This window comes from Mercenaria mercenaria, chromosome 18, assembly GCF_021730395.1.
Source record: "Mercenaria mercenaria strain notata chromosome 18, MADL_Memer_1, whole genome shotgun sequence".
NCBI classification, from domain to species: Eukaryota; Metazoa; Mollusca; class Bivalvia; order Venerida; family Veneridae; genus Mercenaria; species Mercenaria mercenaria.
In genome coordinates, this window is record NC_069378.1 from 34,153,835 (window position 1) to 34,298,013 (window position 144,179).

General features: G+C 35.7%; 3 protein-coding genes across 3 annotated transcripts; 2 read left to right on the forward strand and 1 right to left on the reverse strand.

The window, feature by feature from the left end:
- Positions 1-39,517: 39,517 nt before the first annotated feature.
- Positions 39,518-83,644, reverse strand: LOC123539245 (acyl-CoA dehydrogenase family member 10-like). The gene is made up of 17 exons (XM_053529775.1): positions 83,573-83,644; positions 80,106-80,281; positions 79,641-79,789; positions 79,243-79,279; positions 78,903-79,060; positions 77,684-77,842; positions 73,671-73,830; positions 72,828-72,922; positions 71,743-71,858; positions 71,013-71,194; positions 69,104-69,254; positions 65,928-66,079; positions 61,688-61,861; positions 52,833-53,009; positions 42,613-42,779; positions 41,954-42,088; positions 39,518-39,664 (listed from the first exon to the last, which is right to left on the reverse strand). Exons 2-17 carry the CDS (start codon positions 80,278-80,280, stop codon positions 39,518-39,520), a joined length of 2,334 nt encoding a protein of 777 aa, XP_053385750.1. The 5' UTR covers position 80,281; positions 83,573-83,644.
- On the forward strand, positions 83,612-119,198 carry LOC123538375 (integrator complex subunit 9-like). Its single transcript, XM_053530704.1, has 20 exons — positions 83,612-83,735; positions 87,784-87,911; positions 89,051-89,120; positions 92,127-92,195; positions 92,721-92,860; positions 93,847-93,933; positions 94,384-94,504; positions 97,604-97,693; positions 98,385-98,429; positions 98,749-98,860; positions 100,304-100,484; positions 104,412-104,472; positions 108,838-108,880; positions 110,011-110,136; positions 111,614-111,669; positions 112,393-112,542; positions 113,275-113,460; positions 115,647-115,757; positions 118,441-118,497; positions 118,798-119,198. The coding sequence occupies exons 1-20, from the start codon at positions 83,727-83,729 to the stop codon at positions 118,915-118,917; spliced, it is 1,962 nt and encodes a 653-aa protein (XP_053386679.1). The 5' UTR covers positions 83,612-83,726; the 3' UTR covers positions 118,918-119,198.
- A 2,289-nt stretch (positions 119,199-121,487) lies between these two features.
- LOC123538096 (uncharacterized) lies at positions 121,488-123,580 on the forward strand. The gene has a single exon (XM_045322062.2). It carries the CDS (start codon positions 121,518-121,520, stop codon positions 123,459-123,461), a length of 1,944 nt encoding a protein of 647 aa, XP_045177997.2. The 5' UTR covers positions 121,488-121,517; the 3' UTR covers positions 123,462-123,580.
- The last annotated feature ends 20,599 nt before the right edge of the window (positions 123,581-144,179 follow it).

Below are 144,179 nucleotides of genomic sequence, written 5' to 3' on the forward strand. Positions count from 1 at the left end.
ATCTAATTTAAATTCATGTAAAACGTATTATACAAAACATAATTTATATGTTTTTCAAGACAATTAATGACTTCAAGCTAAAGCATACGATCATCCTAATGCTTTCTTTACAACAAAAGAAAATGGAATGTGAACTAAATGTATTGTTGTATTTATTATTAATTTATACTATATTCAATACTAATTTATTTGAATTAGATAAAGATTTCAAGTTTTAGAATCAGTCTAAATTCCGCTTTCTTGAAAATAGCACTGGTATTGTATGATAGATTAACCTTTGTACGGTTTGAACCAATGACCTTCCTATTGATCTGACAACACCTTTACCACTAGACGGTCTCTCTCACTGAACCCCTCCACAGAGCTTATAACTATAAACATTTCTAAAGTGCAGTGATTTACTGCAGACACCCCAAGAACGCAAATAGTTACATATAAAAATAGTTTAAGATGAAAATATGATACAGAAATAAAGAGGGTCATACCAAATAGAGTTAGATGTAAATTTTTTAAGGTAAAGATTAATCGATTAGTTTATAAACAATGTCTCCTTAAAATATACTAGCCGTCCTAGTTATAATCATAGCTGATATGTGCTCTTTGTCCAGTACAGTGTTAGGAATACCTCTCAGTAGCGCAGTTATAAGTCCTAGAATAACTGCTTGTTTAGGGTAATGTCCCAAGCATTTTTTGTGAATTTACAAAAGTTGAAATCAGGTTACCCTAAACAAACAACTTTTAATTTTAGGCGTAATATTAACTAATTTTAAAAACTGTAATAGGTTTGCCAGTATTTCACTCTCTAGCACATATGTCTTCAAAATGTCTAAGTACACAGGACTGGCTTGATACATTTATATCTGCCTTTGTATGTATTCTTGTAGTTGCATTGATGAGTTTCCTTCAACTTATAGCAGCTAATTATGAAGTGTATTACATAATTAAAGCAAAGTACCAGCTCTCTTGACCATTTCTAGTTGACATGATTAGCAATGTCAATGTATGCTATTAATGCCTGTCTACAACCTGCTTGATACAATGATATTTGCTACATACGTGAACATCTCTCAGGGGTTGCTTTCAATACGTCTAATTGCTTAAGAAAATATATTCTCTGGCTTCATTTTGATATTTCTGCAAACGTATTGAGACAGTATCACAACCAGATAATGCATTATAAAGAATGTTAGCTTTAAGTCTAGGTTCTTTCATGTGTCTTTTCCTGTTGGATTTTTGTCCTTGTTTTTATGCCAAAAAGACGGCTTACTATGGAATTAGTCAGCATGTACCAGAACTGTTTGAAACGACCAAATGAAGCTACAGCTAACAACTAGCAAACTGTTTTACTATAGAAAGTAACAGTGTGTATCAGTGTTGGTTGCTCGTAACATTATGCCTTTGTGGTTTTGTTTTTATGCATTTACGGCAAACAAATGTGTACCATTTCGCATACCCTATTAGTGCACCACATGCTGTGACTTCAAACTTTTGGAACAATACATGGTCGTGTTATGAACAAAGGTATCAAGCTGTAAGTCAGTAATGGTGCCAGATAAAATTCTAGTTCCTAAAGGTAATAGACAGCATGAAAACATCTAAATTACCTGATGTTCACATTTCTAATATTTATATATGAAGCCATGTTTGTGGAGAGACATTAAGGTATGGGCATACTAAATAGCTGGCCTTCTTTATTCTAGATGAAGTTGACAAATTTCAAATGGCTACAGCACAGAGCAGGACCCGTTTTAAATGTCTGTAGCTTACATTTTTACATTTTCTTAGAGAATATTGTCAGTGCTGAAAAAACATCAAATGGGAGTCATGTACTTCAGTCAAACAAACCAACTACAATATCTACTAAAAATTATACCCCAAATTGTATGACCTACATTTCCATAATAAATCTGTCATGCTATCATATTATTGCAAAAATGCTTCCTACATGTCAAGAATAGATCTGTTATGTGATTTCAGCAAACAAAATGTAAAAAAGGAAGGAAAAAAGCTCTACAGAGCAAAGAAGGAGGACTCTTTGAATGCGCCATTTTGCAACTACCATGATTTTTTCCGTGCCAGTTTTCTGTTTAGTGTCTGTATACCTTAATTGTGACCCTTGCATTGCTTAATTCTGTTGAATCTGGATTGACCAGTTAAATGACACTTGACTTTCATTACTATGTACACTTCATAGAACCAATTAAATGCCAGTGCAATAACACATTCATGTATAAGAAATATAAATTTGTCAAACAAATGTATTAGAGAAGTACTGGGAAACCTGTTACAATTCTTAGATATCTATTGAATGGGTGTAAATATCAGTTTCTTTTATTTTATGGGTCTTTGGATGAGTCATTTGATTTGAAAACATGATTATGTCATATTACTGTTATGTAACATACAAAAATGATCCACTGAAGGGCCTCTCTTTTTATATAAATATATTGCCCAAATAAAAATACAGATATATAGGTTAACTCATGGACCTAAACATGTGAATATTGTTTACTTTTTTTTGATATGTTATACATTTGATCCATGAATTCTGTTTTTTACTTATGTTAAGTTCAGAAATATGATATTTTAACGATTGAAATAAATTAATTTGCCCTTAAAATGTGATTTTTAACAATTTCCCCTTTAAGGACCTCATATTATTTTTCCTGAGTCATGTATATTGAGTGTGTATAAAATGTAATTGAATAAATTTTGTGTCAAGGGTTATAATTGGTTAAGGTAATGAATTAACATTTTTGAAATTGTTGTAGATATATTTAATTGAAATAAATAAAAGGTAGTTCCCCTTTGGGGCCTCATGTTTTGGTCTATTCAAGCCAACAAATCGTATATGTAGTCCATTTCTGATCCAGTATACTTTATAACACTTTATAATACAACTTTCATTCTTTCTTCATAAGAAACATCTTTTCACACGCAGTTTTGAAATTAAACATACAGTAAAATCTGATTGCCTACCTTTTTAGTATGTATCTTGAGAAATAAAAGTTTTTTGTAGTAAACTTTGTATATTGTCAATACCAAATGGTTGTTTGGCTATGCTAGTGATATGTTATCCATTGTTTAGATCATATGAAATATTACTTTATAGATAAATTTCAATTTAAAGGAAAAAAAATATTTTCAAGACATTTTTAACTCCCTTTTTTAAACTGATTTAAAAGGAGGTTCCAGGGCAGATATAGCGTGTCTCCTCCTCTTGTAGGATTTGGGATACCTTAACGTAATATCATGCAAACTTTGGTGCTTTCTTCACAAAGGGGAACATCTTTGCCATTTTTTGTTCCATATCTTACTCGCTATAAAGGCTTTTACTATTGTTATAATGCATTATATACAACAAAATATATTGATTCTGACATACTCTTGTTCATCATCATCTTGACAATCAAAGACTATAAACGGACTTTGAAAGAATTCACCGAAAAACTGGGAAAATATCGTTTCCGGTAATACTAATTTAGAAATGAAATAGAAATTAGGTTTACAATTCAAATCTGTCATTTCATAAAAAAAAATAAACATAACAAAATTGTATTTTATGTGATATTAAAATCAAATTAATTACAATGAAGTGGGAAAATAATGAAAAACTCGTAGTTGAATGAGTTAATTTATACAATGGTTACCACAAACAGGCACTGTTACAGTCAGTTAGAACGTGAATTATTTTCACAGGTCTGGAATTCTAGATGCAGTAAATAGCTCTGCCATTACAAGTGTCAGTATTCCTGCCGAATGCGATTGTTTCATTGACAGACGTTTTAAAGTGATCATGTTATAAATGTGTCTATAAACATGGGTTTCCATAATGACCTTGTAAAACATCCCCGATCAGCGCTCGACTATACATGTATTGGATCAACTATAGGACCATTATAAAAACGTCTATTAACATTGTAACTTTGAAACCACCCTCTTGCTACACCCACGCATATACTTATGACATAATTCATTAAAAGGCCCTGCGCAAAATACAAATCCATTTACAAATTCATGTTAACACCAGTCTGGTGAAGAAATAAGGTAATTTTGATAGTGTTCCAGACTCTTAAAATCAGAAATACAAAATGCAACTTAAACACGGTAGAAACATTCTTTTTTATGTGGCGATATTTATCCTTGTCCGCGGCAACCATTGTGCGCCGCTGACTGACGGAAACGGGACAGAATCCGATGATTTAAACGGAAAAAAATTAGTGGAATTTGGAATAAAACTGGAGAAACCGGAACTGCAATTAATAGGGCAAACGATTGAAAATATCGAAGACAAAATATGTGATTTTCATTCCTGTCTGGCGTGGAGTGAATGGGGAGAGTGTACCGCACAACCTGGTCAGTTTGGATCCAGATTTCGAACACGTCAATGCGGTGTAAACATAACGTCATGTGACACTGATGTTAAAAGCAGAATGGAGACAGAGTTTGGCGTCTGTGTCAAGTATTGTCCCAAGCACTATAATCTAACAAAGCACGGGTTTTGCGTGAAGTTGTATGCTGACAAACAACGAACCCAAGATGCTGCGGAGCGGCGGTGCCAGGAGGACGGCGGGCATCTGATAAACATAGACTCTCAGGAAAAGTACGAGGATGTGAGAAGGCTGGTGAAAGGGACTGGATCTATATACGAGTGGATAGATGGACGTAGAAAAGATGTCACTTCTCCTTGGGAATACAAGTATGGTTCACAGAAAGGATTCTTCAAGTGGCGCATAAGCAAGCCGGGTAATAAACTCTGTTTGAAAGTTTACTTGCGCTATAACAGCTTGTATTGGTACGACAATTCCTGTACAAGTTTCTACAATTCTATTTGTGAAATATACATGTAAATGAGACGATCCAGTATGGACATTCGGTACACTTTTCTATAAACGAAACGAAACGAAATAAAAGTGAATCGTGACTTTAATAGCGGATACTTCGATCAGACTCGCCATTTGCAAGTGAAAGCACACGTATATGGTGCAAAGAATATGTTACTGTGCACATTTTTACATGTATATCATACCGTCTATCTACCCTGGTTAAACTCGGGCCTATGACGACCCTGTTAGAGATGAGAGTGCTTATCAAGACATATGGTTACTGTTATATATAAATCATCTAAAACCATTATTTTTGATCGACTGATATTAACATTTGAACCTCGGATTTTTAAAATGGAATACAATTAAAAAATTGTAATTTTGATTAGAGTGCTACACGGTTTGATCAAGCTGTTCCGTAACAGGGTTGTTCGCAAATTGCAGTCTAAATTTTGCAAGATCCAGATATTTACTATACATTATTCTACGGTATTCTACCGGTCTCTAAAGTGGTAGTAGCATCTTTTTAAATTATCAATAGAATTTCAATCTTGTGGATAAAATGTATTTTTCGCATTCACGGTAAAAAAACCGGATAAAATCACAAGTTTGTAAAACATCTTAAACATCTTTTGAACAGTTTTACAATGTTTTCATGGAAATGTTACTTTTATGCTTAATTAGATATCCTAAAAGTTTAATAACAATCCGTCAAACAATTAAACCAAACTTTAAAGAAAATGACATCTGAAATAGCCGAAATTTACAATGTCTTTTTGATGATAAATTTAAAATTCATTTTTTAAACTTTAAAGGAATTCTATAACCGCGCTCGCAGTCCTTTGGAATGATGCGTAATACCAATGGTAATGTCTTGAAGAGAATTTAAGGAAAAACCTGGTTACGGAGGTGGATCAAATAGTATTTTTGATATTGTCTAATGTAGTCAAATAAAACGTATAGGTTTGAGCCCAGATAGTTTAATCCCGTAGTAAAAGACTTCGAACGGATTGTATATAGCTATTTGTCTTATATAACTAACTTATATAACTATGTAAAATATGTAACGAAGGCCGATACGCCATGCTAATTGTCAAATGCTTAATGGCAAATATAATGTAGCCTTATGCTAAATGCCAGTTACTTAACGCCAAATGCTACGTAGAAAGATATCATGTCATAAACTTAAAGCTAAATGCCAAAATGCTTACCTTCAAACAGGCAATGCTTGTTGCCAGATGTTTAATATAATAATAAGTCGTCGAATTCTTTTCCTTAACGAGTTAATAAACTAAGAATGTAACTTTTAATTATTTCAAAACATACATGTAACATGTTTTATCGGTGATGGTAACATCGGACCGAAACTCTTTACTTAGAAATGTTCAACAGAGACAAAGTTATGCAACGAAGGTCAATGACTTTTAAAAGATGCGTTCATCCACCGTTGTATTGAGTTCTTTTTCGCATTATGTTGCTTTGCATTTCTCTATTTACAATTAGCATTAAACTTTATCATTTGACAATTTTCGTTAGACAGTATTTATTTTTAATTATTAATAAGCATTTGGCAATTGCATTTTGCACTTCAAGTACTTTTTGACATTTAGCATTTGGTACTTAGCATGGCGCATCGGCCTTCCATCAATAATAAGAGGTTAATATACGACTGGGTTGTGCCTTCTTGCCATTATGAAACTAGGTGTGCCATTATGGCTAGAAGGCCATCAATATTTGACAATCAATCTGAAAATGATTCAGCGCCCTTTCAACCGCCATAATAACGTTGCTACATGACGTCAACAGCAGAACGCGCTGACGTTCCGGTTACCCGGGACCATTATGATTATGGCGCGTGAGGCGCACTACGCCATTATGGGTTTGTCAACAGAGGCCGTAATGACCGTTTTAAAGGCTTTTTTTGTTACTATTTATAGTAACGTATATAATAATTTTGTATAAAAATGATGCAGCGTTGTTAGTTTTGACAAACTACATTGGGACTTCCTGCAGTAGTTTTTGCCAGCAGTCTCAATATAGTTTATATCCGCATAAATGCATCGAAACATCAAATTCTTTAATTTTTCCTTACTTCACCAAGTTATTAAATTAAAATTAAACCCTACATCTAAATACGAATTAAACTCACCATTCCAAGAAAATAAAATTGCTACCGTTTATGTACATATTTTTTTATTTTTTCACACAACGTAGAATTACTTGTTTATCTTAGAAAAAAAAAACCCTAAGAACTTAGTTTGAGATATGTTGTCTTTCTCTAAAATATTTTTTATCAATTTGACAAAGATAAGCATTAAAACGAAATCAAGTTTCATTGAAAAAAAACAAAAACAAGTTGCAACATTTTGTTTTAATAAACTTATTGCACAGGGTGTAACTGCACTGTATATGTAGTCAAAGATGTAGCCGAGTTTAAATAATGATGTTTGCTTTGCATATCACAAACGTAAATTACTTGGTGGATGTTAATAAGTATTTCGTTATAATGAGAACGGGAAATGCACTGTAGTTATTCAAGACATTGTGCCTGGAAAAGGAATGAAAATACCTGAATACTGTCCTATTTCAATGTGCATTATTTTTCATAAAAACTATCCCTGGTTCAGTATAGGCCTACAGCTATCCTCGGTACATTAGGGAGGTACATCTTGTTTAGTTTAAAAGTTGCAAGGCCAATGCACGAGAATCGTACGATTCAGAATTTTGATTTATTCAAAATCTTTTTAATTAATTACGGTAGGTGATCATCTCGAATTTCAAGTAAAGTATTTCAGCGTATTGCAAACAGTACATCATAGGCCAAATTATCATTCAGTTATTAATAAAAAACTAGTTTCATATTTGAATGTGTTAAATAAGAGTTGTTACAGCAAGATCTTACCCCTGGGGCTGAAAAAATGACGACTGATCTGTTTGTTTACTTATCACTGTTTGGGCTATATCTGGTGTACGTTTCCTCACTTATCACTGTTGGGGCTATATTTTGTGTACGTTCCCCCACTTATTACTGTTGGGGCTATATCTGGTGTACGTTTCCCCTCTTATGACTGTTGGGGCTATATTTGGTGTACGTTTTCCCACTTTCCACTGTTGGGGCTATATCTGGTGTACGTTTCCCCACTTATCACTGTTGGGGCTATATTTTGTGTACGTTCCCCCACTTATGACTTGGGGCTAATCTGGTGTACGTTTTCCCACTTACCACTGTTGGGGCTATATCTGGTGTACGTTTCCCCATTATCACTGTTGGGGCTATATCTGGTGTACGTTTCCCCTCTTATGACTGTTGGGGCTAATCTGGTGTACGTTTTCCCACTTACCACTGTTGGGGCTATATCTGGTGTACGTTTCCCCACTTATCACTGTTGGGGCTATATCTGGTGTATGTTTCCCCACTTATCACTGTTGGGGCTATATCTGGTGTATGTTTCCCCACTTACCACTGTTGGAGCCATATCTGGTGTGCGTTTTCCCACTTATTACTGTTGGGGCTATATCTGGTGTACGTTTCCCCGCCGTGATGAGAGGTTAGGGTATTTCGATGATACAAAAACAACGCGATATATTTTAGCAATATCGGTACGTTTATATTTAGATAATACATGTATAATGACACTTTAATGAACATACAAATATGTGTATTTTTACATAGCTCTTTATATAAATGGCTGGTCCAGTTTGTGCTGTATGACAAGTCTGTGTTTAACACAAAATGTCACGACTAATACGCCAAAAAAAAAATTGAATATAAAACTATGAAAATTAACTCTGATGTCTAGTACCTCGGGCAATAGTTTTGACTATTGACTGGCAATCAATTCAGTAACTGTATATCTTAGTGAATTAAATGGAAAGTTTCAGCAAAAAGAATCATTGACGGAACTATGGAAAATAAAATAATATTACTTCTTAATCAAAACTTTGCGAAGATTTAATTAAATGATGTATCTATAAAGTAGATGTACATATATCTATACGATAACTGAATGTTATAAAAAAGAAGTTAACATTCAGAAAATGGCGACTGCTTATAATCGTTTATTCCATAGTTTGATTTTCTAAGGTGCAAACTGAAATGTTTATTTCATAAAATATCACTACGCATAGTAGGCCAGTGCCTTTCTCCTGAACAAAATATTTCCCTTTCAGTTTAACCAAGGCGAATAAAATCCACCTTTTGATTTTGTAAAATACATTATCATTACAAAAAAAACAAGAGCCGTCCGTAAGACAGCGCGCTCGACTTTTCTCAGTGCTTGACTCTGAATTTGAGCTTTGCCAATAAAAAAAATCCAAGTTAAAAAGGGGCATTACTCTGTTAAAATTCAAACTATAGTTATGAGAATTGTGTCTCCTGGTGTAGACTTTGGTAGTAAATAATTATTTTGAGTTTCAAGTCAAAAGCTTTAATAGTAACAGAGATATTTGAATCAAAAATTTTAACAAAAAAAATCTAAGTTAAAAGGGGCATAATTCTGTCAAAATTCAAATCAGAGTTATGGGGATTGTTTCTCCTGGTGAAGACTTTGATGGTAAATAAGTATTTTAAGTTTCAAGTCAAAAGCTTTCATAGTAACAGAGATATTTGACTTTATCAAAAACTTTAACCAACGCCGACGCCGACGCCGGGGCGAGTGCAATAGCTCTACATTTTCTTCGAAAAGTCGAGCTAAAAACCACTTTTAATGAAATTTATTGATTAAATATGCCATAGAAGTAAGTGAAGTTGAAAATAATCCCCTTTAAACTTAGTCATCCAAACAGTATACTTAAAGCGAGTACTTGGTCCGCCTTTTCCAAAATCGGACGGGGAAATTTATCCCCGGGGGGTTTGTCCGATCAATTTTCTGCGTAAAAGTCTGAGGGTAGTTTAATACGCCTTTCATTCTTTATGTCAAATCAAAATACATTTTCAAAACGAAAAACAGTTTGTTTTGTTCATTAAATCTGCAACAGCTGTGTGTTATTAATGGAGCCCCTGGAAAGAAGATAGCCGGTTATCAGAATTACAGCAAAAAACGCTGACCATGCTTTTAATGTCTGTTTTATTACCATATAATTATTATCTTTCCTAGAAAAAGTATAAACCAATGTTTTGTTTCAAAAACAAGTTTTTTTTTCTGATGATCTAGACATATTCTTATCTGGGAAAGGCAGGATCTTAAGAGTCTGGTTGGCAAGTTGCCAACATGGTCGTAAAATTATAGTTTGCTGATGGCTAAAACAGGATCTTACCTAAGAAAAGATGGGGACCAAAGTATGGTTGGAAACATATCCTTCAATTACAGGATTTTCTGACGACCCATAAATTGGGCAGGAATCGTAGTTAGTTGGCAACCTTACTTAGAAAATGTAGGAACTAAAATTTTAACGGTTGCCTTTGTAATATTACTACTGTCTTCCCAAGAAAATACACGAACAGACGTTTGATTGGAAACATGTTTCTTCAGATACAATGTATTTGTTTCTGGTTGCATACCTTCCTAACAGTATCCTACAACAGGTAGGAACCGAGCTTCGATTGGCAACAAGGGCCTTAAAATATTTTTTCTGGTTACTATAAAACCATCTTACCTAGACAAGACGACCAAGATAGCCCTAGATCGCTGCACAGCTGGCTTCATTAATTTGGTAGGTAACTTGACTGTGCAAAATCATTTTAAAATAGGACTAGCGGTTTCAGAGAACGACAAACAGTGGACATTCAACCATCTTAAAGGCTTACCGCTTAAAGGAAAGAATCGGAAGTCTGATTCACAACAACATCTTTCAAACTAGAAGATGCTTTTTGTAGAAAAGCGCATGTCACCACCAATGCATAGTCGTACAGGCAAGAAGTCAATAGGGGACAGGAGCGAAAGCCAGAGGGACACTGATGGTTGACTGCAATCGGAATCATCTACTTGTCATGTCCAATCATCCCACTAAGTTTCAACATTCTGGGCCTAGTGGTTTTCAAGTTATGGATTGGAAACGGTTTCCATTTTCAGGCCCCTGTGACCTTGACCTTTGATCTAGTGACCCCAAAATCAGTAGGGGTTATCTACTCTACATGTCAAATGATCCTATTAAGTTTCAACATTCTAGGTCAAGTGGTTCTCAAGTTATTGATCCGAAAGAGTTTTCTATGTTCAGCCCCTTGTGATCTTGACCTTTGATAGAGTGACCCCAAAAACAATAGGGGTCATCTACTCTGCATGTTAAATCATCCTATATAGTTCCAACATTCTGGGTCAAGTGGTTCTCAAGTTACTAACCGGAAATGGTTTTCCATGTTCAGGCTACTGTGACCTTGACCTTTAATAGAGTGACCCCAAAATCAATAGGGTCATCTACTCTGATTGTCCAATCATCCATGAAGTTTCAACATTCTGGGTCAAGTGGTTCTCAAGTTATTGACCGGAAATAGTTTTTCATGTCCAGGCCCCTGTGACCTTGATCTTTGATGGAGTGACCCCAAAAAACAAGGGGTTGTCTACTCCATAAGCCCTGCCACCATATGAAGTTTGAAGATTCTAGTTCAAAATTTAATTGTTCTCCAGTTATTGATCGGAAATGAAGTGTGACTGACAGACAGACTGATGGAAGAGGCAAAAATATGTCTGCCCAAGTGTGTGTGTGTGGAGGGGTGGGGGGCGGAGACATAATAAAGCCTTGCTGGATAGAAGACGAGAAAATTTGAACTCAATTGTCCTATCACTTAAAATGTAAACATAACTTGACAGAGAACACCTTTACAATAATCTGAATTTCATGAGTAAGCGAGCGTGCAAGTGTGTCAGCCAGTGAGTGAGCGATCATGTGAATGTGTGTGAGCAAGCAAGTTTAAGAGTTGGGTGGGAGTGAGTGAGTCAGTAATATGGCTTTTTATGAAATGTCAGCAAAATACAGTCGATAGTTGTCAAATTTTAATTAAAAGTTAAAATGAAACAGTAGACAAAGTATTTATAAATGGAATACTTCAATATTTCCTATCTCCATTTCATATAGATTTGTAGTAATAAATTCCTTATGTGAAAAAAAAATCATCATGAATAGGATACAATACATTTTTACTCAAAACAGAAAGTCTCGGTGATATAGCTGTAAAAGTCATATTCCATAAGAATTGAATGCTTGTCCCCAGATAAAAGTAATAGTCTTGAAATCATTACTGAAGATAGCTTGGCACAGAAATAATAATACTAAAAAGAACAACCCAAGACAGTTGTATGAATACATTACTTTTACTATTAATAATTTTACTATAGCAAGCAATTAGTATCTAATTTCGTTTAAATTAATGGTTTGGGAGAAATTGGTCACAGCTTCACATAAATGTCAATATACAAATACAATGATATAAAGTATATGTTTAAAATGCAGATGTGGAGGCCCTGTGAACAGAGGCCTAATACAGTATACTTGAAACAAACAAACTTCTTATTACACAACGTTAAGATATACTGGTGGAGGCTGACCTAACCGCCGAACCTGGGATCAGAATTCAACGGAGATCAGGTATACAAAAAAAACAGACATACAGAATCAGTGACTACGTTAAACGTTTATATATGACATATACACAGTTCACAGTTCTGGAAAACAGACACTGTCATGTCCATACATCAACATGTGAAAACTGCCAATATTCCATGTGAAGCGTAACGACTGAAGGGAAGGAAGGGGTAGGCTGAACTTGAACACATAAGATGTACCTGAAATTATAAAGAAAAAGGAGAACACAAGCAAAATAAGGGAGTGGAGGGTGGGATATTAAACATCAGCAAGTATGAACAATCGAGGATTCCTTCGATAAGAAGCAAAATCAACCCTCGCATCTATTTGCAAACGACCTTCTTCTTCCATGTGCAAAACTAAAAGGACCCAAAAGGAGATTAAATCGCAACAAGTATATTAATATACCAACAAGACATAAGCTAAAGCGGGCCCTTACAACAGGATAAGAGCTCCTTCAGTAACAGGTTTTGAATGGTAATCATTAAAAACACATTACTGAAGATAGCTTGGCACAGAAATAATAATACTAAAAAGAACAACCCAAGACAGTTGTATGAATACATTACTTTTACTATTAATAATTTTACTATAGCAAGCAATTAGTATCTAATTTCGTTTAAATTAATGGTTGGCAGAAATTGGTCACAGCTTCACATAAATGTCAATATACAAATACATATGATATAAAGTATATGTTTAAAATGCAGATGTGGAGGCCCTGTGAACAGAGGCCTAATACAGTATACTTGAAACAAACAAACTTCTTATTACACAACGTTAAGATATACTGGTGGAGGCTGACCTAACCGCCACATGTCGAGAATTTGGAACACATTATTTCTTGAAAGCAGATGTCTGAACTAGTCGATAACTGGAGAGGCCATCAAAATCCTTGCATTATCACTATATTGGAATAATCTCTTGTTACAGTTTTGAATATTTCTTGTACTCTCTCCTGGCGATAGTCCGTCGGTGAACTTCGTCAGGTCCGTCAGCAATCCTAATAACCCTTGCTTTTGCTTGGAAATAAGCGAGTGGACAGTCATGGCTCAAACCCATTCCACCACGACTCTGCAAGAATATACACAATGGCTGCAGAAAACGAATATATTCTTTTTACAAACGTAAGTAGTATATACAGATAGTCATTTATATTTTAAGAGTTTATTTTATATACCCTGTAACTTTTTCCCCCAGCTCATTAAAATATCTGTATTACAAAAGACATGAGCCCGTTACGACTAGGGTGTCCAAGTATAGTAACATCTCAAGTAAATGGCACCAATTTACTGTTATATGATCAGTGGCCTACAAGCTGATCATAATTAGCGAACAATATGCCATTGCATCAACTGCATGTCTACAGCAAACACCAAAGTTCTTGTAAAATAGGAACATGACACTATTTCCTTTGAACACAACTTCTTATCATGTCTGGTGTATGTGAGTTTGCTAAATATCCAAATAAATGTGTTAAGGATGGCCAAAGGTCTTTGTACATGTGGAAGGAAAGAGAAATAAGCCGCACCATGAGGAAACCAATAAAGTGCATTTGTGACCAGCATGGATCCAGCCCAGCCTGCCCATCCACGCAGTCTGGTGGACGCAATAGGCTTTGAAAGCAAACAGCATAGATCCTGACCAGATCCCCGCACAGGCTGGCTGGTCGCAAATGCACTATGTTGGTTTTCTCATAGTGCAGCTCAAATACTCAAATGGACAAGCAGGAAGGTATGTAGGGAAAGCAGTAAAAACACTGAAGTACTGAGTTTTTTCTCCCCTATGTTTGTGTAAGAATATAAACCTCTCAAAAATAAATATACAAAATAGGCCATCGCATTGTAGAAATCAAAAATTTATAAAACGTTCAAACAACTATTTTTCCACATCAGTTGACAATATACATGATAAATGATTACTTTGTATGAATAAGAACACTGGTAAAGCTACCTATTCTGATTCTTTCTTTCCTCTGAATGCTAAAACTTCATCTGCTCTTTTCATATTACAGAACAACATATTAGCAAGTTGAACTTGCTGCAATAAATCACAAAAGCACATTTGGCAACACAGTTGTCACTTAAATGGCCTAATCCATACATTTTTGGGTGAAAAATAATTTCTCTCAAAAATCCATAAAAAGTTAGTTGGCAGTACAAACTTACTGACATAAGATTTTTGCAAGATATACTTATAAGTAAACAAAATATTGTGCAAAAGGTAGTAAACCGTTGCAACACTTTTGAAATAATGCAGAAAAATCACATTCTTCTTGCTGTTTTACCAATACCTAACTATGATTTTCATCAACTTTATCATTTTTCAGTGTTATAGTTATATACATTCGATCTATGCCAAACTTGGTGGAAATGAACATATTGAACAATTTCACCCAAACTGTGGACGAGTAGCTTTAAGAAATTACACATAACGTTTTATGACCATCTATTGCAAAATCATATGTAAAATTAGATTTCATTTTTCGAAAAATATAAATAAAACCTGTGGAAATTTGGATTTGATCAACAAACCTACATACACTAACAAATCAATGAAGCATGCACAAAAATGTTACTGTCCCACTAAATCTTCCACCATCACATACTATATCTTTAACAGATCACAAATGATTTAGTCAGGCATGCTTAAATAATAATTTAAAAAAATTAAAATTATACAATAAACAAGGGATACTCAATGTTCTCATATAATGTTGTTTTTGTGTAAAGTACAAAGCATGGTCCCTTTCCTTCTGAGCACAATGCCATAGCAATCTGATGATATTTCAGTAACTTTTACATTATCAGTCTTTACAAGGAGGCATATTCTAAATAAATCTCTTCTGCAGTACATCTCATACAGATTCAGTAACTGCATATAGGCAGAATTAACTTGACAAAAAGTCGCCTTCTCTCAAGCATGGTTTTTTACCACAGTCTTTTTTTTTTCGTAAGAAAAGACCTAAATATATCTTTCAAAGTAAAAATGTTTAACCAACCAGTGGCAACAGTAACAGAAGCATTAAACACATTTTAATTGCTATGGAACATTTTAAACAATTATGCTGAAAAAAGACATTACATCAACATCCATAATTTAGCTGCCGTTTTATATTCGTGTCTTGCCACTGCACGTAAATGAACCTCATCTGGACCATCTGCTAGACGTAAAACTCGTGCCCACGCGTAAAATGAAGCAAGAGGTAAATCGTCATGCAATCCTGCACCACCATGAGCCTGTCAAGGGTAAATATAGGGTAAATATAACACAATATTGTGAACATAGCTTAAATCTACTGTAAGCTGTGTAATATTCATGATGTTTCTCTCATAATTGCAAACAGAGCGTCCCGCAAAATTGGAATAGTAAGGAATTAAAAGTATCATCCCCAAAAGTATATCCTATTTTGAAGCAGCATCCTTAATTTTGCCAAGTATCATGCCATTTGCCTATCAAATAATGGAAAAAAACAGTAAATCATTAAAGAACATCATTTAAAACATACAAATTACCCTCCTGATTACTTCAACAATATAAGTTTCATTTACTTTATTTGGAAAAACAAATTACAACAAAGTGTAAAACAAGAGCTCGTGGAACACGAAATGCTCCCCTTGATGCATTCAGTAATTGCACAACGAACAGAAATTATTTGGTCACTGTACACAAAAGTTCAATTGCTCTGTGTCAATGTACCTTAACTTTTGACCTATTGACCTCAAAATCAATAGGGTCATCTGCTGATCATGACCATCCCCCCTATCATCTTTCATGATCCTAGGCCCAAGCATTCTTGAGTGATTATCTGAAAATCGTTTAAATGTTCCGAGTCAATGTGACCTTGACCTTTATCCAACTGACTTCAAAATGAAAAGAGGTCATCTGCTGGTCATGGCCATCCTCCCTATCAACTTTCATGAACCTAGGCCTAAGCGTTCTTGAGTTATCATCTGGAAATCATTTAACTGTTCTGGGCCACTGTGACATTTACCTTTGACCAACTGACTTCAAAATCAGTAGGGTCATCTGCTGGTCATGATCAACCCCCTATCAACTTTCATGATCCTAGGCACAAGCATTCTAAAATTATCATCCAGAAACCGTTTAACTGTTCTGGGTCACTGTGACCTTGACCTTCGACCTACTGATCTCAAAATCAAAAGAGGTCATTTGCTGGTCATGACCAACCTCCCTATCAACTTTCATGATCCTTGGTCCAGGCGTTCTTGAGTTATCATCCGGAAACTGTTTAAGTGTTCAGGGTCACTTGACCTTGACCTTTCACATACTGATCTCAAAATTACTAGGGGTCATCTGCTGGTTATGACCAATATCTCTGTCAACTTTTATGATCCTAGGCTCAAGTGTTCTTGAGTTATCATCTGGAAGCGGATTTGTCTACATACCTCAAAAACAAGCACATACCTATACATTTTATTTCACCATATTATAGGCCATATGTTTATTTATAACTGAAAGAATTTTCATCAAAATCTTCATTGTAGAAAAACTTCTATTCGCGAAAATATTATGAAAATTGTGATTTTCCCATAGACTCCCATTATGAAAACTTGCGTGAGGTCCAAGTGTTTCAAGTCAGTCTTGCGAAAAACAAATCAAGCACACGACCCTATCTTTTTTATTTGCTGAAGTATATTCTGAAGTTTTGAAAAATCAGGATTCAAATTCTACATTGTAGAAAAATATTTGATCCAAACGTGCAGAATTACCTTAAATATACAAACAGGTAATACTTAAGAAATACAAGAAAGGTTTTAATAATATCTTTAACTGAAGGTTCTGTTCTGTCCTAAAATAGCTCCCTATATAATGTATCATGGAAGGTTTCAGAACTTTCATGGAAGGTTTCAGAACTTTCATGCAACACTAAGAATAAAAAGAAAACCAAGAACAATACAGACTTTTAAAAATTATTGTTACACCCTGTTTATTAGTATTGTGGTAGAACATTCTGAAACACCATAGAATATATTCACAAGATGTCTCAAAACTAGGTCAATAAACAATGACTGATCAATAAAGGTTAACCTAAAGGGGGAATGATATATACATTACACTATCCAGGTTCCTGTCCATGCCTGAACCAATGCCCGGAGGAGCACCACCTTAAGCCTTCATCCACTAGTAAAAACTGGAAAGTCGCCATATGAGTCAAGTTGCGTTTGTGTGCCAAACTCGGTCATCTGTATCCAATTTTATGTAGCTGAACAAAAAAAAAATACAGAGCTGGAATAAATAAATGCCAAGCTACAATGCAGAGCTCGGCTAACGGCATTTGATATCTAAACCACGGGGTCATGTCTCGGAGACATTTATTTCGCATTTACAGGGAAGGTAAAAGCTTCCACATATAAAAAGCTAGAATTCTGTCGATAGGATACGGATGTCCCCACTTTGACGCTTTTTCACAAAACAGTGCATTGATATTATTTACCTTTGAGACTACATGAAATGTGTTAAATCTGGTAACTGTATAGTATTTAAATATTTGGACTAAATCAAGGGCCACAACTGCCAGACCAGACACAAAAATTAAAAATGAGCTGCCTAACTTCACTTGACAGTTATCATTTTTGTAAAGTTTGGTGGCTGTCAATCAAATGGTACCAATTTTCGGGACGTACGTACTTACGTACACTCACTCTCTTACTCATTCGTTTGCACGGACGGAGAAAAGCAAATCTATATGCCTCACCTGCATCCCAAAGATCCAAAAAACACTTCATATACTCGTGTTTTGTACTGCTCTTATATTATCCATGTATAGAGAGTCATATTCAGATTTGCACAGCTCCTCAATAGCAAAGAGATATACACGAAACCGTGTTACGAATATTGAAACAGTATTGTAAAATATATTAAAATCCCTTGACGGAAGGCAGCATTATGGACCGGACACGAAAGTGAAGACGAACTGACTGACGAACCCGTAGCCCCGAAACCGAACTTAATACTGGCAGGAGACTAAAAAGTTGATAATAACACATGAAATTGCTAATTAAGTCAATCAGTGTAGAAAAAACTTAAATAATCATTCAGTTAGCATTCAAAACCCTTGGAAATGACGACAAGACTGTTTGTGAAAGAACTGCTACAAGGAAGTGCTTTAAACTGTACCAGATTGAAAGGGATAGGCAAAAATGGAAATCCTCTCGAACTTAGCCCCTGACATAGGTTAATTTGCGCCGTATCCCTGGAAGGAAAGAGTTTGTGGTAATATCAATATGATATTCGTACATGGGTTTTAGAACGTTCGGTGCTGTCAGCCAACTGTTCACTTTATGTCGGATTCTGTGTTATGAAGATTTTTAAATTTTTCCCACGAACTATTTTAATATGCAACCGAGATAAAAATCGCTGCTGAAAGATCCTAAAAATTCTTTCTGAAAACCTGTGAGAAAATATATAGATGCTGTTGAAATGAATAAATTGAAAACATGTTTTATACTTCTATGGTGACTGATTTCTGCCATTTAGTCTGGCATATTGGCGTGTTTGAAGGGCGCGAACAAGTCGATACACCAGAATGACAAATACGATAAAAATCGTATTTGTTGTATCGGCGCTCTAATTTGACGTTTTGGCACTAACACGGCAGAACGACAAATTAGCACACCGATACGGCAAACACAGCTTTTGGCCCCTTCAAATGTGCCACCGACCCAAAATGACGAATTAGCTCGTCGATATGACAAATACGGTTTTTGTCTTATTGGTGCGCTAGTTTGACATGTTGGCACTCTTCAAACGCGTCAACACTACAGAATGAAATGGCAGAAATTAGCCACCATATACTCATTAATGTTTCTTAATATTTCAAAAGAAAGTATACTATTCACTTAAATATGGTGATTTTTCTTTAAATCTAACATGGTGAAATTTTTGCAAATTGTAGGAATTACTCCAATATCACTCCAAAATCCTTCGCAAGCCTCCACTCCATATTTTGCCGTATGTCTTTACAGCATAAAATGCATTTACAGTTTAATTACAAAAAAACAACAACAAAAAAATTCTATGCCATTAAATCTTTCAAAGTCTGAGATAAATAGTGAAAAGTTATATGTCTTATCTTTGAAGCTGCCTTTCAAACGTTTTATTATTTAAATTACATTTGTTTCATACTGGCAGTTTTGAAATGTGTTAGCTCCGATAAGAAGTCTGTGTACCGTATGTGTCATGTACTCCCTACTGGTTGCTGATAATTCCGTCAATCTGACTATGAAGTAAAGTCGTGTCTGCTTTGTTATTTACAACATACTTGCAGGAACAGTTGAGTGAAAATGCAACCACGCCAACAGATTTGCAAATATATAACAGAGTTATTATAATAGTCGCTCGATCTGAGATGCTGTATTCGGCTCGAGTGGATCTCATGCGTCGCGCAAGCGCCAAGTGTGATCTGTCCTTGCACAATCTATGAGAGCCGAATACAAAATCCGAGATCTAGCTACTGTCATAATGACCCTTTTACGATATACCTCCACCTTTTTGTTTGTTGTTTTATTTTCGAACGAAATTTTCAATGCTTGTCAATGTTAAAATCGAACAGAGTGAAGTTTTCATGTGCGCATGTAGAAATGTCAGGTCATGCATATCAAATGGAAGTAGTCCGACAACATACAATACAAAAGGTACAATACGGACTTTTTTACGTGTTCATATTTACTTCTGAAATTTGTTTTGTTTTTTGTTTTGTTTTTTTTTGGATTTAACGTCGCACCGACACATGATAGGTCATATGACGACTTTCCAGCTTTGATGGTGGAGGAAGACACCAGGTGCCCCTCCGTGCACTATTTCATCACGAGCGGGCACCTTGGTAGAACCACCGACCTTCCGTAAGCCAGCTGGATGGCTTCCTCACATGAAGAATTCAACTACAAGCCGTATTTTTGACAGATATTTATAGGTTATTAGCTTTGTATCGGGAAATATGCACGAGTTCTTCAGCGGAAATATTGCGCGACTTTAGGAGCGCAATATTCTTCCGCTGAAGAACGAGTGCATATTTCCCGATGCAAAGATAATAACCTTTTTATTACATACGCATCTACACGTATAAATATAACGTAAATATCATGAATTTGTTTAATAGCTTGCATAGGATTGACAATACTGAACTAAATAGAAAAAATAGTGCAACAACAAACACTGAATTACGTCACGCACCCGATATGAAATTCAGGCGTCAGTGTATGGAAAAATATTGACGTTTCCGGTACCAGTGTAACTTAACGGGGAATAGAAACGAGTATGTAATAATTTATAGTATATATTAATAAATCTTGATATCTGATAAAAATGAAACAGTATATTTGTTCTGATGGATTATTCATATGGCAGACTAACAGGACAGACGGACAGTTCAAATACTAGAAGCCTCCCAGATCTTGGACATTGCAATTCTGCCTCAGATTTTCACGTTTTCGCTTCGTATTATCGCAATATTGCCCCCGAACCTTAGGTCGCAACTACGATAGGAAAGTGCGATATTAACATCACCCATTGGTACTTTCGTTATATCGCCCTTAGAACGAAGTGACGATATTGCAATAATACGATGAAAAAAAACGCGAACGGAAGCGAACGTGCAATATCAACATCTCACTATCGCAGTTTTGTCCTTAAGTCGAAGAGTGCGATAATACAAAGTTATCGTTCTTTCCCAACGTATTATTGCGCCATCGTATCGTATCTGCGCGTCTTTGCATCGTTTTATCGGAAGAAGGGACGCAACAACTATGGCGCTTATGGAGTACCGTAGTCTTCCGAATACAGAGCTCTCTGTTCTTTAACGAATAAAACATATGGAAAAAATGAATAAGCTGGATTTAAAAGTGATACGACGCAAAAAGTTCTATATTGCCGAGAAGTTAAAATGAATAACAGCACTATAATAACACATTTATGACGAAGGTATTATAATGTTAAAATATCAATTGTAACATTAGTAAATTAGGACAACTAAATTCTTCTAATTGAATAAATTTGCCTTGCTATAGCACCCACAATTTTAACAATACTAAAACATCCATATTGTCTTTTGTCAAAACAAAAAAAAACAACTGAAAGGGTCTGCTCATTCTTAAACTTGCTCGCCATCTTCAAACCAGGTTAAGCTTTTGATGACTGAAAGACGGACAAATAGACAAACATACAGACAGACGGACGGACGAACAGGCTGGCAAGTGGATACATAACATGAAATAAGGTACATATTCTATATTTATACAAACTTTTATGACTTTAAAAGCTATCTCTGGATCCATTATTTGCGACTGACTGACGGACGGACGGACGGAACAACGAAGAACATTTAAAAAATGGATAAAAAATGACTTTTTGTACATAATCTCCACACTTATCGATACATACAAATAAGGTTCCATGAAAGTACATGTACATTTTCTCTATGCGATATAACTTTTTTTGTTTTATAACAGAAGATGTATTTTTTCATGCCTACTCAAGTTTTAGGTAATATGGCGACTTTTCCCTCTATTTTCTGTACATATGGCATTATTTCTCGAAGTCCCTATAGTCCAACATTTATGTTGAATAAACCACTGGAACAGAGGTGTCTAAAAAATATAATTTTCTAGATCCCTTAAATAGATAATTATTTAACTAGGCAATCATTTACGCTCTCAGTTGACCTTCGGCCGATCAGATCAGACGGGAGGTAGACTTAAAGTGTTAAGCTGCTGTAGAAGGACCGCCTTATTTTAACAAAAATATCAGTACTAACGACAATTTTAGCCATGACATTGGTTCTTTGTGACAGTCTCAAATGTGACTGCATACATGACCTAATTTGTTTTATTATATTTAAAAGTTAAATCAGTTGCAGACTGTTATGATAGCGACAGGGGGTTTGGGAATTGCCAATAAATAGAATTCAACATCCATCCAAATATGACATTCATAATATAGAATTAAGACTCAAAACAGAAATAAGATACTGCTGACTGATTAAAGAAATATTAAAGAAATAATAAATGAATTATTTACCTCCATTTCTTACCAACTAAAATAATCTTGGATTAATGAAAACAAATATGCAAGAATTTTTGCGAAAATGATATTTAAAGGACAAATTTCGTAAAGGATCCAAAAATGTATGTACATAGGAGTATTTCTAAAACATAAAGAATTACGTATGAACAGTGATTAAATAAATAAATAGAGCAAGAAAAATACTGCAATGCGTTCTAAGCTTGACTAGCAGATTCTTTCCAGGAATAGCTAAAAATAAATGAATATCCGGCTTGATCCAGTCGGATTGGTGCAGAACAGATTAAATCAAGTAAACACTTAAGTGGAAATCCTGCAAATCTAAGCTCATAGATAACATCTGTATATATATAAAAAAGCAATATTTATAATGCAAGGCAAAGTTCTGTATAACGTGATTGCTGTTAAAAACTGTATCCGGTTTGCTTATACCACATGCTGACTTGCAATGAATACAAGAGCGTAAAGAGACGAATGTTAATATGGAGGACGTTAAGGTTCTAAATTATAGTTTTGTGTTCCCATATAACAATGTGACAGTTATATATTTAGTTTAGTTTAATTGCTGACTGTTTCATTTCTAGACCTCTTTTATTGTGCATTTCTAGGTTTAAGTACAAATGTAGTGAATATCCACATACGCGAAAATGCTCGGGAGAATTTTTTTATGGCAACATTTTGAAAGGGTTTTGTTTTTCAGAACAGATTAGTTTTCTTATGTGTAACATAACATCTCAATACTTTTTTGTATATTTGGTAAGAAGACATGTTATAATAGCTGACTTTGTATGGTTTTGTTCTCTAAAATACCGAGATTTAATTATTTATTTTGAATTTAAAAGACGGAATCGAGTTAAGCACATTTAACAATGTCTGTACCATCAGCACTCTTTTATCTTATTTATCTGACAACACAGACAGACAGAGAGAGAGACAGAGATACATACATTTAAACAGAGAGAGAGTGAGAGAGAGAGAGAGAGAGGGAGAGAGGGAGAGAGAGAGAGAGAGAGGGCGTGGCGTATGACTCCGTTCCGATTTGGAATTATATTAGGATCAATAAGTCATTACCATTAATTTTTTTATGTACATGTACAAAGAAATTGTTTCCTCAAATCTGATCATTCAAAGATTCTCAAAGTTTCATTTTCTTGACTTAATTATGGTTAAGCTCAATAAAAGGTAATAGGGGATGAAAATCCCCGAGACGGTAACGTCCGTATATAGTTATTCGTCTTTGTTGTCTGCATATACTGAGACAATTTTTTCGATGTTTTCCGGTTCCGGTTTATATACACACCGCAGACTGGTTGTCTGCATGAACATCCGAGCACCCCGAATCAGTCACAGAAACTCGTAAACCGCGCTAACATGATTATTTTACTTCTTTTTCGTAATGAAAACTGTACATGCAACTGAAAAACACTTTTAAAACAGTAAGGAAGTGTAAAGGCCGTCAAGTTTCTGCGTGGAGTGCAAACAAACAAAACAAATCCTAAAAGCTAGTGCGAGAACGCTGAATGACGTCACCGTCACGGCTTCCGTAAATTTTGCAAAGTATGATATTCGCTGTAAGAGGTATGATGACACTAAATGTAAACTACAGTTTAGAGCAAAGTTTCACTTTCTTGAGCGTTGAATATTTTTTTGTAAGCGGATATAAAAAGATAAATCCCCAATGCTAGGTGGTGCCTTAATTCATATTAGAGGATGAAAATCCACGAGACGGTAACGTCCGTATATAGTTATTCGTCTTTGTTGTCTGCATATACTGAGACAATTTTTTCGATGTTTTCCGATTCCGGTTTATATACACATTGCAGACTGGTTGTCTGCATGAACATCCGAGGACCCCGAATCAGTCATAGAAACTCGTAAACCGTGCTAACATGATTATTTTACTTCTTTTTCGTAATGAAAACTGTACATGCAACTGAAAAACACTTTTAAAACAGTAAGGAAGTGTAAAGGCCGTCAAGTTTCTGCGTGGAGTGCAAACAAACTAAAAAAATCCTAAAGCTAGTGCGAGAACGCTGAATGACGTCACCGTCACGGCTTCCGTAAATTTTGCAAAGTAAGATATTCGCTGTAAGAGGTATGATGACACTAAATGTAAACTACAGTTTAGAGCAAAGTTTCACTTTCTTGAGCGTTGAATATTTCTTTCTAAGCGGATATAAAAAGATAAATCCCCAATGCTAGGTGGTGCCTTAATTCATATTATATGGACCTTTAATGAAATCAAACACACTTTATGCCAACCGGTACATTTTCATTGATAGGAACAATGGAAATTATATATCAATGCATACACTATAACAAATGTATTATAGTTGACAACTTAAAGTTATGATGATGTAAAACATACATATGCATGAATGTAAAATGTTACAAGATGCTTTTTTATTATTAAAGGATATTTCTAGAAGTTCTTTATACATTTCTTCCAACGCGATAGTTTGTCTCTAGCTACGCCCGTTCCCGGTTACTGAGAAAAAAAAGGTATAAATTCATTGACACGTTGATGCTCGGTTCAGTCTTCTAACACAGGGAACAGGTTTGAACTATTTCATAGAACTGTAAAACAGAAAATATAAGATGAACGGGGTAACTTTGGCATTTTATATTGTGATATGTGTCACTGTGCATTATATCCAAGGTGCGCCGACAACCACTGACGTGAATGGAACTGAGCCAGGAGATATGAATGGAAAGAAATTAATGAAAATTGGAAAAAAATTGAAATTACCGAAATTACGGCTTATCGGGAAAACTATTGAAAATCTAGAATTGAAGGTAGATAAAACTCTTGAAAATTTTGAAAAGAAGACTGGAAGAAAAATTTGCGACCTTAATCCCTGCATGGCATGGACAGACTGGAGTGAATGTAGTTGTAATCCGCATCGTTTCGGTTCAAAAGTTCGGACACGTCAGTGCAGCATAAACAAGGATACTTGTAAAGTTGACACCGCGAACAGTAGAACAGAGACAGAGTTTGGTATTTGTGGTGGATTTTGTCCCAAAGATTATAACGTAACAAAGAACGGGTTTTGCGTGAAGCTTTATTCTGACAAAGGACGGATTCAAGTCTCAGCGGAACAGCAGTGTCAGGATGACGGGGGACATCTGATGAATATAGACTCCGAGGAGAAGTACGAGGATGTGAGCAGTCTCTTGAAAGGGTTTGGTACTGGTGTCTGGATTGATGGGCATAGGAAGGATGTCAGTTCTCCATGGGAGTACAAGTACGGTTCACAGAAAGGATTCTTCAAGTGGCACCCTAGTGAACCAGACAATGGTTCAAATGACCTGTGTCTGTTCATTTATCTTTACCGTGGAACAGTAGTTTGGTATGACAATTCGTGTGGATATGGCTACTACGTTATTTGTGAAATAATATGATGCTACGTTTCATGTACCATTATGAAGACAGCGAATTCATAGATAAGTGTCTTAAATAGGAAATATACAACAGTAATTGTTCAAGTGTGTACGTATGACTCGAACGTTTTCAGTTGGTAAACAGCCTAATCAAAAGACATTAATACAACTTAACGTAATAATTTTAACTCAACGTATGTTGGACACGTAAAGAATTTATTATATGCCACTCTACATGTAGTTTTTTTACGGTTCCAAAATCCTTCGAGTTATTTTAAAAGTAAGCAGAATACGAGATTAAACATGAATAATAATTAGTAGCAAAGCCTTTTTATGTCGCAGAACATCAAAGATTTATGTTCTTTGTACACATTGCCGCTATGAAAATTGAATTACTGTCACTGCTGCAGTTCAAAAGTACATACATGCATAAATTAAAATTTAAAGACAGTAAATTGTGGACAAGAAATTGTTTAAATTTCTTATTTATGTGAAAACACACGGCTGAAATACGCTGTGCGTACTCTCTAACAAAATACTTTATTTTTGTCTTGTACATTAAAAGATATATACAAACAGAAACTGTTTTACATGCTTTTTTGCTCAATTAAAAAAGCTCATAATGCCTTTGTTTAAAAATGTGGCTCCGCATATTTTGTTAGCAGCATAAAATATGTTTATGATAATCGTTTTCTCATGTATTTGCCAAAGGTTTGAATACTGACTAACAAAGTAGAAAATATTATTGAATCAATTGTTTACGATTACCTCCCTTTATTGCACTAACTGGGTAACTTCATATGTAATATTGAAAGTAGTGATTTTCTGACCATGGAATTATGCATAATATCTTTTTGGATAGCTGCTTGATCTGTTTTTAACTTACCAAACAATACTATAAAGCGAAATATTTTGCATTTTTAAATCTTATAAATAAGATAATGCATCTATTTTATCATTAAAATCATTTAAAATATTATACTTCGGAATAAGATATATGTAGTATATATTTCAACTCGATTTGTATTCTTGCGTATTTTCGTTTCTGCAAACGGCCTTATAATCTATACTCATTTAACTATTGATTAATATTAACTACAGTTTTCTGGCTGATCTGAGCGTTTTGAAGGTGGCTACATTCTCGTATAATTTCGTCAGTGCTTACGGAACGATAAAGACTGGCGACTAAACATCGGATTTAGAAATTACTAGGAACTCTATAATCTAATTATGTTTATACTTAGTACCGGTTTTAAAATGTTTAAAGATTGAATTCAGTTTTCTTTAGAAAAAAAAGAAGAAAAAAAAAGGAACAGAATTTCGAGTTGACATTGAACTTGGAGCAATCTCGAAGCTAGCAACTAAACTTTTCAAGCTGTTAAAAGTCGAAATTGTGATTTTCAAAAATAAATGAATTTTCGAGGCGGCATACACTTTTGGACAAGTTAGAAGAACTGAAATATCAGAGAAAATGCTAGAAGATCGGACTTCAAATATTTCGAGCTAGCATGATGTCAGCTCAATGACCGGCATTTTGAAAATTTGAACTGGCTCAAAATTCAATGACAGCTTGAAATTCATTTATTTTTGAAAAATTGAAAATCTATAAAACAAATAGACTATATTAGAGCTTGCCTTAAAATCAAACGCAGGTTGAAAATCAGTTGCTTTTTTTTTCAAGTTTGAATTGACTTGAAACTCAATGAGAGCTCGACATTCAATTTCATGAAAATTTGAAGGTCGAAGTTTAATGCCACATCAAAATTAAGGTTTTCCAAAATCTAACTTTCGATTTTCGCGCAGGTCCGTTAATGATGCTAGGTCGCAACTCAACTTTTCAAAATTTCATTTTTTGCACTTGGTTACTGTGAGTTCAGAGACAGATCGAAATTCGATTTCTTTTTAGAAATTTATAAAAAGTACTCCAGTATATAATTTACATTTCTTGTACACATAAATTTATACCCATCATCTATCAAGTATTTGACACATTGTATAACTTACATTCCAACTCCAAGAAAACCATAAGATGCTAAACTCTAAACTTTTTTATTTTTGTGTGTGTGTGTAGGGGTGGGGGGGGGGGGGGGGGTCAACCAAGAATATTAAAAAAATAGATTTTCCGGAAAAAGCGTGGCCATCAGATTTCTTTTAACCTCTGGTTCGATTTTGTATGGTAGTATGTTTAGGACATGCATTATTTTTTTAAGATTGAATTATCTCGTGCGCACGACATCTTACCTCGTGCGCACGACACCATATCTCGTGCGCTCGACATCTTATCTCGTGAGCACGACATGTAATCTGAAGTGCACGGCATATTATCTCGAGCGCACGACATCTTACCTCGTGCGCACGACATCATATCTCGTGATCACGACATCTTAACTCGTGCGCACGGAATGTTATCTCGAGCGCACGACATCTTATCTCGTGCGCACGACATATTCTCTCGTGCGCACGACATCTTAACTCGTGCGCTGGACATTTTATCTCGAGCACACGACATCTTATCTCGAGCGTACGATATCTTATCTCGAGCGCACGACATCTATCACGAACGCACAACATCTTATCTCGTGCGCACGACATCTTAGCATTGGGAAATTAGCATGGCACACCGGCCTTACAAAACTACAGTGTTATTTTTTCTACTAACAGAAACACGCTCCCAAAAAGATAAAAATAAAATTAATTGTTAAAAAAATGTATTTAGCTTATGGCTATGGTTGCTGATTTGTGCCATTTCGTTATTGCGTTCTGTTGCAACGACACAATGAAAATAAACACGTCTTTATGCCGCCCCGCCGAACGTCGCCCCAACGAACGTCGCCTAACCGAATTTCGCCCCGCCAAATGTAGCTAATTTTTAAATGCTAAGATGTCGTGCGCACGAAATAAGATGTCGTGCGCTCGAGATAAGATCTCGTGCGCACGAGGTAATTTAATCTTTAAAAAAATATAAATGAATGTCCACGTAATTTTTAAATAATTTCACAGAAATGTTTCTTAGAGACACTACACCAAGAGTATTCATTTTTCTGATTCTTCAAAAAATAAAGCTGCCAGAGCTTAAAATAGATATATCTTCAATCGACTTGTTGAATTTGAAACTATTTCACAATTATGTTTCTTGTGGGACCTTCTTTTAAGATTGTTCGAGTCGAAAAACTGACTACCGGAACAAAGAAAGAAACTCTTCATGTGTCATTGTTTCGAAAACTACTGGTCTGATTTTAAGATAATTTTACAAAAATATTCCTTCGTTTAGTTTTTTCGAACTATTCTGGTTTGTCAAAATCATGGCCACAACAGGGCGTTACGTAGTCACTTTTCCTTATATTGTTAATGTATAGCAGTTCTTTATATGTATAAAGTGAAAAGAATTTTCTTGTCAGAAGCAGATGGCCCATTCACAGGTAATTTTTCTTGCGTGATCCTCTACCAAAATTGTGTAAGTCACTTATGAAATTCGAGTGAGCGATCTAGCGCCGTTGTGACCCTCTTGTATGATTGTATCTATACGATGAACCTTATCTTATGATGTAGAAATAAAGCTGAAATGTGTCAGTGTCTTTTAATTGTTCCACAACACTTATGTACAAAGCCGTATATACTAAAGTACTACATTGGCTCAAACTAACAAGAAAAAGAAGTGTCGTATAGTTCGGACCACGGCGTTACTTTTTATTTAACTTTATTTCAGCAGACGAAGTATTGTTAATGTAGGGCCCAAAATCGGATAAATGACCAGGAACAGAATGGTACTCTGAGAATTAAATGCGAAGGACCAGTGTATACATTGAATAAGTTACTTTTAATTACAAACCATGCATAGTTTGGCCCATAATTAATTCTACTAGATGTCAGTGTACATGCATGTGCATACCGTATGCTGGTTGAACTGCACTTTTAATTTATCAACAAAAGATTTATTTTTGTATATGAGCCGCGCCATGAGAAAACCAACATAGTAGCTTTGCGACCAACATGGACCAAGACCAGCCTGCGCATCCGCGCAGTCTGGTCAGGATCCATGCTGTTCGCTTTCAAAGCCTATTGGAATTAGAGAAACTTTAGCGAATAACATAATTCCTGACCAGACTGCGCGGATGCGCAGGCTGGTCTGGATCCATGCTGGTCGCAAAGCCACTATATTGTTGTTTTTTTCATGGCGCGGCTATACTGGCTTTTTGATGGTCTAGCAAAATATATGCAGTAAATGTAACGGATACTTTTAAATTGAACTTGATGAAAAGACCATGCCTATTATATATTTATATGTAGATATATATATGATTTGTAGAGGCTATATAATTATTAGAAAAAAAACAACATAATATGTTATTAAACAGACACGGAACTAAAGCAAGTTTTAATTGGTTAGAATTTATCTACCATTGTTTCTTGTGTCACATAACAAATAATATATCTAGCTTGGCATGGGCGTTACTTAGTATTATGAAATCCTATCCTCGTGGCTCTGTATTTAATTACAACAGCGTATATAGCTAGATGATAGGCATCTTTTATGAAAGCGCGAGGCCAGCAAATATTACAGTGTGTATAATATGAGCTCCTTTGTAATAAAGGCTTTTACTATTGTTATAATGCATTATATACAACAAAATATATTGATTCTGACATAATCTTGATCATCATCATCTTGACAATCAAAGACTATAAACGGACTTTGAAAGAATTCACCGAAAAACTGGGAAAATATCGTTTCCGGTAATACTAATTTAGAAATGAAATAGAAATTAGGTTTACAATTCAAATCTGTCATTTCATAAAAAAAAATAAACATAACAAAATTGTATTTTATGTGATATTAAAATCAAATTAATTACAATGAAGTGGGAAAACTCGTAGTTGAATGAGTTAATTTATACAATGGTTACCACAAACAGGCACTGTTATAGTCAATTAGAACGTGAATTATTTTCACAGGTCTGGAATTCTAGATGCAGTAAATAGCTCTGCCACTACAAGTGTCAGTATTCCTGCCGAATGCGATTGTTTCATTGACATACATTGAATTTAAGACGTTTTAAAGTGATCATGTTATAAATGTGTCTATAAACATGGGTTTCCATAATGACCTTGTAAAACATCCCCGATCAGCGCTCGACTATACATGTATTGGATCAACTATAGGACCATTATAAAAACGTTTATTAACATTGTAACTTCGAAACCACCCTCTTGCTACACCCACGTATATACTTATGACATAATTCATTAAAAGGCCCTGCGCAAAATACAAATCCATTTACAAATTCATGTTAACACCAGTCTGGTGAAGAAATAAGGTAATTTTGATAGTGTTCCAGACTCTTAAAATCAGAAATACAAAATGCAACTTAAACACGGTAGAAACATTCTTTTTTATGTGGCGATATTTATCCTTGTCCGCGGCAACCATTGTGCGCCGCTGACTGACGGAAGCGGGACAGAATCCAATGATTTAAACGGAAAAAAATTAGTGGAATTTGGAATAAAACTGGAGAAACCGGAACTGCAATTAATAGCTAACGATTGAAAATATCGAAGACAAAATCTGTGATTTTCATTCCTGTCTGGCGTGGAGTGAATGGGGAGAGTGTACCGCACAACCTGGTCAGTTTGGATCCAGATTTCGAACACGTCAGTGCGGTGTAAACATAACGTCATGTGACACTGGTGTTAAAAGTAGAATGGAGACAGAGTTTGGCGTCTGTGTCAAGTATTGTCCCAAGCACTATAATCTAACAAAGCACGGGTTTTGCGTGAAGTTGTATGCTGACAAACAACGAACCCAAGATGCTGCGGAGCGGCGGTGCCAGGAGGACGGCGGACATCTGATAAACATAGACTCTCAGGAAAAGTACGAGGATGTGAGAAGGCTGGTGAAAGGGACTGGATCTATATACGAGTGGATAGATGGACGTAGAAAAGATGTCACTTCTCCTTGGGAATACAAGTATGGTTCACAGAAAGGATTCTTCAAGTGGCGCATAAGCAAGCCGGGTAATAAACTCTGTTTGAAAGTTTACTTGCGCTATAACAGCTTGTATTGGTACGACAATTCCTGTACAAGTTTCTACAATTCTATTTGTGAAATATACATGTAAATGAGACGACCTAGCATGGACATTCGGTACACTTCTCTTTCGAATGAAAGTAGTCGTGACTTTAATAGCGGATGCTTCGCTCAGACTCGCCATTTGCAAGTGAAAGCACACGTATATGGTGCAAAGAATATGTTACTGTGCACATTTTTACATGTATATCATACCGTCTATCTACCCTGATTAAACTCGGGCCTATGACGACCCTGTTAGAGATGAGAGTGCTTATCAAGACACATGGTTACTGTTATATATAAATCATCTAAAACCATTATTTTTGATCGACTGATATGAACATTTGAACCTCCGATTTTTAAAATGGAATACAATTAAAAAATTGTAATTTTGATTAGAGTGCTACACGGTTTGGTCAAGCTATTCCGTAACAGGGTTGTTCGCAAATTGCAGTCTAAATTTGCAAGATCCAGATATTTACTATACATTATTCTACGGTATTCAACCGGTCTCTAAAGTGGTAGTAGCATCTTTTTAAATTATCAATAGAATTTCAATCTTATGGATAAAATGTATTTTTCCCATTCATGGTAAAAAAGAAAACCGGATAAAAATCACAAGTTCGTAAAACATCTTAAACATCTTTTGAACAGTTTTACAATGGTTTCATGGAAATGTTACTTTTATGCTTATTTAGATATCCTAAAAGTTTAATAACAATCCGTCAAACAATTAAACCAAACTTTAAAGAAAATGACATCTGAAATAGCCGAAATTTACAATGGTTTTTTGATGATAAATTTAGAATTCATTTTTTAAACTTTAAAGGAATTCTATAATCGCGCTCGCAGTCCTTTGGAATGATGCGTAATACCAATGGCAATGTCTTGAAGAGGATTTAAGGAAAAACCCTGGTTACGGAGAAGGTGGATCAAATAGTATTTATGATATTATCTAATGTAGTCAAATAAAACGTATAGGTTTGAGCCCCGATAGTTTAATCCCGTAGTAAGACTTCAAACGGATTGTATATAGCTATTTGTCTTATATAACTTTGTGAAATATGTAACAAAGGCCGGTGCACTATGCTAATTGTCAAATGCTAAATGGCAAATATGTAATGCTAAATGTCAGTTACTTATCGCCAAATGCTACGTAGAAAGATATCATGTCATAAACTTAATGCTAAATGGCAAAATGCTTACCGTCAAACAGCCAATGCTTGTTGCCAAATGTTTAATATAAGTCGTCGAATTCTTTAACTTGATGAGATAATAAACTAAGAATGTAACATTTAATTATTTCAAAACATATGTAACATGTTCCATCGGACCGAAAATCTTTACTTTAAAATGTTCAAAAACAAAAAGGTTTATGACAGAAACAAAGTGAGGCAACGAAGGCCAATGACTTTTAAAAGATTCACTCATCCACCGATATATTTAGTTCTTTATTTTAATAAGCACTTAGCAATAACCATTTGGCATATATTAGCACTTGGTACTTATCATGGCGCACCGGCCTTCCATAAATAAGTTTGTATCAAAAATGATGTAGCTTTATTAGTTTTAACAAACCACATTGGAACTTCTTGCAGTAGATTTTGCCGGAAGTCTCAGTGTAGTTTATATCCGCCTAAGTGTACTAAAAATAATATTAAATCCCTGATTTTTTCCTTACTTTATCAAGTTTCTCCTGTGATCAAATGGGAATTAAACCTATATCTAAATCTTAATTAAACATAATAAAGTTGCTACCGTTTATGTATATATTTTGATTTATTTTTTTCACTCAGCGTAAAATTACGTTTTGACCTTAGAAAAAACCTAAGGACTTAGTTTGAGATATGTTGTCTTTCCCTGAAATAATTATTATCACTCTGACAAAGATTAGCATAAAAACGAAATCAAGTTTCGTTGAAAAAACAAGTTGAAACATTTTGTTTTAATAAACTTGTTGCACCGGGTGTAGCTGCACTGTATATGTAGTCAAAGATGTAGCCGAGTTTAAACAATGATGTTTGCTAAAATGTATATCAAAAAAGTAATTAACTTGGTGGATGTTAATAAGTATTTTCATTATAATGAGAACGGAAAATGCATTGTAGTTATTCAAGACATTGTGTCTGTATAAGCAATGAAAATACCTGAATACTGTACTATTCCAGTGTGCATTATTCTTCATAAAAACTATCCCTGGTTCAGTATACATCTATCCTCGGTACATTAGGGAGGTACATCTCGTTTAATTAAAAAGTTGCAAAGACCACTGCACGAGAATCATAGGATTCAGAATTTTGATTTATTCGAGATCTTTTTTATTAATTACGGTAGGTGATCATCTAGCATTTCAAATAAAGTATTTCAGCAAGATCGTACCGCTGGGGCTGAAAAATGACGACAGATCTGTTTGTTTACTGTTGGGGCTATATCTAGTTCGTTTTCCCACCGTGATGAGAGGTTAGGGTATTTTGATGGTACAAAAAACAACGCGTTGATATATTTTAGCAATATCGTTACATTTATATTTAGATAATACATGTATAATGACACTTTAATGAACGTTGTTCCCATACAAAATATTTGTATTTTACATGGCTCTTTATATAAATGGCTGGTCCAGTTTGTGCTGTATGACAATTCTGTATTCAACACAAAATGTCATGGCTAATACGCCAAAAATTTGAATATAAAACTATGAAAATTAACTCTGATGTCTAGAACCTCGGTTCGGACTTCGGGAAATAGTTTTGACAATTGACTGGCAATCAATTCAATAACTGTATATCTTAGTGAATTAAATGGGAAGTTGCAGCAAAAAGAATCATTGACGGAACTATGGAAAATAAAATAATATTACTTCTTTTATCAAAACTTTGCAAAAAATTTGATTAAATGACGTATCAATAAAGTAGATGTACATATATCTATACGATAACTGAACGTTATCAAAAAAAAATGTTAATTAACATTTAGAAAATGGCGACTGCATAAAATCGTTTATTTCACAGTAAATTTCATTTTCTAAGGTTCAAACTGAAATGTTTATTTCATAAAATATCACAATTTGGCATGTTTCCTGTACTCCCTGGCGGCCACCGTCCGCCTGTGAACTTCGTCGGGACCGTCAGCAAGTCTAAGAGTCCGTGCTGCGGCAAAGAAATAAGGCAAAGGACAGTCGTAATTTAGTCCAGCTCCCCCGTGACTCTAATAAAAAGAAAACCCTGTCATTTTTTAAAAAAAGAATTTAAAATCAGAGATTTGTAAAATGATTTATTTTAGACTCAGACAGTAATTGTTTGTTTCATGAAGTTATTGTAAATACAACTCATATTTGTTATATGTAAATGCAATACGCAAACTATAAGCTTGATGAAATAAAACTACTCATTAATTTGTCTGTTTCTTACTTGAACACCATTACACAATAGCGTAACAAAGTTTAATCACTAAACGCAGAAAAAAACGTGGTTTGTTTCTCCGAGTTTGCAATATTTTTTGTTCGGTATTTCTGCAATTTACGATTTGGTATAAACTTAAGATTCAAGGTTGAAATATGTATGTAAGGTAACTGAAAATAAGTTCATAGTGCGAAAACACCAACAAATAAGTTCGTATGCCGTTGATATCTGGGCTCACGGAAGTCCAAATAAAGGAACGTTTTGGGACAGCGTAATATATCTTGTGATTGTCGTTGCCCCGTCAGAGGGATGACAAGTCATCCGATAAGCCAAATGAGTAAGGCTAGGTTCACGGACACTGGTCATGTTATTTATGTGTAGAAAATCAGTCACATACCTATACTTTTCTGGAAGCATGCGGCAACAGTAACACACATAAAAGAAAAGCGTTAATTCAACTGACGCATGCACCTTTGGAAAACTGACGCAAGAAAACTTAAAAACTTTCGGCATAGTAGGCCAGTGCCTTTCTCCTGAACAAAATATCTCCCTTTTAGTTTAACCAAGGCGAATAAAATCCACCTTTTGATTTTGTAAAATACATTATCATTAAAAAAACCAACACTTTTAATGAAATATATTAATTAAATATGCCATAGACGTAAGTGAAGTTAAAAATAACCCCCTTTAAACTTAGTCATCCAAACAGTATACTTAACAAGATGACCCTAGATCGCTCATCTGAGTAATATGAGCTACATGTTTCAAATGTCAAACTGATGATAAAATATTAAGAAAGTCAGTAGGTCACATTCATGGTCAATGAAATTCAGTTTTACGATTTGTGTGCAAAACTGTGTATGTCATCAAAATTTCAAGGCTGTATCTTAAAAAACAAGAAAGTAGGTCAGTAGGTCAAGGTCACAGTCAACTGACATCATATTACTTGGGGTCATCAGATAATTATAATTAAACAGTCTTGGAAATAGGATCAGATGATTTTTTAAGTATTTTTCCTATATAACTCGCATAATAACTAAGTGACCCCAGGGCGGGGCCTCTTTTAACCCCAGGGGCATAATTTGAACAATTTTGGTAGAAGACTACTAGACAATGCATCATACCAAATATCAAAAGCCTAGGTCGTATGGTTTCAGACATGAAGACTTTTTAAAGCTTTTTCCTGTATAAGTCTATATAAAATTTGGGACCCCTAGTGCAGGGCCTCTTTTCACCCAAGGGGTACAATTTGAACAATTTTGGTTGAGGACCATAAGACAATGCTACAAACCAAATATCAAAGGTCTAAGTGTTGTGGTTTCAGACAAGAAGATTTTTAAACTTTTTTTCCTATATAAGTCTATGTAAAACTTGGGACCCCCGGGGCGGGGCCACATTTGACCCTAGGGGAATAATTTGAAAAATCTTGGTAGAAGACCACTAGATGATGCTACATACCAAATATCAAAGCCCTAGGCCCTGTGGTTTTGTACGAGAAGATTTTCATAGATTTCCCTATATAAGTCTATATAAACCATGTGACCCCTGGGGCGGAGCCATATTTGACCCTAGGGAATTTTGGTAGAGGACCACTAGATAATGCGACAGACCAGATATCAAAGCCCTAGGCCCTGTGGTTTTGGACAAGAAGATTTTTAAAGTTTTACCTTTCGGTTGCCATGGCAACCAGAGTTCTGCAAGGAATTCAATTCTTTGAATTATTTTGAAAGGGGACCAACCAAGGATTATTCCTATGAAGTTTGGTGTAATTCTTCCCAGTAGTTTTCAAGAAAAATTTTTTTTTAGAAAATGTTGACGGACGGACGACGCACGACTGACGACGGACATTGAGCGGTCACAAAAGCTCACCATGAGCCAAAATTATAGTTTACTGATAGCTAAAACATGATCTTACCTAAGAAAAGATTGGGACCGAAGTATGGTTGGAAACATATCCTTCAATTACAGGATTTTCTGACGACCTATATACTGGGCAGGAATCGTAGTTAGTTGGCAACCTTACTTATAAAATGTAGGAACTAAAATTTGACTGGCGACAGGGTCCTTCAGATAAGTTTTTCTGGTTGCCTTTGTAATATTACTAGTATTTTCCCCAGAAAATATACGAACAGACGTTTGATTGGAAACATGTTTCTTCAGATACAATGTATTTGTTTCTGGTTGCATACCTTCCTAACAGTATCCTACAACAGGTAGGAACCGAGCTTCGATTGGCAACAAGGGCCTTAAAATATTTTTTTCTGGTTACTATAAAACCATCTTACCTAGACAAGACGACCAAGATAGCCCTAGATCGCTGCACAGCTGGCTTCATTAATTTGGTAGGTAACTTGACTGTGCAAAATCATTTTAAAATAGGACTAGCGGTTTCAGAGAACGACAAACAGTGGACATTCAACCATCTTAAAGGCTTACCGCTTAAAGGAAAGAATCGGAAGTCTGATTCACAACAACATCCTTCAAACTAGAAGATGCTTTTTGTAGAAAAGCGCATGTCACCACCAATGCATAGTCGTACAGGCAAGAAGTCAATAGGAGACAGGAGCGAAAGCCAGAGGGACACTGATGGTTGGCTGCAATAGTACTTGGCATGTCCAATCATCCCACTAAGTTTCAACATTCTGGGCCTAGTGGTTCTCAAGTTATGAATTGGAAACGGTTTCCATTTTCAGGCCCCTGTGACCTTGACCTTTGATCTAGTGACCCCAAAATCAGTAGGGGTTATCTACTCTACATGTCCAATGATCCTATTAAGTTTCAACATTCTAGGTCAAGTGGTTCTCAAGTTATTGATCGGAAAGAGTTTTCTATGTTCAGCCCCTTGTGATCTTGACCTTTGATGGAGTGACCCCAAAAACAATAGGGGTCATCTACTCTGCATGTTAAATCATCCTATATAGTTCCAACATTCTGGGTCAAGTGGTTCTCAAGTTACTGACCGGAAATGGTTTTCCATGTTCAGGCTAATGTGACCTTGACCTTTAATAGAGTAACCCCAAAATCAATAGGGTCATCTACTCTGATTGTCCAATCATCCATGAAGTTTCAACATTCTGGGTCAAGTGGTTCTCAAGTTATTGACCAGAAATAGTTTTTCATGTCCAGGCCCCTGTGACCTTGACCTTTGATGGAGTGACCCCAAAAAACAAGGGGTTGTCTACTCCATAAGCCCTGCCACCATATGAAGTTTGAAGATTCTAGTTCAAAATTTAATTGTTCTCCAGTTATTTATCGGAAATGAAGTGTGACTGACAGACGGACTGATGGAAGGGGCAAAAATATGTCTGCCCAAGTGTCTGTGTGTGGAGGGGGGTGGGGAGACATAATAAAGCCTTGCTGGATAGAAGACGAGAAATTTTGAACTTAATTGTCTTATCACTTAAAATGTAAACATAACTTGACAGAGAATGGACCCCTTTACAATAATCTGAATTTCATGAGTGAGCGAGCGTGTGTGTGTCAGCCAGTGAGTGAGCGATCATGTGAATGTGTGTGAGCAAGCAAGTTTAAGAGTTGGGTGGGAGTGAGTGAGTCAGTAATATGGCTTTTTATGAAATGTCAGCAAAATACAGTCTATAGTTGTCAAATTTTAATTATAAGTTAAAATGAAACAGTAGACAAGTATTTATAAATGGAATACTTCAATATTTCCTATCTCCATTTCATATAGATTTGTAGTAATAAATTCCTTATGTGAAAAAAAAATCATCATGAATAGGATACAATACATTTTTACTCAAAACAGAAAGTCTCGGTGATATAGCTGTAAAAGTCATATTCCATAAGAATTGAATGCTTGTCCCCAGATAAAAGTAATAGTCTTGAAATCATTACTGAAGATAGCTTGGCACAGAAATAATAATACTAAAAAGAACAACCCAAGACAGTTGTATGAATACATTACTTTTACTATTAATAATTTTACTATAGCAAGCAATTAGTATCTAATTTCGTTTAAATTAATGGTTGGCAGAAATTGGTCACAGCTTCACATAAATGTCAATATACAAATACATATGATATAAAGTATATGTTTAAAATGCAGATGTGGAGGCCCTGTGAACAGAGGCCTAATACAGTATACTTGAAACAAACAAACTTCTTATTACACAACGTTAAGATATACTGGTGGAGGCTGACCTAACCGCCACAAGTCGAGAATTTGGAACACATTATTTCTTGCAAGCAGATGTCTGAACTAGTAGATAACTGGAAAGGCCATCAAAATCCTTGCATTATCACTATATTGGAATAATCTCTTGTTACAGTTTTGAATATTTCTTGTACTCTCTCCTGGCGATAGTCCGTCGGTGAACTTCGTCAGGTCCGTCAGCAATCCTAATAACCCTTGCTTTTGCTTGGAAATAAGCGAGTGGACAGTCATGGCTCAAACCCATTCCACCACGACTCTGCAAGAATATTCACAATGGCTGCAGAAAACGAATATATTCTTTTTACAAACGTAAGTAGTATATACAGATAGTCATCTATATTTTAAGAGTTTATTTTATAAACCCTCTAACTTTTTCCCCAGCTCATTAAAATATCTGTATTACAGCAGACATGAGCCCGTTACGACTAGGGTGTCCAAATATAGTAACATCTCAAGGAAATGGCACCAATTTACTGTTATATACTCAGATCAACATTGGTGAGGGGCCAGTGATTTGAAGTCAGAGTCCTTAACCACTTGGCCATGGAGGCCCATTCTAACTGCTAAAATTCTATAATAAATAGCACATCAAACACTAGTCAAGATATATCATTGTAAAAATGTTTCCAACGCCAATGCAATAATCAGACAGCAGCTGAATTATTTCAAATTAAACTTTAGCCCTCCCGCTAGCTCAGTAGGTATAGCGTCGGTCTACGATCGTGGTCGTGTGTTCCGATCCTCTGTGGGGTGCGTATGTCTCTGTAACAACTGATTAATGACACTGGTTCTGAACTCATATCCTCCACCTCTGATTCATGTGGGGTAAGTTTGCAGTTACTTGCAGAAACAGGTTTTGTACTCACCAGTACAGAATCCAGGAACACTGGTTAGGTAAACGCCCACCGTTACATGACTGAAATACAGTTGAAAACGGCGTTAAACCCAAACAAACAAACAAACTTTTTTTAATCTAACAAGCATTTTATTCTATCAATAAATATACTTACATCTGGTTCTGTCATTCCAAAACATGACCTGATCTCCCCATTTAGAAGTGGGGTAAGCCATTTTTGTTTCTGTTCCTCAGTGCCATATTAACTAGGGGGAAAGTATAAAAAAAAATTTGGGGGAAAACTTCCATATTGCCTGTCTGGTGCGAACAGGTGAACCACTTGGTAGGAACAATTATAATATATATAGACACATGAAGCCTGACTCCCCATATAAAGTACATTTTTGACCCCAGATGAACCCATATTCAAACTCAGCTAGATTTCATCAAGGCAATCATTCTGACCAAATTCATGATGACCATTGAAAAATACATTCTCTATCGCATACACAAGGTTTTTCTTTGATTTGACCTTGTGACCTAGTTTCTGACCTCAGATGACCCATATTCAAACTCGACCTAGATTCCATCAAGGCAATTATTCTGACATAATTTTATGAGATCAATTGAAAAAATACAGCCTCTATTGCAATACATCAAGGTTTTTCTATAATTTGACTAGTACCTAGTATTTTAACCCATATGGCTCATATTCGAATTTGTCTAATTTTAACCAAGGCAATCATTCCGACGAAATTCATGAAGACCAATTGAAAAAATACATTCTCTATCGCATACACAAGTTTTTCTTGATTGACCTGTGACCTATGTCTGACCTCAATGACCCATATTCAAAACTCGACCAAGATTCCATCAGGCAATTATTCTGACATATATTATGAAGATCAATTGAAAAATACAGCCTCTATTGCATACACAAGGTTTTTCTATAATTTTACCTAGTGACCTAGTTTTTTATCCCAGATGGCTCATATTCGAATTTGTCCTAGATTTTACCAAGGCAATCATTCCGACCAAATTTCATGAAGATCAATTGAAAAATACAGCTTCTATCGCATACACAAGGTTTTTCTTTGATTTGACCTAGTGACCTACTTTTTGATCCCCGATGACCCATACTCAAACTTAACCTTGATTTCATCAAGGCAATCAATCTGACCAAATTTCATGAAAATCAATTGAAAAATACAGTCTCTATCGCATACACAAGATTTTTCTATAATTTGACCTAGTGACCTAGTCTTTGACCTCCGATGACCCATATTCAAACTCGACCTAGATTTCATCACGGCAATCATTCCGACCAAATTTCATGAAGATCAATTGACAAATACAGCCTCTATCGCATACGCAAGTTTTCTTTGATGTTGAGACCCAGATCCCACTTACTTCTAACTGACTCTAGATTTTATAAATTCAGACAAATATTTCATGAGATCATTTTATTGAATAACAGTTATCGCATACACAAGTTAAATGTTGACAGACGGAAGAACATACAGACGACGGACATCAAACGATCACAAAAACTCACCTGACATTGTCATGTGAGCTAAAATCTAAAATGTTCAAACCAATATCACTTAATGATGCTTGAACCAAACACCTGTTGTCAGGGAAAAACCTCTTACTAAACATTTCATAATGGTCCGACCACTATTTATACTACCAATGATGTAACTTCCATACCTCAGGTGCTATTAAATATTTGCCCATCTCCTCACACATGAAAGCATATTCTACATTAGTTAGTCCAGCTCCATACATCAACCAGGTCTGACACATTTGCAAAAAAAGTTCCATAACACCGCTGCTAGCTTTTGCCTGAAAAAAAAACATCAAAGCTATTCCCAAAACATAATAAACTAAACTGGACACAGTTTTTTTGGGAAGCTCTCGAGAACATCCCTGTGAGCTAACAAGAGGTTGTTGTACTGCTCATTGAAAATTTAGTTTAACTGGAAAGAAAATATCACCCTTGGTAACAAGGTATCTACTCTCTGAAGGTGTATTTGACAAAGCATGAGTAAGCAGCTGTTGTGTTTTTATCACTACTGAAATGTGTCTGTTTCTTCCTGCAGAGTGTATAATTCCATATGCCTGAATAAATTTTGTCCATGCCATTTTATAAAATCCGAACCTGCACATTAATTGAAAATTGAAAACTTCTTTTTGCATATCTGGATTAAACAGAGCACATCAGCAGAAACTATTCAGGTTATCATTTCTCTGGTAGATGTGTTCCGTAGTACTTTCCAGCAAGCAGCATGTCAAGAAATAATTCTATAAATATGTTTTTTTATTTAGTATCAGACTGTAATTTCCATGATTTACAACCATATTCTTACCTTTAGTTCTTCCATAGGTTGGAATATTTTCCACCTGTTATCAGACTGTGTATGTGCTACATATGCAGACTCCAACGGAGCGACCTCTTTCTCGATAAATTCTTTGACTTGCTTGTACAGGGTTTTTGCACGTGCTGGTAGGTTTTCTACAGTTATCTTCATTTCACCTGGTTGAAAAACAAAATCTTTCATTATTTGAGCCCTGCCATGGGAAAACCAACATAGTGGCTTTGCGACCAGCATGGATCACGACCAGACTGCGCGGATTGCTGCTGTTCGCTAACAGTTTCTCTCCATTCACAATAGCTTTAAAAGCGAACAGCTTGGAAGCCTGACCAGACTGCGCGGATGCGCAGGCTGGTCTGGATCCATGCTGTTCCGCAAACCCACTATGTTGGTTTTCTCATGGCGTGGCTCAGTTACCTTTTGCTGTGCAAACATTATTATCTGTGGGTGACTCATTTTTGTGGATTTCGTGCTCGGACAAGTATTCACGTTCATTTTATGTTCAAAAATTCAAATCCACGAATTCACATCCTAGTAAAAAACCGCACAAAATTTTGTGCTAAAAAAATTTAACGATTCTACTATGTACTTGTCTAAATCAGTATATACATTGTACCGGTAAGCAGAATATGTTAACACAACAGAAAACTGAGCCTAGTTATATCTTATAATCTCCAGTTAAAAGCCTTTATTTTGAACAAACAATTTATATCGAATCCCTTCTAGGATAACAGTACACCAGTCCTATATAAACCCATACACCTGCTAAAATTCTATAATGGAGCATGTCCATCTTTCAATCTGGATTAGCACCACAACTTAAATTAAAAGGGGGGCTTACCAAAACGGAAACTGACTGAATAGGAACAGTGTAGATCTTGATCAGACTGCAATGTAAGTGGCATCTAGATCATTATCTACACTGGTCATCAAAGGCAGAACAAAGTGCCCAGCATGTAAGGTTAAAATAACCAGTGTAAGATTCTCATTGGACAATTTCAACACTTTACAAGCTGTGAATATGTCATTTGTAAGTAATAAATGCTAAATCAGATTGTAATCTTTATATACAAGTTTTCCCATAAATCTAAAGGGTAGTGACATAACAGACCCAAATTTCATTCATGAATCAAAGTAATTTTCATAATATATAATATAAGAGCACTGCCTGCGGGTGCCAACGCTCGTCTGCAAGTGCTGAACAATATGTTAAAAAAAGTTATGCCCACAAACATTGTCAGCAAGTTTGGTGAAGATCGGATGAAAATTGTTCGACTCAGAGAGCAGACAAGGCTAAATTCGCAGTTTTTCGAGTAATTCAAGGGCGTTAATCAGAGAGTGCCTGGGGCGATTTCGCTGGTTATCGAACCTGGACGAGATATTATGCCCACAAACATTGTCAGCAAGTTTGATGAAGATCGGATCAAAACTGTTCGACTTAGAGAGCGGACAATGCTAAATTCACAGTTTTTGGAATAATTCAAGGGCCATAATCCTAGAGTGCCCTGGGTCCGATTTTGGGTGGATATCAAACTTGGCTGAGATATTATGCCCACAAACATTGTCAGCAAGTTGGTGAAGATCGAATGAAAACGTTTCGACTTAGAGAGCGACAAGGCAAATTCACAGTTTTTTCGAGTAATTCAAGGGCCATAACCAAGAGGGCCTGTGGCGATTTGGCTGCTTACTAATCTGGCCAGATATTATGCCCACAAACATTGTCAGCAAGTTTGGTGAAGATCAAATGAAAACTGTTTGACTTAGAGAGCGGACATGCTTTGGACGCCGACCGCCCTCCACCCACTGCCACTGGTGTTCACATAATATGCCCTGCTCTTTCAGAGATGGGCATATAAAAATGTATGAGGTTTCAAAGGTATAGAAGGTATTCAAGAAAAGTGAACTTAAACAAATAACAACCAAGAAATACGAATTTTACAAATAACAACCAAGAAATACGAATTTTCTATAAGTTAAAAGGGCCCATAATTCTGACAAAATGCAAGAGAGTTATGGCTTTTGACCTACATACTAGTCATGTAATCTAATCTAATAAACAAGTGTTTAAAGTTTCAAAGCTACAGCTCTTACAGAAATCAAGGAAAGTGCACTTTAAACAGAAATTCAAATTTTCTAAGTACATAAAGGGTTAAAATTCAGACAAAAATGCATATCAGACTTATGGCTCTTGATCGACATAAACAAGAATTTTAACTAAGAAATTCAAATTTTCTAAGTACAAAAAGGGCCATAATTCTGATACAAGAGGGTCATGATGACCCTGGATCGCTCACCCGAGTAATATGATTACATTAAACAAATGTCCAAACAGAAATATTTTAGAAATTTTGGAAGACTAACCAATTACAAATCAAGTAACCCCACTGGGGTGGGGCCAATTTTAACCGCGGGGTCATGATTTGAAATAAAGTTTGTAGAAAGTCTACTAGCAAGTTACATATCAAATATCCTAAGCTCTAAGCCTTCTGTTTATTTTTAGCAAATTTATGAAGAATTTCCCTATGTAACATTCAAGTACCCCTGGGCTGGGTCAAATTTACCTGTGGGGGGGGGGTCAAGATGAACCAATTTTGAAGGGTCCACAAGGCAATGCTACAGTCAATATCTAAGCTCTAGGCCTTCTGGTATATTTTTAGAAATTTTGAAGATTTTTCATGTAACAAATCAAGTATACCCATGGGGCCGGGGTCAATTTCTCCCCGAGGGGTCAAATTTGAAAACAAATTTTGTAGAAGTCTACTAGCAAAGCTACATATCCAAATAACTAAGAACTATGCCTTACTGGTTTATTTTAAGAAAATATTTTGAAGATTTTCTTATACCACAATCAAGTGACCCCAGGGGGCGGGGCCAATTTTGACCCCGGGTGTCATGAATTGAACAAATTTAAGTAGAGGTCTACTAGGCAATGCTACATGTGAAATATCTAAGCTCTAGCCTTCTGGTTTAATAATTTTAAATATATTTTTGAAAGAATTTCCTATAGAAATCTAAGTAAAATCAATGTGACCCCCTGGGGCGGGGTCATTTTGGACCCCGGGGTCAAGATTTGACCTACTTTAGTAGAGTGTCCCACCTATGCAATGCTCAACCTGTCAAATAACTAAGATTCCTAGGCTCTGGTTCTGAGAGAAGATTTTTTAAGATTTTCCTATGTAAAATCAAGTGACCCCTGGGGCAGGGTCAATTTATTGACCGCCGGGTCATGATTTGAATAAAAAAGGTAGAGGTCCCCTAGGCAATGGGCTTCACACCAAATAACTAGAGCCCTAGGGTCTTCTGGTTTTTGAGAAGAAGAAATTTAAAGTTTTTCCTATCGGTTGCCATGGCAACCAGAGATCTGCATGGAATTCAATTCTTTGAACAGTTTTTGTAGAGCTTCACCCAAGAAACATTCCCGTGAAGTTAGGATAAATTGGCCTAGCGTTATGAGGAGATGTCGATTTAAAGTAAAGTTATAACGACGGACAACGGACCAGCCGGAACGATGACGCCGGACGGTGAACGAATTCAGAAATAGCTCACCCTGAGCCTTTGGCTCTGGATGTGTAAAAAATGCAGGTTAAAGTTATGGTTCACAAAAACAAAAAAAATAAAAACCAACTAATTGATGATAACAAAGTGGTGCAAAGTTTCAAAGCTGTAGGTCGTTGTTATTAGTTTTTTTACAGAAAAGACAGACCAAAACAAAAAATTACATCAACCAAAGAACCAACCCCAAAACACCTAACCGCCCACGAAGTCATCAAAAGGACTCACCTTCTCCAATGACACGCCCGCCAAGCCAAAGGTACAATATTAGAGAAGACAATCTTGTCCCACTCGCACAATCCCCTCTCCCGCCATGCATGAAAGTGGTCCCCAATCACATAATGGCAACCACGCCAACACAGATCCAGCGCACCCTACCACCCCTAACTTAACCCCCCTACAGGGACAACGATGAAACACCCGAACATCCAATGACCCGGTAAAAACCCCAGAAACCGCACCCCATATCCCATAGAGCAGAGACCAAGGAAGCACGCGAAGCCCAGCCCCACCTAAGGGCACATCACCACAGCCATGACCATCATCCCCCAAATTCAAAAAAGGAAATCACCCCTGAATACTGTAGGTCCAATGGTTCCTCAATATCAAGTGCCATCCCCGCGAAAACTAACACATAACCGGGACCCCTATCATAGCCCAATCCCATAATGCATGCTATCCAGCTACCCCCCCCCCTCTAGACCTGCACCCAACATTAAAGACCACTCACCCTAAGACATAATGCAGAATCAAGGTCAAAAGAGTAACTCAACGATAATGACTGAACATGGAATTATTCCATGTACTAGATCAGCTGCATCCTGAACCTTTGATAAAGTGACCCAAAAACTAGAGGGGTCATCTACTCTGAAAGTCCCTATCACCCTATGAAGTTTCAACATCTGGGACAAGTGTTTTCTCAAGTAACTGAACGAAATTGATTTTCCCATGTCAGACCCCCTTAGACCTAGACCTTTCATAGAGAGACCCCAAAATCAATAGGGTCATCTACTCTGCATGTCCAATAATCCTATGAAGTATCAACAATCTGGGTCAATGCTTCACAAGTTATGATTGGAAATGGTTTTCCCATGTTTCAGTCCCAGTGGACCTTGACCTTTATAATAGAGTGACCCCCCAAATCACTATGGATCATCTACTTTGCAAGACACATCAACTATAAAGAATCAACATTCTGTGTCAAGTGGTTCACAAATTAATGAACGAAAATGGTTTAATCATGTGCAGGCCCCTGTGACCTGACCATTGATGGAGTGCCACCAAAACAATAGGGGTCCGTCTACTCCAAAACCGCTGCCAACCTATGAAGTTATGAAGGTTCTAACTCAATGGTTCTCTCCATTTATTGATCTGAAATGATTGTGACAGACGCACGGACAGACAAGCAAAAACAATATGTCTCCCCCAGTGGGGGGAAACAACACAAGAGGGCCATGATGGCCCTACAAGCCACACCTTTCTCCTTGCAACCTGAGACAAAGAAGGACCTCAGAAAAAATATCTAACATCCAAAGGACAGGAAACACAAAGGGAAGAAATTTAACCAAAAAGAAGAAAAGAACTTTACAAGGTAAAGATATGTCAAAATACACGTCGAAAATAGGAGTACCAGCCATGTTGTACAAAGGAACAAATGTCTCGGTTATTTCCCTATGGCCAATAATAAACAAAGTTAACCAAAAATACGCAATTAAATTAACGTAAAAGGGAATTAAATTAAAAAAAATATTGTACAGTGAACAAAAAAGAGAAGTATCTCCAAATAAATAATTAGGCATAAATGAAAATTCGGATCATTATCCTTCATTAGTATACGGAGAAATCACCAATTTACTTTGAAATCAAAGGAGGTAATTTAGACATAAGATCAGTCATAGATATCTACCCTGATTGTCTTCAGTCCAACTAAGAACAAAAATGAAATTATCAAATAAGTCCTATAAGTACAACCAGATAAAAATCCATTTTGATTACAATCAGGGAGGTAAACAATATAAAATAACATTGGACCCTACAACTGATCTGATTATATTGACCATAGGAAACCAAGATTTATAGATGTTGCAAGAAATATCGGCAGTTTGTATCAAAAAAACAAAAATGAAGCTCTTGTATGGACTGCAAAAGCCAAAAAAGCCGATTTTGGACGCTTAAGGGCCATAACACCTGAATCCCATGGGGAATCTGGCCATTAAGGAAGGAACAAGATCAAGTGTTGAAACAAGTTGTGTGCAAGTTGTTAAAATCAAATCAAAAATGAAGCTGCAATAGTACAGACAGAGGTCAAAATAGCCGATTTTGGTCCCATTCAGGGCCATACCTCTGTACCCCAATATGGGCCTGGCCGTTCCAGAAATGAACCGCGATCTTATGGTGACACAAGTTTTGTGGCAAGTTTTGATTAAAATTCAAATCTAAATGAAGCTGCTATTGTGCGACACAGGTCAAAAAAGCTAATTCTGGCCTATTCAGGGGCCATAACTCTGGAACCCATAAAGGAATCTCGCCATATCAAGAAGTAACCAAGATCTTATGGTGATACAATTGTGTGCCAGTTTGGTTAAAATCAAATCAATAAATGAAGCAGCTATTGTACAGACAAGGTCAAAAAAGCTATTCTGTCCAAATCATGGCCATAATGCGAACCCATAATGGAAACAGGCCAGTTCAATAAAGGAACCCATATCCTATATAGGTGATAGCAAGTTGTGTGCCAATTTGGAACAAATCAAATCATAAAAAAAGCAGCTATGTGATGCAGACAAGGTCAAAATAGCAAATTTGGCCCTTTCCCCGAGCCATAACTCTGGAATCCCATAATGGGAACTCGCTAGTTCAAAGAAAGGATACCGGGTGATCTTATGGTGATACAATTGTGGTGCAAGTTGGTTTAAATAAAATCATAAGAACCACTATCTTGGCAGACAAGAAATAGTTGAACGCGCGTACGAACAGAAGAACGGACGAAGGGTGATCACAAAAGCTCATCATGTCACTATGTGACAGTGAACTAACAAGAGGGCATGATGGCCTATATCGCCTCACCAGCTGTTATCACTGGCACTTGAGTGACAAGAAGGTCCTCAGAAAAAATATCTAATCCAAAGGACAGTAACACAAAGGAAGAATTTATCCATAAAAAAAAAAAAAATTCTTATAAGGTACAGATATGTCCAAAATACACACCTAAAAATTGAGGTACCATCCATATGAACCACATAACATGTTCACAGGTTTATCCCTACTGCCAATAACAAAAAGTTACTAAAAATACCTATTTATAGTAAACCGTTAAAGGGAGTAAAATGAAAATTTTTAAATGTAAGTGAACAAAGAAGGATCTGCCGAAAAAATCTGTTGATCGATAAATGAAATTTCAGATCGGTAATCTTCCATAGTTACGAGATATACCCATTTTAAATTTATATAAAGGGAGGTAATTAGACATAAAATCAGTCCATCGTTATCTACCCTGAATTGCTCAGTCAACTAAAGACAATAATTATATTTCAAATTAGTCCCATAAGTACCTACTGATATAATAAAAATGATTTTTTGCCTACAAAAATTAACTTTATTTTCTCACAAATTAATCGCTATCTTGTTGCTAGGTTGAAAACTAGAAACTATCGTTGAAGTCAAGTAATCATGTTATGTGATTTAATTGGTTACCTGTCTAAACACAATAAGTAATGAAGAACGCCTTTAGCATCTGGAACCACTCAAGTGTTATATTAACTTCGGACACGTGCAATATTTACAGTTGAATTTAAGGTGTACTGCTAGCGTATCATATCGATGTTAAATTGCCCCCTCTCGCCACATCCCAATGATAAAAATAACTGATTTTAAAGCTAAAATTAATTATATTATTGCATTTTAAAAATTCTGCTATGGCACTCTGACTGTTTTCTGTGAAGTGACTTATTTACAGATGATATGCTGCCATTTGGAATGCTAACATCGGAATGAACAAAATGCAGGCAACCTTACATTGAACGAACTGACAGATTCCTGGCTACAAAAAACAAACGTGGAAACAGACAAATCCAATTTGTGTATTAACATTTTCCAGAGGTTGATGATGAGAAACCAGAGATGATAATTTCCCAAGTACTGGAATTAGGACTAATAGACATTTAAGTTATACAGATAGAGATCCAGGTTCATCCATTATATCTTTAAACTTACGACACTCCTAATAAATTAAGTATTAGAGCCCGGTAAAAATTCTGTCGACCGCAGGGGCGATCGCAGCAGCTTTGTAACGTTGTCATCGTATGATGTTACTGTGTAAAAGGCTATTGCTACTAGTGCTTTGGCAATATCTAACTAGCCATGCTTAAATGTGTATCCATAGCCTTGCCATATGTCAAAGCGCTTTGCACATTAGTATAGTATAGTAGCCTAGCTTATAATTACAGTACGTTGCCTTGCTCTCCGTTGGTCCGCTAAATATTCTCCCTTCATTAACTCGTAGCCAAACCGTCGAGTTAAGGGGAATGATTAATTACGTGGTGTACTGTAGCCTTGCATCATTATAGTAATTTCCATGTTTAGAATTCCAGTACGTGCCTTGCTCATTGGTCCGCTAAATATAGCGTGGAACTGTAGCCTTGCTCGCTTTGGCTTAGAACACTGATTACTAGCCTTGCTCCGTTGGTCCGCAAAATATCCTCCATTACTTTGACACCAACCGTCGAGTTATGGGGGGTTTTAATTACTTGTGAACTGTGATAACCCCAATGCGGTACGTGTGTGCAGATTGTAGCTTTCACAGCCCAACCGTGGATAATGATGTGGTGCCTTTACGGGCGCGTCTGGTTTCCTCCCGGTCGACAGGGCTTACTAATGACAAACATGGAGTGGCCAAACTTTGCCAAACTATAATAATAACTTTATTTAATATAAATGTGAATTACATATTAGACTTGTTTTGGCATTAGTGTCATCATATCTAAAATGTACAAATAAACAAGTAGTAAACTGTGAATATTGCAGTTGTTTCTTGTGTATAAAATTTCTGGTAGTAAAATAAATTCCCATTTTAGATTACAATCAGGAGGTAATCAATATAAATCACTCCATGAACCTACGCTTGGATCTGATTTGTCATGGAATCCAAGGATAATTGTTGTTGAAGTTATTTATGAAGGTTTATGTATCAAATAAAACCAAAAAAGAAGTCTCTATCTGGCTGCAAAAGCCAAAATAGCCAATTTTGGGAACCTTAGGGGCCATAACTCTTGAACCCATGAAGAAATCCAGGCCATTTCAAAAAAGAACCAGATCTTGTGGGATACAAGTTGTGTGCAAGTTTGGTTTAAAATCGATCATAAATGCAGCTGCTATTGTGCAGAACAAGGTCAAAATAGCTAATTTTGGCCCTTATCAGGGGCATACATTGAAACCCTATGGGATCTGCCCGTTCAACTAAGAATCAAGATCTTATGGTGACACAAGTTATGTGCAAGTTTGATTATAACTTCAAATCATAAATGAAGCTGCTATTGTGCAAACAAGGTCAAAATAGCTAATTTTGGCCCTTTCAGGGCCATAACTCTGGAACCCATAAAGGAATCTCGCCAGTCAAGAAATTGAACCAAGATCTTATGGTGATACAAGTTGTGTGGAAGTTTGGGTTAAAATCAAATCAACAATGAAGCTGCTATTGTGCAGACAAGGTCAAAACAATAGCTCATTCTGGCCTTTCATGGCCATAACTCTTGAACCCATAAAGGAATCTGTGCCCTTATACAAGAAAGGAACCAAGATCATAAAGATACAATTTGTGTGCCATTTAGTAAAAATCAAATCAATAATAAAGCTGCTCAAGAATCTGTGTGCAGACAAGGTCAAAATATCTAATTTTGGGGGGGGGGGGCCCTTGTCATGCCATAACTCTGGCACCCATAATGGACCAGCCAGTTCAGAAAGGTACCGAGATCTTATGGTGATACAAGTAGTGTGCAATGAATTGGTTAAAATAAAAATCATAAATGAAACCCACTATCTTGCAGACAAGCAAATTGTTGCCGGACGCAACGCAAGGTCGCACGCACGAAACGCACTGCACTGACGACGGACGACGGACGAAGGTTGATCACAAAAGCTCACCTTGTCACTATGTGACAGGTGAGCTAAAATGGGCCATATTTCTGACAAAATGCAGGTTAGAGTTATAATTCCTGGTCTACTTACTCACATATGATGATTAACAAGTGCGTCAAATTTTTCAAAGCTGTAGCTTTGAAAGCTTTTCAGAAAAGATGGACCAAAACACAAATTTTAACCAAGAAAATCTAATTTTCTAAGTAACAAAAAAGGGCATAATTTTCTATATAATCTAACAAATATGTTCAAGGACTACAAAGTCACCTAATTGTTGAAAAACAAGTGTGCAAAGTTCAAAGCTGTAGTTCCAAAAAAAGAAACTTTTTAAACAACGCTGATGCCAGTCCTACACCGACGATCAGTGACGACAATACCTTGAAGATTTTTTTTTCAAAATCAGATCAAGCTAAAAATAAAGTAACAGAATATAACAAAAAAATGTGGGAAGAAAGTTAATTTTGAATTCAAGCTGCTAGTTATGTCATTCAACAAAGAACATAACTGGCAAGTATTCACATAATAAATACCTGCAATCCCGCCATGTTTTGATGTTGCAGACGTGCTTAGAATCCTATTTCCTGACAGTGTTCCTGCTTTTTGATTGGTCGGTTTAATGTTGCTCTTGGATGCAATCTCCCAAGCTTTATTGGCTACCTCCTTTGCATACAGGCCAACAAGTTCAGAATTTGGTGCACTAGCTTGACCTTAGTACGGATAAAGAAAATACAAATTAACTTTTCTGTCATCTGCAACTTCTAGTATTATAGACATGTATCTTGCATTTTAATGGTGAAATTGGTTGCTTTTGAAAAAAGGCAAATGTGTCCTTAAACGCTCCATTTAAATGGAAATGTGAATTTATACCTTAAAAATTTGGCCATAGCATAAAAAATGTGATGAAAGGTAGATCAATTCAAATTCTGTATCAGAATTTCACTGGGTAGAAGATGAAAATTCCCTATTTGACCTTGAAACAACATGACTAAAGTTGTGCTTTGCACATGGTCTCATTATAATCAATATTTGTAACAAGTTATTTGTTCGTTATGATTCTGATTTTTCAGGGGATAAAAAGATACAGATCAGACATGAAGTAATCTATTTGACCTTTGATGTAACCATGTGAGGGGAAAAAAAGATACAGAGCAAACAGAGTAACCTGTAGGGTTTGATTAAAGGTAATTTAATGTTAATAAACCCTTTATTTTGTATTGGATCAGAGGTCTGTAATACTGTCCCAAGTCCTCAGGCTGTGAAAAACATTTTGCATTGGCCCTGTAATAGAGAGTTCTGTTACACTGTCCTGACCTTTCAGGCTTAAATTACAAACTGGCCGTGTAATAGGACTGAGGTATGTCATACTGTCCCAAGACCTAAGACTTGCACTAGCCCTGTACTAGATAGGAGACTGATGCCCTAGGCTTTTAAACTATTACATTTTTTATTGGCGCTGTAATAGATAGGTTGATGCCCTAGACTTTTAAACTATACTTTAACATTTTGTAATGGCCCTGTAATAGATTGTAGGTCGACACCCTAGGCTTTTAAACTATTCTTTAACATTTTGTATTGGCCCTGTAATAGATTGTAGGTCGACGCCCTAGGCTTTTAAACTATTCTTTAACATTTTGTATTGGCCCTGTAATAGATTGTAGGTCAACGCCCTAGGCTTTTAAACTATTCTTTAACATTTTGTATTGGCGCTGTAATAGATTGTAGGTCGACGCCCTAGGCTTTTAAACTATTCTTTAACAATTTGTATTGGCCCTGTAATAGATTGTATGTCGACTCCCTTGGCTTTTAAACTATTCTTTAACATTTTGTATTGGCCCAGTAATAGATTGTAGGTCAATGCCCTAGGCTTTTAAACTATTCTTTAACATTTTGTATTGGCGCTGTAATAGATAGGTTGATGCCCTATTAACATTTTGTATTGGCCCTGTAATAGATTGTAGGCCGACACCCTAGGCTTTTAAACTATTCTTTAACATTTTGTATTGGCCCTGTAATAGATTGTAGGTCGACACCCTAGGCTTTTAAACTATTCTTTAACATTTTGTATTGGCCCTGTAATAGATTGTAGGTCGATGCCCTAGGCTTTTAAACTATTCTTTAACATTTTGTATTGGCCTTGTAATAGATTGGAAGTCAACGCCCTAGGCTTTTAGACTATACTTTAACATTTTGTATTGGCCCTTTAATAGATTGGAGGTCGACACCCTAGGCTTTTAAACTATACTTTAAAATTTTGCATTGGCCCTGTAATAGATCGTAGGTCGACGCCCTAGGCTTTTAAACTATACTTTTACGTTTTATATTGGCCCTGTAATAGATTGGAGGTCGACGCCCTAGGCTTTTAAACTATACTTTAACATTTTGTATTGGCCCTGTAATAGATTGTAGGTCGATGCCCTAAGCTTTTAAACTATACTTTAACATTTTGTATTGGCCCTGTAATAGATTGGAGGTTGACGCCCTAGGCTTTTAAACTACAGTATAGTTTAAAATTTTGTATTGGCTCTGTAATAAATCAAAGCTTGCAACCACTACCAATTTGATGGTCTGAGGCAGATAAAATCACCATTTTTCTTTTGCTGGACAAAAACATTAAAATGAAAAGTAACAAATAATTATCAAAATAAAAATTTTAAAATAAATATCAATTTTTAAATGGAATGAAGTGAAAATATGTATATAGTTAAAAAAAGTCAAAGTGTGGATTTTGTCTGCCTTTGTCAAATTGTGCAGCTGGGATTATGTACATATTCCAAGCTCAATGAGTGATATTTAATTATTAACAGGTATGAATCAAATTAATAAATAATGAATATTTTCATTTGTTTTAGGTTTGCAATAAACCAAAAAAAAAAAAAAAAAAAAAAAACCCAATCATACTATATATGATTTTGTTGATTGACTGTAAATAACATATGTAGCTGGAGTAAAATTAAATGCAATATATTGCATATTAACTGTCAATTTGACAGAAAAGGTATAGACAGAAAGAAAAGACTCTTACAGTGTCTTCCTGTTATATATCCAAACAATCTAAACATTATATAGGACACCTGTTATTCTAATTGTTGACACCAAACTTTGATATCTTCACTACCTTAGGCCATCCTTAAAAAATTGTTTGTTTGCTGTGCTCTGACCGAGAAAAGTAGGTAGGCAGGTATTTTTTACATTTACTTTCTACCAGTCACACAGAATTAAATGAAATACAGACAGAATAAACTGAAGTTGTAGCAGGGCTAATAATAAATAATTCTCACATTTTACATGACTTATCTTAATTTAAACTACCAGTATTCTTGCAATGGACTAAAGTAATGGGTGACTGAAAATAGGTGATAAGATATTTAATTTTTGAACTAAAAAAGGTAACTTCAGATTAAAAGAAAATTAGGTAGGGGAATATTTTAGGAAGTGTCTAGCCGTCCGGTAACCGGACACCTAGCCTGCGTTCTAGTCGTCCGGTTACCGGACGGCTAGCAAATCCTCAGGGGATTTTCTAGTCGTCCGGTAATTGATTTCATAATGAATAAGACATGATTTTATATAGTTTTAATGTTATTTACTTAAGATATCGATACTTATCTGCAAACAAAATTTTGTGTAAATACATACTATAAACATTTACAATAAATCACTGCATTATTCAGCCGATAAAATGGAAGTTTGCCGAACTCAATAATGGCGAGATTGACGTAACGTCACTTATTAAAATCTGTTCATCTGGAGGCTTTTATGGGATCGGAATTTTTAAATTTTAACAACTTTTTCACTGGATTTTCAAAATTAAAACAGTTTTTAAGTACTTTCAAATTTTCATATTTTAGTATTCAAATATTTTTTTAATGAATAACTGTTTTAAATGACATCTAATTTCAAAAGCGGCAGCGTGATGTTCAAAACTTTAAGAAAAACAGTAGTTAAGCTTTTTTTAATACTTCTTTGTTAAGCGTTCATAATTAATCCATTTTATTTTGAAATAATTATAGTCAAAATTAATGAATGAATTGCTTTTTTTAAAGCTTTCCATTCTTCAAAAAATATATATAAATTTGTGTTTTAATAATTAAAGTTTAGGCCGTTAGAAAAAAACATCACTTTTTACAAAATAGCATATGGACGTTCGGCGATCAATGTTTTATCATTTCTAAATATAGAATATCAACGGATTTGTAAACAAACACGATCTCTTGCGTTTAATCGACTGAAAAATCAGATAAGTATTGATATTTTAAGTAAATAACAATTAAAACTATACAAAATCATTACTTATTCATTAAGAAATCAATTACCGGACGACTAGAAAATCCCCTGAGGATCTGCTAGCCGTCCGGTAACCGGACGACTAGAACGCAGGCTAGGCGTCCGGTTACCGGACGGCTAGACACTTCCAATATTTTATGGGTTTATTGGAGCATTGCAAATAAACAATATTTAAAGGTTAGCCTTAAAATTGACATTTGCCATCTAGTTGTACATAATCATTTTAAAAACGTACTTTTATTTTTATTTATATCAAGACATAAATATATACAGATGGATGAATTGTGGTTTTACTGTCTAATAAATGAAAATTTCAGTTATTTATTAATGATGCATACATCTTCAAAGCTCAAAGCTACTAACATTTATTGAAAGAAAAAAAAACAACATTAACTATCATGCTAATGATAAAAAATAACCATATCTTATCTGTAATCACAGTTGCATTAATTGAAAATGAATGAGCCATGCCCTTATACCAGTGAATCAATTCAACATTAATTTTGCAGTCAAATTTGGGCTTAAACTGTCCTGGTTTAAATACCAGCAACATAATGTTTCAAGCAAATATTTCTTTCGGAGGGAAATAAATCATCTTTTTGGCCTTAAACTTTGTTTTAAAATTTATATTGTCTAAAATGAAAAGATCAAATTCAGCAGGTATTGCGCAATACATTGTTTTTTGGATTGCCTTTTGTTATAAACAAACTTTCTAACATCTTTTAAAACAATATTACCACCTACGTGTGCCAAAACTCATCTATAAATGCTTGACATAAGGCAATATGTAATAAAAAGAGTTTTGATTCTTCACTTTCTTACTCACTTACTGATGATACAAAATTGTGTAAAGCTGCAAAGGTTTAGTATTCAAGAAAGGTAGACCTGTACAAGAAATAGCCTAAAAATACCAACTTTTTAAGTAAAACATTGTGATATCTTTGATAAAATGCAAATGAGAATTATAGTTCTCGGCCTACTTCAACTAATGATAATACACAGTGTACAAAGTTTCAAAGCTATAGTATTCCTAAAAACTAACCTAAACAAAACAATCAATCAATAAAGTTAAAAAAGGGCCATAATTCTAATAAAATGCAAGAGAGTTATGGTTCTTGACCTAGTTACATGTTTAATGATAATAAACATGCACAAAGTTCAAAGTTCTGATTCTTATAGTATTCAAGTTAGTGAACCTAAACAAAAAAGAAATCTGATCTTATGTACAAAAAGAGCCAAATTCTGACAAACACATGTGACACACTGGTATTGTTCTTCATCTACGTACCTTATGATAATAAACAAGTGTACAAAATGGCAAAACTATAGTTTATATAGTGTTCAAGAGTTAAATTTCTAAGGTATTAAAGGACTATATTTCTGACAAAACGTATGTGAGATGTATGGTTCTTGGCCTACTTACTCACTGAACATAGTTACCAAAATTTTATGTACAACAAAACCCTGAAAATTCCCTCTTCCCTGACAATCTAAACACAGTTGTATTAAAATTTTTTACTAAAGCAATATGAAGTTGAAAAACTATAAAATATTAACTATAATGTACGAATCTTCAAGTTTTGTTAGCTTAATCTCTATGTTAAAACTGTTAATTAACACGCTTAACACATAAAATCAAAATACAAAAGGGGTCATAATTTAACAGTCAATAAGAAATTGCCCCAGCTTAGAAGAAACTGAGGATCATCGGTCTGACAGTTGAACATCTCCCGGACAATTTCTGAATTTTCAAATTTCCCTGACAATTTTCAAAATTCCCTGACAATTCCTTGACCTTAACTGGACTTTTTCCTGGAAACTGTAGGAACTCTGCCTAATGACAGCTCCTAAACTCTTATAATATAGCTTTCAAGAGAAAAAAATCTTGAACAATGCTGAAGCAGACACCAATACTCACAGAGGCCAACAACCAAGTGATAACAATACCTTGTAAATTGTAAATTTCTTTTTTTTTTTTTTTTTTTGAAAAATAGGATGAGCTAAAACTGCCTTGAGGTTATAACACACTAAATAGCCACCACTATATATTCTGTATAAAATGACAAGTTTTCACAATGCTGCAATACACACCTAGACCCATTTTAAATTTCTTTAGCTTACATTTTCTTGTAGATCAACATTAATACTGTAAAAATATCCAAAGAAAAGTAGGGGTCATGTTTGATGCAAGAAAAATATTTCTGGTCAAACGGACACACCGTAATTTTTACACTGAAATGACAATCACAATTTAGGGTAGGGGTGTATGAATAAATTTCACATGTTAAATCAGTTTGGAGTCTTTTTTCAACATGCAAATGCTACCAGTATGTCAAGTATAGGAAATGCAATATGATTTCAACCATATATTAGCAATGATTTCAAGGAAAATCCTTCTTACAGCAAAAAAAACTGAGAACTATTGAATCGCCATTATGCGACTACCATTTTTTCATAGGTGCTCAGGCTATTTAGTGTCTGTATGCCTAATAAGGAAATATGATTTTTTTTTTTTTCAGCTTTTTGCTCTCTATGTGAAGTTTCATCTATATTCAGCTTATAAAACAAGTTTCAGCCCAAACAAACCAGTAGTTTTCTCAAAATCACTATTTTTGTACAGCCATCATTTTGTCCAAGACTGCGGTTTAAGCCGTTAAATTTGGTGAATCACATATAGTCATTAAACGCTGTTTTTTCAAAAAACCCGTAAGATATTACATCAAATATACCACCAGCAAGTGCGGATAGACAACCACACTGAAAAAAACTTATAATTATGCAACTGTGATAAAATAAGAACAAAATTAGTGTTTAGTGAATTTTTTTTGTTAAAAAAAAAGCTTATTTTTCAGTAAAAAATGGGAAAAAATTGTCTTTTTTTTCATCTCAAATGCAACAATACTGCTTTATTTTTGCATTCTATAGCTAAAGTCATATCTCATGCCATGGTATTCAAGTTCTCTCCAACTATTCATGTCAAAATGTAACTAAAAAGGTGTTGATACTGCACACCTGGTCTCTGCTCAAATGGAATGAAATGGTATCTAAGGATATTACTAAAGATCTTCAGATTTCACACCACACAGGTGATGGAGATTCTAAAGGTCATTCTGATGTAGACAAAGGTCAAGGAACTAAAACTGTGCACTTGAAAGATGTGAGGCACCTAGCAAATTCTCTAAAAAGGCAAATTAACCGGGCACCATTTAGTGACAAATGTTCCGTGGTAAACAGAAGTCTAATCTAAAAACAGATTTGCTCTATCTATTAAATCTGGTGTGTTTCAGAGCTATCAAGTGCACATAAGAAGTACAAAAGCAATTTGAAAGTAATTAAAACACAAAATGCCTAATATAATTTCAGAAATAGTACTATGTTTCAAAGGTTACTGTGGTACCTTATGTTCTAAATACAGCTTGGTTTGTTCTGGCAACTACAGAAAAGCAAAAAACTATATGCTGGACAATGTCGGGCTTAAAATGACTGATGATGATGAGACTTTACTCAGGAAATGTATTGAAATTCTCCTTGGTCCAGAAAGCATAGAAAAACTAAATTTTTAACATCTACACAGAAATGTGAAGCAGTAAAACAGATCCTACAATGCATGCTTGCCCAAAAATGTTACATTTCTCCGCAACTGCCATGGCCGTATCCATGGCCAGATTCTAAGACTAAATCATGGGCTTGCTGACACTGTTATCCTTAAAGCTAGGGTAAATGGTGTAAAACTGTCACATGGCTCTTCTGTTATCAGACACCTTTTAAGAACAGAGTACTACGACAAGTTGCGTAAAACTACTAGGTACATATCACGAGCAAGACGCAGTCGTTTTGCATCACGCCAGTATAGGTACAAATTACATACAGATTTACACTATTCAAAGGGTCTCACTGACCCCAAGCCTGACTTTTCTAGCACCCCACACCTAAAAGATCATGCTTATGCATAGAGTGTGATATTAGGATGAAATAAAGATGGTTATAAGTAAAATTATTGTGCTGCCTTGTGGCCAGCTGAGCCGGCACTGCACACATATAACAAGTTATATTAACCGCACAAATGTAAATAAGCCTTGTATAAGTTGTGTATAAAATTAGTGCTATATTTATCAAAAATATTATACAAAAATAGTAAACTACTGTATACCATAGAATACAGTCCTTGAAAGAAAACTCCCTAAACTTATGGCCTGAGCATTGGTCCCAAAATTTCTGCTCAAATGTTCCGGGTTCACACAAAGAGAAAATGGCATATATGCGACACGTGTAGGCCTTCGGGTTTTTTTAAAAATATTTCAGTGGCCTGACACATAAGTCTGTGCACATATATTGTTTTCTGACAGTTTCTTCAGGCAGTTTGTGGTTATTTTCCAAAGCTAGGATTTTTATTTACTGTCGTACAACCAAGCCATTTCCGACACCCTTTTTCCCCCACCGGTATAGAATTATCATTTATTTTTTGCTTAATTCTTTCAAAAATCAATTGTCTGGGTTGATGTGCAATGTTTACAAATTTTTTTTTATTTGCAGACGACAGAAAATTTTAGTAATCTACCGGGTGACAATTCTTATAGGTTATAACACACTAAATAGCCACCACTATATTTCTATATAAAATGACAAGTTTTCACAATGCTGCAATACATACCTAGACCCATTTTAAATTTCTTTAGCTTACATTTTCTTGTAGATCAACATTAATACTGTAAAAATATCCAAAGAAAAGTAGGGGTCATGTTTGATGCAAGAAAAATATTTCTGGTCAAACGGACACACCGTAATTTTTACACTGAAATGACAATCACAATTTAGGGTAGGGGTGTATGAATAAATTTCACATGTTAAATCAGTTTGGAGTCTTTTTTCAACATGCAAATGCTACCAGTATGTCAAGTATAGGCATGCAATATGATTTCAACCAATATATAGCAATGATTTCAAGGAAAATCCTTCTTACAGCAAAAAAAACTGAGAACTATTTGAATCCGCCATTATGCGACTACCATTTTTTCATAGGTGCTCAGGCTATTTAGTGTCTGTATGCCTTGAACAAACTTGGAAACATTTAGTATTCTCTGACCAGTGCATGTGTTATAAATACCTGAAATAGCCCGTTTATACACTCCCTGCAAGATGGCAGCAAATCTAAAGAAGTTAAAGGCAACGTAGAAGTCCCAGTTATCGATGACGGGTATATTCATCCTTCTACAGTACATTTCTACAAGTTCCTGTTCCGAGGGTATACCCATTGCCTTCAAGTCTACGCCAATAAATGCTAAAAATATAAATCATCATATTAGTCACTGGAGTATATTGGACAGCATACATATTTTCCATGAGTGTTACTGTTAGTTTATAGCCCGCCCGCTTAGCTCAGTAGGTAAGAGCGTTGGTCTACGGATCTCGGGGTCGCGAGTTCGATCCTCGGGCGGGGCGTATGTTCTTCGTGACTATTTGATAAACGACAATGTGTCTGAAATCATTAGTCCTCCACCTCTGATTCATGTGGGGAAGTTGGCAGTTACTTGCGGAGAACAGGTTTGTACTGGTACAGAATCCAGGAATACTGGTTAGGTTAACTGCCCGCCGTTACATGACTGAAATACTGTTGAAAAAACGGCGTTAAACCCAAAACAAACAAACAAAACAGAATTCATATCACTGTGTAATTTAACACTACAAAATGATTTTCTGTCTATTTTACACACCACTAAAATGTCTTAATATTGCCTAGAATTCTCTGATAACTCACCTTATGACAAGGAATTCATCTGAAAGAGATTAACCAATAAAGCATGCTGCTGTCTCGGGTCTACTTTGATTAAACATTATTCTCGTATTCTCAATTTCCCATATGGTCAGATTAGGTCTTTTATACCTCCAATATATTTAAACTTTGTAGAATGATATAATTCTTTCATGTACACTCATAGACATTTATAATCGGTCACCTATGATTTTCATATATTTTGTTTAGACTACGCTGAAAATAAAATGATAAAGTATACCAACCATGATTTATTTAAGGCATTTTAATGAAAAATTACCATCATAAATAAATAGCATCTGGGAACAAAGGTGATCCAGAAAATTTCAGTCGTTTATTTAAATATTATCCAAGTTATTGCAATTACAACAGTGACCGATTATAAAAGTCTATGAGTGTATATAAATCTTTTAAAGGCACTGGCCTCCAGATCTTACAAGTACTAAAAAGGAGAAAATTCTAGAAATAAGAAAATTATTCCTATGTTTCTTAAGAAGGCTTTGAAACTTAGTTACTGACAGATTACATGTTATGGAAACACATAAGAATTAAGTTGTTTTCACCAACTTTTCCATTTAAAATTGAAAAGCCTTAATTTTGTAATGGGGTACAGGAGGTAAACAGCCTTAATTACATACCTTTATATCTAACAACTGTTAAGTACGTATTCTGCTGTGGTGTACAGATCAAGAACGCAGGAAAATTTTCATTGCCGTGGCAACCTGGGTTGGATTCCCTTCTCAAGCATTTTTCAGATAGTTTAGAAACAAAACTCATGTTCTAACAATGTTCATAATGTGACCAAACTAAAGATTATTATTAGCCAAAATCTGGAGGTAAGTGCCTTTAAAACATTAAATCTACAATATAAACTTATAAAGCATTTTATTCTTTATGGAAGTGTTTTGATACAACCAATTCCTACTGTGGGTTCAGTTTTGAGGTTGCATGAAGGATTCATACAGAAATCTGCAAGTATACATTCTGCTGCTCTACATGAAATATTTTACATCTATTAGATCATGACTGTTTGATAAGACTGTTTAGGCTGGTGGCAACTTAAGGTTACAACACATTAAATAGCTGTTCTTCTTTATCTTATATAAAATTGACATATTTCCAATGGCTGCAGCACACATCAGGGCCCATTTTAAATATTTCTATCATATATTTTCTTGAAGAATATTGTCACTGCTGAAGAAAAATCAGAAGGAAAGTGGGGTTCATAACTGATGCAAGAAAAATATTTTTAGTCAAACACACAAACTGCAATATCAGCTAAAAATGAGATCCCCCAATTGTAGTGGAAATGTATGATCTAAGAATCCATCACAAATTCTGTCATGTTACTATTTCATTATGAAAATGCTATCTACATGTCAAGCATAGATCTGTCATGTGATTTCAGCAAAAAAAGATAAGGAAAATAATTCTACAGAGCAAAATAACTGAGGACTATTTGAATCTGCCATTATGAGACTAACATTTGTTTTCGCTTTAAGTGTCTGTATACCTTAACTAGTAGGGGCAAGGAAATTGAATAAGAGAGACCTAGGCCAAGGTTAAACAACCAGTCTGGATGTCAGTCTTTGACTGTTTGACGCTCAGCTCAACATTTAAACTGACCAATGGTAATGTTCCATTCTCTGGTCTCTAAACTTACGTCTGTTGGGCAAAACAATAAACTCAAATATCAACTTTTAAAATAAAAAAGTATGATGTTTTGTTCATGCCAATTTGGCAATAAAAAATATTTTAAAAAGCTGTATCCTACCTCATTCTGAGAAATATCACAGAGTTATAATGTAAACAAGAGCTGTCACTAATGGTGACAAATGCCCCTGAAGCACCTTGACCTTTGACCTTGACCTTTGTGACCCCAAAGTTAGTAGGGTCGTGTTCTCAATAAGTACTATCAGCATGTGAAGTTTGAAGGTCCTGGGTGCAGTGGTTCACGAGTAAAGTGCCTTCATGCAAAAAGTAATCAAGGGAAGCATTTCTGTATTACACAAAAGCTGTGGCCAGGGATGACAGAAACTTGTTTGATACTGAACAGCGGTAGATGCTCTAAAGATGTTAATTCATAAAGGAATGGGTACAGGAAATATCTATCATTGAACCAAGGTATTTACTCTGCACAGACATAGCTAATAAAGGTTAGATACTAAATGCAGATGGAAAGAAGAAATGTTTAGCATTAAGGGTTATCAGAACTGGGTGTTGACATAAAGGGTAACCAAAAAAGCTTTGACTTACATGCAATAGAAGGATGACCTTGAGGAATGTAATAACAGATAAGCATGGTAGCCAGGTCAGTAAGTGGGTCACCAATTGTTGATAATTCCCAGTCTAAGACACCCAGGATACCTGAAGTGCTTTTGTGATATACCATATTGTCCAGTCTGCAAATATAAACTGCTTTATAAACCAGGAGATCATTAGTATCTTTTGTTCTTGTTTGTTTAATGTCACAGTGACACAATTACAGGTCACATGGTGACTTTCCAGCTTTTCATGGCAGAGGAAGACCAAAGGTACCCCTCCAAGTGTAAGTTCAGGCTGGGGCGGACTGCATGACATGGACTTATGCTAAACGTGTTAACATGGCCTGAGTCTTGTGTGAACATGGTCTGATCATAGTGTGATGCTGACTTTGCGAACATGGCCTAAAGGTGGACGAATGCCGATTGTGTGAAAATGTTCTGAAGCTGGTTGTGCCAAAAGGGCCTGATGCTGTGAGAACAGAATTGGACATTGACTATGTGAACATGGTCTGGTGCTGACAGTATTAATAGGGTCTGATACTGACTTTGTGAAATGTCCTAATGGTTTGTAAACAGAATTTGATGCAAACTGTGTGTACAGGGTCTGATGCCAACAGCCTATGGTTACAGTTTTGCAATATTTTCAATTTGATACCCTCTAAAATGATCTTTTAGGGAAAGTTTCAATAGTTGATTGCAAGTTCCATCTACTAGATTTTGCATCACCTTGTGGACGAGGAGCAGAATATAAGTAAGCATAGTTCTTGGTTACAAAGAGCAGGTAACTCACATTTCTTTGTGGGACTATACAGAAGGGAGGCAAGTCTGTCCAATAAATAAGAAAGCTACCACAGAACACAGATAACAAACATATGGAGAAATAAGGGGATGTAAGCACGACTGCTAGATTCAAAAGAGTGTTAGAAAGGAAAACAAAATGAGAATGGATTTCAAATGCAGATAAATATTCCCAATATTATTGTTAGCTGTACAGACTGAGAGAGTGACAATAGACAATTTAAAAAAAAAAATTAGAAGAGTCTTGAAAAATCTGTTGAAATTTTGAGTACTAGTGCTGCAGAAGTCAAGAAAAACTACTTTTTTGCTATTCAAAACTATGTCTACAGGGATTCAAAAAGAGGCATTCTTTTTGGTCTATCGGACTTCAAATTTGTGTTACTGATACATGTACTTTTTTTAACAATATTACTGCTACAGAAAGTATTTTTGTCTAAAAAGACTATTCAATCATGAAGAAAACTGATCACAAAGTAAGCAATGCTGTTTTGCTCTGGAGTATTTTAACTCACATGCCATAGTCGGATGATGATCGTCACTTGACGCATAATAACAACTTAACATTGTAGCAAGGTCAGTAAGCGGATCACCGATAGTCGATACTTCCCAGTCTAAAACTGCAAGAACTTCTGGTCCTGATTTACAGTATACCATGTTATCAAGTCTGAAACAATCCAGCCATAATCTTAACAGAATAAAGGCAAGAAGTCTTGTAAATATACTTCTTTAACTTCCGCAATTTTCAATATTTTTCCCTTCTTCTAGGTGATAGGTACTGCATTTGCTGCCACAAGTACCCAGAATGCAATCCTCAAAACTGATCCCAGGTGGTATGGTCTCCCTTTACTCAACCAGTGGAGGATTCCATGAAGTATGTGTAAGAAGAGTCCATTACAAAATCACAGGTAATATGGGACTACATGTCAACTGCTCAATACAGAAAATATGCACCTTTGTTCAATTCTGAAAGAAATTTTGTCATAAAACTTTTTCTTGAATTAAAAAATAATTATTTCACTTTGATACTGTTGATTCACTTTAAGTGGAGATAAAATAGTCGCCACTGGCTCCCTAGCATAACGTGACTCTACATGTACAATCTTTCTGAATTCAGCAGCTAACATATAAACGTTCTACCATTACTCACTCGGAAACATGGGAAAACCAGGTGGAATATAATAACATATGGCCATTGTTGCTAGATCTGAAAAAGGGTCACCAAGTGTGGACAATTCCCAATCAAGTACACCAAGAACATCAGGTCTGTAGGGGTGATAAATCAAGTTGTCCAGTCTGAAATATGAAGGTGTAATTCCCTTGCTACTGAGCTCTAGTGGAAACAGTAAATTAAAAACATCAGTTAACTCTATTAAAAGCCATTTCTTTACACAATACCCTTTCTAAGGGTTACTACAGTACGTAACTATTGTTTTTAGCTGTAGTAGATACTGTGTTGTCCACTCACTCTGTTAGGTAATAGTTCCATCTATCTCTGAGAAAATATTCAGGAAGAACAACATGCTAAAAACAAATTTGTTTCTTAGAACTGTTTACTATTATTATGATTTTGACTCCTACTATGTCTCAGATAAAATAGATCAAACTGAAATCTGATCGCAGGAGCTATAATACATGTATTAAACGCTGCTTGTTCCATGTTAAATTACTCACAAAAAATTTGCTCTTCTGCATCAATTACTGCAATAGATTTAAACCGTGTTAATGAAAGTTTGACATCTGACTACCTGATATTAGCAGACAACACATACAACGGTTGCTAACTTCAAAATTAGTCAATGAAGAACAATAACATATCTGTAACAAACGTTCAAAATCTGAAATTGTTACTTTACATTAAACTCGAATCAAGGATAGGCCTCCCAGCCCACACTAGTGACATTTTCATAATGTCAAATTTCTTTACAGTATTTTCTACGATCAATTTAATTTGTAAAAACTTCAATGTATAAGTCTGTACAATTCACTTTAGGCTGATTAAAAAATCCATTGCCATGTGGGTATCATAGAAGCCAGTTTTCCTTTGTAATGCTGAATGCCAAGCAAGGGAGCTACTTATACCATTTTCAAGTCTTTGGTATAGTGGGGCCTGGCATTAAACTCACTGCCTCCTGTGTTTGAAGGGGTTGTCCCACCACTAGGCTACTGAAGCAGTTTCTAACTACAATCCAATATCAAAATTACAGCAAATTGTGATGGCCATTATTCTTGTCATCTTGCTGATTTACTGGTTTTATAATTGCTCTATGAAGTTTGTTTTCAGAATATAACGAGAACATTAACATTTTTGTGAATGTTTAAACATGTTTAGTTTTAAATTAATCAATTCTGCATGACAGAAACACTGAAGTGTGTGCCCCTTTAAATATCAAAAAGATGCATAAATCAATTTTATATACAATTAGAGCCACAGATGCAGATTGTGACAGAAACATTTGATCCAACCACACTCCAAAACAAAACTAACTCAATTTCAGAACTGTAGCTCATTTTGCATTTCATACCAACAACAATGAAAGGTGTGCAAACGATGAAATCTTGATTTATTTTAAAACCCAGCTTTTCCTGCAGCATCGAAAATATTATGTTTGTATCCACTGAAATTCTTCTACAAAAAGTGGCATTTGATTCCGCCTTTTACATTTCCTGTTATTTCTAACTAGATAAATTAATGTACCAGTAATCAGAAATATAATCTTTTAATGATTACACAGTGTAAATAGCAATAGTCCATGGAAATTATGGTTCCTTCAAAATTCTTTTCTTTTTTCTTAAAAAAAAAGATCTATACAAATCCTTTATATGCAATCTCCTTTTAGTAAAATTCCTTAAGGTCTGATAAACAAGGTCATTGCATCACATTATATACTCAGATAACACAGAATAAAGCCTGAACACGGCATATGAAAGAAAAACTGTCCTGCATAAAGTCATCCTGTGAGTACATTCATAATAACAACAAAATTACTTTCTTTCTTAAGATAAAATGAAACACGTCATGAGAAAACCAACATAGTGGGTTTGCGACCAGCATGGATCCAGACCAGCCAGCGCATCCACGCAGTCTGGTCAGGATCCATGCTGTTTGCTAACAGTTTCTATAATTGCAATAGGCTTTGAAAGCGAACAGCATGGATCCTGACCAGACTGTGCGGAAGCGCAGGCTGGTCTGGATCCATGCTGGTCGCAAACCCACTATGTTGGTTTTCTCATGGCATGGCTCAAATAGTAACATGAGAAATAATTCCAAATTATGCCTTCAAAACCACTTGGAAACTGTCAATGTCTTAAATTATAGGCAAATACCTCAAAAATAAGCATGTGGACCTACACATTTTATTTGACCATATAACAGACAATGAAACTAACAAGGAAAATTCTATTCTGGAGACATCATCAAAATTATGATTCTCCCGTAAGATTCCCAGCTTGAAAACTTGCATGAGGTCCAAATTTTTCAAGTTAGTATTATAAAAATCAAGCACACAACTCACTCATTTTTATTTGGCAAATATTCTAAATTTATGTCTTGAAATTTCGAAAATTCAAAGTTTAACCGAATTTCACATTTAAAAAATATTGATTTAAACATGCAGAACTACCCTAAAAAGCTTGCTACTTTCACAGATTATGTTGTAAAGCAGATATTTTTCACACTGAGATATCTTACCTGAAATCACCATGTACTATAGTGCAGCGTTCATTCTCAGGTAAGTGTGTAGGAATCCATTCTATTAGTTTATTCATGCTGTCTATTTCACCGGTCTTACTGGCTTCATATTGTTTTGCCCATCGCGTAAAATTTCTCATCAAATATCCACCTGAAAAAGTCCATTTTGACGACAAGGTTAGGTGTGTGGGTTTGGGTCTAGGGTCTTTTTCAACAATTTTAGAGTCAATGACTGTGTCTACTCTACTTGTACTACAAAAGCACCACTAAATCTTTGTGGTGTATGTAAAGATGGATAATGACAGCTTTAATTATTTGTGCTCAAGGCTTTGTCCTACCTTACTTGGACCTGATGTTGTTTTTATTTTTGTGTTTTGAGACTGAATGTTTATTTAAAAAAAAAAAAATCTGTTTCAGCCTATGCTACCTGAATGCTACATCATTTACTGAGAACCTATCTTTTGCCAACCTTCTTTCAGTTGTAAGTGTCAATTTGAGATAGTAACATTGAAAATATTTAAAGCCTGCAATTCTGAAAAGAACAACAGACATAATTATTGAATATCCATACTAACTCCCAAGTTATAAAACTAAACTTACAGACCAATTTCTGAAATAAAGCCCTGCTATTGATCAAATCTTAGAACCATGCTAGGATACTTGGGTCTTCAGACTGCTAGGAAACAGCCAGTCAGATGCTTGAGTTTTCAGACTGTGCTAGGAAACAATCAGATGCTTGCGTTTTTCAGACTGTGCTAGGAGACAGCCTATCAGATGCTTTGTTTTCAGACTGTGCTAGGAAACAGCCAATCAGATGCTTTCTTTTCAGACTGTGTTAGGAAACAGCCAATCAGATACTTGGGTTTTCAGACTGTGCTAGGAGACAGCCAATCAGATACTTGAGTTTTAAGACTGTGCTAGGAGACAGCCAATCAGATACTTGAGTTTTAAGACTGTGCTAGGAGACAGCCAATCAGATACTTGGGTTTTCAGACTGTGTTAGGAAACAGCCAATCAGATACTTGGGTTTTCAGACAGTGCTAGGAGACAGCCAATCAGATACTTGGGTTTTCAGACTGTGTTAGGAAACAGCCAATCAGATACTTGGGTTTTCAGACTGTGTTAGGAAACAGCCAATCAGATACTTGGGTTTTCAGACAGTGTTAGGAGACAGCCAATCAGATACTTGGGTTTTCAGACTGTGTTAGGAAACAGCCAATCAGATACTTGGGTTTTCAGACTGTGTTAGGAAACAGCCAATCAGATACTCGGGTTTTCAGACAGTGCTAGGAGACAGCCAATCAGATACCTGGGGTTTTTAGACTGTGCTAGGAAACAGCCAATCAGATACTTGAGTTTTAAGACTGTGCTAGGAAACAGCCAATCAGATACTTGGGTTTTCAGACTGTGTTAGGAAACAGCCAATCAGATACTCGGGTTTTCAGACTGTGTTAGGAAACAGCCAATCAGATACTCGGGTTTTCAGACAGTGCTAGGAGACAGCCAATCAGATACCTGGGGTTTTTAGACTGTGCTAGGAAACAGCCAATCAGATACTTGAGTTTTAAGACTGTGCTAGGAAACAGCCAATCAGATACTTGGGTTTTCAGACTGTGTTAGGAAACAGCCAATCAGATACTCGGGTTTTCAGACAGTGCTAGGAGACAGCCAATCAGATACCTGGGGTTTTTAGACTGTGCTAGGAAACAGCCAATCAGATACTTGAGTTTTAAGACTGTGCTAGGAAACAGCCAATCAGATGCTTGGGTTTTCAGACTGTGCTAGGAAACAGCCAATCAGACGCTTGGGTTTTCAGACCATGCTAGGAAACAACCAATCAGGTGCCTGGGTTTTCAGACTGGTCTCCAACTTCAAATATATAATCTTGGAGCAGGTTCCAACAACTTGCCTTGCTTCCCATAGTCCTGCAGTCCAGCTGCATTGATATCTACAGAGTGGATCTTGCATAAAGTTTTCACCATCTCCTGGTATATAGCTGTCCTCTCCTCGGGCCTATGACCTTCAAGGAGGTGATCCTGAAATATACGTCCTGGCACATGTTCCATTATGTAGAATGGTGTACCCAGTAAACTGTAAATAAAGAAAAACTATTCTTTACCAAGACATTTTTTTATTAAATCACATAATCTTCTCTCTTTTTTTCTCTTTACCTTACTGTGGAGACCTAGAGCTGAAATCTGACCTTCACCTAATTTAATGCATATACTATATAGCTGTATGTACTAGTATACAGCTCAAAGTACACTTTTACTCTATATCTGCACCATTCCATAAAAGTTATAACCTACATAACTAAATCATATTTATGATATTGACACTGTTTCATGTTTACCCAAAGTCCAAAGAACTAGAATACTGATCTGCCTAATTTCTAATTCAGCAAAAGGTCCATTCAATCACAGGCATTGTATCAGGGAAAGTTTATGTTTAAATATCTCACAAGAAACTGAAGTCTACATTTCAACTGCAAATGACTGCCAGTGGAAAGTAAGCAGTACCAAATAAGTCACTCCAAAACTGGAACACAAATTTTGAGAAATAAAACTACATGCAGATGCTCTTAAGGAAAGCACCATATTGATATGATGAAGCAGCTATGTAAACAAGAATTTACTCACCTGTCATCTTCACACAGGGCCAACATTTTAGGTACAGGAACACCATGGGGTCCCACAGCTTTCATTACTCTGTATTCTCTCTCCACAGCATGAGCAGACGGCAATAACTTTCCTGGCTGGAAAAGAAAAAACATCATTTTTATTCTGGATAATACTGATAATTCATTCAGTAATCAATGTGTAATCAATGTGTAATCAATGTGTAATCTGATTTGTTTTATTAAGAATCTGACACTTGTTGCATTCAGTACAGGCATACACAAAGTGGTTAAGAGGAGGAAATAATGTAAGCATTAGTTGAATTAACACAGTTATTGTAATGTTATTATTAGTTTTTGAGTTGTCATGTCAAACAGGATCTTCCATTTAATTTTCCAAACTCCTTTCACAGATTTGTAAGCCAGCAATCGATCATTTTAACCTTTAGCCTGCTAGCAGCAAGTGATCCTGTCTTTGCGACCATTGCAGACCAAGATCAGCCTGCACATCCCTGCAGGCTGATCTTGGTCTGCATCGTTCGCTATTCAGTCAGTAAATTTTCAATGAACATCCCTTTGAATAATAAGTGGTACTGCCCAAATTGAATGATGGACCAGTCCATTTAAGAAATTTAGCAGGCTAAAGGTTAAACATGATTATGCACATTTACTGGCAGACTGATTACAAAAATATACTGCTGACTCCTTTCAACTATGTCATATGCCTTAACATGTACAGTTCCCTCTGACAACATTTTATACACCCATTGTATTCAATTCTCATGAAATCTATTGGTTTCAAAATATCTAGAGGTCACATTGCAATTGGATTGATCACACTGGTTTCCATACAGTAAATCACCATACAAGATACATGTCTCCAAATGAATGTTGCAAACTGGATGCGTACTTCTTAACATTAAAACATATGCTATCCCGACAACTGCTGTTAGTTGACGATTTGATAGGTTTCATGAAAAATTTCAATTTCAGTTACTAATACTTCAGTGGAGTGATATCTAAAATTCAAGAAATGACACATTATTTTCAATACAAGTAAGTATTTTCTACGTAAGAAAGCAAATGGGAACATAAAACTTGACTCACAGGTTTCTTTCTAAGGACCATATCTTTTCCACCGTATCTAATAAAATATGTAGGATTTGACTGTCCATGAGAGAAACACCTCACTATTGGCTCATCTAAAATTAACAAAATATAGTCAAATATTTACAATTTATTTTATGTCTGCTGGTGAAATACTGAAAATTATTACATACTCATTTATAAACTCTGTTAGGTTTCAGTGGAACCTGCAACACTTATATTTTTCCATATTGACGTTCAAATTTCATATCGGGTGCGTGACGTCATTTGTGACGACAGTTTCATGTATACTGTCGCATTTAAAAGCTCTTTAATGACAATATTTTCAATTTCACTCAGGCTTAATAACAAATTTGAATCATTTTTATAATAATTTTATATGTAGATAATAAAGAGATTATTAGATCTGGATGGAGAAATATGCACTCATTCTTTCGCTGAATGATACTGCGCTCTAAAGTGGCGAAATATTTCCGCTGCATATTTATCGAAACAAATCTAATAACCTATAATTATCAGTTAGTTATAATCATTACTAGATTTTCTGTGTGGGATACAGCTTTGCCAGTCTACGAGTACTTTATGTATTAATTGAAGCAAAATCAGTAAAAAGACTCGAAATGAGAAGGAAGTTTTGTTTTTTAAATATACATGAAAGATATCAATATTTTTCTCTGTTGAACACCAGATTTTCCATTCAAACCTGGGCTATTCCACTTGGGAAAATATTGCATCTGTTCACAGTTCTCTTAGTAGAAGACATTTTGGACTTACACTGAAACAAACAAATATTCTCTAAAGTTTCCAATTCAAATGCTTGAATAAATGAAAACAAAACTTTACCTTTAGAATGTAATTTTAGCTGCCAATTCAGGTAACTTTTCAATTTTTTCTCATCAAGCTGAAGCCTTTTTGGTACTGTGGATGTGCCCTCAACGTAGCCTCGCAGCGTCAAACCTAACTCGGCCTCTAATTCTCGTACCCCTTGATCAGGACCTGTCACCTGAATTCACATAATACAGGTATATCTTACCAATTTTTCATACTATATAGCTAGGGTGCTCATTAATATTGAAAACAACTGATAGCTTTAACCAAAAATCAGAAGGAATTTGAATTTTTTTCTCTTGCTGTTGTACCATTTCCTTTAAAAGAGATAGGTGTTGAAAGATTTATAACCAAAGAAATCCCTAGTCCAGCCACTCCTTTCTGACATTCGGATGGACAGCTGACTGAGACAGGACTGTAGCATAACAATGAGTTAGGACCTGGGAATGCCTTAGCATCCTGGTCTCACTCATGGCCACCCTGTATGACTGACCTGTATCGGCATGGATAGGTCACAGGGCAGGAAATGGAAGTCTCCTCGCATTCTGACCACCATGTACAGCCCTACATGCACAATATGGAAGTAAATGTTAGGTGATGTACGAAATACATGTCTGGCAGATTCTACTGCTGTCAGAATAGGGCACCTTAATTTCTGTAAAGTTCAATGTCAACAAAATCTGTACAAGATTTTGCTCAAAACATCTTCTATAGTTTAAGGGGAAACATACTAAACATATTTCTTAAAGGGTAACAGGAAACAGAATACAAATATTAACAAGAGCTGTCCGTACACAGCCAAATTGAATGCTTGACTATTCGAACTGTTGTCCCAGATTAAGCAGAAATATCACCCTAAATGTTAAAATGTCTATAGAGTTTCAACCCAGTATCTGCATTAGTGTTGGAGATAGTAACTTGCATGCAAAACAAGGATTTTCTTAGTCCAAAAAGGGGCATTGTTTGGCTAAAATGCATGACAGAGTTATGGAACTTGATGCTATCACCTAGTTTAAAGACACATATAAAGTTTCAATATCTGCATTATTTTTGGAGACTGTAACTTGCATGCAAAACTTTAACCTCCAAAAGGGGGAATAAATTAGCCAAAATACATGTCAGAGTTATTGGACTTGACCTAGTGAGATTGGTTACTGACCTAGAAAAAGAAAAAATAAGTTTAAAAGCTATATGCCTTTAAGTAATAGCAATTATGTACTTTCATGCAAAACTTTAACCAAGGTGTGACGCCAACACCAGGGTAATTAGAACAGCTAGAGAGCTAAAAAGCCAGTGAAGACTAATAGGTGAAAGTACTTTTGAAATAAGTTGAATCGAAAAGTTATTGCAGTGGAGATTTCATGAAATATGCAAATTAGGTACAGTTGGACATACCCACTTTTCAGAACTTCACTTTGATGTTTATTTATTCAGAGCTAGACTCTTGGATATTAATAAGGTGTTATTGATGTCACCAACATTCAAAATAGCAGCCTCCATCGTCCAGAATTTTAGCATTTTTTAATCTTCAATATCTTAGTTTGCTATTCATCGTCTGACTTTAAAAATTCTTTCAGCTATATGTATTGTCTTAACTAGCTCTTAAACCTAATATCAGGATATATTATGGGTTGCAATTACCCTCTGATCTAGATTCTTCAATTTTGCTAATTTCATGCTAAATAAACGATAGGAAAGGATCGGTACATCCATGAATCGCATTAAAAAGCTTCCAGCTATCACAAAGCAGTGTTACTGTACTTGTAACACCCTTCCAATATGTGGTTCATACAAAATAAACTAGAATGAATGGGTAGAATGTAAATATTCAAACAAGATCTTTATGCAACCATCAGAAATCTGATTATATAGTGTTCTCTTTTATGTTTACAGTAACACAGATTGAGTTTGAAAATCCCTGGAAACCTGTTCATGATAATTGCTTCCACTTACTTAAATGTTGTTAAAGATTTGCTGCCTTTTGATGAGAAAGTAGAATACAAGAGCTGTCACAGGTTCCCTTTTTCACAATTCGATAGTGAAATAGATAATATTTAATGAAACTAAAGCATCAATGCAGTGATTAATATGCCATATGATGTGGGTTATGACGTGAAACAACTATTTCAAGTCTGAATTAAAACAAGAAGTAATAACAGAGAGAGGTTGTGTAAAAGTTAATCAAAACTTTAACTTGAAAGTCTATATAAAATGGGGGCATAATTCATCAAATGTTGGTGTCAGAGTTATGGACCTTGTTTCATATGATGTAGGTAATGATGTGGAACAACCATTTTAAGTTTGAATCAAATCCATAGGTAACTAGAAGATGCTTTAGTAGAAAAGAGCATGTCTCCCCCAATGCATAGTCATATAAGCAAGAAGTCAACAGGGGACAGAAGCAGAAGTCAAAGAGACACTGATGGTTGGCTACAATAGGGATCATCTACTTGGCATGTACAATCATCAAACTAAGTTTCAACATTCTGGGTCTAATGGTTCTCAAGTTATGAATTGGAAACCGTTTTCTATGTTCAGCCCTGTGACCTTGATCTTTGATTGGGTGACCCCCAAAATCAGCAGGGGTCATCTAATCTGCATGTCCAATCAAACTATTAAGTTTCAACATTCTGGGTCAAGTGGTTCTCAAGTTATTGATTGGAATGCGTTTTTGATGTTCAGCCCCCTGTGACCTTGACCTTTCATGGAGTGACCCCAAAATATAATAGGGGTCATCTACTCTGTAAGCCCTATCACCCTATGAAGTTTGAAAGTTCTAGCTCAAATGGTTCTCAAGTTATTGACTGGAAGTGGATTTCCATGTTCTGTCTGCTGCGTTCTTGACCTTTAACAGAGTGACCCCAAAATCAATAGGGGTCATCTAATCTGCATGTCCAATCATCCTATGAAGTTTCATCATTCTAGGTCAGGTGGTTCTCAAGTTACTGACCGGAAATGGTTATATATGTTCTTGCCCCTGTGACCTTGACTTTTAATAGAGTGACCCCAAAATCAATAGGAGTCATTTGCTCTGCATGTCCAATCATCCTATGGAGTTTCAACATTCTGGGTCAAGCAGTTATCAAGTTATTGATCGGAAATGGTTTTCCATGTTCCGGCCCCTGTGACCTTGACCTTTAACAGAGCAACCCCAAAATCAATAGGGGTCATTTATTCTGCATGACCAATCATCCTATGAAGTTTCAACATTCTGGGTCAGGTGGTTCTCAAGTTACTGACCGGAGATAGTTTTCCATGTTCGGGCCCGTGACCTAGACCTTTAACAGAGTGACCCCAAAATCAATAGGGGTCATCTACTCTGCATGACCAAACATCCTATGAAGTTTCAACATCCTGGGTCAAGTAGTTCTCAAGTTATGGATCGGAAATGGTTTTCCATGTTCGGGCCCCTGTGACCTTGACCTTTGATGGTGTGGCCCCAAAAACAATAGGGTCTTCCACTCCATAAGCCCTGCCATCGTATGAAGTTTGAAGACTCTAGGTCAAATAGTTCTCTAGTTACTGATCGGAAATGAAGTGTGACATACAGACGGACTGGGCAAAAAACGATATGTCTCCCCTAATCGGCGGAGACATAATAACACAGACTGAGTGAAAGTGCATCAAAACTGTATCCTGAAATTTTTATTGAAAAGGTGGCATTGTATATCTGATGAAATATTGATGCGACAGTTATGGACCTTGTGTCATATGATGTGTGTGATGATATGGAACAACTATTTCAAGTTTAAAAAGGGGTATAGTTCATGAAATATTGTTTATTGTCCTTGTATCATTATTGTAGTGATAATTTGGAACAGCTTTTTTAAGTTTGAAGCAAAGCCATCAAGTATTAACATTAATAATTGTAAAAGTAGAAGTGCATCAAAACTTAAACTAAGCTCTGAATGCAGACATGGATGCTGACACAAGGTTAAAACAGCTCTCCATACACTTTGTATAGCTGAACAAAAAAATGACAGAAGAGTATGTTTTAATGTACCTAATATTGCACTATAGAGACATACCTTGATTGTCCTAATACCAAACTGCTGAGCACCTTTCAAATTCCCTCCCATATCATCAAGGAAGACACACTGTTCCCCAGGCACACCCAGCTCCCGCAGACATATCTCGTATATCTTAGGATTAGGCTTCCGGTACCCGACTTTACACGATTCTACAACCTGGAAAGGATTACAAAATAACACTAACAATTCACATTGCTGTATGTGATGATGAAATCTTGACACAATTCGTACCTATTAGTCTGATATTGTGTAAGAAAAAAGACAACAATAATGGTCTCTATTTTATTTATGTCCATACTATATGGCAAGAATATTTCCTGCTGTAGACCGAGTAATATTTATGGCAGTTTTGTTTTCACTAAAATGTGCGAATAATCTCACTTGTAAGCCTTAGACTGCTGGCAGCAGGAGAGTTTGCCTTTGCGACCAGTCCAGACCAAGATCAGCCTACACATCAATGCAAGCTTATCATGGTCTGTACTATTCGCTATTCAGTCAGAAAATTTTTTAGTGAACACCCCTTTGAATGGTAAGTGGTACTGCCCAAACTGAATAACGGACTAGTTTGTTTTAGAAATTTAGCAGGGTACAGGATAATTCAAATTGATATTTGTATCTGCATCATGTCCTAAAGCACAAGCACTCATGTTTCACAAAACCTCAACATGGCAAATGCACCTGCTAACATGAAACTGCTCAATGAAGCTTACATTAAAATTACCCATTCTACAAAAATCATTTTCTTATGAAAGCTGTTTATACTGGATAGATATTTTATTTCAGTTCATTTTACTCATTATCCAAATAAAAGGCTAGGCTAAAACTCTGATTAATAGCTGAAAATATAACTGTCATTTCTTCACTAAACAAAGAGAAAAGACCATTTTTCACTTCATTAAATCCAATTTTTCCAACTGGCAGATCTAAAATATCTGCTTTAAAGTCTGTTTTGTTTGTTAGTTTGTTTCACTGGGTTTCATGTGGTTAGTCAACATTATATCAAATATATGTTACAGTAATCAGTTAACCTAGCTAGAGTTCCTGGATTTAGTACCAGCGCTGATTTGTTCTCAACAAGTAAGTTACAACTTCCCTACAAGAATCAAAGCAATGAGGCAAGTAACTTCAGGCACACTTTGTTCTGTCAAATCATCAAAAAGATCATACCCGGTACTCTACATACAGGGATTATTTACAACTTAAAGAAGTATATTACCACATCAAATATAGAGAGATCAACAGGTATATAGCTCTGGTTGTTGTCAATGTTGAACCAGTTGTTGGTGAGCAAGGCAGTCTTCAATCCCTCTGCTCTCACAGATTTTACTGCATCAATCATCTGAGGAAATGGTCTGGCAGCATGTTTGTTAAAACCTGGCATCAGTCCCGACATGTCAACTTCCTGACCGAGCTGAAAAAGACAGTCCTTATAAAGGAAATGGTCTGGCAGCATGTTTGTTAAAACCTGGCATCAGTCCCTACATGTCAACTTCCTGACCGAGCTGAAAAAGACAGTCCTTATAAAGGAAATGGTCTGGCAGCATGTTTGTTAAAACCTGGCATCAGTCCTGACATGTCAACTTCCTGACCGAGCTGAAAAAGACAGTCCTTATAAAGAAAATGGTCTGGCAGCATGTTTGTTAAAACCTGGCATCAGTCCTGACATGTCAACTTCCTGACCGAGCTGAAAAAGACAGTCCTTATAAAGGAAATGGTCTGGCAGCATGTTTGTTAAAACCTGGCATCAGTCCCGACATGTCAACTTCCTGACCGAGCTGAAAAAGACAGTCCTTATAAAGGAAATGGTCTGGCAGCAATTTTATTAAAATCTGGCATCAGTGATGACATGTCAACTTTCTGACCAAGCTACAAAAGATTTGTTTTTGACTTGTTTTAACAATCTGCTTCCACCATTTCTATCATCAGCTGTTAAAAATTCAAAAACTGTATTCACCTGTTTTGAGCACTCTTCGCTGAAAGCTTTTGCAAATTCTGTCAAGTTAAGACGTCCCTCCTCAAGCCTTGTCCATGCTCCATTTGTTCTGTCTGAGAGAATTGTCTTCAATATCAATCCATTTGGTAAGTTATTGCTTCTTTCAAAATCTGAAAAACAGTCGTATAATGTTTACTTTAGTAAGACTTTTTTTTAAGTTTCCTTCTGAAAAAGCAAATTTAAGGTTATTCAACATTTGAGGTACATTGTATTTATGGAACAAATAGTTATTTTGTGTCATTACAAGCTGTTCCAGCTTTTTACCTTCCACTATCTAACTTTATTCATTTACTTTTGCGTAACTTTTTTTTTACCAAATGAAATACTCTGTAACATCCTAGGGTTTTATGTAAAAAAAAAAATTTACAACGATGAAAGATCCAGTATAAATACTTATATTACCACGAAAAAATGAATAATTCTAACCTTGAAATAACAGCATGGGAGATGGTAAAATGACTCCTCCCATGTCAAAAATCACTGCCTTTGTCTCTTTTTTCTCCGAAGCTGCTGTTGCAAGAAATGCAGGCATACCCCGTTGCTGGGCATTTAGGTGTTGCCATGGTAACATTCTGAAGAAGGCAACTGGTGGCCGAAACATACTAAAAATGTAAGGAAAAATTTTAAGAATTTAAAAATGTAAGGAAATACCTCCTTGATTTATAACAATTTATTACATGATTTACAAATTCAGTTCAAAAGCACCTGAAGTGCTTAATATCATATTCTAGCATAAAACTGCTGTTTTTTTCACTATTCGGGGGTGTTTTAACAGGAGAGAAAACGTGTGTTAACAGAGAGATTCTCGCGCTCACGTGCTGTTATAACACCTTTTTATATATGCACGTTCCATGGCAGAGCGTAAACGCATTACAGCCCCAAAACGGATAATTCAAAATGAAATGACGTCAACGTGACAAAACAACGACTTTACCGCGCATTTCATGGAAATTCAATGACGTTGAGGGACTTAATTAGTATTTTTTCCGCGTTTTATCCTAGAATAGCGTTAGCGCATGTTCATTTCATGTTATAACATCTGCAGAATCACTCGGGATACGTTGGTACCCTCGCCCTACGGGCTCGGTCACCAACCAATCCCTCGGGATTCTGCAGACGTTATAACATGAAAAAACATGCGTTATCCCTACATTGTTACTTATCTTGCCGACTCAAAATAACATTTATCTTATCTTATCATTTTAAGTGATGTTATTCTCTTAAAAATGATTCATTTTTGATATATAACAGAGAGATACAATACAAATTTTGAAAAAGAAAAACCTAAAAGACATTGAACATACTGTGGTCAGATGAAATATAAGAATATACATATAAAAACTCTCTCATAAATTTGTGTAAAATCCTCTGAAAATGGGAATCCTGTGAAAATGGGACTTCTGACTGGATCCAGACACTGGGTCCGGTGTTCAGAGTTTTTACTGTGTGGTTTTTAACATTTTTTCTTCTGAGTTTCAAATATAATTCATTCGATGCACTCATTAATCTTTATCAACAGTTTTTTTTAAAATTAAGCAGCATGGAATAGCATATATTCATTTGAAGTACCTCTGTTAGTTCATTTTCGGAAAAAAAAATGTAAACAGTCTGGTGAATATGCACAATGGTAACCATTTAGATTCAAGTTTTATGTGAATACAGGGTGTTTTTTTCGGCCATTTTTATAGCCGTTATTGGGCTATATTCCCAATGCCAAAAAGTATGTATTTTTCCCAAAATGATTGCAAAAATTCCCAATCTACATTCTGAAAAAAAATTCATCAAAATTGCACAAACATTGACCAAATTATGGATTATTTTGTAATAGCAGTATCTTAAAGAGGTTATACATGTGAAACAAGTGTATGAGAAAGTACTTAAACACATCCTTATTTTATCCTATGGGACTGAATATTTCCCAATTTGGAACATTTACACGGCAAAATTCCCAATATTGTGGGTATACATATACGCTATGTTCCCAAAACAGAAAGAAAAAACCCTGGAATACCGAGCAAGTCTTAACTGATATTTAGTTTTTGACAAAATTTAATGTGTAAATGAACCGAAGTATCTGAGAAAAGGAAATTGGTGTACTCCTAGACAACCACTAACAGTCTTGTCTAGAAGCTGTTTTCATTGTCTCAGAACGATTTGCGTGGACACTATCTGAAGTTTAAAGTTTAAAAGCCAAAAGTGTAAACATATATATATATAAAATATGCGATTAAATTCCTTCAGTCAGAGATCAATTGCTTTTTGGAATAATTTAACAGAAGAAACAATTCTGCAACTAATCTTAATCAGTTTAAATGTCTACTAAATGAAGAGAACTGGAAATTGTAATACTAAGAAATTCAAGCCTAGCTGTTATTAGTGCAGTAAGCGAAGATTAATTTTACGAAAACTTATTTAGAGAAGAGGATTGTATGAAGAGGAACTTGACAAGAGGGGCCATTAAAGCTTTGGATAATACTACGGCCCTGGATACAGGTAGATTAGACCTATAGATTACAGAATAAGTTTGGACGTGATCAATAAAATAAAATATTTTTGTTGTTTATATTGTATATAAATGACTTGCCAGATCAAGTAAAATCGTACTGTAAATTATTTGCTGATGATGCCAAGCTCTATAAGGACTTACACAATCTCCAGGATTTTGAAACAATTCAAAAAGTTCTTGATAAACTTTGTGAATGGACATCCAAATGGCTTATGTACTTCAATATAGATAAATGTAAGGTCATGCACATTGGGAAGGAAAACCCCTGTTTTGACTATGAAATGTCAGACAAGAATGGACATGTAAGAAATTTAACAGTTGTTGACAGTGAAAAGGATCTGGGAATTCATATAGAACATGATTTAAAGTTTAAAAAGCATATAAGCCTAACAGTAAATCGTGCAAACAGACTTGTAGGTCTCATTAAACGTTCATTTTCTTATCTGAATAGAGAAACTCTATTAATTCTATACAAAACACTTGTTAGACCAATTCTGGACTATGGTAACGTTATATGGTACCCGACACTGAAAAAGGACATTAGGATGATTGAAAATGTCCAGCGAAGAATCACCAAGATTTTACCTGAGTTGTACAATCTTTGTTATGAAGATAGGTTAAAAGAATTGAAATTGTCCACATTACTACATAGAAGAAACCGCATGGACTTAATACAAGTTTTTAAAATCATAGAAAATATTGATGACATTCCTATGGATGGTATGTTTGAATTTGCAGACAATCAAACTCGAGGTCATAATAAAAAGTTGATAAAACCCAGATGTTTGAAAACGTTTCGTCTTAGATCATTCTGTGTTCGTACAATTGATATGTGGAACAGTTTGCCTGACAATATTATCAGTGCTAATAATGTATTACAATTCAAGACACGGTTAGATAGGTATCATGGTGATACTAGATTTGATACCAGTAACATTTATTAATCAACCATCATTATGACTCTACTGTTAACAACCATTTTACACCGGAAGTGTACTAGTAATTTGGTAGAAAAACTTTAATAGACGTACAAGACGAGTTCCAGGACTCAAGAAGATTCTACAAGACCAATACAAGTTCCAATACAAATAATGACGGAGATAGCGACAGTCAAAAGTTATCACGCTGTCCCGAAACTTCCTATCATATGGAGGTGAGTGCATCAATGTCACTTTATTGATGTGGACATAGTGCACCAAGAATAGTCAATACACACTGTTACAGACAGGGGAGGGGCAGATCAACAACTAATTTACCGATTTTTTAAACCTTTAACGCGTTTATCTCCACCTTCAAGTAAATGCTGTATTATCTCGAAGGAATTTGCTATAAATTTTAAAAAATGACATGGTCTGCTTTGTGGTCAATTATCTAAAATAATGTATACTTTTCAGGCCAGATTTCGGGTTGTTTTCTAGACCGGTGCGTCCATGAAAATTTCAAACTGTGAAAATGGCTAAATCAAATATGGCAGCGCCCACGAAGTTCTGAGCTTGAAAAAATAAAAAGTCTTATTTCGGGAAATAAACAACACTTTAGAAATGAAACTGGTAATTATCATTCGAGCATGATATGAGAATATCAATTCGTTCTTTGTGATACCAAATTGAATTACATAAATATTGATACAGGTCAACACACTTTAGTCAGCTCCTCCCCAAGTAACTGAGTAAATTCACCGGTGTTTTTAGCTCACCTGAGCACAAAGTGCTCAGGGTGAGGTATTGTGATCGCTCACCGTCCGGCGTCCGTCCTTCCGTCGTCCGTCCGTCCGTCCACACTTTCCTTTAAACAACATCTCCTCCTAAACCAACAGGCCAATTTTGATGAAACTTCACAGGGATGTTCCTTGGATGGTCTTCTTTAAAAATTATTCAAAGAATTGAATTCTATGCAGAACTCTGGTTGCCATGGCAACCGAAAGGAAAAACTTTAAAAATCTTCTTCTCAAAAACTAGGAGCCCTAGAGCTTAGATATTTGGTGTGAAGCATTGCCTAGTGGACCTCTACCAATTTTACTCAAATCATGACCCCCCAGGGGTCACTTGATTTTACATAAAAAAATCTTTAAAAATCTTCTTCTCGAAAACCAGAAGCCCTAGACCTTAGATATTTGACATGTAGCATTGCCTAGCGGACCTCTACTAAAGTTGTTCAAATCATGACCACGGGGTCAAAATTGACCCTGCCCCAGGGGTCACTTGATCTTAAAAAATCTTCTTCTCAAAAAGCAGAAGCCCTAGAGCTTAGATATTTGAAATGTAGCATTGCCTAGTGGATTTCTACTAAAATTGTTCAAAACATGACCCCGCCCTGGGGGTCACTTGATTTTACATATGAAAATCTTCAAAAATTTTCTTAAAATAAACCAGAATGCCTAGAGCTTAGATATTTCACTTGTAGCATTGCCTAGTGGACCTCTACAACATTTTTTCAAATCATGACCCCCAGGGTCAAAATTGACCCCGCCCCAGGGGTCACTTGATTTTACATAGGAAAATCTTCAAAAAATTTCTAAAAATAAACCAAAAGGCCTAGATCTTAGATATTTGACATGTAGCATTGCCTAGTAGACTTCTACAAAATTTCTTCAAATCATGACCCCCGGGGTCAAATTGACCCTGCCCCATGGGGTTACTTGATTGTACATAGAAAAATCTTCAAAATTTTCTAAAAATAAACCAGAAGGCCTAGAGCTTAGATATTTGACATGTAGCATTGCCTAGTGGACCTCTACAAAATTTGTTCAAATCTTGACCCCTCCAGGGTCAAATTGACCCAGCCACAGGGGTTACTTGATTGTACATAGGGAAATCTTCATAAATTTGCTAAAAATAAACCAGAAGGCCTAGATCTTAGATATTCGATATGTAACATTGCTTATTAGACTTCTACAAACTTTGTTCAAATCATGACCCCTCAGGGTAAAATTGGCCCCGCCCCAGGGGTTACTTGATTTTACATCGGAAAATTTTCCAAAAAATTTCTAAAAATCATCAGTTTGACATTTGAAACATGTAGCTCATATTACTCTGGTGAGCGATCCAGGGTCATCATGACCCTCTTGTGTTAATTTCCATCCCCAATATCTGGTCATTTTGTCCCCATCCACCTCTGTAAATAATTACTCAGTGGGACACTTACAGTTTAGCGGTCCCCGGTCGGAAATTATACGTCATGACGTCACGTTACTTTGGGGGCTGCCACCCTCACACCCCTGCTTTTTCCATTAGTGCTACTGGCCCCATACCAACGCTATGTTATTTTAACAAGAATTTAAACACAACCCTCCTAAAATAAATAGTCAAAGACAGCTAAAATGGAAAGTACCCTACCTAAGTTTTTATCTCGCTTTGGTCATTCTTTCCACTTTACACATTTTTTCAGATTTTGGGCATGGTACAGTCTCTGGTAAAATGGTGAAAATTGTGTCGTTAATTGAAGAGTTATAAAAATAAATAGATTGGCAACTTGAAGGGCATAAAGAGCAAATCTCGCCAACATCATGTGGGAACTGAATGAGACATCGTTTTACCAGTGTCATGAAAATTTTTCTATCAGATCGTTCAGTTTATAATAATTATGGTGTTTTTTGTAATGTTATTAGTATAAAATTTTCTACATGGGGAAGGAATGAATTTATGATTTGAAGTCTGAGAAATCAACAGTTGTTATTTTAAAATTGGACCCGATTCGGTTTATTACATGCCGCACGTATAGCCAGTGTAATACTTTTAATAAGTGTGTCTTGATTTGATCACGAGTGATCAAGTCAGCAAACGCTTCAGTAACATAACGCGGTGACACAGGCTTAAGCAAGATTATCTCCTGTTTCCATTCTGTGTATTTTATACTTCTTTACGTTAATAAAAGTTTGGGGAAATAAAGAAACTGATGTAGTGTTACAGCAGTTGGTAGGGCAGCAGGTGTGATACTCGAGGGTTTTTTGGGATGTCTTTTTGTAGATCTGGTGCTGATAGTGAAAATATTTCGTGTTAGTCTTACTTGTTAAAGTTATCACACTGGCCTGAAATGTCCTTTCATTTGCACTTATTTGGTGTGAATGACTACAAATAAAAATCCTAACATGAAGCAGATGGAATTAGATACCTCACATGATGCCCCAATGATTGATTATAATCAAAAATGTCTTAAGTCGGCGATTTTAGTTTTGAGTAATCAGTTGTAGCTCAAACAAGTGTGGTATTACGCAGAACTCACATGGTTTTTCTGTTGTTTTTCTCTCTCTCTGACATACACCTTTGGTTGTAGTAAAGTTTCTCAAAATGATGATAGATCACACAAATCTGACAGTGTCGGATGTATTTTTCCATGTTCTGGAAATGACCATAATTATGGAAATATTTTGGTTTACAGGAATAAATCCAGGGTTGCACCATCTGTCAAGACTAATCTTGATTTGAGGTTGTGAAGTGCCAATTTTGTCAGAAAATCTTAAGTTAATAATGGTTAACCTTTTCCATCTTTTCATAGATGAAAATGTTTTTAATATTCACAAAATACGTAGCTTCAGCATTAAGATGCAGTAAGCGTTACATAATTGTATTTTCATTTCACATTATAAAAAGACTTTCAATTAATAATCGAAAATTGACTGAAAACCCATGTCCGATTATTTTCGATGATCAATCAGGAAAACAGAGTTTTAACAGACTGACTAAGCATCCCTAGATACCTCTGATTTTTACCAGCAAATAGGCGATAAATTGCTAAATATTGAGTTCAATCAATATATCAATTTTAACAAGTATTTTTTCAGTAATACAAAAACTCTGCATTGGAATCTTCCATATCTTTATAGATTTAGTCAGAAACTATTCATCTAGTTTACCTGATGTTTTCAAATTGTATTGAAAGTAAATAACTAAATTTTATCATCGGCATTGTCACAAGGTATGTAGTGCACCGCATGTTGTCAGTTGTCTGCTGCGAAAAATAATTGGCAGTATTTGAATGTGTTTCTCTTAAAAGATACTGTTTATATTACAGTTTTTAGATACATTTTTTTTATACAACATAACCTTCCATTTTTTTTTTTTGTCCACTGGATTTGGGGAGTTTTTGTTTTCATTTGGGGAAAAAAGCATACTTTTTCAGCTGGGGACAGACTCCATTTACCCGAGTCAGTTTATGAAGAAAAAAAATCCGTCACAGATTTTGTCACTTCACAACTCTGAACTAAGCAACCAGGGCTTGTGAGTTTGAGTTCCTGTTCCTCCAACTAAAATTACTCACATTGGGATAAATGTCCCACCGTGACACCTGGCATGCTAAAGACCCAGCTGCACATAATACTCGCAGAGAGGAGTGTTGCAGTACAAATAGATAGATAGATAGGTAGAACTTATGGATATTTTGCATCTTCTGTATCTTGCACTATCCTTCCATTAAAAATACTTAAGTCTTTTGGAGGAGTCGCAAGAAATTCAAACAAAAGATAACAATCTCACTTCAGATAAATTCCATGTAAAAGTGGCAGTTTTACCATACCAGAATACCTTTATTCATGAATATATGATAGAATATTGTGATTATAATATGAATATATTTTTCTAGCCATTTTCATTTTTGTTTTAGGTATGCTTGTCAAACAACCCCAGTAAGCCATGTTTTGTGCTGTATTTCAAAGGGGTAACACTGATGTTAGACTGTGGTCTTGATCTTACTCAAATTCTAAGCTTTCTGCCTTTACCATTAGTTTCTGGGTAAGTTTTTCTATTTGCATTGATTTGCATGAAGTTTCAATTTGTAGTCCTATAATGTTTAAAACATTGAATGTATTGTGAGAGTTGTATTTAGCTATAAAAAAAAAACATTAAAATTTTAATTTTTAGATTGACTATATGATGTATAAGGAGAGCTATCGTACTCTACCTTTGTCAGGGTCTTTCCACGTCCCCACCTTGGTTAAAGTTTTTTTTTATACACTTTCTCTTTTTGCAACTTATCTCTGTAATTACTTGATGGATTTGATTCAAACTTGAAATAGATATTCCTCATCATCACCCACATCATCTGACATAAGGGCTATAACTCTGGCACCAATATTTCATGATTTATCCCCCTTTTCACTTAGATTTTAAGGTTAAAATTTTCAGGCACTTTCACTCTATCTCTGTTATCACTGAATGGATTTGATTCAAACTTAAAATAGTTGTTCAACATCATCACCCACATAACATGACACAAGATGCATAATTCTGGCACAAATTTTTCATGAATTATTCTCCCTTTTACTTAGAATGTGCCCAGTTTCACTATCAAGCATTAAAATAGTCGAGCGCGCTGTCTCCTGTGACAGCTCTTGTTTATGATGTTATGTTCGTACAAAGGAAGGTAAGGAGAATCATAAAGTTGGACAAAACAGCCTCACTGGCTGGCAAAGTCCTATATCTTGATGTGAACTGATATAACCAATGTCTTGGAAGCACATAATGCACCCTAACAATATAATTACAGGAAAGGTATTGAGAATTACAGGAAAGGTATTGAGAATAACAGGAAAGGTATTGAGAGATGGTGACACCCCTTAGCACTGGTTTAGTCTGTTATACAGTAGCATTGAATGGGGTCCATGCACAGGGAAACATTTTATGGCCATTACACAGCTTTAAAAGAGTGCTGGTGTGATATGTAATTAACTCTTTAAGAGGTGACAAAGAACCTTTGATAGCATAGAAATAATAGCAGACTCAGTGTGATTGAATCTGTCCATTTGATGTAGTGAAATGTACATAAGGTTTGCAATATTTCTGTGTCCATCATATTTAGGTAGTTTCAGTGACTGTCATATCTATGTAGTTTCAATTGTGATGTTCAGATCTATGTAATTGATATATTTCAGATCAAGATTAAGTCAGTTGTCAGACTGGCTGTTGGCTACAGAGAAGTTTGGTAAACAAGGGGAAGAACTGGTGAGATTCTCTTCCTTATGTTATGGATATATTATCTTTTCTTTTTAGCTCACATGTCACAAAGTCACAATGTGAGCTTTTGTGATCATGCAGCGTCCGTCGTCCTTCTGTGCATAAACTTCTGCTTGTGACCATTCTAGAGGTCACATTTTTCATGGGATCTTTATGAAAATTGGTCAGAATGTTCATCTTGATGATAGCTAGGTCAAATTCGAAACTGGGTTACCTGCGGTCAAAAACTAGGTCAGTAGGTCTAAAAATAGAAAAATGTTGTGACCTCTCTAGAGGCCATACTTTTCAATGGATCTTCATGAAAATTAGTCAGAATGTTCACCTTTATGATATCTAGGTCAAGTTTGAAACTGGGTCACGTGTCTTCAAAAACTAGGTCAGTAGGTCAAATAATAAAAAACCTTTTGACCTCTCTAGAGGCCATATTTTTCATGGGTTCTCTATGAAAGTTGGTCTGAATGTTCATCTTGATGATATCTAGGTCAAGTTGAAACTTGGTCACGTGCATTCCAAAACTAGGTCAGTAGGTCAAAAATTGGAAAAACCTTGTGACCTCTCTAGAGGCCAAACTTTTCAATGGATCTTCATGAAAGTTAACCAGAATGTTCAACTTGATGATATCTAGGTCAAGTTTGAAACTGGGTCACGTGCCATCAAAAACTAGGTCAGTAGGTCAAATAATAAAAAAACCTTGTGACCTCTCTAGAGGCCATATTTTTCATGGGATCTGCATGAAAGTTGGTCTGAATGTCCATCTTGATGATATCTAGGTCATATTTGAAACTGGGTCAACTGCGGTCAAAAACTAGGTCAGTAGGTCTAAAATAGAAAAACGTTGTGACCACACTAGAGGCCATACTTTTGAATGGATCTTCATGAAAATTGGTCAGAATGTTCACCTTGATGATATCTAGGTCAAGTTCGAAACTGGGTCACATGCCATCAAAAACTAGGTCAGTAGGTCAAATAATATAAAAAACCTTGTGACCTCTCTAGAGGCCATATTTTTCATGGGATCTGTATGAAAGTTGGTCTGAATGTTCATCTTGATGATATCTAGGCCAGGTTCGAAACTGGATCAACTGCATTCAGAAACTAGGTCAGTAGATGATACTAGATCTAAAGATAGTAAAACCTTTTGACCTCTCTAGAGGCCATATTTTTCAATGGATCTTCATGAAAATTGGTCTGAATGTTCACCTTGATGATATCTAGGTAATGTTCGAAACTGGGTCACGTGCGGTCAAAAACTAGGTCATTAGGTCAAATAATAGAAAACAGGGTTGCCAGCAGTCTTGAAAAGTCAGGGAAATTGGTTTCTTTTTCAAGGTCAGGGAATTGTCAGGGAAATTTAAAATTTGGTCAGTGAAAAATGAAAATCCTGGAAAGTCAGGGAAAAGTCAGGGAAAATGATTTCAAAGCTCGAAGAAGTTAATCATTTTAAACTTTTGTGGCTATGGCAGTCTTCAAGCATTAAATTTAAGTAATTAAAAACAAAGTTTAATGATGTAATACTGTAACATGTATTTAATTTGTTTAAATCCCCCATTTTTCTTTAAACACTGATTTTGCTTGAAGACTGAAAGACTTTGCAACCCTTGCCTCCAGAGCTAACTAACATTTTTTTGTTATTTTGTAGGAAAGTGACACATGAAGAGAGCCTACAACTAACATGTCTTATAATGTAGAGATGAATAGTTTTCCGTTACTAACACAATATTTTCTAGTCATGAATATTGTGAAAACTCTTTTTGTTATTAACTATGCTTTATTGTTGTTTTTTTGCCACAAAGAAAGTGTGCCTTAAGAATTATGCCTTGCAGATATGCTTCAAATGATCTTGTTATTATCAATGCTTTATTGTTATGCCACTAGGAAACTATTGAGAGATCTTGGGTTTTGAGAGAGATGTTTTGCCAATAGGATTCCAATAGTCTTGCTACTACAGTATTAGTCATGATGCTTTATTGTTTTTGCCACAGTGACTAGGACACTGTATATTAAGAGATCTTGGATTTTGAGAGTGATGCTTTGTCAATATGATTCCAATGGTATTGCTATTAGTCATGGTGTTTTATTGTTTTTGCCTCTAGGAAACTGTATAATAACAGATCTTGGATTTTTGAGAATGATATTTTGCTAATACTAGCAGGGTTCCAATGGTCTTGTTATTAACAATACTTTATTGTTTTTACCATGAGGAAATTTTACCTTAAAAGATGTTAGATTTTTGATAGTTATATGTCTTGCAAAGATGCTTTTGATATGTATCTCTTAATAATTAGGTTTCACTGACCAATAGTCACAATTATGTTTCATTGACTTGACCACCAAACAGTCATACAAGAAAGAAAACCATGTTTATTATCATTGTGTTTGATTTTTATGTTTAATATATTGGAAAATAAATACAAAACATTGGGGGAAAAAATAATGGGAGGATTGGACGGCTGTAGGTGAGGTCAGGAGGCTGTTTAAATGTTTGGCGGTTTTGGTCAGTGAAAAACATGAATTGGTCAGGGAAAAGTCAGGGAATTTTATTCACCCAGAGTGCTTGCAACCCTGGAAAAGCCTTGTGACCTCTCTAGAGGCCATATTTTTCATGAGATCTTCATGAAAATTGGTGAGAATGTTCACCTTGATGATATCTAGGTCTAGTTCAAAACTGGGTCACTTGAGCTCAAAAACTAGGTCACTGTGTCAAATAATAGAAAAAAACGATGTCATACTCAGTTCAAAACTGGGCATGTGGGGACAGGTGAGCGATTCAGGACCATCATGGTCCTCTTGTTAATTTTTGGCCACTGAAAGCATTTTCGCCTTGCCATATACAATTTTGGTGAATATATTTAACACATAATTTGTTGTTTTCCTCTAACATTGGTTTATTCAATTAAACTGCACTCTAGTATTCAGTTGAATTCATTATATGTTCAGTGTTCATTCCTGTTCCATTGTACAAATATAGTTAACAAATACCCATTTATATTGTAGAGCAATGAATTAAAAGAATGCAGCGGTAGAGTATTTGTGAATGGAGTTTTGGAGTTCTCTCCCCCTGAGGTATAAAGCTATTTCATATCTTTGCATACATTATACCAGCTTTCATTTTATCCATACATTAAAGTAGATGTAGTAGTCATAATTTACTTAGGTGCAGGCATTTACTTTAGTCAGCAGCTATGATCTTCATATTTCAATGATTCGTTTACTTAAACTAGGTATACCTACTTTAAATACATTTTTGTGGCCTAGCTTAGAATCACTTTCATTGTACCGGTATTTCATTTGATCTTAGCCCAGTTTGAGTCATGGAAGGTATCCACCAAGCAAGTAGACGGTCAGTAGTTCCATCCAGCAAGTAGTGTTAGTGCCTGAATTTATCCTCAGAAAGTACTCTAGGGTATTTCTGCTCTAGTAAAGCTTTATGACATCTATGATTTAGCTTTTGACACAACACTTAAAGATATTTTTGTGATGTGTTTTGTACTGCACTTTTATTTTGTCATCCATATATCATCAGATGAAGGTATATAAGTATAGTCATCTTAAAACACTGAAACAAAAATCTGTTACTTTTTCACTCAGACAAGAATTGTTGACCTGTCACAAGTAGATGCCATCCTCCTGTCAAATTCCTCGTGCATGCTTGCTCTGCCATACATCACAGAATACACAGGATTTAAGGGATCTATATACTGTACAGACCCTACATTACAGATTGGAAAGTAAGATGTTTTTACGGTAAAAGCCTCAGAATCAAATATCTGTTCTTTCTGATCGCTCGATAAATATTGAGGTCAGCGAAATCGAAAGTACACTTTGGCAGGTGGCGCTAAAATGACGTAATTTTAAGACTGGTTTCCATATTGTTTTAAACAATACCGATCAGTGATTTTGATGTTATTGGATCAGTCTAAAATCACTCTTGCACATGTTTTTGTAAACATTTGCCTGCGGGTACGATTAAACGGTTAATTGTTTGCCGATTGTGACAGTAGGTGGTAAGATAATTAAAGCCTCGGGCATGTATCTCTTGATAAACAAGGGGATTATAGACAACTATCAAAATTATATTTGAAGACTAAATAATTGATTTCCGGGCTACTCGATACGGAGTTTCAAGGTAGCCCGGCGGGCACGCTCTGAAAAAATTTAGTAGCCCGACAGAATTTTCTGGTAGCCCCCGGGCTCCGGACATGGGATTTCTGAAACCCTGTTTTACCACCTAGTTAATCAGGGAGGATTTAAAGTCTTTCTTCAGAATTTCATAATTACCAACGTTTCCTTAATATGGACTGATTTTCTATAAACTTGGATAATTGGGACAGACTTTTGATCTTGATGTCTTTAATACAAGGAAATTATAATTATTATACTTGATTCCTTCTTACATGTATTTTTGAATCTGCAAATTTCTGTCTTATTTGACGAGTATTTACTGTAGGAAATGCTCAGCATCCACTTATTGCTGCTCTGGATTTGAGTGCTTAAGTACATGTTGTGGAATGACTTAAGATGGTTCATAAATGAAAATTTTCATTCTCAAAAATAATGGTGATGTAAGATCCATAACTTAACATAGCTTGGAACAACATTTTATGGCAAACATAATTGCAAAAAGGAAACAATGCACTGACTTATTGAATATATTCTTGAAATTTTTTGTAGGTTAGAGAATAGAATTTGGTATGTGTATTTCATAATATTTCAGGCAGTATATGAAAGAGCTTGTAACATACGTAGAAAGAGTTCCTCGAACAAAGGCGTGTAGTCTCTGGAAAAAAGATGACATCATCAAGTTAGTGCTTAGAACTTTTAAATATTCATCAAGCACTTAACATATATAAAGACAACAAAGCTTCTTTAAGAAAGGACTGTTTATCTAGTCAGTAAAGTGACTGTTGCTCAGTCAGAACGTCCCGGTAGCATGCTCCAACAACATTTAGTCAGTTAAACCAGTATTAAATTTTATGGGAAACGAAATCTTAAATGATTTAAGAGTCTTTAACCTGTCTTTGCAACTGACCATAGAGAAATGAAGATAGATCATTTTTAAATGACTACTTTACATAATGTTTCTAATATCTTTTCTAAAGAGTACAAATTTGGAAAACTGCTAATTTGGAAAACTGCTATGGAGTTATAGGAAGTGCCTGTACTACTGTCCCTTGTTTCAAAATTTGATTTGGCATGTACAGATACTGTTGATATCTGAAAAACTGATATCTGTTTTCCTTGAATATTTCAGAAGTTTACCATTGCCTCTGAGAGATGCTATAAACCCGAAGGTTTGGAAGAAATGTTACACACTACAGGATATAGAATCTTGTCTAGCCAGAGTACAAGTTGTAGGCTTCAATGAAAAAAAGGTGAGAATTCTGTTAAAAGTGCTATGTTTTTTCCAGTTTTGAAAACAAATACATTGTATCTTTTCCAGAAACATAAATATTTCTTAAGAAATTATTTTATTGCCAGTTTATAATCTAAGTATATTTTTCTGATGTTAAAGAGTAATACAAATAAGTGGGGTGCAAATACAGGTCATAGTTTCATTTCTTATTAAGGTAGAAGAAAAAAAGAAATCACGATTGTATACAAACTAGTCCACATGTTTGTGTATCATATATAAAATTTACATTGTATACCTCATGGGGTTTGTATATAAATATTTCTGAACTTTTTGATAAGGACTTTATCTTTTTTCAACAACGCATTAGTTTAAAAGTGTAATTTTGTTGGGATATTTTTCCTGTCTGTCCAACTGTCTTTCCATCTGTCCATCTATCAGTCACAAAAGTTTGTACAGACTAGTCTGAAACTACTGGTGAAATTTCATCCAAACTTTGTTGGAAGGTTCAGTGCTAAGGCAAGTTTCACATATAATTAGAAATTATTGGGGAAGAGTTATGGTGTGATAAAACTTGTCCGGAGTACTTCTCCTGTACTGTGGATGGGATTTCAATGAAACTTAAGATTGATTAGAACCAAGCCTAGTTGTGCATATTTACAGGTTTGGGGTTGAATGATTTTTGATGGAGATATTAGTATTTGTTATAAAAATGCTATATTTCACTGTAGTTACACTCTGGCACCATTGTTTCATTACCCACCCTTTTCATATTTTAAAGAAGATAGATGGTTTATATCTTTAAGATTTTATTGAAGAATATTAATTGGCCATCTCAGAGTAGTAATCTCAGAGTTATATCCTTTTGATTTATCAAAATATATTTACAGATGTGCACCTTTGTTTCTTAACCAGTCCTACTTATATTTATGCACAAAATGCATAATATATACCAATGATTGATAATGGGTTAGAATCAGATAAAAAAGTTGAGAAATATGCCCTTGAATTTTCAAGAAAGCACCATACCTCACAGTTTACATTCAAGCATTTTTAATGGAGTCCATGTCATATTTACACAGAATATGTGTGCTTGTGCTTGTAATGTCAAGTTAGAATTCTAGTGAGGTCAGACAATTAATAGTTTTTGGCTCTTGATTTAGTAGAACATTGTATTTTTAACATGACAATTATATGCAATGTAACTCTTGTATTACTACTCATACATATTCCAAACTTGGTATTTGAAATTATGTTTGAGTGTGTTGTACTTCAATTAGGTCTTAAAGGTCCATTACTAAGGGAAAGTGAGTTGGCAATTTTTTTCATAGCCAGTGCATAGACTTCTGCAAGACACTAAATAATGAAGATTGGCAGGTCAAAATTTACAGAAGGTCTTTGGAACTCAAAGAAATGTATGTGTATTATGTTGAAATTTCAATGAATCGACAGAATGACCCCCCAGGTCTTTTTAACTTTCTTCATACTTCATAGAAAAATAATTGTACATATACTGCGATTTATTTCGAATTTCTACATACCAACTTTCATTTTCCAATAAAATGAAATAGTTTCTGTGCTTTTTAAAAGAAATTAAAATGTTCACTTTCCTTACTATTGGACCTTTAAGATCAAGATCTACACTGTTTGCCATTCAGTCTGTATCTTTTTGGTAAGCACCCCTTTTAACAGTTAATGGTTCTTTCCAAATAGAAAGATGTACAAGTTCATTATAGAAATTTAGCAGGGCCACCATGGGCTTCTTGTTTTGTCTTTGTCCATTAGTTATGGTGGCGTACAATATCCTGTTTACTTTTAATAATTTCACTGTCTATTTTCCTCTCAAATTTACTGATATCACAAACATTATACTTCTTAACATTTTTAGCTCATCTGATTTTTTGAAAAAAAATGATGAGTTATTGTCATCACTTGAGCGGTTGTCGGCGTCGGCGTCGGTGTCGGCGTCGGCGTCGGCGTCTGCGTCGGCGTTGCCTGGTTAAGTTTTATGTTTAGGTCAGCTTTTCTCCTAAACTATCAAAGCTATTGCTTTGAAACTTGGAATACTTGTTCACCATCATAAGCTGACCCTGTATAGCAAGAAACATAACTCTATCTTGCTTTTTGCAAGATTTATGGCCCCTTTTGTACTTAGAAAATATCAGATTTCTTGGTTAAGTTTTATGTTTAGGTCAACTTTTCTCCTAAACTATCAAAGCTATTGCTTTGAAACTTGGAATACTTGTTCACCATCATAAGCAGACCCTGTACATCAAGAACCATAACTCCATCTTGCTTTTTGCAAGAATTATTGCCCCTTTTGGACTTAGAAAATCAGTTTTCTTGGTTAAGTTTTATGTTTAGGTCAGCTTTTATCCTAAACTATCAAAGCTGTTGCTTTAAAACTTGCAACACTTGTTCACCATCATAAGCTGACCCTGTACAGCAAGAAACATAACTCCATCCTGCTTTTTGCAAGATTTATGGCCCCTTTTGGACTTAGAAAATATCAGATTTCTTGGTTAAGTTTTATGTTTAGGTCAACTTTTTCTCTTAAACTATCAAAGCTATTGCTTTGAAACTTGCAACACTTGTTCACCATCATAAGCTGACCCTGTATAGCAAGCAACATAACTCCATCCTGCTTTTTGCAATAATTATTGCCCCTTTTGGACTAAGAAAATCATTTTCTTGGTTGAGTATTATGTTTAAGTCGACTTTTCTCATAAACTATCAAAGCTATTGCTTTAAAACTTGCAACAGTTTTTCACCATCATAAGTGGACACTGTACATCAAGAAACAATTCTATCCTGCTTTTTGCAAGAATGATGGCCCTTTTTAGACTTAGAAAATCGTGGGTAGGACAATATTTCTATTACACAAAAAAAATCAGATGAGCGTCAGCACCCGCAAGGCGGTGCTCTTGTTGTCTGTCTTTCTCCCAACACCTGTCTTTGTACTGTGCAAATATGTTGCATATTCACTCATCCTGTCAATTAATTGTGGTATTTGGAGTCATGCCCTTTTTTACAAAGCAGTCGCAAGTTATATTTAAATCTTACATATTTTAATTATGTTACTTGCTCTATCCAATTTAGGAATGATCATTCTATATTTCAGAATATATTTGGAGCATTGACAGCCATGTCGTGTAGTTCAGGGTACTCACTAGGTAGCTGTAACTGGGTCATACACTCAGATTATGAAAAGGTAAGGTATTATATTCTGTCTTCATAATTAAGATAAGATTGCTTTAAGTAAATATTGAATACTACAGCTGAGCATGTTAGATAAAAATAGTAAAAATTTTAGTTATCTTTGCTCAATTTCAGCCACAAAAAAGCTATACACATGATCTCAAAAGTATTCTTTTAGATCCCTCCTAATTAGCTCAGGAAGTAAGAGCATGAAATTCTATGCTATCAGTGATAATCTATGGCTAGTTGTCTTCTACCTCTGTTTTATGTGAGGAAGTAGTCAGGTTCTCAGTATCCAGAAACACTGCTTAGCCAGCCTGCTTAGCTTAGTAGGGAGAGCGCAAATCTATGGATCTCAGGGTGGTGAGTTAAAGCCCCAGGCAAGGCATTATGTTCTCCATGACAATTTAGTAAAAAGACATTGTGTCTGAAATCATACGTCATCCGCCTTTGATTCATGTGGTGAAATTGGAAATTACTTGTGGAGAACAGGTTTGTACTGCTACAGAATACAGGAACACTGGTTAGGTTTACTGCCTGCCATTACATAACTGAAATACTGTTGAAAAATGGCATTAAACCCAAAGCAAACAAAAAACCAACTGACAGCAAAGCAAACTTAAGTGAACTTTATTTTCTTGCAACACATATCTGTCTTGATGAATGAATTCTTCTTTTGACTTGTAAACATCTTTTATTTTCAGATTTGCTATGTTTCAGGGTCATCAACTCTGACAACACATCCAAAGGTAAAATGAGGTTTTATCTCTTACTGTTAAAACACTGTGTTATTTCTTATTAAGTTGCATCCCTATTAAAAGGTTGAGTCAATTTAAGAAAATCTGGTTATTTTAAAGCAGATCACTTATTAACACTTTGTGAAGATATTGATTTTATTTTGTTGACTCGGTAAAACAAGTATGGATCAACCCAAGTCATTTTTGGAGGACTTGGATTAAAATTTTATACTTTTATTGGTCAGTCATATGTACATGTATGTTTATTTTTATGCATTTACACAACAGTTTCATAAATCAAAATTTGAATTTCAACATTTTCTCTTTTCAGCCAATAGATCAAGCACCTTTGCGACACAGTGATGTTTTGATAATGAGTTCATTGACACAAACTCCACTGACCAATCCAGACTCCATGATAGGAGAGTTCTGTGTTAATGCAGGTATGTAGCTCTTTAATTTTAAGGACTAACATGTTTATCACAAAGAAGTGCATGTGAACATAAAGTTATTTACATAGTTCTTGCACACCGGACTGGCATTTCCTGTCATTTTACCCATACCAGTAAAACCCATCTGGCACCCCAATGCCCAATGTCTCTCATGTTATTCATAACAACGAACAATTCATGCATTGATAAAATATTTTTATTTAAAATGCAATACAAGTCAAATACATTCTTAGTTGCTCATCATTCCTTATATCAAAATAAATAGTTTTATGGAAAACACATAACATTATGCTACACATGATAAAATTAAAGTGGAACTTTTTGTTGTGTTTGTTTTCCAGTCTTTGTTTAATATGCTACTGTAAGACAGAGTGTAAGAAAAAGTATTTTGTTTCCCTTTTTTATGGCCATCAGTCTGTGTGCCCTGAAATGTTATGTGTCCAACTCCTCACAAACTGTTAGCCTGATTTGCTTCAAACTGTCACAGATGAACAAGCTTGATGTGCAGATGACCAAAAGGGAAAGATTTTTTTCTGTGAATATTTTTACTGCAGTTTTATCAATTTGATATTTTTGCTATATAGAGGATGGCACAGCATGTGGGGGCATCCATGTCCTATGGACACAATTCTAGTTTATTCTATAATTTGTAAAATGTGTTATGCAAGAAAATAATCTTCCACCGGATGCAGATGCAATTTATGGGAATATCAGGCAGAGCCTCATTACAACCAAAACAGTTACACTCATACCAGATATTCCCATATACAAGTATTGATAGATTATTCTTTCATTTGGGGAATACTCAACTATTTGAAGGAATAGTTGAGAACTATTTTCAGAGTTGACTAACATTCAAATGACAAATTACCATTTATGTTGAACATTACACAATAAACTGTATGATTAGCTCTGCAAGCTAGCACCAATATCATCAGCTAGTGAGAAATTTAACAAAATTGATTTTACATTCCCCGTTATTCTGCTAATGGTTTGTTGATATTGCAAAAAGTTTTCTAGTTCCATTGTAAATTTTTGTTTTCCACATGAGGAGTTTGTTGCAGAAATCACATGCATGTTGCTAAACAAGAAAACACTTGACAAGGCTAAAGTAACTTAAAACTGTGACAATAATGAAATACAGTCTAACATCTCCAGAGCAGACACTGTTGGGAAGACTAAAAATATGTCCGTTGTAATGAAGTTGTTGCTCTGTAGCGTTTGCTAAGAATGTTTGCTTTTGGGAAGGGAAATGTCTGTCCTTGTATAGACCTGTTTGCTTCTTAAGAAAGGATATGCTCTAAATTTGATTATTTTGTAACATGAATGAAAATCTTTTGACAATTTTTGTTCAACTTAACTAACACACAATTAATTGTGACCTAATTTTTGTAAGGTTAACAGTGAGTTAACTTGACTATGGTGTAATTTCAGCTGTAACTATAAAGAATGGAGGGAACGTGTTGGTGCCCTGTTACCCGTCAGGTGTGACCTATGACCTGTTTGAATGCTTGTCGGGTCACCTGGACAGCTGTGGGTTGAGTACAGTTCCTATGTACTTCATATCTCCTGTGTCAGACAGCACATTGGCATACTCTAATATATTTGGAGAATGGTACGCATTATTTCAATTCCTATGCTCCCCGAATGGCGAATCAAGTAAGTTTAATGACATTTCATTGAAACTTCACGAAATTATAGAGGACATTGATGGGAAGTGCAGTGTGAAAGAACCATAACTCTACTTTATCTAGTTTTTGAATTATCTCCCTTTATTATACAAAATAAGGCTTGTCCGGAGTTACTGGCATTTGATTGAAACTTCACATAATAATAAAAGCCATTGAGACAAAGTGCAGTGTCAAAGAATCATAACTATACTTTACCTAATGTTTTAATTATCTCCCTTTATTATACAAAATAAGGCTTGTCCGGAGCATTACTTGAAAAGTGTTTATGGCATTTCATTGAAACTTCAGAAAATGATAGAGCGTGCATGCGTGCATCCATCCGTCCAGATTTGTTTGTTCGGACCATAACTTTGACATGCATGGAGCAATCTCGTTTATATTTGGCGTGAATGTTAACCTCAGTGAGACGGAGTGTCGTGTGCAAACCGCAGGTTCCTATCTCAAAGGTCAAGGTCACACTTGGAGGTCAAAGTTTAAATTCAATAATGACTTTGTCCGGAGCATTTCTTCTTCATGCATGGAGGGATTTTGATGTAACTTGGCACAAATGTTCACAACCATGTGATGGAGTGTCATACGCAAGAAGACCCTAGGTGTAAGGTCAAGGTCACACTTAGAGGTCAAAAGGTTAGATACAAGAATGACTTTGTCCGGAGCATTTCTTTTTCGTGCATGGAGGGATTGATGTAACTTGGCACAATTGTTCACCATCGTGAGACAGAGTGTCATGTGCAAGAACCTAGAATTACTTCCCATTGTTGTTACTATAAATATCTTTTATTGTAACTTTTTTATTACTAGTCGTAGGGAAAAATCAAGACCACTTTTCTGTAGTACAATATGCATGTTACATCCAATTTTGAGGTGTATTTTGACCTTTCCCTACTGGTAAGTATTTTTGTGTGGACACTTAGATTTTTTAAAAGATTTACTTCCCTTTGTTGTTACTATAAATAACTTATATTGTAACTTTTTGCAATCATTTTTTATTTGGCATAAATGTTTCAGGGTGTCATGTGCAACTCCTAGTCTTTTTGACAGCTGGTGGGCTCGTCGTGTTGCCTGTGGGCATCTAGTTTAATTACCGGTATCTCCCTTTATTATACAAAATAAGGCTTGTCGGGAGTATAACTTGAAAAGTATTAATGGCATTTCATTGAAACTTCACATAATCATAGAGGCTATCGAGACAAAGTGCAGTGTCAGAGAACCATAACTCTACATTACCTACTTTTTGAATTATCTCCCTTTATAATACAAAATAAGACTTGTCCAGAGCATTACTTGGAAAATTTAAATGGCATTTCATTGAAACTTCATGAAATGATAGAGGCCATTGACGAGAAGTGCAGTGTCAAAGAACCATAACTCTACATTACCTAGTTTTTTAATTAGCTCCCTTTATTATACAAAATAAGACTTGTCCAGAGCATTACTTGAAAAGTATTAATGGCATTTCATTGAAACTTCAAGAAATGTTAGAGGCCATTGACGAGTGCAGTGTCAAAGAACCATAACTCTGCTTTACTTAGTTTTTTTAATTATATCCCTTTATTCCATTTTCTTCTTTTTATTATCTCCATTTTCTTTTGGTTTCTAATTCGTTATTCCCCATATTGGGACAAGCACATGCATCGGGGAGCATCATTCAGTTTTACCAATTCCTTGTACTTACTGGTAGTGGAAGATAAATATAATTTTGCTATAAGAATGAAAAGTATGCTACTAGGTACTTTTGATTTTGCGTCTTTGATGCCGGGTTGTCAGGTACAAAGGGAAACAAGTGAATGTACCAACAAAATACAAAATTGTAAATTGATGTGTAACAGTTTTATTACAAAATATGTGTTTTGCATTTTCAACAATGGGATCAATTTCATTGAATATATAACAGTGCAATGGTTCCATGAAGAGATTTTATTCCTACAGCCTTTTTTTTTCATGTTGATCATTTATGAGTAAAGTTCATATGTACCTAAATTTTCAGCAAAGTTTTCCGTGAAATGATATTAGATCAGGTTACCTGAATAAACAAAGAAACATTATGGAGCAATTACAGTAAACCTCACTTATAAGGAACTCGGATATAAGGAACACTCGGTTATAAGGAACAGTTTACAATTCCCCGTTCTAATTCCTTCTTTATTCAATGTAAAAATCCTCGGTTATAGGGAACTCGGTTATAAGGAACACTCGGTTATAAGGAACACTTTTTCCAGTCCCAAAGAACAAAATTCAATGGAAAAACCCTCGGTTATAGCGAACAGACATAAAGAATGAAAATTATTGAAAACCGGAAATAAACAAGAGAATCGCTGATGACATCAGAGTAACGTCGGCACTTTCATGTGCTTTCATGTACATACTTAAATACAATTATTTCATTTTGTATGATCTTTAGTTTGTTAATTCACGGATACGATAAAAAGAAAACATTAATATTTACCAAGTACTAGGAACTACATATATAAGGTATTTCATGTTAACAATAGTAAACGAAAATCAGTCACGGTTCTAGTCACATTCACCAAACCTTGTATTTTAAACTTGGTCATTATTAGTCTAGTTTCGTCACGATGGAAATATCCTAAATAAATGTGCTAATTACGCGTGATTAACAATGGCAAACAGTCCAGTTACCAAATTTCTAATTGTAAAAATACAGCAGGTGCTAAAATGGACAATAGCAAAACAATAGGTATAATTTACACTTTAATGTATGGCGCCGTTGTCCAGTGTGTGCAAAATAAAGATTTGAACATTTATTTTATTTTAGTATTGATGCCTCTTCACATAACAGGTAGCGCTCTTTAAAAAAGAAGATAGAAATGACCGACAAAAACAAACAAAACAAAATTACGGTCATTCTTACAGACGTACATTTTGGCTTAGTTAAGGTTTAACGCAGTGTTTCAACACTATTTGAGTCATACACATGCAGACAGTCTACCTTACCATCTCTCCAGGAAATGACCAGTACTAGATTCGCGACTTTCTCACATAAAGATTCAAGGTCGGCCCAGAGTGTAAACACATAGCCCTTTTCAAACGTCAGTCAAATAGTGTTCACTATACAAATTGTGTTTTTTATACATACCTTGCTTACAAGGAATTAGTTCGCTATACGGATATAAGGAACCTCGGTTATAAGGAACAATTTTTAGAGGTCCCAAGCTGTTCCTTATAAGCGAGGTTTACTGTACAACAGTTATACTGCTACTTTTTAATTACAAGAAACTTGCTTAACCCTTATCATGCTGGATACGATTTATTCTGCCTTTATGACAAGTGTAGATCTTGATCAGCCTGCACATCGGTGCAGTCTGATCATGATCTGCACTGTTCGCCATACAGTCAGTATCTTTTTGGTAACCACGCCTTTTAATAGTTAATGGTACGATTCAGATTGAAAGATGGACAAGTTCATTATAAAAAGTTAGTAGGATAAGGGTTAACGTTGTATATAGAATAAGAGTGTTTAACTTGAAGACAATTTTTATTATGATTTGGTTATCCCAGAAGGCATTATTTCTGCGGGCTGTATATTGGACATACAATATGTTTAGTTAGCTAATGCTGTTCTTTGTGTTAAAACTGATCATAAATATTTTAACCAGGAACATTATATTCATACATTTTCAGGCATTGAATATTGTGTACTACTATACATGCACCCATATTATATTTATCAAAGTGGGTTATTTAGTTCATTTAATTATTTGATATAATATATAATACTACATTGTTGTCAATTCTTACTAATTTAAAAAAGTTCTAATAACATAATCAGTGTGTTTCAAGTTCTCTACTTTTTTTTTTTTTTAAACATTTTATTTGTAATGTGATTTCAGGTTGTCATCCTCGAAACAGTCTAAAGTTTATCTTCCAGAGCCTCCATTCCCTCATGCTGAGGTATGAATTAACATAATTATAACACCCCTATATTGTTCTCTTCCAAACAGTTCAAAGTTTATCTTCCGGAGCCTCTATTTCCACATAATGAGGAATGAATAAACATATCATACCCCTTTCCCATTCCATTGTATTTCGACAACCCAAAGTTTATCTCCCAGAGCCTCCATTCCCTCATGGTGAGGTATGAATATATATATCACACCCCTTCCTTTTTATCTTCCCCACAGCCCAAAGTTTATCTCCCAGAGCCTCCATTCCCTCATGGTGAGGTATGAATATATATATCTCACCCCTTCCTTTTTCTCTTCCCCACAACCCAAAGTTTATCTCCCAGAGCCTCCATTCCCTAATGTTGAGGTATGAATATATATATATATATCACACCCCTTCCTTTTCCCTTCCCCACAACCCAAAGTTTATCTCCCAGAGCCTCCATTCCTTCATGGTGAGGTATGAATATATATATCACACCCCTTCCTTTTTCTCTTCCCCACAACCCAAAGTTTATCTCCCAGAGCCTCCATTCCCTAATGTTGAGGTATGAATATACAAAATTATACAACCTCTTTCCTCCCACCCAAGTATCTCCAGAGCTCCATTCCTCAGTAGTATGATATATATATCACACCCCTTCCTTTTTCTCTTCCCCACAACCCAAAGTTTATCTCCCAGAGCCTCCATTCCCTCATGCTGAGGTATGAATATATATATCACACCCCTTCCTTTTTCTCTTCCCCACAACCCAAAGTTTATCTCCCAGAGCCTCCATTCCCTAAGGTTGAGGTATGAATATATATATATCACACCCCTTCCTTTTTCTCTTCCCCAGAACCCAAAGTTTATCTCCCAGAGCCTCCATTCCCTAATGTTGAGGTATGAATATATATGTATCACACCCCTTCCTTTTTCTCTTCCCCACAGCCCAAAGTTTATCTCCCAGAGCCTCCATTCCCTCATGGTGAGGTATGAATAAACATATCACACCACTTTCCAGTTGTGTTCTTTTCAACAATCCAGAGTTTATCTACCAGAACCTCCATTCCCTAATGCTGAGGAGTGAAAAAAACATATCAGGCCCCTTGTTCTCCTTACTGTTTGAATAATGTTGAAATGGACCGGTTTCACATAATTTTATGAAAACTTTTAAAACTTGACAAGAGCCAATTTTCCACTTTACCCATATATGTCAGTCTCATTCTTAAACAGTTTACACCAGTCCTCTGATATTATTTTTATTGAAATGAGCTTAATCAGAATTCTACTGTGCCCATTAAGCATATTGGTCTAAAGTTTAATCTTAAACGCAGTTCTACTCTGGCTCCGTGTCCAACTGTCAGATGACATGGCTTAAGACAAAGTCATTATTTGTGAATTTTGTTTTTTATTATACGCCCATTTGAAAAACGGGACGTATTATGGGAACGCCCCTGGCGGGCGGGCGGGCGGCGTCCACAGACTTTGTCCGGAGCATATCTTCTACATGCATGAAGGGATTTTGATGAAACTTGGCACAGTTGTTCACCATCATGAGACAGAGTGTCATGCGCAAAAACCAGGTCCCTAGGTCTAAGGTCAAGGTCACACTTAGAGGTCAAAGGTCAAATTCAAGAATGACTTTTTTCGGAGCATATCTTCTTCATGCATGGAGGGATTTTGATGAAAGTTGGCAAAATTGTTCATCATCATGAGACGGAGTGTCGTGCGTAAGAACCAGGTCCCTAGCTCTAAGGTCAAGGTCACACTTAGAGGTCAAAGGATACAAGAAAGAAAACTTTGTCCGGAGCATATCTTCTTCATGCATGGAGGGATTTTGATATAACTTGGCACAAATGTTCATCACCATGAGGCGGAGTGTCATGCGCAAGAACCAGGTCCCTAGGTCTAAGGTCAAGGTCACACTTAGAGGTCAAAGGATACAAGAATGAAAACCTTGTCCGGAGCATTTCTTCTTCATGCGTAGAGGGATTTTGATATAACTTTGCACAAATGTTCACCACCACGAGGCGGAGTGTCATGCGCAAGAACCAGCTCCCTAGGTCAAAGGACAAGGTCACACTTAGAGGCCAAAGATAGATACAAGAATGACTTTGTCCGAAGCATTTCTTCTTCATGCATGGAGGGATTTTGATGTAACTTGGCACAATTATACACCATCATGAGACAAAGTGTCATGCGCAATTCCCTTCTTTAGAATTACTTCCCTTTGTTGTTACTATAAATAGCTTATATTGTAACTTTTTCATTATTAGTTGTAGGGAAAAATCGAGACCACTTTTCTGTAGTACAACATGCATGCTACATCCAATTATGAGGTGTATTTTGACTAATCTCTACCTGGTAAAGATTTTTGTGTGGACTTACAATTTTTTGGGGATTTTTTTTTTTTTTTTTTTTTAAGATTATCTTCCCTTAGTTGTTACTATAAATAACTTATATTGTAACTTTTTTATAATTGACCGTAGGGAAAAAACAAGACCACATTTCTGTGGTACAACATGGATGTTACTTTCAAATTTTAGGTGTATTTTAAGGTATCTCTACCTGGTAAGGAGTTTTTTTGTGGACTTAGAAAAACAAATGACTTACAATGATTACTAAACAACCACAAAATTAAAATTCCATTTGCAAATACAGGTGCTAGAGTAAAGAAATTTGCTGTGACGGGCGTATATTGTGACATTCTGGCACTCTTGTTTGCATTAGAATTGGAATTCTAAATAGTATGTGCAGTTAGTGTAGCAGTGTTACTGATTCATACTGAGGAGTTGCAGTCTTATATATGTACATGTCAGACTGAAATCAATTTACGTATATCAGAATGTGCAAATTTTCAATAAAAAACACCTTGCCTCCAAAGCTTACAAAAAAAAAAAACGATGTTGGAACTGTAGGGCTTCAAATTTTCGCGATATTCGCGGTGATCGGCAGTCCGCGAATTCAAGATTACCGCGATTATTTCTACACACATTTCTGCTTAGAAGTCATATTTTCATGCAAGTGTGAACCATCTCAATCTGGTCTGTAAAAAAATGCATGAGCTGTCATTATACATTTGTACCTTCATGTATATAATGAATATAAACAACTTAGTTAGTTATTGTAATTTATTTAATTATTGAAAAAAACAAACAACAAAAACAACAATTCGAGTTATACACTTGCAAACATGCACAAACAAAAAGTGTCAAACATTCAAAACCATCAAACTCGATAAATGATCATTAGATCACTTTCTGTCAGCTGTGAAAACATTTGCTATTCAGATGTAATTTCTATTGTTGATTTAATTGGTTTTCAATTCAATCCTTTTATAAACTGCCCAGGTATTTTTGTTTGCATATTTTTTTGATGAAGCTCGACATATGTTGACTATAATCAATACCTCTTTGATTGTTTGTATATGTAGGTGTTGATTGAAACACAATTTTTATGTCTATAAACTATACGTATAGCATGTCACGGCTTATGTACCTATGACGTTATCCCGATTTGTCCGAGTTTTATACGAGTTAAAACTCTTGTAGTAGCCTCCCTTGAGTGGATATTTTGCCGTGCGTGAATTTATGATTTTAAGCCTATGTCTCCGCGAATTCAAAATTGCATGAACATATCTACGATGCCTAAAAGTGACCGTACAGCGAAAATTTGTCTCCGCGAATTCATATACACTTACAGTATTTGTGTTTGACAACAGCTCTTACCAAAATCTGTTTCTCATGAACCAATGGTCAGTTAGTTTATAACCAGACCATAGTTTTGGCCCTTGACTGTAGAATAAAGCTTTAAGCTTAAAGTGTCTAAAAATTTGTGTTGCACTTATCTCATAAAGTATTCTACCTAGAGTCATGAAACCTTACAGGAATATTATTCAGCATGTGATGCTATGCACATGGTGGTTTGTTTTGGATTTCACTCTGCAAGACAAGGGTTATGGCCCTTGACTAATTCAAAAATATACATTAAGGGCATAAAAGTTTGTGATGTACATATCTATCTCAGAAAGTAGAGTCATGAAACTTTATTGGAATGTTATTGAGAATGTGAAAATGTGCACCAGAGGTTTCCTCTGGAATTTTCTTCCTTCACGCCCTTCCCCCACCCCCACCAAAAAAAGTTTTTTTCAGTTCCTCTAACCCCTTTCTTCCCCAGGTAGTATGAAAGTTAACTTTGTCTTACATTGTCAACACGTAACATGTGACCATACAGTGACAGTGAGTATGAGCACAATTGATTCCATTAGACACACATCTAGTTTTAGATAATGTTTATATTTGTTATGGCCTCATAGAATTACAGGCAATATAAAACTTTGTACACATAACTTATCCCTGGAATGTATATATTTTTGAACTTTATTTTCAGCTTGTTAGTCTTGGAAGACTCAGACACTATAACAACATCCATGGTAAGTTAAAAATGTAACAACATCCATGGTAAGTTAAAAGCCCATGTAACAACATCCATGGTAAGTTAAAAGGCCATGTAACAACATCCATGGTAAGTTAAAAGCCATGTAACAACATCCATGGTAAGTTAAAATGCCAAGTAACAACATCCATGGTAAGTTAAAAGCCCATGTAACAACATCCATGGTAAGTTAAAAGTCATGTAACAACATCCATGGTAAGTTAAAAGCCCATGTAACAACATCCATGGTAAGTTAAAAGCCATGTAACAACATCCATGGTAAGTTAAAAGCCATGTAACAACATCCATGGTAAGTTAAAAGGCCATGTAACAACATCAAAGTACATGTATTTGTCATTTAATTGGTCAGATTGCGTCATCCTTTAGAACTGTAGTATATCATCAGTCTGTAATTAGTATTCTAATACGGCTAACAATGCTTTAATCATCACAATGATGTTATGTTGACGTCACGTCAATGTGATATTTAGCGCCATGTATGCATCAAGAAATAGCCCTTTCAAATTTCATGAAATATTTTACTTAATAACATGTTTAATACGAAATGTCACATTGCACAAATGTTTTGATTAATTTATACACATACTGAATTAGTTATTCGCATTGCTGAATAATTCGCAATAGTTTTCGCTCAAACTCAATTCTGCCACAAGACGTATTACCGTTGCTCGTCCTGGCGTGTTTTAACAAATACCTACTATTGGCGCCATGCTTGCATGAAGAAACAGTTCCATCATATTTGATATAAATTTTACAATAAAGAACATATTAGAATCACAATAATTTATAGTTGCTATAAATTATTTCTTAAACAAATTGCATGTCAAACAACATTTTAAGGTTTAGTTACAAATTATAACAGCTACTGGTATTTTAGTTTGTTAGGTTTATAAATATTTTGTCAATTATCATGGAGCACATACAACTCACCCAGGATTCTCACTTACATCTTCTTCACTGAATATTTTGTTCCCTACTTACTGATCTAACTTAGAAAGCTTGTGTTGTGGGAAACATACACCTTGCCAAGACTTTCACTTACAACGTCTCCACTGGATGTCTTGTGTTCTTCTGTAAGATGGTTATTACAAGTTCCTGTTGTTTCAGATATGCAGAATGATTTCAAATGTCCATGTATTGTGTTCACTGGTCATCCGTCATTGAGGATAGGAGATGTTATTCATTTCATAGAACTTTGGGGAAAGTCTTCAACAAACACCATTATATTTACAGGTATACAAAACATTTTATACTTTTATTAAAACCATTTATGTAATAGACATACCCTTCCAAGGCTACATACTGAAGACGGCCTAGGAAATGAGAACGATCTTGTTCGCAGCTCGACATATTGTTTGATAGGGCGAGTTGTCTGCAGGATGTTATTTGTCTTGTGATTGAGTGAGGTAAGCCAACTTTTGTCTGTGACATCTTTTAAGCTCACCTGAGCACAAAATTCTCAAAGTGAACTATTGTGACTGGTCATTGTCCGGCATGGTGTGACATGCCATGTCCGTCAACATTTGCCTTGTTAACACTCTAGAGGCCACATATGTGACCCAATCTTCATAAAACTTGGTCAGAACGTTTGTATAGATGATCTCTAGGTCCTGTTTGAAACTTGGTCATCTGGAGTCAAATACTAGGTCAGTAGGCCAGATCAAAGGAAAATCTTGTTAACACTAGAGTCCACAGAGTAGGTTTGAAACTCATGAGAATTGGTCAGAGTATTTGTCTTAATGACCTCTAGGTAAAGTTGGAATCTGGGTCATATGGTGTCAAAAACTAGGTCCCCCAGTCAAATCAAAAGAAAAGCTTGTTACACTCTAGAGGCCACAGATGTGACCCAATCTTTATAAAAGAATGTTTATCTTGATGATCTTTAGGTCAAGTTTGAAACTGGGTTATGTGATGTCAAAAACTAGGTCAGTAGACCAGATCAACTCTGGTGAGCGATGTAGGACCATTATGGCCCTCTTGTTTTAAGTATGATGAAAGAAACAGTGCTGAACCTGGTCATGGATCTATTATATACACAAATGTTGAACTTATTTCAATTGAACAAGTTATATTTAATCATGCAAATGTTTATAATTTTATATTTTTATGCCCCTGAAGGGAGGCATATTAGTTTTCAACTGTCCGTCCGTTCATTAGTTCGTTCGTCACAATGTTAACTTTTTGCATGAAGGCACTTTACTCGCAAACCACTGCACCCAGGACCTTCAGACTTCACATGCTGATAGTACTTATTGAGTACATGATCCCTATTGACTTTGGGGTCACCAGGTCAAAGGTCAAGGTGCTGCGGGGGCATTTGTCACCATTAGTGACAGCTCTTGTTTGTTTTGGTTATATAATATCAAGCTATAGAATGGTAAAAATGATTATAAGAGATATTTCTAACAAAAGAGCACCTAAACCAATTACGGTAACTGTAAGTGTCTAAATATATATTTACTGTATATTCTTGATAACGATAATCCAACACCTTAAATCTGACACAAATTGATGTCACATAACAGGCTTTACTGTAGTATAACAAATTTTATTTTAGATGACACAATTTCAATATTGATGCCCCATTTGGTAGTACCAACTGCTGGCATTAGCTGCCTAAAGTATGTAGGTCATTGATTTTCTTACCTATTTCTTTGTTAAGCCGGACAGTATTTATGGAATGATTATAAACATTTTATTTACATTTCAGAACCAGATTACCCATATTTAGATGCTCTAGGACCATTCCAGCCAATACAGATGAGGGTAAGACTTGATTATATCAATCATAGACTTTTGTTAAATTGTGTAAATACTTTTATTTGAATGTAAATAGAAATATAAGTGGAAATTTCAACATCTTATGGAATTTATTTATAAGTAACAGAGAAATGAGTCAGTGATATCTTTCATTTAGATCTGTTGCACTGGCCTAAGTAAAGTAAATTTTACCCCTCTTCAAAACCTCAGCTATAGGTATTCCAGAGTAAATTTTGTTTCCAACATTTTACATTTTAGGCATAGTCATAAGAACTTTAAAACTTAAAATGATTTGTTCTTATTTAGTAATGAAGAGAGATTTCTGCTTATTTCAATGTTTAAGACTTTTTGTACACAAACTAGGATTTAGAAATAGAAAGTCTAAAAGATGTATTATGTGTTTTGAACATAGATGTAATCATTGTTAAGTTAAAAATTTTGTGGGAAATTTGCTTCAGGTGATGTTTGAACCATGTTTAAAAGAAGCAGGAAGCAAACAAAAAACGATTGTGCTGCAATTAAGATCGTGGAACATCTTTAACTCATAAACACCAGATTTTGCATTTATACTTGGTGACTGCACCATTAATAAATTAATTGTATCCAGTGCTCTGTCCCAGTCAGATATTTAAGTTTTTCACTGTTTACTCCACAAAGTGGTAAACTCTGTATCGAGGGGTCAGAGTGAAAGTATTTTTAGTACATACAGATATTTTGTTCACTCTCTAGGTATGTTACTGTCCAATAGACACCAGTTTGAGTTTTTCTCAAGCCAACAAACTTGTAAAAGATCTGAGACCTCAACATCTAGTTGTAGCTGAGAGTTACACCACCCCACCCACTTCAGTGTCACAGAGGCCAGATCTGGTTATTAGCTCTGTAAGTTATTTTGTTATTTGTTAGGGTGTGAAATTTGTGTTGTTGCTGTTCTGTGAGTGTGCTTTATACAACCTCTTCCATATTTTTGCTTTATTTTTTTTCAAAGTATTTTCCACTGTATGTGTCCCTTCGTCATTTGTGACCATAATTATCAAGAGATTTAACTGTAACTTTAGTACTTTAAAGGCTACCATTTGCTAATTGATTTCAAATTGGAATAGACAAATTTTAATCCTATCATCACGTCAGAGAAGTTGGTTTAATATCCATCAAATTATGCTGAAGTAAAAGGTGCATGATGATTAGCAGGAGACTATAAAACAGAATGTTGCAAGTTTGATCATTATACAAGAGTTGACCAAAGACAGTGTGTGTTGAAACTCCTTTACTTCAGATTCATGTTTGGAAGATTTCAGTTGCTTGCAAAATGTGAGCCATTGCTGGACAAGAATCCATAAGCACTGGTTAAAGTAACTGGCCACCATTTCATAACTTACATACTGCTGAAAATGGCATTTCATTTGTTTTAATATACGATCTGTTATCAAAAATGTTTAGCTGCATGTTTTGGTTTTCCATTTTATTATGTATTTATCACAATTACAGTATCGTAGTAGAAAAAAATTCAACTTATATATGAAACTGAGTATATGGTACATATAGTTTCCTTCATTTTTTCTGCAACTTAGTTTTAGAACATGTTGATATTATCTCTGGTTTTATTATTTGTAGGAATCTGCTCCTATTACTTATAAACAAGGGGAGGTAATCACTCTACCAGTGAAAAGAAAGTTTGAATGTATAGAGCTGGATCCCACTTTAGCAGCATCACTGGAACCAGTAGAGATAAAACCTGGCTCAGCAATATCTATGGTGAATGCTTCATTGGTTGTCAAGGACAACAAATATATCCTAGAGGTAAGGAGTATGTTTGGAATCATTTTCCGTGATTATCTGTGAAAATTATTATATGTGGAGGTCCATTCAAGTTAATTTGTTCACAGGTGACTTAATTCAAAGGAAAATAATATAGAAACCTTGTTATTACATTGTGAACTTGTGCAAGTGACTATCTCCTCTTATTGAACAATCTACCATATTACAGTACATATTTTGAGCGTATATTTTTAGAAGCTAGCAAAAAAGTTTGACGAAATCAGACTTTAAAGACTGCATCAAGTTTTAGGAGCCTCAATGGGCGATTGGTTAAGGTCACTGACTTTGAATCACTTGCCCCTCAATGATGTATTTAAGTTACAACAACAACTCAACGTAATAGAACAATTTTGTAATTCAACAGGAATGGAAGTTAACCTCAGTAAAACTGAAATAATTGTATTTCGAAATGGTGGGGAATTAATGAAAGATGGCTTTTCTGTGGCCAGTTAGTTAGCGTTACGACTGTTTATAAGTATATGGGCATTTTATTTACGCCAACCTTATCTTGGACAGCAGCTAAAGAAAAGTTAGCGTCACAGGCACAAAAGTCGATATATGCTATGTATAACTATCAAAGGCCATTTGGATATTTTAACATTAAACAGTTGTTTCAGTTATTTGATGCTATGGTAAAACCAGTACTCTGCTATGGATCTCAGATTTGGGGATATAAATATTCGCCAGAAATAGAAACCATACATACTAATTTTTGTAAAAAATTTCTTGGAGTAAAAAACTCAACGAATAATATAAATGTTTTGGGAGAATGTGGCAGACTACCAATGTGTATAACCTATTATTCAAACTGTGTTAAGTATTGGTGTTAACTAATACAGATGGATAACTCTAGATACCCTAAACGGTGTTATTGTATGCTAAAATCTTTAGATAACGTAGGCAGAATCACCTGGGCTACTCAGGTCAAACACTTGTTATTTTTGTATGGTTTTGGTTATGTTTGGGTTTCACATGATGTTGGAGAATTTGACTAAGTATTTTTCGACAAAAACTCATAGATTGTAATACACAAAACTGGAAAGAGCCTATCGATGATCAAGTAGATGTCACCATTATAAACATTTTAAAACTTTATTAAATACAGAACGTTACCTTACAATAAATTTGCCATTTAAATACAGGCTAGCAATGTCAAAATTTCGTTGTTCAAGCCATAAGCTGCATGTTGAAACTGGTAGGCACAACAATACCCCTTTTGAATCTCGTATCTGCCAATTTTGTTATAATAGAAGTAGCACTAGTATTGTTGAATGTGAATATCATGCTTTTTTTCAATGTGAGAAATTTAGTGAGATCCGTAATCAGTATCTTCATAATTGGTATTCATCTGACAGAAGTATACAAAGTTTTTATAACATAGTTAGCTCTGATAATGAAAAGGTGTTATATCAAACAGCATTGTATCTTGAGAAGCTTTTAAATAATGTTTGATCAGTTAATTATGATATTCAGCAGCCTATAGAACTATTATATTAAGATATGTTTGCTAGTCGACTGTGTGCTGAATCTATGAATATGTATCTCAACTTATCAGTGTATATGTATACATTTTGTGGGATCACAACTATCTGATTGAACCACTTACTCTATATTATGTAGTGTATTTTGGGCCGGAGGCCTTTGTTACATTTAATAAACTTTTGACTTGACTTGATGTGGGTTTGAGACTGTGTACTGTAGTCAGTTTGTGTGCTGTAATCAGATTTTGTACTGTAGTCAGATTGTGTACTGTAGTCAGATTGTGTGCAGCTGTGTACTGTATGTAGATTGTGTACTGTAATCAGTTTGTGTGTACTGTAATCAGTTTGTGTGCTGTAGTCATTTTGTGTGCTGTAGTCAGATTGTGTACTGTGGTCAGATTGTGTGCTGTAGTCAGATTGTGTACTGTAGTCAGGTTGTGTACTGTAGTCAGATTGTGTGCTGTGTGCTGTAGTCAGATTGTGTGCTGTAGTCAGATTGTGTACCTTAGTCAGATCCTTTACGTTAGTCAGATTGGACAGAGACATTGCTATGCTATACCAGATGTTCTCAAGATTTTTTAAGGTTAACAGCCCTACCCACCATATTGCACACATTAAACTAGTGAAAATGATAAAATGAATACTGTATATTCAACATAAAAGTTCATACCCTGAATCATATTTCAGCCTTTACCCACAGACCAGAAGAAACAGAAGATAGGAGATAAACCAGTCAAGCCAAAATCTTATATATTTGGAAGCCTCAATACCAAAGTGTTTGTTGATACACTTTCAAAGGTTTGTCTTTGTTTTATTCTGTGCTTACAGTGTTCATCAAAGACAGCCAATCTTTAGAAGGAAAAAAGTTCATTACTTATCATAATGGTGTTTATTGCAAATTTTCCCTTTTTTACCAGACTAGATGAAATTTTACCAGACATGTCAGGTAGTCGAAACATATTTTGTGAAGTCTGGTTCTATCTCTTGGGAAGAGATGAATTCATTTTGTTTATCTTCTTTTTAACACTGTTTCAGTTTGTTCTTTTGTTTTCCTTTACCTTTTTGTTTATTTTTGCTCGACTACCTGATTTTTAGCTCACCAGAGCCATAGGCTCAGGGTAAGCTATTAGGATCACTCACCGTCCGGCGTCCGTTGTCCGTAAACTTTTACTTCAAACGATATCTCCTCATAAACCGCTAGACAAATTTCATCCAAACTTTACAGGAATGTTCCTTGGGTGAAGCTCTACAAAATTATTCAAAGAATTGAATTCCATGCAGAACTCTGGTTGCCATGGCAACCGAAAGGAAAAACTTTAAAAATCTTCTTCTCAAAAACCAGAAGCCCTAGAGCTTAGATATTTGGTGTGAAGCATTGCCTAGTGGACCTCTACCAAGTTTGTTCAAATCATGACCCCGGGGTCAAAATTGACCCCGCCCTAGGGGTCACTTGATTTTACATAGGAAAATCTTAAAAAATCTTCTTCTCAAAAAGCAGAAGCCCTAGAGCTTAGATATTTGACATGTAGCATTGCCTAGTGGACCTCTACTAAAGTTGTTCAAATCATGACCCCGGGGTCAAAATTGACCCCGCCCTAGGGGTCACTTGATTTTACATATAAAAATCTTCAAAAATTTTCTTAAAATAAACCAGAAGGCCTATAGCTTAGATATTTCACATGTAGCATTGCCTAGTGGACCTCTACATCATTTGTTCAAATCATGACCCCCAGGGTCAAAATTGACCCCGCCCCAGGGGTAATTTGATTTTACATAGGAAAATCTTCAAAAAACTTCTAAAAATAAACCAGAAGGCCTAGATCTTAGATATTTGACATGTAGCATTGTCTAGTAGACTTCTCCAAAATTTCTTCAAATCATGACCCCCGGGGTCAAATTGGCCCCACCCCATGGGGTTACTTAATTGTACATAGAAAAATCTTCAAAATTTTCTAAAAATAAACCAGAAGGCCTAGAGCTTAGATATTTGACATGTAACATTGCCTAGTGGACCTCTACAAAATTTGTTCAAACTTGACCCCCCCCCCCAGGGTCAAATTGACCCAGCCCCAGGGGTTACTTGATTGTACATGGGGAAATCTTCATGAATTTGCTTAAAATAAACCAGAAGGCCTAGATCTTAGATATTCGATATGTAACATTGCCTAGTAGACTTCTACAAACTGTTGAAATCATGACCCCCGGGGTAAAATTGGCCCCGCCCCAGGGGTTACTTGATTGTACATCGGAAAATTTTCCAAAACATTTCTAAAAATCATCAGTTTGACATTTGAAACATGTAGCTCATATTACTCTGGTGAGCGATCCAGGGTCATCATGACCCTCTTGTTTTTAAATAGTAGAGCTTTTGTTATCCTTTTTCTCAGTGTCTGTGTCACAGAAGTTTTGTGTGTAAGCAGTTTTCTCAAAAACTACCTGACCAAATACTTTCAAACTGCACATATGTCTTTGATGTTATTAGGTGACCTCCCAGGATAAGTACAATGACTCTGACTTTAACTTTATGAAAATTATGCTTCTTTCAGCTTTGAAATTTTATGAAAGCTTTGCATTATATGGTTCTTCTCAGGAACTGCCTTACCAATTTTTAGAGTTTACACCTGTCCTCGGCATCATGAAATTGCCACAGGTGACATGTTTTATAACTATGGGTTGCATTTTGGCAAAATTGTACTTTGGTTTTTTTGTGAAAATGTCGCATGCAAGCAGGTTTCTCAGGAACTGTTACAGGGAATGCTTTCAAATATTTCAGCATCATAAAATGACTATTCTAAACCAGGTTCTATATCTCTGACATACACAGTTTACCAAATTATTCTTCCTTTTTAATATACAGTTTAAAAATTATCTCCCTTTTTTCAACTTACAGTTTACAAAATTATTCCCCTTCTTCAACTTAATTTGGTAAAGCTTTTGTATGTAAGCTAGTATTAATAATGAAGGGACACAAATAGCCAAGCTTGCTGTTATTAGATATCTCTTGTGTCTTTCACAGTTGACATTTTGTATTCAGTTTGATCTGCCAATGTAATAACCAAAAAATAAACTTAAATAGTAACGAATGTCGAAAGATTTAAGTTATAATATAAAAATTGAATGTAAATTAATGGAAAACTCTTTAAATATGGAAATTCACTCAGTTTATGTTAACCCTTACCAGGCTGGACACAATTGCTTCTGCCTTTGCGACTAGTGCAGATCATGATCAGCCTGCACATCCATGCAGTCTGATCAAGATCTGCACAGTTCACCATTCGGTCAGTATCTTTTTGGTATGCACCCCTTTTAACAGTTAATGGCACTGTCCAAATTGAAAGATGGATAAGTTCATTATAGAAATTTAGCAGGGTAAGGGTTAACATGACTGTTTTGGCTAAATAAGAATAGTTGTTTGTTCCCTTATAACATTATTTTCTCTGTATTAGTATCAACTGAATGTATTTGTATGTTATTATTCCAGCAAGGAATTACGGATATAAAACTTGAAGAGAGTGATGATGGCTCTATAATTCATTTGGTATGTGCCTAACTGTAATTTTTATACTGTGTTAAAAAAGATAAAAAGTAACAGTATTGTGAAATTGCTGTAGATTGCAAATTTTTGTTGACCTTTATTTTGCCATTTAATTGTGTTGGGACTTATTCTTTAATAATATGCACTACCATTAACTGAAAAAGTACCCTGTAAACATGATATTCTTGAAAAAAAATTCTACAACCATAACCACAAGTTAATAACCTCTTAGAAAGAGATCAAGTGAAATTATTATCAGCAACATGTATTGTTAGATTATCATGTGTTTCTGTTGTTTTTCAGCCAAATGATGACACATTGATACAAGTGGAGCAGGGATCTACACATATCATGTGTGGTGGAGACGAGACTGTGAGGATCAAAATCAGAGACACTTTGTTACAGTGTTTACAGAAATTATAACAGAATCCTTGCCATCATGATTTAACACTTCTCCTAGAAGCATGACTGTGGCAGCTGAAATTGTGACAGGTGCGGCAAAGATTTGTAGAAACAGTTGCAGGGCTTAAATGTCATCAAGACACAGCAAGAACTATCCGGACCATATGTTAATTTAAAATTACATTGACCAAAAGGGCATTTTTCCTGGGAGTATGTATTTTAAAAGTTAAATAAATGGGAAATATATTTCCCTTTGGATTCAATTTTTAAGATAGATGTAATAATAAAATCCATAAAATAAGCTCCAGAATATTTAAAAGAGTTTGTGATGATTTTTGATTGACAGACACCATGCTGCCTTTTACCTGTCTCTTAATTACACATAGACAGTATATCACTAGACAAGTGGTTTGAAAGTAGTTCAACATTTTATCAGTCAGTAACCTTGATGAGTTTGTATGAAGGATAGGATGGCCATTTCTTGCTGAAAGCATGATTTTGAACTATAACAAAGTACTGGTACACAATTACTACTGTATAGTGAGCCACCTTGCACAATGGTTGCTAGGTGAAAAAAAATGTTTTTTGCTGAGATGAAATAAAAAAGATAAAATAAGTTCAAAGTGATGAATCCAGAATGAAGTACATACTAGAGCTGTCACAGGAGTGACAAATTATACCCCCCCCCCACCCACAATACGGCCTGGTCACAGAAGCAAGCGAAAGATGAACTTGTCCTATATTTGATGATGTTACACCAGTGTTTTAAAAATGGTTTAAATCTGTCAACCCTGCAAAAAAAGTTCTACTGTTCCAGATCAATGTGAACTTGACCAATCACCTACTGTCTACTGACGTCAAAGTTAACAGAGGTGATCTGCTTTTCATGACTAACCCCATATCAACTTTCATGATCCTAGGCCCAAGCGTTCTCAAGTTATCATCCAGAAACTGATTAATTATTCTGGGTCTTTGTGACCTTGATTTTGACCTACTGACCTCAAAGTTGAACTTGACCTGTATTTTGTGATGTTACACCTGTGTACAAAAATTTATGATCCTAGGCCCAAGCATTCTCAAGTAATCATACGGAAACCATTTATTTGTACTGGATCATTCTGACCTTGACATTTGACCTACTGGCCTCCAAGTCAAACTTGGCCTGTATAAATTTTGCACCTGTGTACCAAAATCTTTGATCCTAGGCTAAAGCTTTCTCAAGTTATCATCAGGCAACTGTTTTAACTGTTCCAAGTCATTGCAACCTTGACCTGTATTTTATGATATTACATCTGTATACCAAATATTATTTAAATCTGTAAAGCATTTCATGAGTTATTGTCCGGAAACCATGAAAACCATGGACTGACTGACTGACAGACCGACAAGCTCACTCTAATATACCCCTCAAACTTTGTTTACTATATAATTATGTATGTAAATTACTGCACTCTCACATCCAGACAGCAAGTAGAACCATGTGATTTCTAAAAGTACCCAGAGCTCCTCAACATGGTTTAAGAATAAAAATGCACTTATGATGTCCTTGTTTCTGTGGGAATAATTATATTTTACAAACATTTGTTTTTACTTATAAAAGGAAGAAAATCTTTTTGCAGTAATGCTAGTAATCAGTTTAAGTTAAACTTTCCAACTTATGTGAAAAGTCAAAAACTAGATTCAGGTTTATCAATGAAGTGGTAACAATATCAAAGTTATCAAAATTGTACATGTTGCCAGTCTGTTTACTCACAGCTATCTTCAACTCTGTAATGTATATCTATCAGTCACATGACCTTAAGTAAACTTGATCAAAGTCATGCAACAGTATCATGTTAATACTTGTATAGGAGTCATATGATAACTTTCCCAAAAATAAGTTATGAAATGGCCTTAAAAATTTACATACATATTAAACGGTATATCTGAACCTGGTCCTTTTACTGATATAGGATACTGTCTGGTTTTCAGTTGCCAATTTCAAAAAGGCACAAGGGATCCATTTGTCCTTGGCATCTAGTGTAAAATGTGACTACTGTGAAACTTGAACTGCCCATGGCAACCTGTTATTTATCAACAGTTTATTATATAGTTAAAATTAATCTTGGGTTGGCATGCATTGTAACATTATATGCGTTACTTACAAAGAACTAAGAATTAAGACACCAGGGGAAGTCCTAGAAAAACCTTGTAAACACTAGAGGGTACACCGTCTTCCTTGTCCAAATAAAAACAGTGTTAAAATGATTGTCTTATATAGTACAGAAAAATAAGAGGTAGCATTTGCAGTTTCAAATTACCCAAACAGCTGTTGGGCCAGATGAGTGACATGATCTAATATGTCGAAGGTGCGTATCTGTTTTATCGGTATGTTCTGTTGTCTTTTATGATGCACACAGTCAAACCTGTATTAAAGAAATAGTGAAAGGAGAAGCACAATTAGACTTCTTACAGCAGCCAACTGCTTAAGACAAGTTGAAATCATAACAAAGTCAATTTTGAAAGTTAGCATACCGGCCGCTTATAAAGCAAGTGGCTACTTAATACAGTTATTTACTTAGGCAAATTCATCTGTATGCTTATCACATAGACGGACTGGTGCAAATTTTCTCTTTATCAGGATGGACTTTGATATTGTACTATTTATTATATATGCTAAGGCAGACACTGAAATAGGTTATTCATTTATCTTCATATTTCTGTTCATCAAAGTTTGTCTTCGATTTAAACCAGAAGAAATGGCATCCCTGAATTCGAATGATGAAAAGACGTCTTTAATACAGGACTCTGATGAACTTGTAGAAATGTATTGTGAACATTGTGAAAAAGATGAAAATAAATATGTTCCTGCAGAAGGATTTTGTGTAGAATGCGTGGAATATATGTGTGCCATGTGTATAAAGTTCCATAAACGATACGTTAAGGACCATTCTATTCAGGACAAAGACAGCATGCCACAAGATTTCTGCTTGGATAAATGCTCCATTCATACAAATCAGCTTATTAAATTTTACTGCAATGGCTGTCAGAAAATAGCTTGTTCAGATTGCAAGTCAGTTGATCACAAGAACTGTACCAATGTTAACCATTTACCAGCCATGGTTGAAGGAATTGAAAAGAGCAAAGAACTTTCTGATCTGATTGAAAACATGGACAGTTTGTCTGAGCAACCTGGTGAAATTGAAAATCAGATCAATTCAAAAATTCAAAGTCTTTCTCTACAAGAAACACAGGCAGTTTCAACAATAACTAAACACAAAGAGGAATTATTCCCGGCATACAAGAAACATCAGCAAGAAAATCTTGACAGCTTTGATACAAAAATGGTAGAAACAATAGCAAGACTTAAGAAAGAAAGACAAGACTTGGTTGAAAAACTAGCAGTAGAAGTGAAGACATTAGAGGAGAAATTTAATGATGAAGAAACAGAAATTATGAGAAAGGTTCAAAATGTAACAATTGCTGATAAAAAAGTACTAAACTCACTCAGAGATAGAAATTTGCGGATAAAAACAGATATTGAGGCATTGTCATTTGACATGAAAAAACAACAAAATATAGGACAAAGGTGTAATATATTTATAACAATGAAACATACCCAGAAAAATATTGAAAAGTTTAAACTTGACGCATTGAAGGTAAATGAAGAAATTGAAATACATTTTCATGTGTGCAGTGTTAAGCCAAAATTAAAATCATGGTACAGGAACAATCTTGAGGACAATATCTTCTCCTTTCAAAAACTGCCTTCATCAAACAGGAAGAGAATTGTTTCATATTATTCTGACATTGAAGTCAAGTTAGTTGAATGGTCAGGTTTATGCTGCCTGTCTGACACAACACTTCTGGTTGCTGACTTTGGTGGTAAATGTCTCTTTGTTTTTTACAACATGAAGAGAAGCTCTAAAAGCAATACCCAAGTAAAATTGTCTTCCGGTCCATGGGACATCACAAAAGTTGAGGACAATAAAGTTGCTGTTACATTTCCTAATGAAAGAATTGTCAGGTTGATAACATTTTCTGAGACCATGACAGTGACCAATACTGATGTTATAAAAGTAGGAGCAGACTGTTGCGGTATTGCCTGTAGTAATAACAATCTCATTGTATCCTATGACAGACCAGCAAAAGTTCAGATACTTGATATGTCTGGTCATGTACTTAAAACTTTTGTTAAAGATTCCAAAGGAAAGCCTCTGTTTAGTAATCCTCTCTACTTGGCAGTTAGTCCTGACAATACAACCATATATGTGTCTGACTGGGACAGAGACACAGTGACAAGTCTGACCTTTGATGGTAAGGTCAAGGCAATCTACAAGGATGATCAACTGTCTGAACCATGTCAACTAACAGTGGATGAGTCAGGGACAGTATACGTGTGTTGGGCTGAGTCAAACAATGTTCATCAACTATCATCTGACCTCACCAAAGTGAAGATCCTTCTGAATGAAAGTCACGGTATAAACATCCCATTGAGTGTTGCATACTGCCAGAACAACAACAGACTATATGTTGGGATGTTCAACAACAAAAACATCAAAGTTTTCAATTTATCACTGGAGTAAATAAGACAACTAGATTATTCCTGTAATAACATGAACATTATCATCCCTGCATTCACTCATTGTTTTCAACAGTTTAATGACTTTGAGTAAATATTCTTTTTCTTTTCCAGCAGCTTATATATATTTGTTTGACTGCTTTTTACAAATGATGATTAAGTTGATATAGTAAATTAACGACAAAATTATTTAACAAGAGGGTTATTATGACCCTGGATCGCTCACTTGAGTAATATGAGCTACATGTTTCAAATGTCAAACTGATGATTTTTAGAAAAATTTTGGAAGATTTTCCGATGTACAATCAAGTAACCCCTGGGGCGGGGCCAATTTTACCCCGGGGGTCATGATTTGAACAAAGTTCGTAGAAGTCTACTAGGCAATGTTACATATCAAGTATCTACGATCTAGGCCTTCTGGTTTATTTTTAGCAAGTTTATGAAGATTTCCCTATGTACAATCAAGTAACCCCTGGGCTGGGTCAATTTGACCCTGGGGGGTAAAGATCTGAACAAATTTTGTAGAGGTCCAGTAAGCAATGCTACATGTGATATATCTAAGCTCTAGGCCTTCTGGTTTATTTTTAGAAAATTTTGAAGATTTTTCTATGTACAATCAAGTAACCCCATGGGGCGGGGTCAATTTGACCCCGGGGGTCATGGTTTGAACAAATTTTGTAGAAGTCTACTAGGCAATGCTACATGTCAAATATCTAAGATCTAGGCCTTCTGGTTTATTTTTAGAAATTTTTTGAAGATTTTCCTATGTAAAATCAAATGACCCCTGGGGCGAGGTCAATTTTTACCCCGGTGGTCATGATTTGAACAAATTTTGTAGAGGTCCACTAGGTAATGCTACATGTGATATATCTAACCTCTAGGCCTTCTGGTTTATTTTTAGAAAATTTTGAAGATTTTTCTATGTACAGTCAAGTAACCCCATGGGGCGGGTTCAATTTGACCCCGGGGGTCATGATTTGAACAAATTTTGTAAAAGTCTACTAGGAAATACTACATGTCAAATATCTAAGGTCTAGGCCTTCTGGTTTATTTTTAGAAATTTTTTGAAGATTTTTCTATGTAAATTCAAGTGACCCCGGAGGCGGGGTCAATTTTGACCCAGGGGGTCATGATTTGAACAAATTTTGTAGAGGTCCACTAGGCAATGCTAAATGTCAAATATCTAAGCTCCAGGCCTTCTGGTTTATTTATAGAAATTTTTTGAAGATTTTCCTATGTAAAACCAAGTGACCCCTGGGGCGGGGTCAATTTTGACCCCAGGGTCATAATTTGAACAAATTTAGTAGAGGTCCACACTAGGCAATGCTACATGTCAAATATCTAAGCTCTAGGGCTTCTGGTTTTTGAGAAGAAGATTTTTTAAGATTTTCCTATGTAAAATCAAGTGACCCCTGGGGCGGAATCAATTTTGACCCTGGGGTCATGATTTGAACAAGTTTGGTAGAGGTCCACTAGGCAATGCTTCACATCAAATATCTTAGCTCTAAAGTCTGTTCCACCTATTACGTTTACCTCGTTTCTGAATTATCAGTATCGGTAACATCGTCCAAAAAAAACATATTTATATACCATACATCAATATCTCTAGACCTTTTTTTCATTTTTTCAATAAAGTGTATTTCAAAGATATAATCTTGGATTTTTCTTTTTTCCCCATAGACCGTAATGCTATATGACGTTATGCCGACTTTCCAATATGGCGGCGCCCGTAGCGTAATAAACTAGGGGTCAACTCAAAATTAAAACGCCCGAGTTAATATTTGAAAAGACTGTTTTTGTTATCATAATATGTTAATTCTTGGGGAAATTCAGGTTTGGCCACCTTAACATGAAAATAAATAAATAAATAAATAGATAAATAAATAAATAAATAAATAAGAAAATAGAAAGAAACAAACACAAAAGAACAAGGACATTCTAAAAAGAAAAACAAAATTAATGTGCGTGCGAACGTCTCGATATTTTAGTAACACATGGGCATTTTCCTTATATCATGTTTTCTGTCGTTGAAAGAAAATTATATATATCTTGACTTCAGTTGATATGACCTAAATAGATATTTTCTCTCGGAAGTATCTTTATGGATTTAATTAATAAAAGTGAAAACTAAACTTCGCAGTCCTAAGTCAGGATATTCCCTTTCAATACGTCGCATTACTGAATTTGAACGGACAGGGCAAGGAAAAAACTATTTTAAACATAAAATGGTTAGATGTCTACAATTCGAAATATTTGCGTTAAAATAAGTTCATACATACAAAAACCATCGTGACCGTTTAGAATTACAAATATTAGGTTTTCCTAAATAATCTTGTTAATATTTCTGTATTTTTCGGCGAACGCCGTCTAAATTCGTTTTCGTTACCTATGCCACGTGACTTCGGTTTGCAAATCAAACTACTTGATAACGCATTATAGATAATTTATCAAAATGGAAGATTTATGCAACACTCTGCCTGATTGGAGCAGAGTGTCAATTTCTTTCACTCTGTTGATTGTGCTACGCTGAGTGAAATGTAGACAAAGCGTTTATCCTAAACGACGCTGTTCACAGTTTTAAAGCTAACTTTGGTTCAGTATATTTAGCAAGAATATTGATATATCTCAAAATGACCAGTAAGTTTAATAAATATGATAAAAACCTGTTCAAATACCAACATATATCAAATTAAAGAAAGAGCTGAACACGGTCTGCGTATGGCGCCAGAATAAGTGAAAAGTCTTTTTGTGATTCAACTTGACGTCCTTTTTGAAGCTTAACGCATAATCAAAATATTATTATTTCCGCAAAAAAATTTTCATAAACATCTAGTTACCGTCGTACAGAAACGAAATTCATTCACGCTCAGAATCGCGTATTTTCATTTGGTAAACTTACAGAATAATTCAAGATTACGTTCTATAATAAAATCAGAAGCGTTTCTGTTGATATAAAACCATGACGGCAACATGGAACTTTATGCTAATGAACCGGTGGAGCGCAACAAAAACACGTGCAGTTTTCCCGTCAAAATTAAGAACGGATAACATAAAACACATAACAATTACATATACATAGAGATATTAATTCCCGCGAAACTGCACGGCAAAAAGCCTGTATGATTATTTGACATACATTTTGCATGAGCAAAATTGTCCTTTTTAATCATCTTCAGCCCGATTTAGGCCCCCGACGTGCATGCTTTTATTTCGGTTTAGGTTTCGGCATATATATGAAAACCTTCGTCAGCTATAAAGCATTCTATTTTTTCAGGTTCAGGTTCGGTATGCGTAGTTACGTTAAATCTCTCTCTCTCTCTAAGTTCATTACATTAGAACAGTATGTTTCTATAATCTTTGGACTATTTGCGTTGCATCAAATTCTTATGTAAATGCTCTCTCAAATGGACTCTTCTGTTACTTCTATGGAAAAAATCCTTGTTTTAATTAAAAGTGCAGGGAACGACGAGGAGTGGTGGAGGGACGGGGACAAACAAAATACATGCTGTACACCATATTTGTGGGTGTCCTTCAGGTCCCGCTGCTCCTACGCCTATGTTACACTTTCTGCTTATCATTTTGAACATTCTATTATATTTTCTTCGATCGCGCGCCTCGTCACGTGCCAGTTATGATACACGTGTGAGCACAGGCCGAAAAAAAAAGAATTATTAATCGGTCTCCGTGGACTTTATCGGCAAGACTTTGTGCCAGAGACAATAATTAATCTGTGCTCGTTTAATCCAGCAGAAAACTGAAGAGACGTAACACTTGCGACGATTACGAACAATGTCATATCTTGTGGAATTTAAAAGCATACTCCAGCCTACATATTCAACAGAAATGTACGATATATAAAAATAATGAACAGGAACAAAAAGAAAATATCAAAACTTTGTTAAAAACTCTGACTGGCCGTTTCAAGAATAATGTAAGACTAAAGTAAAACTTTAACGGAAAAAAGTTTCAGCTCACATTACCGTTAATTATTCATGAATGATCTGAAAATAGTATTTGAATGTTTAAATCTGTTTCTGGACATCGTACCTCCTGTGGACAATAAAAGTTGATAAAATGATAACTGAAATCGGCGGTTATAAATAACAATATTCTACACTCTATGACTTCTCTCCGAGTCAGATATAAATCTGACATAATAATTATAATAATAATGATGATAATAATAATAATTTAATAAACAGAGAGAATGTGTTCGCGATCCGATTTCGCTTTTAAAGAAATCTAAATTAGCAGCCTTCAGATCAAGAGTAAGTCACAGGTTTAAAAAGAGATAAAATTGAGGCCTAAACAGCAAAATTATAAAAAAAAAAAAACAACAACAACAACAAAAAAAAAAACAACAGATAGGTTGATGAAATGATAAGCAATTAAGCATTTTTTAAACATATATTTCAAAAAGTAAAATTTAATTCTAGCGTGATGTACGTCAAGATGTCTATCTTCTATCGGCTAATTGTGTATCTACACCTGTGTATTACACATTCTTCCCTTGTGCGCCTCGAATAAATCTGCATATTGCCAGCAATACTACGTCATTCATCTTATACGTCATAAGTTTCTTTCGGAGAAAAAGAAGCATACACAACCGGGACTCGATATGGCAAATATTGTGTTTTGAAAACTGAAAATTGTGAGAAACTGGATATGTGGCGGACTGTAAATACTTCAGTAAGGAGGATGCTAAAATACAGGTTTTTCTTTGAACCATGCGTTTGGAAATGATGTTAAATTGAACAAGTCATCGTTTCAAGGGCATGGTGCGATTGATGCCTGAATTTCATCGATGTGTAAAAGAGCTTGTTTGTTTACAACTGATTCACTAAGGATTGGATAGAGCTGCAGAGGACTTGCAAGATTTTTGGAGTGTTTACACCTTTGATAGGTTAAAAGTGAGTCAATTTATATTTTTGTTAAATCTAAATAACATATTTTTAAACACAAAATTTCAGTTCACTCAATGCATTTACATGTAGGGAATTGTAAACGAAATGAGTTTTGAGTCGCTCCCGATAAAATTCACGTGAATTTTCCCGTTATACTTAAATTTAGAGAGCAAACTCCAATGGCGACAAGAAATTACAATGGGAGACTGCCGTTGAAAATATAAATTTGTCATTTATTTGGATATTTGGCAAAGCAGAAAAAAATCGTTAAATTTCTCGAGGGTGACTTTTTTTTAGTTTATCAAACCATGTTTACTTTGCCGGTAAGTGTCGTAGTTTTGTCATATGACACCAAAGTTGGGGTAAACCTTTGGAATGGAACAGACTTTAGGGCTTCTGGTTTTTGAGAAGAAGATTTTTAAAGTTTTTCCTCCGGTTGCCATGGCAACCAGAGTTCTGCATGGAATTCAATTCTTTGAACAATTTTGAAAGGGGGCCACCCAAGGATCATTCCTGTGAAGTTTGGTGTAATTCTGCCCAGTGGTTTTCAAGAAGAAGATTTTTTTAGAAATTGTTGACGGACGACGCACGACGGACATCAAGCGGTCACAATAGCTCACCTTGTCACTTCGTGACAGGTGAGCTAAAAAGCCTGTATTAAAGTATTGACTGTTTGAGTAGCTGATCAGGCATTCTGCTCTATGTCACATGCAAACATAAACAATTGAAAACTGTAGGAACTTTTTTCATCTTCTTATTAGCACTTTCATCCTAGGTATGGCATCAGTGGTTGGTACAGGATGACTAATACAGGATGAACATTTTGAATGTTCAAGCAGACCTCTATATGGATTTATTTGGTCTATAAAACATAATCAGTCATATCATCAGTGATATCATCCTTTATTCAATTTTCATCTGAAACCAAACTACCTGTTTATATGAAGTTCAATAGATTCAAGATACAACATCATAAATGACCACTGAAGATTTTTTTTTTAATCTTCATTTTAATGTTTCACCTGACATAAAATAAAATCACTAACAATAAATACATTCTGTCATGTACAATGCTTCATAATGTTCCTGTATCACAATCATGTTGTTATGTAAAAGTCTAAACCATATGGATATGTATTAAACTCAATGGAAATAAACTATCCATAAATTGTTATTTGTCCATTCCAAACAGCAAGCAAACAAAACAATCCTTACTGAAACATTATCTCTCAAACTATCATACTTAAGAAAGTTCATTGCCATAATTTTATCCTTGCCTTTATCATGTCTTATACTAATTAGCTGCATAGTTAATTAAGTTCAGAAGCTTCTTTTCACTTCAGCCCTTTACTCAAAACTTTTATTTCAGACATTCTGACGAGAATTTCAATATGCAACTATAACTTCCCTCCAGCACAGTAACTGTGAGGACTTTAGTGATTATTTTTCTAATAGGTTCACTTCAGATTTCCAGTCCATCAGACAATTTTCATTAGCATAACTAGGCATTCACTTTTGATGGAATGTTACTTCAAGTATATTGTGGCTATTACTGCAAATGGAACATCCAGTCGATTTATTTCTGTGACTATTCTATCACTTGAGGTGCCCAGTCATTTTGAGTATTTCTGCTGCCAAAGATGACAGTGACACATCTGCATGGGAACTGAAATAGCATGATGAAAGATTCATATACTTTAAAATGATGTAAATATATTTTTTAACAGACTGTAACATTGGTCTACTTTGGGTGAAATGACTGCAGTGAAAACATAGTCTACAGCAAACTGTATGCAATTCATAATACTTCTTTATTTTAAGCTAACTGATGAAATACTGTGTTTTATCAGTGAGATATAATCCATATCACTCACTGCATATCACTCACTGTAAATGCCCATCTACTTGTAAATTGTGTACAAATTTTTAATTATTTGCTTAAGGTTTAGGAGTATATCACCAAAACACAGAAATATTTTATAAACGAATAACATCGTTACCAATATTTTACTTAACCATTACATGCTCTGCCGTACTGTCCCGTACTGAAAATATTCTGAAAAAGTTGTCCCCCTTTGAAAATGAATGCCATTTGTAAAGAAATAAAAATAAACAATTGCTGAAAACTGTGTTCCACTTAATTATGTGAAATTTCAACACTCGCATGCGATTGCAAATGAATCAAAACTAACATGTATAACAGTTCTTTGAAAATGGTGAGTTCTTGAAGGCGTTTGACTGCCCGGAAGTGGGTCCCATTTAGGCAGTCTTTGCACGTCATTGAGCTCTAGTTTTGGATACCATTTTTCCATGACATTGTAGAGATTCTTTTGATTGAGAGCTTTTTCAATATACAACTCCACCCACTCGTCTGTAGATGTAAACAAACACAGTTGATGCTGTAACTGACTGGGATGATCCACTACACATCCATAACAGTTCTTATGTACTTCATCGAAGATGAGTGTTTAAAGTTCTTTCACAACACATTCGTTTAAGGTGTCTCGCATATTCTTCAGTTTTCTTTTAAATATCGGTTCGTGGTATTTCACTTTCTCAGCATCTTCTCTGAGGTTTCTGGTATAGGCATGACCATCCATGTTTAATAATCTGTGACGACTTCTCTCAGCTCGTTGATTTCAATTTGATTGTCGAATTCTGCGTACACTATCACGTTCACGACGCTAGGAAGTTGTTGTGCAAACTGAAGATCTATCCTCAGGTTCCCCGTTTTTATAGGGTGAAGTTGACCTTCCTCGCAACCTTGATCTGCGGTGAGATCAAGTCCTCAGAGGGTGTAGCCACTTTTATATTCTGCCATAGTCAATCCAATTGACCTGTTGAGTCCAAGAGCTTCTGTTGCCTGGTAGAGTGACATGTAGGATCGCAAACATTCTCCATTTTCAAAATCTGGTTGGAAGGCTTGTTGTGAATGGTTTTCCCGTCGATACTGGCTTCTAGTTTAGACAAATGGAATGTCTGAAATCCAATGGGTTGGTGAAGGGGTCTCCATCATATCTGCATTTCTCACCATACCAGTCATGAGTCGTTTTGGAAGTTGTCCAAGAAACAAGTAATCATCAATTTTAGATCTCTGTCCATCGGGGATCGTGAATGTTTTCACTTCAGCGCGTCGTATTGGGATCTTCATGTTATGCTGACTAATGGCCTGATTCAAATCGTTAGCCACCACAGGAAGCAATTCAACTGTCCTCACGTTGAATCCCACTTGCTGATTTCAACTTTTCCTTCGGCTGTGCCCATGAGACAGAAGTTGGTGGAGGCTCTGTTCAACTTGAGGCGTATTTCAATTCCATTGGGTAGATATTTCTCTTGTAGGAATAAACCCAGATGTAATCTTCTAATGAATTCACAGGATCCGCTTTCGGCAATACGAGTTCTGCGACGTTTCCATCCATCATTAGGTCCACCTCGTGTATTATCCTGCATATGAGTGGCTGTATCTTTATCCAAGAGTTCAAACGCCCGCAGTTGTGTGTCTTTACATTCTTTGTTGTAGGACAGGAGATTTTCAATGTAGGCTCTCTACGGATAGGTGTGTGTATTGCTCAAAATCAGTTTATTGTTCAAATACAGATCGATTCTATTGAACATACTGTGGAAAATGTTATTGACCACAGAAGTTTCAGTGTCAGCCCCCAGGTCTGTTCCATCAGCTTTGAGCACTTTGAATTTGATGTACAAATAGGACTGATTCAAATCTGTCCATTTTCCGTTTGTGGAGATTAATAAATTCGATGGGCGCTGAATTATTCAAAGCTGAAATCGGGTAATGTTCCGTCCATTGTCCATCTTGCATGGCTGACATGGTTGGAGGTACAGCAGAAACATCAAGTTCTGTTTTGCTACATTCGCAAGAACCGTGTTGCATCATATTTTTCAGTCGAAAATATCAAGAGGTCTAGATTTTCTTTGTGAACGTTTTTTTTTCCACGACCACGTTGTGGTATCACCACCACCCTTCTTCCATGATGCCTGAATGAGTACTGACGACGAGGCCTTGGTTTTGAACCTTTTATAGTTTTGATCAAAGATTCTCCCAAGGATAAAGCTGTTGCTTTTCCAACTGACTTCAGCGCCCTTTTTCCACGAGACTTTAACACCTGTTTTGGATTTCTTCCTAACATGATATCCTTGACTGCACCCAGGCCTTCATGTTTTAGGGCCCTACTTGCTGATTTAACCATGGGTTTCACAAAAGAAGATGTTGTTTTGATAGCCGATTTAAAGATGGACCCAAGTCCATGACCGTATTGGCGAGGATCACCACGATACACGGGATACATTGTGATCATACGATAAGTCGTGATTTCTTTCGAAAATGCAACCATAAACTTGCCACCAACAAAATGAACGGTTTGTCCAGTGTCACCTCTTATATTCATACCTATTTCATCAAAACTGGATTTGGAGATTGGAACATAATGCAAATTTACAAATTCTTCGTGAACATGATTTGAATCTCTCTTCCTCGGTTCAAATGGAACCACACGAAGAATTGGTGCCTCAATATCTCCCAGAAAAGTAAAATCTGCCAGATCAGAATAAATGATTAGTGCCAACATTCAAATCCACACCGTGAGGAAAAAGATTTTCATCCCCTGGATAGACATCTCCCAGATGTTGACTTTCTCCCCCTAGCTTACGTAATAAACTAGGATGGAAATGTACATCCACATGCTGTGTATCGGTATTGAATTTGATACGTCTCCTTGGTTGGGAATAACCTATATGAAACACTATGGACAATTTATGGAAAATGTCTTCAAGTTCTTTTTGAATAGCATTGTTGATTTCAGTAATGAGATGCTCTGGGGAAGAATATACCCCAGATTTGATACAGCAATGAAACGTGTACTGATCATTAATTTTCCTACACTTGCTGGAAGGAAATTTACTAAATACCTTGCCAAGTTTACCATAGGTTGTAACAATTTGAAATTGAGATTCCTGCTTTGTCACATTGACAATTTGAGAAGGAATGATGAGTTCGACCAAATCCATTTCATAATCATTATTGACATGAATGGATTTGGGTAATTTTGTCCTGAATTTACTCTAGGTATTGTTAGAAAACATGCCCATACAGCTGTCACTGAGCACCGTTATGTAAAACGAATTCATCTCTGGTGACCAATAGCTAGAATTTGCAACGTAGGTTGTTTTATGAATTTCAAACCCGGGGAAGGTAAAATGTAACCAAGTGTGCTACTGAGCAGAATAAACCAAACCCTAATTTCAGATTTCAGACAGAGTTGAATGATGGAAACCACCAACACAAAATAAATGGCAAAAATCTGTGACATGTAAGTGAGACGATTTTTTAGGCTCACGAGTTTTACAAGGCGTCGTAGTATTGTCTGCAACCTCTACGCTAGCCGAATCTGACTGAGACATCCTGTCAAAATGTAGAGTCTTTTATACCAAATGACTTTCTGAAATCCAACTGTCAAATTTCTTTGGATAACTTTCCCAGCTTTGATCTTATTTCCACCCACTTTCCTTGTGCGACGAGCAAGGACTGATTCATTTTCGTAAATATCTTTGTCTTTTATAGTCTGAATTTCAGGCAAAAAAAAGGTTCCTTCAATTTTTTTCCCAACCCAAATCTTCTAACTGAACGGTTGGTGGCAAAGAACGGCGAATGTGAATGACCTAGAATAATTCTTTGGTCCAGTTTGGGAGATACCCTTTGTCAAAAGTTCGCTTTGTTTTGTTGATGCGAACTAAATCACCCACATTGACCGAGATAGGTTTTGATATTGTTTTCGTTTCATACAAGTGTTGTGATACTTCAGGTTCTGTTTTTTCAGTGACCAATGCGGGTGTTGCTTGAATACTCCGATGAAAACTATGATTGAAGGCATGAACCAAATCATCTAAAATATCAATGTAACGTCGCGTTTGTTTCATGTGTGAAATACTTCCACATGCGACTTTTCAGACGTCTTTGAAATCTTTCAACAATGCTTGCTTTAGTTTCAGGATTTTCTGTAATGAAAAACTGAATATGTTTGGACTTTAAAAACTTCTGAAAGTCTTTTTTTTTTAATTCAGACCCTTTGTCAGTTTGCAAGGACTTTGGGGATCGATCTGAAGTTTTTAAAATTGACTCAAACGCTTGAATCAAAGTTTGACCTGTTTTATTATAAATTGGAACAACCCAGGCGTATTTTGAAAACACATCAATGACACACAACAAATAACGAAACTGATCATTGTTTTTCATAAACCTCTGTAAATCAGCTAAATCCGCCTGCCACTGATGATCAATGCCTCCCACCTTTGTTTGACGTCTTTTAAATTTTCGACGGATAGGTTTATGCAAAGTGTAGGTTTTCTTCTCCTGCAACCATGATCTGACTTGATCTAAAGATAAAGATTTGATCTGTTTTCGAGCTGACCGATACAGTTTTTGTACGCCCGAAAATCCTGCAGGATGTTTTGGATCGTAGTAAATTTTATGAAGTACTACCTCTCCTTTACTGTCCATGTTAATAAGCCTCCCACGACTGGGACGATGAAGCTCTGGGTTCACGTTTTATAGACTTAGCTGGTGTAGGTGGTAATTAGGAACTGGTCTCAAAAAATTCATCCCCATCCTCTTCATCCTCGGAACCGTCTCTCTGCATCCATATCCAGCGCTGTCTGTTGCCAACATATCCCTGTGGGACAATAGATTCTCTCAGACCTTGAGAGAATTCTTGCCATCCTCTTGGGTTGGATCCTTTACGTTGTCATTAACATCATTGACTAAGTCAATCATATTAGATCCAGGAATAGGTTTTCCATTGACTTCTAAATTTCCCTGAGCATTCCAGCTCATGTTCGGATGGTCTTCCAACATTTGAAGAAGACGTTTGGCTTTACGACGCATGGTTACTGGCATTCTATCAATAATACGATCATGCAAAGTCTCAGGCGTTTTCTCTGTTTGTACAGTTTGCTGTTGCTGCTGAAATTTTGATGACGGTTGCACTGCCTTTTTGTGAGCCAATTGAAATTTCTGTAACGTTTGACCGTATAATTGAGCTTTTCAATTTCAGACAAATCCTCTCGATGAAGTGCAGACCCCATGTTTTTCTGCAGATCTGATGTTTGTGTGATGTTAGGGTTTGCTGGTAATCTTGGACGTTGCTGTTGCTCTGCTTTCCAGCGATTCATCTCTTCTAGCATTTTAAACGGAACAATGGCCATCTTCTTCATATTTTATCTATCAATTTTCCAAGACTGTTGCTGAGCACAGGTGCTAGCGCAAAAGCTAACAGTGATAAAAATCCTCCTTTCTGATTTAAAATTTGTTTTTTCTTCTGGATGGGAATCTTTTTGTTTACCAAGTCCCGAAGTTGTTGACGCCTTGGATGTAACTGGCGCTTGTGAGCTTCTGATAGAGATACATTCCCTTTTAAAATATTTTGACAGCATTATCCCACACAGTTGATCATATCTTTAGGCGCTTCCTTGATTAGTTCTTTCCTAAACTGAGGTTGTGCCTTGCCTAAAGCTAACATCATTGCCCCATGTTTCTTGATCAACGGTGTTTTACGTTTTGCCATTTTTTGCATACCATCTTCGTGACTGTCCAAACAACAAAATGATGTTGTTTCTGTGAATACTTGGGCTTATATAGGCGACAGGGCATCAAAGGCTGTCTTTGCAGCATCACTGATCGAACCTGATCTAAGTGTAGATACTTGTCGATTCAGTGGTGAAAATCGGGCTAACATTCCACTCGGATACCCTGTAAATGAGGACGAAGGTGAGCTTGTCCAAGATGGAGTTCCTGACGAAGTACTGGACAGAAACGATCTTGGGGTTGAGTTTCGGGACGGAGACGAGAACGAAGTTTCTCCTGGTGTTAATTTGCTTAGAGTCCATTTACCTTTTGGAGTCAAATAGGTTAAACCATCATGTTGATTCACCACCACGTTATCAAATCTTGACTTAGGAGTATTAAGAACAGAGGATGGGGTGGTACTCTTGGATCTCGATGGCATGGGACTTGGAGTTTGAAATCCAGACATGATACTGATAGGTGAGAGAGGAGATCTGACTGGTGTTGTCTGATCAATCACATCAGAGACACGACTGAGCGAGTCTTGTCTTGGTGAAGATTTTCGTCTGATAGTCACAAACCGATCCTCGAATTTCCTCATGGGTGGTGGAAGTGTCCTCCCTGTGGTCTTGCCCGATGATTTCGTGACTTGTATTTTGACTTTTAACGGTGATTTGTGTTTCTTGGCTGATGTTTTAACAGATCTCTTTTAGCCTTTCTTGACTGCTGGCGTTTTGACAGTTCTCTTTTTACCTTTCTTGGCTGATGGCGTTTTGACAGATCTTTTCTTGACAGCTTTATCAAATTTTCTCAAAGTCTTTTGTCCGTCCCAACGAAGTAGACTTCGAATCATAACACCTCCAAGAAATCCACTGCCTCCTGGTTTTAGTATCAATTTACGTTTGGTTTCGGCATCCACGTTGGCGTCTGCTAACCGTTGAATCTCTTGTTGATTTCTGTTTGTGAAATTCAAAGTCTGTTTAGGCAGTTGAATTTTTTTCTGTATGATGATCTTGGCTGCTAACTTAAACAATTTGATCATTTCATGCAAACCCGCTTGTAATAACTGTTGTCTTTTTTGAATATTTTTCTCCTGACTGAGCGATTCCAAGGCTCTGATGACAGCTTTTGGTGTGTGTAATCCATGACGAATTGTCTTGAAGTTAATACCTTCTTCCTATATATTTTTCGTTTATACTAGTCCCGTGTACACAACAGGTCCTCGATTTCCTGCAGTCACCCAACGATGAAAGATATCTGTTCTCAGTCTGTAGGACTCGGGAGTTCTTGGATGAAAATCAATCACTAAATATTCGTGAGGAACTGAAATGGCATCTCGATAGGCTTGGAGTAAATGTGGCAATTGAATTTGACTTGCCAATACTTTGATTTGTCCTTTATCTCTAGTATTTTGAAATAAAATCATATAATGCGCATTCAGACTCATTGTTCTGCTTTTTTTTGGATTGTTGAAACATGTTCTGTGATATAAATCACACTGGCATTACGATGATGTCCTTTTCTTGTAAACCAAAGTTTGATTTTTTCTTCATCTTTATCGCCGAGCATGTCGCCAAACACCACCAAATGAGGAATACTGGTATCGCTGACAATCTCCTCGTCGTCTTCTAGGATGCCATTGACAAACTTGATATAAGATCCTTCTCTTTCTTGCAACATAGCGTAGGTAGTCTGCCATTCGTTGTAACACCACACCACTTGTTGTGGTTCAGTTTGAAACACATCTGTTCTAATATGACAACATATTCTTTTATACATGTTTATTTATACTGGCAAAAACAATGTTGATAACAACAATGTTGACAGCACATAAAGTATTTTTAACAATGTTCACAAAACAATGTTGACAACAAAAACAATAGTTAACAATTCTTTAACAAATAAATGTCTTCTGTCTTGTCATCCATATACCACTCCATTTTAAGCTCATCTGATTTTTTGAAAAAAAAAATGAGTTATTGTCATCACTTGAGCGGTTGTCGGCGTCGGCGTCTGCGTCGGCGTTGCCTGGTTAAGTTTTATGTTTAGGTCAGCTTTTCTCCTAAACTATCAAAGCTATTGCTTTGAAACTTGGAATACTTGTTCACCATTATAAGCTGACCCTGTATAGCAAGAAACATAACTCCATCTTGCTTTTTGCAAGATTTATGGCCCCTTTTGTACTTAGAAAATATCAGATTTCTTGGTTAAATTTTATGTTTAGGTCAACTTTTCTCCTAAACTATCAAAGCTATTGCTTTGAAACTTGGAATACTTGTTCACCATCATAAGCAGACCCTGTACATCAAGAAACATAACTCCACCTTGCTTTTTGCAAGATTTATTGCCCCTTTTGGACTTAGAAAATCAGTTTTCTTGGTTAAGTTTTATGTTTAGGTCAGCTTTTATCATAAACTATCAAAGCTATTGCTTTAAAACTTGCATCACTTATTCACCATCATAAGTTGACCCTGTACAGCAAGAAACATAACTCCATCCTGCTTTTTGCAAGATTTATGGCCCCTTTTGGACTTAGAAAATATCAGATTTCTTTTATGTTTAGGTCAACTTTTTCTCTTAAACTATCAAAGCTATTGCTTTGAAACTTGCAACACTTGTTCACCATCATAAGCTGACCCTGTACAGCAAGCAACATAACTCCATCCTGCTTTTTGCAATAATTATTGCCCCTTTTGGACTTAGAAAATCATTTTCTTGGTTGAGTATTATGTTTAAGTCAACTTTTCTCATAAACTATCAAAGCTATTGCTTTAAAACTTGCAACAGTTTTTCACCATCATAAGTGGACACTGTACATCAAGAAACATAACTCTATCCTGCTAATGCAAGAATGATGGCCCTTTTTAGACTTAGAAAATCATGGGTAGGACAATATTTCTATTACACAAAAAAAATCAGATGAGCGTCAGCACCCGCAAGGCGGTGCTCTTGTTTCCTGTTTGCTTGATGCTTTATCCATTAATCTCATCCAGTTAATGACATGAGTGATTGTTTCTGCAGGTGTAAAGATTTTCTCCTCTTTACTGTCTGACATGTTGTTGCAATCTGTACTGGTCATTCAGGAACAGCAATTCTGATGCTACCATATAATGCATCCACAAATGTGACTTGATCTTTGGTAAACGTTCCAATATTTGATTCACTTGGTGAAGGAGATCGGATTTTTTTCACCTTCCGTGAAGTTGTTCAAACCCTGTATGACTGCTCCTTGCCCGAAGTGCTAGCGGTAATAGTCCCGACTCGTCAACAAATAAATATTTCTGGACAATCTGAATGACACCATGCATGACCTGGTGATGTCTGAATTCTTTATTTACCCTGGCTTGACAAAACAACCAGTTTATCACATACTGATATAATGTACTGCAAGCATGTTTTGGCATCAACGCTATGTCCAATGTTTTATCATGGTGTTTAGGAGTAATGTCACCCCATGCAATTCCATCAACTCTTTGAGTTTGAGAGACAACACAGCTGCCTTGTTTGACATCATGTTTACGAATGATGCATTTTCTGTTGTGTGGCTACTATTTACCATTGTCGATCTGATGGTGATCACATAACATAGTCAGAATGTTGACGTAGACTTTATCACCTCCACCCAACATTTTGGGTTCCGTCGTGATGTTACACGTACAAAACGAATTAGGTTGCAAACTGTGTTCACACCACTCGAGTTCGATGTCAGAATGATATTTACTCATATATTTTCGGAGCATGTACATCCATGTAGAGAAACTCAAATCCAACTCTGTCCTTACTTTTGTTATGTTCTTGTGCTTGACGTTGAGGCACTTCTTTGCTTGCAGAAAATCGCACAATGCACATTCTATATCTACCAAAAAATTCTCTGGCAAATTTTTCCACATGTCCATAATATTATACGAATCACCAGTGTGGATGATGGAGAAGTCTACTTTTAAATCCGTCCTGTTTCTTATATAGGCTGTGAATAATTCTACAAAAGTGTCTGCCGAAAAGCCAAGCTGTACTTTACTGTAATGTGCTTCATACGCCCATACTTTATGATGTACTGGACACACTTCCTTGAGTTCAGCAGTGAAGGAATTCATCATGTTCTCGAATACTCCCGAGCTATTTTCCATCTTGAAGCCAAAAATATAACAAAATTTCTTCTGTTATTTTTTGATAATTTTATTCAACACACTTTTATGTATGACTTGTTGGTTACAATGCTGAAGTCAGTTCTGATTCGTTCAAAAATGCCCAACGTTTTTCTTGTGAAAAAGTACCGCCCCTTCTCCAGTCGTCTGTATGTAAAAACACTCTTTCACTCTCAGTAACGAAAATGTTCCAGTCAGTGCTGTTAATAGCTTCCAGGTTAATGTTTGCTTCTCCTTGTTCTACTGCTTTTGTTACAATAGTTTTAAAACGTGTGTCATGTTCGTTCAACCAAGCACGTATCTGACGGTTTGACCCAGTCCTTTCTTCTTCACAATGGATGTGAAATAAAACCACAGCATACAGTTCAAAATCTAGAATATGATACAACGAAATCCAGGGTGTTTCTACAAAATTCGATATACCCGCTGACAGATATCTGGAGAAAGCACGTCCGACTCATTTGATGTCATGTCTACGACTGAAGACATCCATAAGGCACGGTCTTATATTGATCCACCACGACACGTTTGGTATACACTGAACGGAAAGTCTTGGTCTTGAGTTCATTGGTGACCTTTCGATATCTGTGTCTTTTGATACGGTATGGATATTCAATGAGTTCTGAAAACGATTCCCTATTTTGGGCAGCTTGTAACATACTGTTGAAATTGACTTTTTGGGTGGTATTGTAATCCAGGGTAATGCCTTTGACCTTGCACACTGTGTGGTGTTCCCCATTGACAATGTACTCGTACTCGTAGTTTTTAGGACCCAGGGCAACATACTTGACAATTCTTCCATTGGGTACTTCATCAGTCCACTTTCCCAATCGACTGTCTCTAATGGGAATGTTGTATTTATCAGGGTCGTAAATGTACATACAACTGTCTGTTTCAAAGTACAAGACCCGATCCCCTAAACGTTCCAGGACTGAGTACAGTTCTAACCTAGCATAGGCAGTGACAAAAGCTGCAACTACCACATTGGATGCAGCATGGGGGTTCTGACATATCCGTGTAATCGGAATAATTGATCAGAGAAAACTCATCATGTTCAAAGAAGTCAAAGTAGTGGACTTTATTGTGAAGGTCAGTCATGATCTCGTATAACCTGGCTGGCTTGTCAGTGTATTCCGATTTGGGCAAGACATTGTTTTGGGCATTCTCTCCCCAGAGACAATTGAGCATGGTTTTGGCCACGACCCTTTTGCCTGGATTCTTCTCCACATCTTCAAGGATGACACCTTCGCCCTGAAAATAGTCGCTTTTGAACTTGTCTTTATCTGCCTACGTCTTGACCCAGTTGGGATAACCACTTGCCTCCTGTTTCCTTTTCAAGTACTTATCGATGTATTCCTTATAGACAGTGTCGCTCCATTCCTTGAAGTGCCAGATTTGATACACTTCAAGGAATTTGTAACCTAGATCTAAAGCCTTATTCAATTCCACTGAAGTCCAAACCCAAACCAAGACCCTTTCCTCCTGTGAATGAGTACAGGCCTGAAGTTCTTTCTCTGCACATGTACGATACAAGGTGTACACCATTTTCTTGTTGCAATGCATGGGTAGGACGGGTAACCAAACCTTGTTCGCAGATGATGCCACTTATGTAAATAACGGACAGAAAGAATCTTTTAAACGACTTATAGAAGTTATAAATGAATTTGGCAAAATATCTGGACTCACACTTAATACAACCAAATCTATAGTTCTAAAGGCTGGCTCACTTAAACAGAGGAACTTAAAATATGCTGAAAACATGAATTTCGTTTGGACTTCTAAACAAGCTAGAACACTTGGAATGACATTTTACACATATTTAGAATCAAATAATAAGCTCAACCTCGAACCTAAATTGCAAAAATTCAAAAATTGTCTGAAACAGTGGCAACATCGAAAATTAACCCTATTGTGTAAAGTAACTTTGATTAAAACATACGCTCTACCGAAACTTGTTTATCCATTTACGGTGCTTGAAAACCCACCGGAAGATAATAGAGAGTTTGAGATTTCAAACTTAGCCTTCCACTTCAACGTCTCTCATATATATATTGGGTAAAACGTCACCGATATGCGTGTAGTTTATTTATATCACACGTTGCTACTAAAGTTTTCCATGTAATATCACGTAAGCCTAAGACTTCTCTTTATAACTATGCGAAATAAAAAGCTTAGTTTCAGGATTTCTGCTTATAAAGTTATTTGATTATACATTAATAAATTTGATGCGAAACACTATCAATAGGTATAAGAATAATGAAGTTTTGTATGGCTAATGATTTTAACTAAATACATTGAATTGAACTTGGAAGTATGAAGTTATCAACTGATTTTGAGAAACTTTGAGATTTTGTTCAAACTTCTACGGCATATTTGTGTCCCCAGGCGGTATCGATTATACCAGATGGGCCTTTTTGTCGTATGAAGTGAAGTTTTGAACGTCTGAATATGTGATGTCACGAAAGTCGAAACTTCATTCTTTTTACATCTACTCTGTCCACATACTCGGTATCAAAGACTGAAATCTTGATGGAGGCACATGGCATGACAGTCATTTTACTTGAAAAATAAATAATTACGCGCGATTATCATTTGGTGGAATATTTTATTTTCACATCCAAATAAAATCAATCTGTTTCTGTCGGACACTTAATACGACAATTGCGTTTTAATTATAAACATAAAATGGTACTAGTAAGACGGAAACTTCTTCTGAAGCATCAGACAATTTCAGATCTATGATATCATGATGAGAGACGTTTCCTGTTAGCCGTATGGGATAACTCCATTCTTGAAATGCACGGAACCTGAGCCTGGCAGAAGAAAATTGTGGATTAATTCCCGCTTTGATTCTTACATTTTACAATGAAAGTCGGTCTTGATACTCGGTGTGATCCTACCCTACCCCTATCCCCCCCCCCCCCCCCCCCCCCCCCCCCCCCCCCGAAATGGGTGACCCCTCTTTAATGTAGGTGTCCCTTTAACCAAAAGTCCTGGATCCGCAGATGCTTTACTTATAAAATAGTACATTAAAATCATATTGTGCTGTCTGAGAGTTTGGCATTATACAGAGTCATACATAGTGTCATTATCACGTCGATATGATCATTATAGGTTATTAACTTTGTATGTGGATATATGCACGAGTTCTGCAGCGGTATTGCGCGACTTTAGGAGCGCAATATTGTCCGCGAAAGAACGATGATAACCTTTTTATTATATATCCACTATCAAATGTTTAATTTATATCTAAATTATCGTTCTGTCACGAAAGACAGGAAAAAATACGGAAAAAAATTCTCCGAAAACGCAATAAACAAATCAAACTGACGCGCATTAATATTTTCCGCGAAAATGACGTCAACTTGTTGTCGCAACGTGAGCTTGGACGCCACGGACGTCACGCGATTCTTTCCATTACAACGTTAAGAAAACACTCCACGTATTATATTAGTCCAACTCATTTCAGTCTGATAAATTACTACGTGCAAGTATCTAATAGGTCAAATTAATCAAAGTGTAAAAGTAAACAAAATGTTGCATAAGTTACAAATTAAACAAACACACAATAGCAACAAAAATCTAAAGAAACGAGATCCGCAATGGACGGACCGTCAGGGGAGGTAAATAGAGTCACGGATTGGGACTAGTCCGATATGAAAGCGTTCAACGTCATGATATGGAAAAATACTGCACGATCGCGGTCCATTGAAACCCAATGGAAAATAATTTTAGGTATGTAATAATCATTTTTATTTCCTCTCATGTATGATTTACAATCATGCATTGTACACTGACTATACTGACATAATTTTATATAAAACCTAAATGTTTGGAGCAACACTAACGACTTTTTATATTGTTCACATTGTTTTATCGTTTTATTTATTTATTTTTGTTTGTTTGTTTGTCTGTCTGTCTGTTTCTTTTCTTTTTTTTTTTTTTTTTGGTAATCGCTCTAATATAATATCCATGCGATGATTATATTAATTGAAATGTTTTTAATTGTTTCATTTTTAAAACCACTTGTAAAATTCCTGCCATTTCGGACAATTGGTATCAAAATGCACGAAAAACACGATCATAATTACAGATAA

Excerpts from the sequence above, each read along its gene's own strand:
- LOC123539245 (XM_053529775.1), bottom strand. The coding sequence starts at position 80,280 with ATGTTTCGGCCACCAGTTGCCTTCTTCAGAATGTTACCATGGCAACAC. Across the intron at positions 73,831-77,683 it reads TTGGTATTAGGACAATCAAG|GTGACAGGTCCTGATCAAGG; the intron begins GTATGTCTCTAT and ends ATGTGAATTCAG. Across the intron at positions 61,862-65,927 it reads TCATCATCCGACTATGGCAT|CATTTATTGGCGTAGACTTG; the intron begins GTGAGTTAAAAT and ends TTATATTTTTAG.
- LOC123538375 (XM_053530704.1), top strand. Across the intron at positions 87,912-89,050 it reads CCTTTACCATTAGTTTCTGG|ATCAAGATTAAGTCAGTTGT; the intron begins GTAAGTTTTTCT and ends GATATATTTCAG. Across the intron at positions 110,137-111,613 it reads AAACACCATTATATTTACAG|AACCAGATTACCCATATTTA; the intron begins GTATACAAAACA and ends TTTACATTTCAG.
- LOC123538096 (XM_045322062.2), top strand. The coding sequence starts at position 121,518 with ATGGACTTTGATATTGTACTATTTATTATATATGCTAAGGCAGACACT.